Raw genomic sequence first — 144179 nt, forward strand, 5'->3', positions numbered from 1 at the left:
ATCGGGATAGATGCAATCCATAGGGTCTGGTCCTCTGTGAAAACAAAAGAAGACCCTTTCCAAAGCATCATATCCTTAGGCCCAAATTCTGAAGTCATACCCTCATGATATCCGTTTTGGTTCCACTTGGCAGCCCATAGAATGAAATGTCTCTCTGTACTTAGCTCCTTCACAGTCAAAAATTTTAAAGAAAACACAATGTACATAATCCAGACTCTCTGTGAATTTTCCATTTTTACGTGGCTTATTTTTTTTTATTTCTTTTAATCTCTTAACTATTTGTATTCTGTCTCTTTAAAGACTTTACCTTTTTTTTTTAAACCATTAACTTTATTCTCTATATTCTTTTTTTTTCTCTCTCTCAAGCCTATGTACATTTATCCAACAGTGTGGTATTTTATGTCTGAATCTGTTTTATTGTGAATCTCTAACATTTTTTTATTATCCAGGAGCATTTCTTAAAATGTTAAGCAGTTCTTAAAAACTTAAGTTGCACCATGTACAGGTAATACGGTACCGCCTGTGTCCTGCCCAGTTGAAACCTTAAATGTGCTGTTTTTATGGTAATTACGGTAGTTCCTGCCTGAGACCAGCACAGTTCAGCATGGCAGAGCTGAGCCAAGCCGCTCCTGCCTCAGAGCCATTTGGTGCCCCTGAGCCACACACAGTTCCAGGCACACAGCAGTCCACATTGCAATCAAGCAAGCCGTAGAGCTTTACCCCAAATGCTCCATTCAAAAGCTCTGTCTCCCACAGGAGCCAGACAGAGATCGCAATGGCGGCACAGCCCAGAAAGCCGGCATTTTAAAACAGCCAGTTTTTTCCTGCTGCTGAGTCAGGACAATTTCTTTGCGGCACGCAACCCACAAACAGCAAAAAGCTGTCTTAAATTCTCTCTCTCTCCTTTTTAAGTCCTCTCAGGTTTTACGTGGAGTTCATTAGCATGTTGGGCGCCACTCTGTTGAAATACGGAGCGGCGGGCTGTGTCCCGCCACCCGGCTAGCTTTACCCGAAATAATTACATGGAAACTGTATTCTTTTAAACACTGCCTGACCCATTAGTTTCAGTTTCTTATTGGCTAGCTTTTACATATTGATCTAACCCATTTCTATTAATCTGTGTAGCTCACGAGCTGGCTTACCAGGAAAGATCTTAACCTGCGTCTGTCTGGAGTGGGAGAATCATGGCGACTCCCTGACTCAGCTTCTTTCTCCCAGCATTCCATTCTGTTTACTCCGCCTACCTAAGGGTTGGCCTATCAAATGGGTCTAGGCAGTTTCTTTATTAATAAGAAATCACTCCCACATCATTTCCCCTTTTTCTGTTTAAACAAAAAAGAAAGGCTTTAACTTTAACATAGTAAAATTACATATAGCAAAACAGTTATCAAGCAAGAATTACAGTTACAATATTTATATCTATTTTATCTTTTATCATAACTAAGGAAAACTATAACTATCTATTCATTCTTCAACTCCATCAAAGACTCCAGAAGGATATAATACTACCTAAGTAAACAAGAAATAAGAAAAATCTAGAAATGACAGAGACATCTTGCTGCCTGGACAGTCACCCAAAGTTCTTTTGTATGGTTGGGGCATCCATCTTCAGCCTTCAGGCCCATAGTATCCAGCAGACATTTCCATGAAGCAGGAAATTTCAAAGACAGTTCAGTCACTATCTGCTGTGTCCTGCAGAATGTCTCGCAGACTCTTTCATGAGTCATGAACCCCAAAAGACCGTCTCACCTTTAGGCAAGTTTAGCAGTCCTCTCTCTGCGGGTTCTCTGTGTCCATTTTATGCAACAGTCCAGGCAAGAGCAGTTTCTTGCCCAAATGGCTATCCAACTCCATAAGGATCCTCTTCGATGCCCATCTTCCTCTCGAAGTAGATTGGTGCCACCAGGAGCAGATATGTCTCATTGTCATGAAAAGTCCTAAGTTATTAAAACATTAAATGCCATATCCTGCAGTCTTTGAAAGATATGAAGAATGTCTCTCTAACTGAAATGTATCTCTATATATTTAGAAAATCTAACTAACATGACTACAAGCTTGACTATTATTGATGATTAACCATTAACCTATATTTCTTAATTATACATTACATTTTTAAATGAACTACACAATCACAATACCTTAATCAAGATCAGAAATACATATACATATAACAAAATTAACTGTAAAATCCACACCAATGCAAATTACTCATACCTATATCATTTCCCCCTTTAAATGTAAAAGAACATTTACAAACAATATTTTGGGAACATGGGCGCAGTTTTTTCTCTCCAAACTGCTTCCTGCTGAATGGGGGTGCTGTTAATCAGATCATTTAGGGTGTAACCTGTGTGCCAGGTTTATCTCAGTTGGCAGTTGAGTGAAGTAATTTTTTGAGGGTGGTCACAGGAAGTTTTCGGGAGGTCGTGGTCTATCATACCATATCGGGATAGATGCAATCCATAGGGTCTGGTCCTCTGTGAAAACAAAAGAAGACCCTTTCCAAAGCATCATATCCTTAGGCCCAAATTCTGAAGTCATACCCTCATGATATCCGTTTTGGTTCCACTTGGCAGCCCATAGAATGAAATGTCTCTCTGTACTTAGCTCCTTCACAGTCAAAAATTTTAAAGAAAACACAATGTACATAATCCAGACTCTCTGTGAATTTTCCATTTTTACGTGGCTTATTTTTTTTTATTTCTTTTAATCTCTTAACTATTTGTATTCTGTCTCTTTAAAGACTTTACCTTTTTTTTTTAAACCATTAACTTTATTCTCTATATTCTTTTTTTTTCTCTCTCTCAAGCCTATGTACATTTATCCAACAGTGTGGTATTTTATGTCTGAATCTGTTTTATTGTGAATCTCTAACATTTTTTTATTATCCAGGAGCATTTCTTAAAATGTTAAGCAGTTCTTAAAAACTTAAGTTGCACCATGTACAGGTAATACGGTACCGCCTGTGTCCTGCCCAGTTGAAACCTTAAATGTGCTGTTTTTATGGTAATTACGGTAGTTCCTGCCTGAGACCAGCACAGTTCAGCATGGCAGAGCTGAGCCAAGCCGCTCCTGCCTCAGAGCCATTTGGTGCCCCTGAGCCACACACAGTTCCAGGCACACAGCAGTCCACATTGCAATCAAGCAAGCCGTAGAGCTTTACCCCAAATGCTCCATTCAAAAGCTCTGTCTCCCACAGGAGCCAGACAGAGATCGCAATGGCGGCACAGCCCAGAAAGCCGGCATTTTAAAACAGCCAGTTTTTTCCTGCTGCTGAGTCAGGACAATTTCTTTGCGGCACGCAACCCACAAACAGCAAAAAGCTGTCTTAAATTCTCTCTCTCTCCTTTTTAAGTCCTCTCAGGTTTTACGTGGAGTTCATTAGCATGTTGGGCGCCACTCTGTTGAAATACGGAGCGGCGGGCTGTGTCCCGCCACCCGGCTAGCTTTACCCGAAATAATTACATGGAAACTGTATTCTTTTAAACACTGCCTGACCCATTAGTTTCAGTTTCTTATTGGCTAGCTTTTACATATTGATCTAACCCATTTCTATTAATCTGTGTAGCTCACGAGCTGGCTTACCAGGAAAGATCTTAACCTGCGTCTGTCTGGAGTGGGAGAATCATGGCGACTCCCTGACTCAGCTTCTTTCTCCCAGCATTCCATTCTGTTTACTCCGCCTACCTAAGGGTTGGCCTATCAAATGGGTCTAGGCAGTTTCTTTATTAATAAGAAATCACTCCCACATCAAAGGATATATGGACTCATGGTCTGATAGGGTGCAGTCCATCATGGTGGAGAAGGTATGGCAGCTATGACTGTGCTGGGACTGTGTGGCTGGCATTTCATTTGGAAGGGGATTGGACTGTAACTGTTAGGTCTGCCTTCATGGTCCTACATCTGCCTGCAGAGTTCCATGTCCCAAGGTCCTACAGCCAGTAGGGTAGGAGGGATGCCTGATTTGGAGCTTTCCAGCTTGCTGTAGGGCTTCAGGCTGGTGAAAAACTCCAGCCCCAGTGACAAACAGTGAGCTGCTGCAGCAGAGGGACCCCAACAGGAACAGCATCCCAGATGCTGGGGAGCTCCAGAGCCCTGCGTGCAAACAACCTGGAAACTGCACTTGGAAACCTCTGACATCACTCTAAGAACCAGAAGTTCTGGCTGCAAGTCAAAGCTAGAATACAATACTTTAGTTAGAAAAGCTTCAGCCTGGGACTGGAGAGATAGATGGCTCAATGGTTAAAAGCACTGACTGTTCTGCCAGAGGACCCTGGTTCAATTCCCAGTACCCACACGGCAGCTCACAACTGCCTACTGTAATTCCAGTTCCAGAAGGCCCAATACCTGTGACAAAACACCAATGCACACAAAATAAAAATAAATAAAAATTTGAAAACTCACAATTAAAATAAAGAAAGAAAAGAAAGTCTCCAGCCAGAAGAAAAGGACAGAGGAGTACTGGAGGGGAGTATAGCAATGGGAGCCTCTTCCAGTTCCCAGCAGGAGGGGCTACAGCCTGCTTTGGAAGACAAGTGGGCAGTTTTCTCTTGGGAAGGTATATGGGAAAGGTCGCAGGGATCTTAGACTACATTAGGAAGTCTAAAGCAAGACCTATAATTCTGTCTTAGGGTTTCTATTGCTGTGATGACACACTATGCCCATGGCAACTCTTAGGAAAACATCGAATGGGGTGGTTTACCGTTTCAGAGGTTCGGTCCATTGTTATCATAGTGGGATGTGGCAGCGTGAAGGCAGACGTAGTGCTGGAGCTGAGAGTCCTATGTTTGATAGGCAGGTAACAGGAAATGATCTGAGACCCTGAGCATGGCTTGAGCATATATGAGATCTCAAGCCCAACTCCATAAGGACACCCTTCCTCCAACAAAGCCACGCCTACTCCAACAAGGCCACACCTCCTAATAGTGCCCTTCCCTTTGGGGGAGGTTTCCTTTCAAACTACCTCATCCCATAGGAAAAAACAAAGAGGAGGAGTTGGGTAGATTGTAGGAGAAGGCTGTTTGAATTGTCTTCTGATCACTTTGCTGGAGAAGATGGGCTTCTCCTCTTAGGGCTATGCAGGTGACCAAATATGCCTATTGGTAGTGGGCAGATAAGAGAAACAGCAGACATTAAGCATACAGTTTCGGGATTGGAACGTGGGCTTTATATGCTGTCCTGGACCACACAGGAGTGGCAAGCGTGGAAAGACGGTCTGACTGTGTGAGACAGGTTTTTGTAGTATCGAGAGGGTGAAGCGGTTCCCATGACAGCACGTGATCGGCTTATCTGAATACTCTGGCAAGCTGGCAGGGGATTGAAACTCACTATGCTGGGACAAGCAAGAATGGCGCTGAGTTCTCTCTACAAGGAGGGCTGTTTAGCTGCCAGACTTCAGCAGCGTAGTAGAGAGGGGGAGAAACAAACAGGCAGGCCAGCTGAGGCCCTTCCAGATTTGCCTGGTATCGGGGTAGCATGTGATATTGCTGGCCATTCATTTTAGGCCTTAGACCCCAGTTGACCCCTTAATGACTTGAAATCAATTTAAACTTTGGTAATGACTCCTACTCTCCGGGGGGGAAAAAAGCCAAAACAAACAACAAAAAACCCAACTGCCTCAAAGAAAGTAAAACAGGCATTTGGTTCAAAGAAGGACAAGATCACAATTGTTATGAGGACTATTTCTGGGGACAGCAACTGACTCCACTTTTTCAGGGACAGCCAAGGGAAACCATCTGTGGTTTCCAGGATTCTTGGTATACAACATGTTTTTATTCAAGTGAAGTGCTGTTGTCCTTGTCCAGTACTGGTGAGCCACGCACAGTATCGTTCAGTTCTTTGGAAATGAAACCTTTCCACTTCAGGGACCAACCAATTACCCAACGTGGAGCATTAGGGCTAACACTCGTGAGGCCTCTGGCTGGCAGGTTTTGGGTGTATGGCTCTCAGTCAGCGCTGCGTGGTACGACATCAGTGGCTCGCAGTATGGCTCCTGGGAGTTCTATTGGATGAGAATCAAGAAGGGCTTGTGGGGACAAGGTGATCAGAAGCACAGTATACTGTCTGGGGTCCTGCTTACAGGCACTTGCCACCATTTTCTTTTCATTTTCTTTCTTTTCTTTTTCTTGTTTTTTGATTTTTGCTTTTGGTTTTTTGAGACAGGGTTATTCTCTATAGCTCCGACTGTCCTGGAACTCACTCTGTAGACCAGGCTTGCCTCGAACTCAGAGATCCGCCTGCCTCTGCTTCCTGAGCACTGGGATTAAAGGCATGGGTCACCACTACTTGGCTCCCTTCACAGACTATTTAGTTAGTAGCACTAGAGCTTCAGGAGATCACTAAGTAGGAGATCCAGGTTCTGTGACAGATCATCCCCGGGGCTCAGGTACAGACTACCTGTGGTTGGCAGCCTGGAGAACACAGTAAGAAGTGACCAGAAAACACAAGGCCCTGGGAAGGTATTAGCAGCCAGCTTTAAGAGAGTGTGCAGTCCATCTTTTAAAAACTGTATCTCCCTCTTCCCTTAGAACCACTGGCCAAGCCTGAGGCTCCTGACTAGTGACGATGGAGGTAAGGAGCTAGTTCAGGAAGAAGGCCTTGAGGAGAGGAACTGAGGTCAGCCAAGGGAACGCAGAGGCTCCAGGCATAGACGAGACCTGTGCTCTATGGAACAGTGACGTCAATACAAAAGAGCCAGGACAATGGGACACAGGTGACATTCTGACACAGAAGCGGCCCTGCAAATTCAGCCCTGCCTATCTCCTGCTTCCTCTCCAAAAAAGGAGCTTTAGACAGAGCTCACAGCCTCAGAATAAGCACTCACTTACAGGACTGGGTTTTATGTTCTGCCAAGAAGACCCATGGTGAACCATTTGGAAGAAAGACAATTACTTCAATCTTCAGAATATTATCATAACTAATACATGTACTGTTCGAGAGTGCCTAAAACCCTTGTGAGAAACAGACCGGTGTATGCTCAACTTGATGTTTTTATTTAAAAAAAAAGGATTTGGAACAAGAGCAAGATGGCTGACCAAAGGTATCTAATACTCAGCTCCTGGTCCAATAGGAAGAACCAGAATAACAAATACATAGCTGTGTTTTGGAGAGAGCGGTATTGGACACAGGAAAGGAGGAACAGGAACCCTGGAAGACACAAAGATCAGAGAGTGGAATAGAGTGTGGGAACCTGAACCTCAGTTTTCCTGGTGGGGAGGGTCACCACACAGCAGGAGAGAGGAGTCCAGCAGATGGGGACTGCCGATGGAGCCTTGTGCTGGTACTGGGCCTGCCAGTCTATCAGTGCTGGTGTTAGCACCAAAGGTGGCTCAGACTGTATAGTTAGACCGAGCTACCTCTAGACACAGACACGGGTCCATGCCTCCCACCCCCAAAACCGCTGCCATGCATAGCCCCTACTCAGCCGAGCTGCCCCATTGGGGTGGCTATGAGCCACACCTTCAGCCACCGCTATTTCCCCGGTCAGAGATCTTCCCACACAATCGCCTCACCCCCACGGCTGTAGGGCCACACCCACTGGGCCGTTGGAGGATCTCGAGCTCATCATGAGCCGGGAGATAGACTGGGTCTCCAACTCTTCTAACAACACATGTCATACGTATCCACAGCCATCAGTCACAACTGGAGCTGTAGAGTGTCTGTACCACAGGGCCCAACCGGAGCAAAAGGCAACATGTCTTACCAAACTGTGAACACACACAAGGTGCTCCAAAAGCCACAAGTGACCCATCAGTGTGCAAATATCAGCTCCGGGTCCAAGACATATGAAAAGACATGATGCCTCTAAAGGAACACACGAACAACAGACCTCAGCACAAAGGGCACTGGCAAAATGCCTGGTAAAGCATCCAACTTCAGAGAACGAGGACAGGGAAACCGAACAGAACTAAAGACAGCACAGCAAGAGCCAAATTAGGAAAACAAACTGCGATGAAAGAGCAATCAAGCATGGTGCCTGAGATCTTGGGAAAGAACCAAGCAGATAATTCTAAACAAAGAGCTCCATCAGTCGCCTGTTTACAGACTAGCTCACACGGCAAAATAACCTGAGCCTGAAGACAGACCTTAAAACATCTCAGGCAGAAAAGAAAAGGAAGGAAGGAGCTGGAGAAATGGCTCAGTAGTTAAGAGCACTGGCTGTTCCTCCAGAGGACCAGGGTTCAGTTCCCAGCACCCACATGGCAGCTCACACCTGTCTGTAACTCCAGCTCCAGAGTACCCAACACCCTCACACAGACATACATGCAGACAAAGCACCAATGATCGCAATATAAAAATAAAAGAAAATTTAAAAGAAGGGGAGAGAAAAGAAAATAGTGTCTCTGAGACATTCTTTGTTGTTGTTTGTTTTGTTTTGTTTTGTTTTTGAGACCTAGTTTATCTATAACTTTGGAGCCTGTCCTGGAACTAGCTCCTGTAGACCAGGCTGGCCTTGAACTCACAAGAGATCTGCCTGCCTCTGCCTCCCAAGTGCTGGAATTAAAGGCACGTGTCACCACCGCTTGACTCTCTGAGACATTCTTAAAGAATAAGTACATTTGGCCACCAGAAGCCTAAGAAATAGAGACAAGTATTAAAAACAAAGAAGCAAGCAAAACCTATTAAATAATGGGTTGGAAATAGTTAGAAAATGCCTCAATCTCAAAGATAGACATGCACGTATAGAAGACATGTGGATCCTAAAGTAGAATGGTCAGAGTTGACCCTCCTGCGGCATATTTAGTCACACTGTGAAAAATACAAGGTAATTCCAGCTCTGGGGGACTAGATATGGGCTTCTGAGCTCCTCAGATGCCTGCATGCACGCACACACACACACACATGTTCTTCTAGGCTCCAGAGGCACTTGCATTCACACACACACACACACACACACACACCTTTAAAAAAATATTTTAAATCTTTAAAAACGAAAGAGTGTAAAGTACAAAGTTCCATTCATGGCCCATCGGTGCAACAGCTTTACAGAAGAGCAGGAGGGAAGGGAATGACTGATTCCAAGTTCTGAAAGAAAACACTTGACAACGAAGAAAATTGTTTTTGACAAAGCTGTTATTCAAAAAATGAAGGAGAAAAATGAAGACCCTAAAGAAGCAAAATCAAGGAGTTAATCACCACTAGAGCAAGTTCCATCAGGCGCTTGGCCGAGTGCTAAGCCAGGAAGAAGGAAAAAAGGGGAGGAAGGAAGGAAGGGAAGGAGGGAGGGAGAGAGGGAGGGAGGGAAGGAAGGAAGGAAGGAAGGAAGGACCACCATGAGAATGCTGAAAGAATAAGCTCAGAGACAAGTAGGATAAAGTGCACTTTAACAATACATTAAACCAAAGCAAACAGAATAACATAGAAGACATAAATCAAAAAAATAAGCAAAATAACAGGAGTAAGTCTTTAGCTATTAATAATATAAATTAAATGTAAATAGACCCCTCAGGTTAAAAAAAAAAACACTGACCTCTTCATAGGAGAAAGAAAAGATGGTATCTTTTCCTGTGCACTGGCCATTTCATTTAACACGATGTCTTCCAGTTCTATCTATTGCTACAAAATGATAGAATTTCATTTTCCTGGTGGCTGAATAATATTCCATTGTGTATCTTCACTATATTGGGTCTGTATCTTGACTAATGTGAGCTGTGCACATTGGTGCATGGGTGTCTCTCTGGTATGGTAATTCTATTACTCCAGGTCATACACCCCAAAAGGAGTTATCCCTGGGAGCCCTTCTCAGATGCCAGCAACAATGCCACCCATTCTCATGCAGCTGAGACAGGGCATACTTTATTGCTGGATTAAAGAATCAAGTTCATTGTGTAAGTCTTTAAGAAAAAAAAAACAAAATGTCTTGGTACTGTATAAAAACAAAGTTTGCTGTGGGCATAATTCAGGGTCCATGTACAGCAAGACACTAATGTTCAACAGGTTGACCCACCAGACAATGATTCCCTGTTGGGTGCCCCCCCCCCTTGGCAAAGCTGTGGGTTATGGACTGTAATTGACGCGTTGTTCTCTGCTCGCAGCTTTCTCAAGAGCCCCTGCTGTTCCTCCCGGATAAGAAGAGCTGTCCTTTCCACAGTTCTTTGGTGGTGTGTTTTACACTTATTGGGCACATATATAGCTGTGGATGATTGGGAAGATGATTTTTGCTGTATAATTTTGATGAATAGAAAGAAGACTCGGGTATTTTACATCACTCAGACTGACATAGGATTCTCAGTCACAAAGACAACCTTTTACACGGACAGCTAACTCTTGACTCTGGAACAAATTTTACGCAGGTTAGTTGTCCCTGGGGACAAATATCTGGTTGCCCCTAGGGACAAACATATGAGGTCATCTTCCCAGATGTTATTTTGCTGATCGAAGGTCACAGCTTGAAGGAATTGGTAACCATAGCTTCACTTTCAGCACATACGCCTGCTCCTCAAGGTCCAGCCAATTGCTTAGTGTCTGGGGACCCTCATCAACTGAAACCTATGTGCTGGACCAGGCATTAGTCCCTGGCCAGTCAGTATGACAGCTCCAGCCTAAGAGAAACTACGGGATGTATCTTGTATTATGAGAATGAGTCAGGTCCTGAAAATGTAACTCATAATTTTCCAGCGTTTGGCTGGAAATGGAAGAACTGAGAGGCAGAGCTATGAGAAGGGACTGTAGAGACCTAATTAGGAAGCTGTAGAAAACTCCGTAACTGTGTGGGGACAGAGAGATTCACAGAGAGCATTTTTAAGATGAAGTAAAAGAGAAAAGTACCATCAGGAAAGTGTGTGCTTGGTCCTTTTTTCTTAGGTTAAGAGCGACCCTTAGGTAAGAATTTCCCTAACCCTCACCACTCTGAGGTTTTCTCTTACGCTGGAGCAGACCTGGGAGTTGACCTCCCGTGGGCTGCGTAACTTGATGCTATATGAAAATAAAACTTGCTGTGGGATTTGGAATAATGCTGTCAGCAGCTTAGTTTTCTGGTACCAGTATTTTCATAAGCTAAACATTCCAACACATGTCTAATGAAAAAGATATTTTGAGCTTTCTGATTAAACCAAAACATACAAATGGCTTTGAAAACATTAGTAGTCTGGCTATATGTCCCCAAATCTTCTTTTGTAACAGAAGAACTATATGTAAAGAGAGTGTGACTATCATTGTTATTACTATTATTATTATTATTATTATTAGCATTGTAGGGGTTTTAACTAAAATATCCTCTAGTTTGCTTAATTTCCAGGTTCATTTTTTAAAAGCACATCACAGGTTTTTGGGTCTTTAGTCTGATTGGACCTCCAGACTGAATCGCCACAAACTGAGGTAGTTTGGTCTTTTAATTATATGTCTGCTACTAAATATTAAAGTTACACCACTGAGGATAGTGTAAAAAATCCGAAAAGGCCTTATATGCTACGTACAATATCAAATAAATCAATTTCATTTAAAATTCTAAAAATGAAAGAAAAAATTGATGAATTTCTAGATATAGATAATTTACCAAAATTGAACCATGAGGACATAGAAAGCAGAAATAGAATAGCATAAGTAATGAGTCTGAGTAACCAAGAAGTCTCCCAACAAAGGACAGTCTGGCCTGAGCTGGCTCTGCAGAAAAATCTTACCAAATTCTTAAAGAAGTATCATTTATTTTCAAACTATTCTAATGAATCAAAATTCATTCTGCCAGGTCAGCATCACACCACACCAAAAGGAGACAAAGACACAATGAACCAAACTATAAACCAATGTCATTGATAAATATAGACAAAAACACTCAACAAAATATTAAAACATCAAAAAATCTTTCATGAACCATGATGGCTGCACCCTAGAGATAGATGTACAGATGGTTTACCATTTGCAAATCAATAACTGTAGTATAATCATCACAAATGAATTACAAAAATCATAAAAATAGAAGTAGGAGAAACATTGGATAAAATCCAGCATTGCTTCATGATTTAAAACAAATGATAGAAAGTTCATACCTAACATAATCAAGAGTGTATGACAAGCCACAGCCTGCATCATATTGGCAGAGAAGCTAAAAGCATTTCTTCTGATATTTAAAACAAGAGAAGGACCATGTTCTTGTTCAAGATAGTCCCGAAGAGTTTAGGATGAACGATAAGTCAATAACGAACACAGAAAACAATTGCACAGGGAGGAAGTCAAATGGTGCCGATTACCTGATTCTATACAGAGAAAACAGTATACTCCATTATGACCAGCAGAATCTCCACTCTAGAGTCTAAAACCAACATACAAAACTCAGCAGCATTTTAAAATAGCAAGAAGGAATTTGCCGAAAAGGAATCGCAAAAGCAACCCCGTTGACATCAGCAAAACAAAACAAAAAACAAATTTCAGTGTTTTCTACCAGGATTCGGGTGGAAAATCGTCGGTTTAGTCTGTTCCTGTTACAGATTCTCCGGACAGACAGACCGTCTGGGGTTGGACAACTACAACTATTACTCGGGTTGGAAGGTAGGGGGCACGTGTTCGTGCTGGCAAGCCTTTGTTTGTAAGAAGGTGGTCTCCATATGAGCCGCGGCCTATTCTGGAATCAAGGAAAAGTCTCAAACCCAGAGTAATTTTGGAATGCAGAATGGTTTGAGGGCAAGAGCAGAGAGGAAAAGCCGGTGAGAGGGATAAGAACAGGAGATGACGCAGTGAAGGAAAGGTCAGCAAGGTGATCAAGATGAATGCAAGAAGGCAATGCCTTGGGTGGGAGGAAAGAGGGTGGAGCTGGAACCATCTACCCAGGCGCTAAGAGCGCCCAAGGGATATAAGAACCCGCTTGAGCACTCGGAAAGCAGCAGAGCCTAGTCCCGCCAAGGCTGAGCCTTCCAGAAGCTGCCCAGACCATGATGTCCAGCAAGTTCTTGCTCCCGCTCCTGGGGTTCTGGCTGCTGCTAAACCAGTCTTGCAGGGCACGGGTCACGGAAGAGTGGTTGGACGAAGTCATTAAGGTGTGTGACCGTATATACGTCCGAACGGTAATCGAAATCTGTGGGAACTCAGTGGCATTGGCCCGGAAGGCACCAGCTCGGCGACAAAGGTCAATAACAGGTGAGCATCCTTGGAACTCTCCCCAGCTTTTCCGTGCTATGCTTCCCACCGGCTGCCCCCGTCGGAAAGACCCAGTCCTCTACAGCTTGTGATTCCCCAGCCTCAGGTTTGGTCTTTGTAACTTGCTTGGATTAAAGAATTTCAATGAGAACCCATCAGAGAGAGGTAGACATGCAAGCAGCTGCTAGCAGCTTCATGCTAGGGTAGCACTTGATCCTAGCAGGAGCCCAAATCTGGGCTGTGGATTATGCCTGGGAGAACTCCTGCACCCCGCTTAAAGCATGTCACCGAGCCAGCCTTGACCTGCAGCTTTTTGAATTAGGTCTTGCAGTTCAATCTAAAGGGTAGGGGAGTGCAAGAGAAACCCTAGAGAAAAGTGAAGGGGACCAGCAAGAAGGGAGGCTAGCCTTCAGACTGTCATGGCCGAACACTCACTGGCACTATATAAAACTTCAGTGATTAAAAAGCATGTACCTGAATGAATTCAGTTAGATTAAAATGTAATATGAGTCTAATATATACAAACTAAAAAGATGGATTTCAAAATAAGCTAAAAATTATTTTAAATAAAGAATTTCAAGGCACAAAAACCTGCAAATTAACTCTGACCCAAACTATAACTGGCCTTTGCTTACTAGTTCTAAGTGCATAGAAAGTTATCATCAGCTTTGCTTGGCCACCAAGAAAGCCCTATCTGGACAAAATTTTAGAGCAAGGAGGAACCAATAAGGTGAGTTAAAGTTCAAGAGTCTTACTTCAGAAAAGAGCTAAAACTTCTGAGATATATATATATATATATATATATATATATATATATATATATATATTATACACACACACACACACACACACACACACAATCACCCAGAATGTCACAATGGCGAGCTAGCAGGAAGCAGTGAGAAGGTAAAGTAGTGACAGTGTTATTGCTTTCCCTCTGCCAAATTCCAGCTGCTGAAGTATATTGTTGGCTCAGGGAACAACAGGACTCTCAGGAGGGAGCTTTGTCCCAGTGCACCCCTGTATAGGTGAAGGGTTTGGCTTTCTCTAAAGGGTAAAGTGTCAATGGCTACCCAGGCATCTCCCTTCCACACCTACTGTATCTTTTGGATTCTTGGGTTTTCTTATTTCTTATTGGTAAGCTGAAGAAGAAGAGCAGCAGGACTGAGTCATTGTTCTAAAATTTGATCGGAACCAACATTTCCAGTTTCTTTGTTTGCTAAAACTCTTAATTTGTGCATTTGGACTAGGTAAAAGTCAGGGGAGGGTTTGTGTTACTGTAAGGGATTTTTTGTTTGTTTGTTCATTTGTTGTGTTTGTGTGGGTTTTTTTTTTTTTGGCAGAAAATGTTTTCTTTTTAAACTCCTAACTGGCATTGCCACGGGAGCAGTCAGTGCATGCTGAACATGATAGGTATAAAGAAGTCAGCAGCCAGGTGGATGTAGCAGCATTTCCTACTGGGCAAACACCACACTTAACACTTTGGCACATGTGCCATAGGAGACACTAATCTCTTTGAGAAGCGCATGGTTTGGGATTGGTGTTCTTTTAAGCAAGCAGTTCTCAACCTGTGGTCGAGACCCCTTTGTGGGGGGGGCACATATCAAATAGCCTGCATATTAGATATTTGCATTACGATTTACAACAATAGAAAAAAATACAGTTATGAAGTAGCAATGAAAATACTTTTATGGTTGGGGTCACCACAAGATGGGGAAGTGTGTTAAAGTGTCACAGCGTTAAGGAGGTGGAGAACCATTGTTTTAAGCTGTTTCTCTCTTGAATATACAATACCATTGACTTGGAGCAAACATTATGGAGAAAGAAGATAAACGTAAGTGTTTAGAGACATCCATCCTCCTGGTCAGAGCTGAACTGTTGGAAACTCTGTCTTTTAAATGCTATCCTGAAGCAGTACCTTGACACTGTGGGACACTTAAGCTCTTAAAATTCTGAAAATATTTTTCAAGGATTCTTTTCAGGGCTCCAAAGCAATGAAGAAAATTACTCAGGCCAGAGAACATGTATATGAGTGGGGTTTTGTTTTGAGACGGTCTCTCTACCTAGTCCTGGCTGCCTGACACTCACTCTGTAGACCTGGTTGACCTTGAACTCACAGAGCCTCTGCTTCTGTCTCCCAAGTGCTGGGATTAAAGGTGTGTGCCACCACACTTGTCTAGCAAACGTGAACACTAATGTTTTCAATGGCCAACATGATTTCAGAAAAGTAAGAGTTCCATGTCAAAGAGTGAAAATTACGGTGATAAAGAGCAAGACAGGAGTGATGAAGAAAGATATTAGAAGGCCATGCATAAAGAGAACCCTTGGTAAGATCATAGCACTCTGACCTGTCCAGCAAGCAAAACCATTTAGATAGTCAATACTTGCTGATTCTGTTTCAGTGTTTAATTATATCCTGGAAAAAATAGTTTTGTTGCTATTCAAGTGTCTTTAGTTTCCAGAATGCTCTTTGACATGAATATTTTCTCCCCTACCCACTTTCTTTTAAACATCACAGAAACTGTACCATCCTTCAACAACAAAGATGAGGCACCTTCGGATACGATGCTTAAATACCTCCCAAACTGGCCACAGAAGCTCAAGGTGGCACTGCCTGAGGAGCATCTGTCCTTACCAGAGCTGCAACAGCCTGCACCTGCATTGAGCAATTCAGCTGGAAGCCTGGAAGGCTTGATGAAAGGTTTCCACAAGACACAAGTTGAAGCAGAAGCCAACGGTTCTCCAGAAATCAAAGGCTTGCGCTTGGACACTCTCGCAAGGAGAAAGAGGCAGTCCCGTCTATGGTTGAGTGAGCAGTGTTGCCACTTTGGTTGTCCCAGAAGAGCTATTGCTCAGTTCTGCTGATGTGAAGCCAGTTGTTTGCATCCTTGCCACCTGCTTGACGCCTCTTTCTGTTCCCTTCGATTATAAGCATCCGAGAAATTGTTATTTACATTTGAATTTTCCATCTGAGTGAAAGAAATGTTCTTTCCATTATTGTTATTCTATCAATAATACTTTTAATGCAAAACTCATTTTGCCTTTTTTAACAGTCTTATTGCTTTCGAATAATATTCATTTAAAATGGCTATGAAATCTTACCACTTAAGCATACATAAGAGCTCACCTCAATATAATGCCCTCTTAGGAAGTCTTGGGCACTCCTCTGGCCTCTGCAGGCAGCACAATACAAGCGGTACACAGACATACACGCAGGCAGGACACTCATATACATAAAATTAAAAGTTAATAAGATAAAATAAATGTAAATATTATTTAATTTAATATAATTTAATAAATCCATTCAGCTGTGCTAATGATAAATAGTAGTTAAATTACTTTTCACACAACAGATACTCATTAAGTCCAATTTAGGAGGCACTAGATAATAAATACGAATAAAAGGTGACTCTATTCACTAATAAGCTTTTAAGAAAAGATTTTAAACTCTAAGCAGCATAGTAATAAACTAAAATGATAACAGAAGTAGGGAAACAGTACAAAAGAACTCATAAATCTCATTTATTCACTTATTCATTAATTTACCAAATACTATAAACTTACTATCACTTAATTCATTATTTGTTGATAGCATTATTAGTTGTATCTACTACACTAAAGCGTTGTTAAGAACCTACTGTATTCTGGACACTGTTCAAGGCAAGGAAGGTATCACAGTAAACAAATCAGATGAAGATTCTAACTGCCTGGAGAACACATGTCGGTTTATAAGGGGCGGCATGGGAAAATACAAAGCAAGACAATAGGGTTGTCCCTCCTCTACTTCCTGCCTGGTCATCCCACCTATACTTCCTGCCTGGCTTTCGTCCAATCAGCGTTTATTAAAAATAATACAAGTGATAGAATAAAAGCTCAAACACGGCAGGAACCTGGAGGCAGGAGCTGATACAGAGGCCATGGAGGAGTGCTGCTTACTGGCTTGCTCCTCATGACTTGATCAGCCTGCTTTCTTAGAACCCATGACTACAAGCTCAGAAGCAGCACTACTCACAGTGGGCTGGGCTCTCCCCCATCAATCACTAATTAAGAAAGTGCCCAACAGGCTTGCCCACAGCCCAATCGTATGGAGGTATTTCCTCAACTGAAGGTCTCTCTAGTTTGTGTTGCGTCAACATAAAACTAGCCAGAACTGGTATAGAAAGCACAGATATCACGTAGATCAGATTGTCTGGCACACACAGTTTGAGTCTTTCCGTCTCCATCTATATATGCTGGGATGTTCTTCTCTCACGGCGTTTCCCTGAAAGAGTTCTGACTAGAACATGTGGCTTAGTACAGTTGGGATATTGGTTGTTTTTCAAGGAAAGTGCTGAGATTGTCCTAATCTATATTAATATCATCTTTAATAACTCCACATTTCATTTAAAATGATAAAGAAGGCAGTTATTAATGCAGAGACTCACAATGGGCCAAAGTATGGAGACTAAGTGACTACTGAGTGGTTAGCCCTAAACTGGACATCTATAGCACCCCATGAAGGCCCATGAAATGTTGGGGAGGAATGAAGTGGTAATACATGTAAAGTGTTAGAGAATGGAGAAGTGGGCTCTGAAATGCTGTCTTCTGGACATAGGCTGCACAAAATTGGGCCCTCAGCATCCCATCATGGATCAGGAAATGGGTAGGGTACTTATGAGATCTTACCCCTCCCTGAGAGGGGCCAGTTTCTTCTGTGGTGTAGTTGATGGTAAGTTGCCCATGCTACAGGAAGTAACTTAACCCACGCTCATTCAAGCCACTCAGTGAGTCAAAAGAAAAGACTGATTCAACATATGCAAATAAATATGTGTAATTCAACACATAAATGGCCTTAAGGAACAGAAACCACAAGATCATCTCAGTTGACATTAAAAAATAAAACCAGGGCTTCTGCAAAGTTCAGCATCCCTTTCATTGTTGGAAAATGCCACTAGTTTTGTTCCCGGCTACCCAGAACCGAAATAATCACACAGAAACCATATTAATTAAATCACTGCGTGGTCCATTAGCTCTAGCTTCTTATTGGCTAACTCTTACATATTAATTCAACCCATTTCTAATTAACCTGTGTATTGCCACAAGGCTGTGGCTTACCAGGAAAAGTTCTGGTGTCTGTCTCCAGCGGGGCAACATGGCTTCTCCCTGACTCCACCTCCTTTCTCCCAGCATTTGGTTTAGTTTTGCCTACTATAGGCCCAAAGCAGTTCCTTTATTAACCAATGGTATTCATAGCATACAGAGGGAAATCCCACATCATTTCATGATAAAAGTCCTGCAGATACTAGGAATAAAATGAACATGTCTCAACCTAACACATCTATAGGCAATATTATGCTAAATGAGGAAAAAACTGAGAGTATTTACTCAAAAATATGAAACACAACAAGGTCATTCTCTATTGACTTGACTGTAATGCTTAAATTCTTAGGAGCAAAAAGAAAAAGAAATACAAGAGAAACACATATAAAAGCATGAAGTCAAAGTATCCCTACTTGTTGCTGGCATCACCTTATACCTAAGAGATACTACAGACTGTCTAATTTCTCCATCAATTTCTAAAGATAGTTTTGTTAGACACAGCAATTTTGGTCAGCAGTTATTTAATTTCAGTTCTTGAAATGTATCCTTCCATGCTTCCCTTCTTAAGATTCTTGAAATGTATCCTTCCATGCTTCCCTTCCTAAAATTCTTGAAATGTATCCTTCCATGCTTCCCTTCTTAAGATTCTTGCTTACAAGAGAGCTGAAGTCACTGTTTCTGTCTTTGTTGGTGAGCTGGTCTTTTTGCTAAGATTCTTGCTTATAAGAGAGCTGATGTTACTGTTTCTACCTTGGTTGATGAGGGGGTAGTTTTGATTCATGCTTTTAATATTGTTTTTCACTTCCTGTTTTTGATACCTTGACTATACTATGTCACGGAGGGGTTCTTTTCTAGTTCTGTGTACTTGGGTTCAAAATGCCTCTTGTGCTTGGATGTCTTTTTCTCTAGATTTGGGGAATTAATGCTACAGTTATGTTGACTATATTCTCCGAGCCTCTAGTGTTTCTCTGCGACCCTTCTTCCATTCTTTGGATTCTGTGGTTTGGTGTTTGATTGTGTCCCTGAGTTGTTGGATGCTGTGGTCATGCTTTTTTTTTTTATCTCCTTTGTGTTTGAATGTTACTACATCTCATCAACCTTAACTACCTTCTCTCATTTTCTTCCTTCTGCCTGGTTGACTTTATTAGTCAAATTTTTCTCCTTTTTTTGTTTGTTTTGTTTTGATATTTGACTCATTAAGGTTTTCATTTCCAATATTTCTTTTTTCTTTCAAAATTTCAATTCTTTGCTGAATTTTCTTCAATTTTGCTGTCTTTTTAATTCATATTGATGATGTTCGCCTCTGTGTTGCTGATTTTCCTTTCTAGATTCTGGATTGACGTCATCTACTTGTTCATAGTCTCTTTCAGACCACTGGTCATTTTTATCAGAAACATTTGAAGTTCTTCACCTGGCGTTTGACTTATTTCAGGATAGGTCTTTGGGTTCAGAAGTTGAGTGTGGGAGACTTACAATGCCTTGCTTTTCCATGTTTCTTCCATTTCTATGTTGCAATCTGTACATCTATTTGTCTGATACCACCTCTGCATTTAGTGGTCAATATTCCTATCGAGCAGCCTACTCTTGAGGGCTCAATTCCAGCACCACTTGGCAAGAAAAAACTAAATGCTGTATCAGCAATGACACCAAACCTTATGAGATATGCAAATATATTTGTATAATATACTAATATATCACCGATGATCATAAAACTGAAAAACTAATATAGAATGTATTATGAATACATTAAACATCTTTACATTATTATGAAGTAAAAATTATTTAGGGTAAGTGTAAAAATACTAAACCGATGCAATTGTAAATCATGTTAAATAAAGTATGTTTGACTCAGATAGACAAATACTTTACATATTTAGAATAATGTTCTAGAATAGTTAATAGCACAGGATACTAATAAATAAGCCTGAGATTAATTTTATAATATTAGAACTTATTCACTCAAAATTAGTCATTTAAATAATAAAGTTTTCAGCTAAAGAAATCTATTTAGAGCCAGGCGGTGGTGGCGCATGCCTTTAATCCCAGCACTCCGGAGGCAGAGGCAGGCGGATCTCTGTGAGTTCGAGGCCAGCCTGGTCTACAAGAGCTAGCTCCATAACAGGCTCCAAAGCTCCGAAGCTAAAGAGAAATCCTGTCTTGAAAAACCAAAAAAAAAAAAAAAAAAAAAAGAAAAGAAAAAAAAGAAAAAGAAAAGAAAAAAGAAAAGAAAGAAATCATCTATTAATCTGTTTAGCTCTTATACTGGTCATGAACGTATTCCTGGGCTGTGAGATACCCTAGCAGGTTAAAGCACTTTTGCCACCACGCCTGAGAAAGTGACATCAATTCCTGAAACCCACATGGTGCATGGAGAGAACTAGTTCCAACCGCCGTGCACACACATTGTGGCACCCCCCCCCCCAAACACAGTAAATAAGTATAATAAAACAATAAAAAAGATTTGTTGTAAGTAGAATGTGTTCATACAAATAAACCAAGGCAAATTTTTACCAGGAGCAGAATACTAAATGATGTTCTCACTTACACGTGGACTCTAGATTTAAAACTACGTATCTGTGCGTTTATATATGTATATGCTGAAATATGTGTGTTTGTGGGTCATGCAACTACAAAGGGGACCCAAGAGGGATGAGTGCTTAAGGAAGCTAGGAGGAAATCAAGTAATAAGATCCATGTAACAAAAGAGCGAAAGGGGGAATTACTGCAGAAAGAAACCGAACCCGTGGGAGGTATGGCCGAGTACAATAAGGGCACGGAATAAACGAGAGCAAATGTAATGCCATCGATGTGAGAAGATGCCATGATTAGGCCCATTATTTCTCATGCTAACCTTAAAAATATCAATACTTTTTAAAAGGTCTATTTATTTTATTTGATGTGTATGTGTGTTTGCCTGCATGTCTGTATATGCACCGCGGTATGCCTGGTACTGATGGAGGCCAGAACCGAAGTGACAGACTATTGTGAGATGCCATGTGGGTGCTAGAAAGGAACCCGTATCTTCTGCAAGAGCAGCAAATGCTCCTAAGTGCAGAGCCATCTCTCCAGCTCCAGCCATGATTTCTTAAAGTTAAAAAATATAACCCATGAAGGAGATGAGAGGATGTTTCTCCGGAGGGAAAAGAGATCTCATTAACCACCAGGCAAACAGGAGTTCACTTTCCAGGTGTAGTTTGCAGCATCTTCCTTTAGAACATTTTTGGTTACTCGGGGGTCTATGTTCTCATATTTTAATGGCAGTCTCTTGGCCAGGAAGAAAAGGAAAATGAGTAAAAGCCAGGGAATGGAGATATCCCTTTCTTATTTCTGGGCGAAAAAGATCCTGTTTTCTACAACTTTCTGCAAGCCGGAAGTCCAAGCACGCCTGGAACACCACACACCTAACCTCAGCGTTCTGGAAAAGATAGCCAGGGCTGCGTGGGAGGGGCGTGGCGAGGGGTGGGGCGGGGCGGGGCGGGGCGACGGCCGTTGCAGGGCCTGGCACTGCGGCGGAGCCCAGGGATGAAGCAGTTGTGCTGTTCAGGGCATGTGTTGTGGCTTGGACTCGTACTGTCTGCTTTCTCCCAGGAGCAAGAGAGCAAACCTAGGAAGCTGTGCGGCAGGCACCTGCTGATAGAAATTATAAAACTGTGTGGCCAAACTGACTGGAGCCAGTTCGAGATGGACGACCAAACTCCTCTGACCCATCTCGCTCACCACTCCTTACAGACTGAAGTCAAAACCTTCATCCCTGACCAAATCCCTTCTTCAGCCTGGGGAAGATTCACAAACCCAGGTAAAACTCTGAAGGGAGGGTGTGCGTTTGCTCGTCAGTGAGCATTTCTTAGACTCTACTTTCTGCAGGAGATAGAAAGCTGCGCCTAGAATACATGTAAAGACAATTTTAAAAACATACAATTTAATATGAATATCTAGAAGAAATAATGTGGCCCGAGTAGGCCTTATTAAAAAGATACCATTTGACAAAAGAGGGTGCAGTGATTTGAATGTGTGTGTGCAAATTCCATGTGTTAGAAGCTAAATCTCCCAGCCACAGTGTTAGGAGGGGAAATCTAGTGAAAGGGACTCAATACCTTTGAAGTGGATTCGGGCCATCATCACAGACGTGGATTATCCTGAGTGGATCTGTTGCGAAATCAACTTCATCCTCCTGTCGCCGCTTGTTCCCACGCTCTTGTCTTGCACCTCCACTAGGGGATGAAGTTACAGGAAGGTCCTTGGGCACTGTGCCATCTACAAATCATGAATTAAGTTCAGTTTTGTTCATTGGAAATTAGCCACCGCCAGGCATTGCGTCGTGACAGGAGAAAATGGATCTAGGGGCGAGGGTGTTTGTTTAGAGGAAACAGCAGGGAAAGACAGCTCTGTCTTAATTCTACTGCGAACAGCAAGGAGGTCTGGGTGGCCTGTACAGGAAGCGAAAGAATCAGCGAAGGTCAGTAGGGTTCATTCAGAATGGCTGATAGTGGAAAGAACGCAAAAGCAAAGAGCAATTCGTGTAGAGTGGAAACCAATAAAGGACACAGGGAAGGACCGGAGTGGGCAAGAGCAGATGAGCCGAATCCTGGAGGCTAATTCATCTATGCAGAGAGGTGGGAAAGGAGATTATATGGGGACAGATGTTAAGAAATGAGCTCAAAGTGCTGAAAATTCTGTTGACTGCAACAGCTGCTGGCTGACCGTGAATTTAGCATTGACACATTTTGTGACTTTGACCTACCCTTACCTTTCTGATATAAGCTTTTCTCCTATGTTTGTAAAATGTATTTTAGATTTACTTAATTAATTTCATAGTTTCTTTAAACTCTGTTTGTAAGAGAAATGACTTATAAGAACCTAAAAAAAAACACAAAACAACAACAACAACAACAAAACCCTCAGTCTTCTTACCTGGTTTGGAATTAGGGATTATTAATGAGCTTCCTAAGATGACATGGAACTCTTGGTAAATTACTGTTTTTTAGAAATAGGTGGACCCCACCTCAAAGACGACCTGTGTGCATCTTCTAGGGGGCCACTAGTTATGCTCTTGATTTCTTTGTCGTTAAAGGACTTAGGTTTTGTGTGTCTCTGTAGGTTTAATTTTTCAAAGGAATCCATTTCATCTTGGTTCCACATGTTTAATGAACGTTTCTCCGGAATCTTGCTTCTCTCCATACTTTTCCTTCTCTTCTCACTGTAGTCTGTTCCTTGATCTTTGTTTTCTTGTTTAGTGTAGTTAGAATTCTGTTTTATTAATCACAATAGCAGCAGAAAGGGGTAGTCCCCTAGTTCCAGGGACAGAGTGTCCCCAGCAAAACCTCACAATGAAAGAAGAGGGGAAATGAAAACCCAGCAATGAATTCAGAAGGCCCAGCTCCTTACACCTCTATCCCCTCCTTTTCCCTTTCTTCCTCCTCCTCGTCCCTCTCTCTCTTTTTTTGTTCATTTGTATTATGTCCTTTATTCTATGACAACCCTCATAAAATTGTTTCAGTCTTGAATCACACTAACTCTTCTTTTTCTTATTACGTACATCTAATTTTAAAATGCAGGAATCTGACTGGGCCGATTAATTTTCCCATATGCCATGAATCATCACCACCACGTTAGGTTTCTTTCTTTTTTAAAAATATTTATTTATTATGTATACAATATTCTGTCTGTGTGTATGCCTGAAAGCCAGAAGAGGGCACCAGACCTCATTACAGATGGTTGTAATGTGTTCAATTCCCATGTGGTTGCTGGGAATTGAACACAGGACTTTTGGAAGAGCAGGCAATGCTCTTAACCTCTGAGCCATCTCTCCAGCCCCTTAGGTTTCTTTCTTTGAGCTTATAATGGAGTTGCATAATGCATAGCATGGCTCACGAAGCTGGATCTGAGGTTAAGGCCTTGGAAAAAAATGTCCTCTTAGGAAGAACTGTGAACATCCACAAAGCCTCTGCATAATTATATTCAGGAGTTATTTTAGTTTCTATCATCCAGATCCAATGACGAGTGAGTTAAGAACAATATGACAACAAATCTGTACATCTCGGCTTCTCACATTCTTATATTTTGCTTCTACTGCTTAGTTATAACCTACACATAAAAAGGCAGTCTAAGCCGGGCGGTGGTGGCCTCCCAGCACTCGGGAGGCAGAGGCAGGTGGATCTCTGTAAGTTCGAGGCCAGCCTGGTCTACAAAGCAAGTGCCAGACAGGCTCCAAAACTACAGAGAAACCCTGTCTCGGGAAAAAAAAAAAAAAAAAAAAAAAAAAGGCAGTCTGACTGGGAACTAACAAAGGCAACCAATGAACAAATAAGAATGAACGTGAGATCTAATGGGTATTTCTCCAAAGACGACACACAGAAGGCCATGAGAAGATGCTCAGAAATACCACAATGTTGTGGGGATGCCATGGAGCTGATAGCACCACCACAGGACCTAATGGTTCCACTCCTAGGTTTATCCCCAAAAGGACTGAAAAGATGAACACGTAAAAATGTGGGCATGAATATCCATGGCAGTGTTATTTATAATAGCTAAAACCTGAAGACAACCAGAATATCCAGGACCCAATAGATGGATGAGTGGAATGTAATATGGGAAAGCCCCACAACGGGACGTTATTTCGCCATGAAAGGAACAAAGGAGGAGCATGTATGACATCCTGGATAAACATGGGGAATATTGTGATAATTGAAAGACAGACAAAAATGACCACACAGCAGAAGCTACCCGTGTGAAATGTACAGAATAGAAAAATACACGGAAAAGAAAAGAGACGACGGTTTGCCCCACGCTAGAGGGAGAACGCATGGGAGAGACTGTTGGTGGGAGCTGCTGGCTTGTTGTTTGTTATTGGTTTTGAGAGTTGAACGAAATGTTCCCAGATGAGATAGCGCTGATGGTGGCGCAAGCTTGTAGACCTGCCAGGAACCACGGGTTCACTGCTGTGAAATGCTGAACTCTACACCATCTGAGTGGTATTGTAATAAAAAATCACAGAATAGTCGAAGGTTGCTCAGTCTTCTCCTGTTTTAGTTAAAGTGTGTTGGCTCTGGACAACCGTACCTCCCAACTTTTATTTCAAACGATTTTTTTAATAATTAGCTGATTTTAGTATTCTAATGTTAAAGTCGCATCTAATAGAAGATCTGAATAAATAGAATTATTTTTTTCCCTTCTCTCTCAACAGTCCCCATATCTGCCTCTCAGGAGAAAGCAATAAACACTTGGGAACCCTGGGTCCCACCTGACTATCAGTTTGAAAAGTCCAACTTGCTTCCTGAGAAGAGAGAAGAGTTTTCATCCCACGATGTCCATCCCAATGTCGAGCGTGTGAAACTTCAGGAGAAAAGAAGAAACAAAATCAATGCCTTCAGCAGTTTATTTTGGGGGATCCATCCCCAGAGGAAACGCAGAGGTTTCTCAGATAAATGCTGTCTTAAAGGGTGCACAAAAGAAGAGCTGGCCGTCGCATGTCTCCCGTATGTTGATTTTTAAAACTTAACAATAAGCATCACTGGTGACTGAGATGTACGAGCCATCGTAGAAACCATGCTAGCTTAATAAATACTTTCTGTGTCTAATTTACCACTTATTAGTTCTTGAAGTTATGCTTTTAGGTTATGCCTTTGTGAACTAAACGGGAGAACACTCACGAGCAGTTGACAGTGTCTCGTGGTGCCAGGCATCTAGGTATTTAGTGGCTCCTTTTTGTCATACGTATTTTAAAGGTGATGTTACTATAAGTGCCACAGTCCACGTTGACATTTAGAAATTACCTATTTGGGTTTTGTCATTATGGTTGAAAATTCTTAAGCTGCATTTAAATGGAATATGGAACATTATCCATTCTTGCGACATAATATATATGTCCACGTCCATAACTACTATGCTCATTTCCAGAAGCCAGCTTGTCGCAGCAACTTAAAGCCGCTGACTTCCCCTCTCAGAGAAGCCATTGTACTGCAATAGGAGGAGGCACATTTTTAGGGCCTGGAGTTTTATTCATGCCCCTTTCCCTGCTGAGCCATCGTCCCAGCCCTGGGTGAAATACTTTTAATGATATAAATCTGGAGGTTCCAGCGTAGAATTCTTACCCACTCATTGATGGGTTTCCCAATTGTGCCGTGTAATATTCTGCTCAGTGGACATTTCTATTCCTTTTCAGCTGCATTATGTCTTGGAACAAAACTTCTTCTCCACGCAAACATCTATTTCCTGTGCATTTGTAAACTGTTTTTCCTGGTGCTTTCGGAGTATAGTCTGCAGTTAGTTACTTTGTAAACGGGGAGAACTACCAAATCTGACAGGAATTTACGTCTAGTCGTGCTTGAGTAGGTCCGCAAGGCTTTAGATTTAGAAGATTTACCTTTGGATGACAAAACCAGATTCGTTAAGGAAATGGAACCCTAACATCAGACCTAGGCATTCCAGTAGGGAGGGACAGAGAGCGGCCCCACCCGTACAGTAGGTACAGTGGCCTCTACCCCTAGGAAAACTTTCAGCCAAAGAGTAAAGGAAACGGGCTTCACCAGACTGCAGAGGTTCACAGCCTGGCACAGTTAAAGTTAAAGAAGAAAGGTCCATGGTTCACCAAGGGAGGTCTATGGCTCACCGAGCAAGCAGGTGCTGAAGGACCCTGCACCTGCCGACCTGCTCACTGGCCCTGGGTAGAGATCAATTTTAAAAGAGATCTTATTGTCAAGCCTTTATCTGGAGGAAGCAGAAGTTCCTGCCGTTTTAAAAAAAAATGATTTTTGTTTTTAAAAGTAGCAAAGTATACACATACAGTCATGGTTTTATAGGGAAACAGAACCAATAGAATGGATATATATATATATATATATATATATATATATATATATATATGAGGATTCATTGGGTTGACTTATATAGTTCAGTCAGAGCAGTCCAGCAGTGGCTGTCGTCACACTAGAGATGCTGAGATCATAAAGCTGGATGCTTCAGCAGCCCCAATCTGGTACTGAAGGCCTGGAGGATTCCTAGAGAGCCACTGGTTTTCAGTCCAAATTACTCTCCATTGGAAGCTTGAAGAAATTGGGTTCTGACATCAGCAAAGAAATATAGTGGCGGCGGCGGTGGCAGCAGTGTAGATGAACATACTAACAAGGTAGAAGAACTGTCAGACAGAAGGCAAATGGCAAAAGCTAAGCCTTTTCCCTTAGGCCTCTTTATATCTAGGTTGCCACCAGAAGGTGTAAACCACATCAAATAGATTTTCCCACTTGACAAAGTCCTTCACAGTTGTGGCCAGATGTTTGCCTCTTGGTTGAATCCAGGCCCAGTTAAATTGACAACCAAGACGAAGTAAGCATCCAACAGAGAAATGTGTGTCTCATTATTGCTCCTTTATGTACATTTTGTTTCTGTTGAGCCTCCTCCCACATTCTGCTCCCTCATCCCATTGCTCCCCTGCTCTACCCTCTTCTCTCTAGTAGCCCCCAGTTCTACCTTTGAGTTGAGTATATTCCATTACTCTTTCCCTTCCCTAAGCCTTCTCTCCCCCACTCTTCTCTTCTCCAGTTACACTTACATATGTAAATGTCAAAGTCTATAACCACTGTACGAGATGAAACATAGTGTTTGTATTTCTGAGTCTTGGTTACTTTGTTTAATATAACAATTCATAGTCTAATACATTTTCTTGAAAATGTCATAATTTTGTTTTTCTTTAGAGTTGAATAAAATTCTGTTGTGTATATGAACCACATTTATTTATCCGTTCACTTGTCCATGACCAGCTAGGTTAGCCACTGTGAACAGTGCAGATTTAAGCACGGACGTGCAAGCATCTTTCATATACTGACTCTGAATCCTTTAGGTATATACTTAGAAGTGGTATTACTAGGTCATATGGTTGTTTGTTTTCCAGACAGGGTCTCACTATGGAGTCCTGGCTGTCCTGGAACTTACCATGTAGAACAGGCTAGTTTCAAACTCAGAGATCTGCCTGCCTCTGCCTCTCCAGTGCTGGGATTAAAGGGGTGCACCACCTTACATATCACGGTAGCACCTCTACCCTTTTGCCTATGCCTGAATCTTGATGTGTTTTCTCTAGCAATTGTAGTGATTAAGGGTTTATGGTCAAATCCTTGATCCATTTGGAATGGAGACTTGTGCAGAGTGAGATATATGGATCTAGTTCTTTCTTCTGCATACAAATACCCAGTTTTCTCAGCACCATTTGTTGACAAAAGCAGTGCCCCCTCTCCCCCAGTGTGTTTTTGCTCCCTTGTTGAAAACAGTGCTTACACCTGTGTGGATTGATTTCTGGGTTCTGTCACTCTGTTCCTTGGTATGCGTGTCTGGTTTGTGTCAGTGCCATGCTGGTTTGTCACCATTGTTCTGTAATATGCTTTGAGATTAGGCACTGTGCTATCCAACAGTGTTCTTTTTGTTCATTGTTTGTTTTTGTTTGAGACATGGTGGTGTCTCTGTTGCCCTAGTTGTCCTGGAACTTGCTCTGTAGACCAGGCTGGCCTCCAACTCACAGAGATCGCCTGCCTCTGCCTCCCCAGGCGTGTGCCACCACCGCCCAGCCAACAATGTTCTTTTAACTTTGTGTTTCCTTATGAATGTTTCTTCCTAGTTCTGTGAGGAATGTTTCTGAGAGTTTGATGGTAATTGCATTGATTCAGCGATTACTTTAGGCACTGTAGCCACCTTCACAATATGCTGTTGAACTAGAAGTACAGGAGATATCTCCGTCATCCCGTGTCATCTTCAATTCCCATTTTTAGTATCTTAAGGATTTTATTGCAGAGATCTTTAACCCCCTTCATTAGATTTATTTATGGATATTATTATTTTTGTGAAGCTACTATGAATAGATATTTTCCATTTCTTTCTTGGCCAGTTTATTGTTGTTGTACTGATCTAATCTATTATGGTTTTGAATCATGTAACTTTGCCTGAAAGCATTTATCAGATACTAGACTTACCTTGTGGAGGTTCTGGTTGATTGTGCTATCATTTGTATTCGAGTCTAAGAATTAAAAAATCTCCTTCACTGTTCATACAAAAGTATATTTGATGTTCAAGTATTCTGTAGTTTATTTCTCTTGCTGTTAGTACCTAGTTTTATTCTATCATTATATGTTAAGATACAAGGAATTATTTTTAATTGTTTTGCATTTGTTAAGGCTGGCTATATAGAAGTCATGATTGATTTTAAAGAAGCTTTTGTTACTACTGAAAACATACAGGTCCTATCTATGAAATATTCTGTAAATCTATTAAATCCGGTTGGTTTGTGGTCTAGTTTAAATCTTTGCCAGATTTTAGTTTAGAAGATCTATCCAAAGATGAGAATGGCAACCAAAATAGTGTATTGTATCTGGTCATGTCTGATTTTTCATGCCTTTTAGTGTTTGTTTTATGAAACTAGGAGCTCCAATATTTGGTACATACACATTCTTGTATCTTCTTGGTAACTTGTTCCTTTCTTTAAAATGTATATTGATATTCTCTCTTCTAATTAGTTTTAGTTCAAAATCTACTTTATCAGATATGAGAATTTATATTGTTTATGGCTTGTTTGCTTTGTATACTGCTCTCCATATTCCTAGTTTTTGAATATCTTTGACAATGAAATGTATTTGAGACAACACATAGTTGAATCTTGTCTTCTAATGTGGTTTGTCTTCAGTTTTTAGTTGGTAAGTTGAAGTCATTTGCATTTAATGTTATTTTAAGAAAGGTTTACTATTTCCTATGGTTTTGTTGGTTGTTGTTCTATTTGGTTGGGTTATCAATAATTCTTCCCTTCCTATCCTATAGTATTGAAATTTTACTATTTTGTGTGTTGGAAATGATGAGTTCCTTCCAGCTCTCCTGATTATCTAGTCCTCTCATGAAATGTATTTTTTCCTGCGTTCTCATGGATGAGACTTTTTCTTTTGGTATAGCATTCATTTCTTAAGTATTTTCTGCAGTGCTGTCATGAACTGCCTTAATCTGTATCTTCAAATGTTAGTATTTCTACATCAATTTTAAGAGGTAAATTTGAGAGGTATAAAAATCTTGGCTAACGGTTACTCTCGGGGATCAAAATATGTCATTCTGTGCTTTCTTGGTTTAATGCTAATGAGAGCTGGTTTTTGATGTTGTTACTCTTGTGAGTTTGTACTTTTCTCTTAAAGATTTTACTATTTTTTTGCATCTTGATTGACTATATGTTGGAGAGAGGTTCTTCTCTGTTCATGCCTACTTGGTATTTAGATTGCCTCTTGTGCTGTGTATAGTACATGCCTTTAATTCCAGCACTATAGACGTAGAGGCAGGCAGACTGCTGTGAATTCAATGGCAGCCTGGTTTACATACTGAGTTCCAGGCCAGCCAGTGCTAGAGAGTGAGATCTTGTCTCAAAAAACAAAAACAAAATGCTTCTTGTATTTGGATGTCCTCTTCTGTTTTTAGGAAACTTGCTGGTGTGATTTTGCCCAATAAGCTGCTTGTGCTTTATCTTTACGCCGTGTTTATCTCGACAACTGTACTTCTGCTTGGTTTTGTCTTTCGATGCTTTCTTTCCACTGTGCTTTTGTTTCACCGATTCCTTCATTTATAGAAATCCTGTTTGGTTCTTGTTCAGAGTCCCTATTTCCTCATTTAAATTTTCTGCCATGTTTCTCAATTTCTGCTTCAAAGTATTGCCCATTGTCCCACTTCGGTTAGATTTTGAATTGATTTCCTTACTTCTTCCATTTGTCTATATATGGTCACTGATCTTTCTAAATATAAAAGTATGACTCTGAAATTTTTTGGGGGCATCTATTCCATTAGCTATGAGTTCCACTGTGGAGACACTGTGAGCTTAAGAAAGTGCTGTCATGATTTGTTGAGTCTTTTGTGTGTTTACTTTTTGTTGTTGCTATGATTTGCCAATCTGTTAGGTTGGATGTTTCTTCTAGCTTTTAGCTTTCTCCTTTTCTGCCTTGTTTGTTGTTTTATTTTACATGAGCTCTTCTGTGAGGCGGCTCTGTGGGTGAGGATACTTGCTGTTAAGCCTGGCCACTTGAGTTTGATCCCTGGAGACAATATGGTGGAAGGAGAGAACTTATTTCTACAAATTGTCCTTTGAACATGTCCTATGGCATGTAGGGGTCAGGTATGATGGCCCATGTCTTTAATCCCAGCACTCGGTAGGCAAAGGCAGGTGGATCTTTGTGAGTTTGAGACCAGCTTGTTCTATACAGCAAGCTGTAGGCCAGCCAGGACTATATGGTGAGACTTTTATAAATCAGGAACGTAAGAAATCCTTCCAAATAGATTCTAAGAATCTACTATTACTCTGACAACAAAACCAGATAAAAAGTAGATAGGCAAACAACGCAGGCAGATAGGCAAGGAGGAATGCACACACCAAAGATCTTAAAGGGCAGGCTAGGGGAAGGAATACGCAGAAAGAAAACTAAAACCTTTTGAAAAAGCTATATGAAAGCCTACCGTAGAAGCTTCTTAAATATATACACATTTTTAAAAGTTTTAATGAAACCACACTACAAGGATAATACCCCAAACTAGCATACCAGCAAAAACAAACAAAAAAAACAATACCAAGAAAACCCAGTACCAGGAGTAGGTTACTTCTTTGTAAGTTATTGCCAAACGGGATCCCATAGTCCTCCCTCTAACACTACAGGCTACTGCCAACACTCTTGGTAACCCTCCAGAAGTTGATAGTAAGACCCTACCTACTGCTGAAGACTCCACAACCTGGACTGACAGAACACTGAGGAACCAAGCAGGCACTCTCCCAGAAGCTCTATCCCTACTCAGTTTCCTAGCTCTGGGAGGTGATATTTATGCGACCTGAAGAAAACAAAAAGCCATCAGTTTCACTATATATTCCCAAATGTAGCTGAACAATACAACCTGGACTTGATGGAGGAGAGGAGGGCAAGGAGGCGAGGCCGGTAAAAGGAGGCTCGGGGAAATATGATCAAAATACATTGCATAAAATTCTCAATAAAATATTTAAAATCACAACATAGGGTCTGGATTGTTCAGTGGATAAGATCATCTGCTGCCCTTACAGAGAATCCTGGTTCAGTTCCCAGTTCCCACATGTTGGCACACAACTGTCCGTAACTCTAGTTCTAGAGGATATAACACCCTCTTCTAGCCCCCGGGAGCATGGTGCATATATATAAATGCAGGTAAAAACTCATAAAAACAAGCTTAGAAGACTAGATAAAGAAAAAAATCTTTGACAAAATTCAACATCTTTTTATGACATAAGTCCTAAAGAAACAGAATTATTATGCCTTAATACAAAAGGCAAGGTATTTGTGGTTTCTACGTAACGGTGAAAACCTAACAGCGTTTCCTCTAAAATAGAAATAGCACAAAGGTATCCGTTCCCAGTCTTACTCAAGAGTAGAGCTTATAATTCTTAAATGCTTAGCCAGAACAATAGAGAGATAGAAATAAAATGATAGCAACAGGCATAGATATAAAAATACCCGTTGGCAGAGTATATGATCTGATACTCTAAAGATTTCACCAAGAACCTTATTTCGAGCAAACAATTCAGCAAAGCAGCAAGACGTAAAATTAACACATAAAAATTAGTGGTTTTTCACACACCAGTAAGAAACTGACTTAAAGATGATTCAGCAGCCAATCTCATTGTAACACCCTCAAAACCAAACTGGCCAAAGATGTTAGAGTCCTCTACAATTATAACTACAAGCCCTGAAGAACTGAGGAAAACAGCAGGACCTCCCATGTTCATGGAGCTTAAGAATTATTGTGCAACTGACAAATTAGCAAATGAGATCTACAGATTCAATGCAGTCCTCACCAAATGACCTAATTCCAGATGATACCAGAGACAGTAGCAGCGACCTGATCTTTATGAAAGGTACCAAATGCACACTCTGCAGGGACAGATTCCACAAAGCAGTTGCTCATAAAACTAGATACCCAGGAGCTAAACCTAGGAAGATGAATCCCTTTTTGTAAATTGCTCAAGTCAATTCAAAATAAATCAGAGACAGTCTATAGAGTAGGAGAAAATCTTTGTCAGCTATTTGATGGGATTAATATCCAAGCAACTAAAAAAATAAACACCAGAAAACAAATTATTCAGTCAATAATTATCCAGGTAAATTAACCAAATAGACAGTTCTCAAAACAAAGTATAAATGGTCAATGTATACACTGGAAAAAAATTTGACACTTTAAATCATAAGGGTGATGCAATTAAAAACAATAGGGCTCCATCACTGAGATACACCACTGCCCAATAAAAGTTAAATAAAAATATCATTCTCTTATTCTTCGGTGAAAAACACTTTCATCTGTATGTACAACTGTGATTGTATTATTATAGCAGCCTTCCCATCTTATGCGAACTCTCAATGGTCCAATGAAGTAATCAGTAGCCAACATGTGGAGCACACAGGCGACCCTGGGGAGGACGGCTCCCTAGATACAGAAATCCAGGTATTTCCTTATGGCTATTACTTAATACAGCTGTTTAGATAAAACTTACATACCAGAAGTGACAACTATAAGGGCTTACTAACTTTAAGGCAGAAAACGGCTGGAAGAAGGCTACTCCTCCAGAGTAAATTCTGTGGAGCTACTAGCAACACACATACAGCATAAAAAAATATTTTCTACAGCAAGTACCCATGATAATATGGGATTATTGACTAATGACTATCAAACAGCACCATCAAACATTTACATAACTGTAGAACTCTGGAGAAACTTTTTAATTTTTAAGAAATAGTAACTTGAAAAAAACATTTTATTGTACCTGACACCTGCTCTTCATGCGGAACCAAGCAGCTAAGTCTGGGAGTAATTTCTTTATATGTATTGTTCAAATCAAGATTTCAAAAATTATCAACTCTCAATGAAAATGAAGTCTCTTAACAACTTAAAATTTTCGAGTAAGATTGTCATCACACTCTAAAATATTAAGGATGTATATGTGGGATTCTTTAAAAGTAGAAATTCAAGTATTTTAAAGAAGCTTAACAAAATGTAGTTTATACCACTATTTTTAAAAATATGCAAAATTATATGGACCTTTCTGAAAAATCTGCTGTTTTACTATAAAAATCCTAATCATGATCACATTATATGACACAGGACTTTCATCTGAAATACTGTAGAATTAGTATCAACTGTACTTTGATTCAGAAATTACATAAAATACATCTAACTTCCATTAAGATATTAGAATTTTTCTAAACAAGACCCAGTAGTCTCACTCCCCCAGCTGATCTCTGTATCTGCTATCTACGAGGATGTCGCAAAGACTGTGAGGAGCTTTTCTTGCTATCCCTTCTTCAGCAAAATCAAAGCTCTTAAGTACAAGGTAAAACATAGGATACACCAATGAAAATAGAGAATTTTTAAAACAAATTATCAAAGTATTTAAAATCTTGTATAAATAACACACAAAAATCTTGTTTTATTTTTTTGACATGACATTGTCTAAAACGGAGCAGCACTAAAGTAGACAACAATCACTCATACTCTGAAAATATGTATGCTCTCTCCCCTCTTCTAACGACGTACAGTACAGATTTCGGCATTCTTGGACAGGCTCTCACTTCCTGTCCATGTGGGAGACTCTGGTGAAGGCACATTTCTCCTACCACTGCAACAGCGAGCTTGTGACCCCTCACACGGTCTTTGTTCATATTCTAACCCACTATGCATCTTATACATTTTACAAATTATTTATGGCTTATACTTCAATATATAGTAACAGGTCTCAGGGACTGAAATGTTTTTGGCAGTTAACAGTTCAAGGGAGCAAAGTATTTCTGGCACTTTAAACCTCAAAAATATAAAAGAGTACTAGTCACTACAGTCATAGAAAAAGATGGAAACAGTCCTATGTAAAAACACAAGTACCATAAACAGACACAGGACAACAAATAAGAAAATAGATTGTGCTATGTCTTTGTACGATTGTTCCATTTCAAAAGTCTTTAGGGTTAGATTTACTATACAAATAAAACTATACTTTTGTTTCTTTTGCTTTGAAAAATATTTACAGTGACATGGAGCTACCAGCCCTGACACAGCAGCACAGAAGCAAGAAAAAAAGGTATTTATTCAGTTTTCTGAGCATTTTAATTTGTATCATGAAGTTATTATAGATCAACTATGGAAAAATTAGAAAACATTAATAAACACCAGCCCTTGTGTAAATTACACAAGATGCCAAAGTACTGTACACTCCATGTGGTAAAAACTGTACATGTATATTGTGTGTATCTCTAACACTGCAAAATTTACATTATAATTGTTTTATTTTTCAAAACGCTGAGTTGAAAATGTCCACTCTCCTCCTGTGCCGGAGGAGGAGACGAGCAACTGTGAGGAGCTCCATGCAGCTCTCTACCAGCTTCCTGCGACTTTTAGCAGTGTCTTTTACAGATGGTGTATGAAAAAATTCATGAAATTTCCCAGGTTCTGAACAGACAGCCTGACATTTTCTTCTGGCTAGCATTATGATAAGGATGCGTGGATAAGGGTCCATAGCAATGTGGCTACAGAGCTTTGCTTTGATTCTGGAAGTCTACTTGGTCTCTGAGTAAAGGCCATGTCATTCAAGCAGCTAGACTGTCCCAGATCTGATCCACCCGAAGTGCTAGGTCCCTGAAAGAGGGACGCTGATTTACATTGTTGTTCCAGCACTCTGTCATGATCACATAAATCTATAAAGGGAAAAAATTAAAACAAAATTAGAATGAACACTAAGTTTCATGCTAATTAGACGATGATATGAATTTGGAAATCTCAGCTAATTTGCCTAAGCCAGTAATAATGCTATGGTTATGCTTTGAAATACATCATCTGTATGTGTTTTTAATAAAACAAGAGAAAACAGATAATTACTGTGGATTAAAAAACTGTTGGATCAGGGAGATGGCTCAGTGGATAAAAAGAACCAGACATTAAAGCCCGATGACAAGAATCAATCCCTGGGACCCACAAGAGCCAGGCACAACAGCAGTCCTAAGACAGAACAAGAGACAGACAAGAAAATCATGTGGCAAATAGTGAGGACTAATCAGCCTGGAGAGCACAGTGCAGCAGGAGAAACAACAGAGACCCCTCAGCAAGGTGGAAGGAAAGAACCAATCCTAGAAAGTTCTCCTCTGATTCCAATGGGCACTGTTGTTTGCATACCTGTACATACATGCACTCTCTCACAACACACCACCTACACACAAACACACATATCATACATATGCACACATATCATACATATGCACACATACCTCTTTCTGACACATAAAGAGACACAGACCACACTCACATCACACACACAGATACACGAGAAATTAATTAATTAAAAATTGTTACCTCATCTGGGCACCCTTCTGGTCTTGGTAGTCTTCCATTGTTTTTCAGAAGTTCTATCAAATGGAACACAATCATCTGTCCTTGTTTATCATTGCCAATCATTCGCATAAATTCCTGAAATGTAAACTCGTTTTAAATGACTTCATAAATATATTACTCTAACAACAGAAATGCAAATTAAAACACATATAATCATTTTTATATTAAGCTGGTAAAATTTTATTAATATTCTAATGGTGAGTACAGCAAACTATTCATACCTATCACTGCTGCTAAGACATAACCTGACAGAGCTTTGCTTTTGAAACAATCAAAAGTGATTTACTAACTCATAACCTCTAACAGTTACACTCTAACATGATAGTCAAAAGTAAAACTACACATTTATGTATAAAAACTGTAAATGATTACCTAGAAATATACAACTTTTAACAGAATGCTACTGGGCAATTAAATCATACTTGAGTAAGTAATTACAGATAAAGTAAAATAAATACACACAATGTAATAATTAACAGGGCAGCAAACACACAGGAAGCTTATAAAACTCAATTTTAGAGAGCAATAGTTATTTCTTTATAAAGTTTCACATTTTATATAAAATAAGTCTGAAAGAAAATGCCACAGTATATTGGGCTGGAGAGGTGGCTCAGCGGTTAAGAGCATTGCCTGCTCTTCCAAAGGCCCTGAGTTCAATTCCCAGCAACCGCATGGTGGCTCACAACCTGTAATGAGGTCTGGTGCCTCTTCAGGATGGCAGGCACACACGCAGACAGAATATTGTATACATAATAAATAAATAAATATTAAAAAAGAAAGTGCCACAGTATTAAATGATTATCTGAGTAACTTCATTAAAATGATTTTTACTGTTTTCATATTCCATATATTAAAAGAAACCTACACGAACAGTGTAAGTTACTTCTGAAAGTGTGATACTCTGGAGTAAATGTGCATACTCAATGTACTTTAAATGCCATTGAAGAGGCGTCCTGAAGGCCTGGTCCCTGGCAGTACTGGAATGGTGGGCTCTTTAAGAGATCACTGCTGGTCTCCCTGAGTGTTCTCGTTCCTATGGGAACAAGTTGCTTCACAGGAAGTGGAATCTTGGCCCTCATGGCTCTTGGTCTCAAGTCTTGACATGTGATCTTTTTTGCGGTCAGTCCCTTTCTGCTCATTTGCCATGTTGTGATGAATTCAAAGGGTCCTCACTTGATACTGGCCTTTTAATCAACCGTGAGCTAAGTAAGCCCTTTTCTTTATCAAGTCCTCAGTGTCATATATTTTGTTACAGTCACAGACACATGGCCAAGAGAATACTGAATTTAGTAAGTTTATGCTATTTTGTTGGGTATTGTTGAATATTGTCTCCAGATAAACAAGGGATTCTAAAATAGGCCCTGGGCAAGTTATTCTTTTTTGCATAATGCCTTTCTTGTGTTTAAAACAAGAGCAATAGGAGGGGGTTGGGGGGCATTAAGCAATTAAAAAGAAAACTGACCACTGGAGGACTTTTGCTCTTCTCAATGTATGTGAAAAGCTCATACAGAACCACGCCAAAGCTCCATACATCCGAGGCCACAGAAAACTTGCTCTCTGTCAGGGATTCTGGAGCATACCTGCAATATACAGAAATCATTTGAAAGATGAGTTACTTGAGTGACAACTCATCATACTGAAGGGGACAACAAACAAACAAATGACAAACTCTCCCAGGGGATACAGAAGGCATGGGCACATCAGGCTGAGGTTATCCTCAGAAGGGCTCCTGTGCAATGCTGACTCTTGGCTGCAACTGGGAACTTAAACTTCAGGGACTGTGTGTGGGTGAGGTGTGGGGGTGTGGGATGCGGCTTACGGCTGTTTACACACACAAAGCGACTCATTTGGTATGTGCTTTCTTCCTGGAGTCTGGGATTTTGTTACATACCAAGCAGATGGTGCCTATGAAACTAGTCACCATAAACACTGGCGCTGAGGTTCCCCTGACAGACATGGATATGCACTGCTGTCTCCACTGCTGGGAGATGGGGTCTTTGCAAGCTTGAGATCTGACTTAGAGAACTTTCCATTTGCTCTCCCCCGCAATGAGCACAGTGAAATGTTGAGTGGTGGGCACTCCTAATAAATCAGAAAGCCTGGTCCTTAGACCCTCTGACATAGAAAAATCTGAGCACATTAATTTTTGTTTCTGTTGGCAGCACTGGGTGTTAACTGAGAAGTTTTTCTAAGAACTGAAAAGTGAGCTGCTCTTCCTAAGTTGTTCTTTTAGATGAATCCAGATTACAAATAGGAGGGAAATGTAGCTTCTAGCTGGGAACGTAACTGAAGCTGTTAAGAATCTGGAAGGGGGTAATTATGAAAGAACACAGAATATACAAAGCAAAGGAAAATGGTGTCACAGCCCAAGGGGTTGCCAGTGGACTAGGAATATTAGTCCCATGGTAAAGCCTGTTTTTACCATAGAGATGGCTACAGAGAACTGTTTGACTAAACAGATGGAAAATATTAACATGTATTTTTATTTATTTATTAAAAATTCCACACCTCCTCCCATCCTCCCATTTCCTTCCCCCTCTCCTCCTTCTCCTCCCCCTCACTCTCCAGTCCTAAGAGAAGTCAGGGTGCCCTGCCCTGTGGGAAACCCAAGGCCCTCCCCTCTCCATCCAGGTCTAGAAAGGTGAGCGTCCAAACAGACTAGGCTCCCAAAAAGCCAGTACATGCAGTAGAATCAAAACCCGGTGTCATTATCATTGGCTTCTCAGTCAGCCCTCATTGTCAGCCACATTCAGAGAGTCCGGTTTGATCACATGTTCATTCAGTACCAGTCCAGCTGGCCTTGGTGCGTACTCCTTAACCTTTTTCTCAAAATCCAACTCAAGTTTCACTTGCACAGGTCCTTCTCTAGCTACGGGAGTCTCAATGACTCCTGCTCATTACATGTCTAGACTTACAGTCTGGACTACACAAACACACAATAAATAGGTATATAATCTCTATATTTAGCTTAAAATTTTTACCTTTTATTATTTTTAAATGTCAGTTTTGTTCTATCAGCAAGATGTAATCGCCTTCAAACAATGCTACTCTCCTATATCCTAAAATACATTTTCCTTCTTTTTTAAAAACTGGACAGGTCTTTCTGTGTAGCCCAGCTTAGGCTCAAATTTAGGACCCTCCAGCATCAGCATTCCAAGTACCAGAATTACAACCATGCTGTTCTTATGATTTTTGTTGTTATTGTTTGTTTTTTGTTTTTTAGCATAGCACTCTTTGTAATTAATTTCTTAATTACATATTGCCAACCCCAGCTAGATTTATTCTATAACTCCCTTTACTTATACAAAGGTAAGCCAAATCAGGAAAGAATTACTTCTCTCTGGGTCTTACCTTCCCTTTTTCATGGAGCATTAAGGGAACTTGTGTATTTTCTGTCTCTTTGAAATGTTCTTGCTTAAAAGTCAATGACAGCTTTATGATCTAGAAATGATCTAGCAAGTGCCTAGGAACTACTTTCTGGTAATTCCCCTTTCTCCTGGTTTCCCCGAGCAGAGAGGAACCTAAACTGGCCATAGCGTCTTTCCAAAGTGCAAAGCTAGCCCGTAGAACAGAGGCTATTAGCCATCACAGGTAGTCGCACAATGGTCAAGGGTATTTAGGATGAACTACGTGTGACAAATGATTAAGTCCTTTCACCTGAGAACTAACCTCGGTCCAGAAAACTTTTATGCATCGGGCTGTTTCTGCCTGACTACATAAGATGTTCGGTTTCTTCCATCCTGGAGATCTCTTAGAGATGTGCTGATAACAACACACACACATGTAATGCTTATTCATCAATAGAACTTTTCAATCTCCTGCTTCTATAGCAAGATTTTGAGTTGAAAGGGCTGGTTTTAATTAAATTTCTGCCAACACTTCCTTTCTCTCTTCTAAATTTAAGGTTTCCAAAAGTTCTATCATTCAATGACTTCCTCTGCTGCTAAAAGGTTTTCTTTAGATAATTTTACCCACTTTTATGCTTAAGTCTCCTGAATTCATAGTCTGCTTTGACTGTTCTAGATGATTCCACCATTTACAGATTAAATACCCATAGGCCACATAAACCTATCTTCATTCTCCCACATCCTGCTGATTATTTTATTTTGATTATGCAGTAAATGGCATCACGATCTGTCTAACTGCCCAAAAAGGATCCTTAGGAGTTATTTTTAAATGTTTATATTTTATGTACTTATGTAGACATGTGTTTATCTGTATGTATGCGGAGGTCATAGACAACCCATGGGTTTAAGTTTCCTCCTTCCATCATTCAGGTCCTGGGGAATCTCACTCAGATCCACTGTTGAGCCTTTTGGCTGGTCCACCATGTCTTTTCAGAATATCCCCGTCTACTCTCTCTCCTTCATTGCAGCAGTAGGCCAGAGCCCACGACTCGTGCAGAGTAACCCAGGATGCACAAAGACTGTCCAGATGATGTCTACAGTAAGAACAGCATAAGCCTTCTCATTTTAAAAAAAATATTGAAGTAGAATCATTTTTCCTCTAGTTCTTCTTAGTATCAACCTCTAAAACATGTTGGAACATGCCCAAAAATTAAAGCAAAACAAAATTTTGATAAATAAAGCATTAGGGAGGACAAAGATTTCTTTTAAATAAAACCAAGCTTTCTTTTAAAAATTATGACTAACTCGTATGGACAAAACTGCATGTGATTTCTTTCAGCTCCAGGTTTTGCTTGCTAGGATTTGACTGTGTCCTCTCCAAACTTCAGGTGTTAAAACTTAACATCAATATGCTATCAGTAAGAGGGGGGCTTTTAAGAGATAGTGGGGCCATGGGGGACCCTTCCTGAAGAAAAGATTCATGTACTATGGAATAGGCTTTGTGACTTTCCTGCCCTTCTACCTTCCTCCGTGTAAGAACAGTTAATAATATGTAATGATGAGTAATATATCATATTTTTATAGAAAATTAGTTATATAAGGCACATGTTATCTTAGGCTTATCTTGACTGCTTCATTATCTTCCCACACACCCAGGAAACCTTTTTCAAAGCTTGAATTGTTTGGTGGCTTTTAGTGTGACTGGAAGGAAAACAAGGCATGAAAGTGAGTGTTTAGCAGGAAGGGCTTTGTAGCGTGTCTCACTACTGTCACAATGACTACAGAAGTACGTGTTCTGCCGTTTAGTTCTCTGCTGTTTTGGATTTTGTGCTATGGATAAAACAGAGGGCCTCATGCATACTATACCAGTATATTTTAGTCTATTACTGTGTAGGTGTGCCTATGGAGGTCAGAAGATAGCTTTGAAGACTCATCTTTCTCCTTCCACTTTTTACATGGACTTGGGGTACTGAGCTTAGATCATCAGGCACCTTTACCAGCTGAGCCATCTCACTGGCACACTCTACCAGATTTTAAAAATAATACTTTACAACATTAATATACTTCCTGGGGTTGCAGGTGTAACCTGGAGGATAAACTGGTTACTGTAAAAGGCATGAGGACCTGAGTTCAGATCCCCAGCACTCATGTAAAACACCAGAGAGAGCAGCCTATAATCCAAGTGCTGAGCAGTAAAGACAAGCAGATCAGGGGGGGCTTGCTGAGCAACCTGGCAAGTTTAAATATTTTCAGGATTCTTTAATGACTGGTTAGATAGAAAAATGCTTTGTATCCTTGGAAAATTCTGTTAGATCCTTTAAAAAATGAGAGCTAATAGGCACATAATTTTAATATTACTATGAAATAGTTTGCCTTAAAAAGAAGATAGTAGGAACCCCATACAGAACAACTCTTCTAGATCAGAAGTGTTGTCTTAAATAAGAACTCACCATAATAAAGTCAGTCATTTCCGACCTTACCCAGTGCCTACTGAACACAGCACGGTGCGTGGGTTTCTCAGCTCACATTTACTCTCTAACACAACACCAGACCTCTGGGTGTTTTATAAGTTTCTTTTATAATGGCCTTAATCTCATTGCCAAAGAAGGCATAATCATATCCCAGTCTTTTTTAGGGGCAGGGGAACCACAGAAGAACCCAGGGCTGACCTACCACTGAGCTAAGTCCCTACCTAATCATTTCTTAAACACCCCTAACCCCAGGACACATACAAGTAGAGGAGGGCTCTGTGTCTTTACAGCTCCACTACTCCACCTAGTCTGTGCCCACGTCAGTCACTTGCTATCCTTGTAAGGACTTAGAGGGGTTGTTTTCTTGGTGTCTGGTGTACTCACTTCTGTATATTATAGACATGAGTTCTCTGTCAGAAGTACAGCTGGCAAAGATTCTCCTCTAGTCTGTAGGCTGCCTTTTCACTTGATTATTTCCTTGCCCATAAAGAAGTTTTTTAGTATCAAGTCTCACTTGTCAATTATTAGTCTTGTTTCCTGAGTAAAGAGAGTGCTGTTTAGAAAGCCCTCACCTATGTGCGTATACCTTGCAGTGAAGTAATTCCCTGACATGATCATGTTTTAATCATAACCTCTGAAGAATACACTGCCATATTTCTAAAATATAGGAAAAAAACTCTTCCTTTAAAACACAGGTTTCATGATTCAGTGCATCTGATTTTGGGTTTTCAAGTTTGGACGGTTGGATCTACAATAATCATAATAATATATATTCTCCATGCACTGACATAAGGTCTCCTGAGAGGCTGGAGGTGGCTAACTAAGCAGTTGACAAGCTCTTGCAGATGACCCAAGTTCAGTTCCCAGCACCCACAGCAGGCAGCTCACAACTAGCTGCTGTTGTTTGAAAAGATAATGTGAGATACTACATGAAAGGTATTTAGCTCAATACAAAGCATATGATAAACACTGTTGTTATTGGAAGTAGTACTAAACTGAATGTTATTAAATATTATATATTAAGTAACAATAAAATAAAGTTTGAAGAAAGTTTTCTAAAATTTAACTTTATTATACTGAAAAATGCCTACTTACCAGAATATGGGACTTTCGCCTGGTTCTTTTACTTTGTAGTATTCTTTGTCCTGTGGCAAGACTTTGGTTAATCCAAAATCTCCTATTTTAACTCTGTTCTCATTTTCCACCAATATATTTCTTGTTGCCAAATCCCTATGGATATATCTTTTTGTGCCAAGATATTCCATGCCCTATGGATAAAATACATTTTTTTCTTTAGGTAGTTGTATGAACATAATTTACATGACTGTATTCTACAAGTTCTCTTTATAGTTAAGGAGTCGTCTGTATGACTTCTGAGTTAGTTCACCATGCAGTTCATCCACAGCAGACATTTAGGATGCTCGATACCTTGCATATCTGAGATGTGTACTGCAGAAGTTTTTTGTGATCTATTCGTTCTTTATGTTTTTGGAGATAGTCTCGTAAACTTCCATATGGCAAATATTCCATAATTAATCTTAGGTTGCGCCGACCTTTTAATATACAAAAAGAACATAATGTTTTACCGTGCTATATCATACTGATTAAATACTAGAAAAAAAAGCTATATGTAAATGATTTAAGTATACATAAAATCTGGGTCCACGATGATAAAACTTTATTACAAATTAAAGGTAATATAGTATTTAAGAATACAGGCTTTTCAATTCAAATTATTTTGAAAGATGCATGAGAAATATTTATTCTTTAGCCACTTTTAGTTATTTGTGAAAATCCAAATAAATTAATAATGAATCTTTTTCAGTTATAACAAGTATCTAATAAAAACATTTTAATAGACCATATAAGGAAATTAGTTTTGTTTTTAAAACAGTTAACACATTTTGAAGGAAGTGTGAGAAGGATGATTGGGCAACCAGTCAAAGCACTGGTGTAGCTACAGTCCATGGTCTCCCACATGCTCTCCAAGCATCTCTCTCTCTGCACACTGACAAATCCTTACACAACTGTATATTTCTATTACCCTGGATGCCAAAGACAGACTGTGAAGTTAAGACAGGCTTCAATGGGCAACATACCAGCACTGTAGCACACTCCTTTGTATTTTACAATGTTGTCATGCTGCAAGGATTTCAGAATTTCAATCTCCCTTTCGAAGTCTCTGAGATGCTCTTCAGTGCTGTGCTGGAGTTTTTTAACAGCCACCACCTCCCCAGTGTTGTCCTGTAGAGGATCGTAGCGGCACATCTCCACACTCCCAAAATTACCCTGAACAACACATGACATTAGAATGGAAGCCAAAAGTCCCAAAGACAACTTACTATTGGCTTCTAAATATACAAGAAGTACTTGGCAGCTAGAATTAGTAGAAAGAATTCTCAGCTTATGGTAGACAAATTTCAGAGCAAGGAATGGAAGTGTTATTTTAAAAACTGGGTAGTAAACCTATAAACAATTTCTCTGAGATGAATTATAGACTGAATTAGACTTTTCCTTTATCTCAATGTACCTTCATAATGCTAACAGTGAATAAGGACTGTTATTGACTAGGTATGTGTGACCTCAAGTTTACACAATGGAAACCTAATCCCTAATATGACTATATTTGGAGTAGCCTTATACAGGAAGAACAAGAATAACTCCAGAAGCTTCCCTCTGAGGCCAGGCAGAGAGCCCTCACTAGAAACCAAACTCTGCCCTTGGACTTTTCAGCCCCCAGAACTGTGAAGAATAAATACTTGTTATGTTCATCCATCCATAACATGGTATTTCATTATACAGACAAATACAAACTAATAGAGTCTGCTTGACTCAAGAATGGCTACAAGCAGGGCTGGAGAGATGGCTCAGCAGTTAAGAGCACTGGCTGCTCTTCCAGAGGACCTGGGTTCAGTTCCCAGCACTCACAGGCAGCTCAGAACTGTCTATAACTCCAATTCTAGGGGATCTGATGGTAATGCACACAAAATAAAGTTAAATAAGTTTTTTTTTAAAAAAATGAATGGCCACAGGTGATATTCCTACACTCAACTCCTTATTTAGGATACATCACGCCGCATCCCACTGCTCGCCATGACACATGCTGTGCTCCAGCTCAGCTCTCGGCGTAGTTCTCCCTCACCAGAGTCTTCTCAGGAGACCATGGCAGAATGCCCACGTGACTCACTGTGGTGCCTGTCCCTAACTGACACATCCATAGCACGACTCCTGCAGCCCGGAGAACATGGGCCCAGAGAACATGGGGGAGGGGTACCTGAGAGCCAGAAGACCAGGAAGTCTGCTCTGAGAAGGTGACTTCTAGCTATGACAGGGAAGCTAGACAACCATGAAATCTCAACCATATGGCCGCCCAAACAAGATCTGAACAATTTCAACACCAGCTGACATCCCAAAAATAATTAAACAGATCACAAACATAAATAATTACAAGTCTGACATCTGTTCCAACTTGTGTCCTATAAAAGCCGTAGGAGCCTGTGATCACTGAGGTTGAAATGGATATATACTCATCCCCACTTCTTCTCACTACTCTGAGTGCCAGTGCAACACAGGGCACGCAAGAGAAGCTCTAATATTTGTGTGATATCAACCGCACGGTTTCAAAAAAACTCCAGTTGTGAAAGTAATTAAGACCCTTCCAAGGCTGCCCGATTCCTAATGTGCCCTTTAAACTTACTTTCACAGGCTTGAAAGGTCTGACCTTAATAGCTAACTATGGTTTTACATGTGAATTTCAAAGTGATGATTAAATATATACATACACACAGTTATAAATCTTCACTACAATCAAACTAATTAACACAAAAGGTCTTAATCACACAAATGCTCGCACATCCATGCTCTTCATAAGCTTAGGAGAGATGGAATAAAAGGAAGTAAGTTCAGCGAGGTACTGCATATCTCTTATCAGATTCTTAGACTGCTGAGGAAGGAGGATCTAACAACCAGGCAGGACCTGTCTCAAAATAAAAAGGAGGTGGGGGTATAACTTGGTGGTAGAGTAGTTGACTAGCACACGTGAGACCCTGAGTTTAATCCCCAGGATAGTAAAATAGAGGGAGGGAGGGAGGAGAGATGTTAGCTGAAGATATCATTAGCAATTGAAGCTAATAAAATTTTACTAAAGTCTTAGATCTTACCAAGAGAATTCTTTAAGGGAAATGATAGTATCTCTTAAAAACTGTATCTAAACACTGGAAAAGTCAGTGTATACAGAATCACAGGTAAAATTATTTTAAGATTTTCATTATTCTGTTCTCACTAATTATACTCAATAATTCAATGACTAGTTGATATGGTCATAAAATATTGTATATACCAAATAACAAACTGAGATGGTTTCGTCAGCAGTGCAGGAATGAGTCAGACTGACTTTCCCTTTCTCATAAATGGGTCTTGGCTATGTGACCACAGTAATACCTCTGGGAATAAAAGGTATACTTTTGAAACTTCATGGCATATGATTTGAAAAAAGAAAGACTACAGAAGATGCTGTAACTGAAGCACGTTCACACAAGAGCAAACACATGTGACACTGGGAAGAGCATGGAGTCAAGCTTTTGTCTCAGAACTGTTTCCATCTTGCTGTGTGACTACCAACAAGCGCTTTAAATTTCCTATACTTCTTTTTTTCATTGAAAAATGAAAAAATTACTTTCATATTTACAGTATAATTTCCTAACTTAGAATAGTATGATATGTGAATAGGTAATAAAGGAAGAGGGAATGAAACGGCCTCTATGATCTACGAAATGTTAGTTGTGTACTGTAATATTACCAAGAGTAATGAAACATTATATGGGATCATGGTATAAAAACACGCCTTCCACCTTGGGTATATGCTCTCAGCTACCACTCTGTGAGTCAGCCCTGTACAAAGATCCATGTAAGCTTGGAAGAAGGCCTGGCAATAATCATATTAGTGAGATAGGAAGAGACCTCTTAAGAAGCCTTCAAAAGGAACTTCAAGGCCTGGCTGATGCCTTGATCCAAAGCAACCCAGATAAACTGTCCCCAGACCCCACCTCAAAGAAACTGGCACGTTTCAGAGTAACCTGCTGCACAGCAACAGGTAATGAATTTTCCACGACAAAGACTTCTTTTTCTCAATTGCTGTATTCCTTCAAATATTCCCAAGAGTTTTAAATAAAAAGGAACAACAGTTATTAATACAATTAGGCTAATTTTAATATAACTATCAATGTTTAGTTTTAAGAAAGCTCAACTGAAACTTCAAATATAGGTCCAAGTACCAGTGAGGCCTTCACGTTGTATCTGTGCCAAAATTTAATTTTCTAATGAGATATGGTTTAGATCTCTATAAATAAACAAAAGAGCTTGCCACTATAATTGGGCCTGCTAAGCACTGGGTCTCTTTTCATCTTGATTGTTATATAGACTATGTGTGACTGGGTAACCTTTTAATGGAGCTTCTTTTGAGGAACATGGTAATTTTGAGGAACATGGTAATTCAAGGCTGTAAACAATTAGATTATTTCTCCCAAGACAAAGTCAGAAAGGCAGACAGAACACTGTGTGCTCCCTTCTCTACTGCACTAACCTACTATGAACTACAAACTTCCCCTTCCAAACAAGAGACTCAGAATCAATCAGTTGGGAAGGACTCTGGTTTATGGCCCATCCTCATAGAAGATGTTGACTGTGCATTGCATGTTACCAAGGACCTGGAGTATTTTCCAGTAAAGTGCTTATTTAACAGAAAAATTCTCTAATATCCAACAATTAAGCTTTTCTTTCTACAAATACCCCTTAAAATTTTTGTGAAAAGTGGATTGATCAGCTCTAGTCCAAAGTCACCTTATTCCCAAATAAAATGATGCATGATTAAATTTTATTTGAAAACTTATATACAGTTTACCTTGCCAAGTTGCTGTAGAAATTTCAAGTGTCTCTCTTCAAATTGTGTAGGGTCTCTGTCTTCAAAAGCACCAGAAAATCCTAAGGCACCTATTCTCATATTTGGTAGCATGTCATTTTCTGTTAGTAGTTCATAATCTGTAAAAACGAAGAAAGACACTATACTAAGTTAGCAAGTACATTCTCAGGGTAAACTGATAGATATTCAAGCTAAGAAGCAGAATGAGTTTGGAATACTAACTAACACAGGTGTCGGGGTCCAACCCCAGCATAAACTATCTCTCTGGACCAGCATGGAGACAAGGAAATAATGAGACACAGTTCACACAGCAATTCTGGAAAGGAGTCTCAGGGTTCATTTAAATCCTGAAGACCACCTGTGTTTATTCTCCAAGCAGCTTTTCCCTCCCAAGGTAAACTGAGGGGGAAATTCATTAGCATTCTGTTTCCGGGGTAGCAGGACTGAAGTCATGTCCGCAGCTCTGTCACTAGCTTCGATTAACACCTGTTCCCAGGCGGTCACCATAATTACAAAGAAGGAGCAGCACAACATCAGCATCCTGACCTCAGGAGACAGCCAGTCTGAAGATGCCTTTAGCACCTTAGCTGCTATTGTGGCTTGAGAGTTTTGCTGCCAATACAATGCAGAAATATGTGGCCTGTTGATGGAGGAAGGTCATTGGTTAATTATAATAAACTGCTTGGCCCTCAGAGGTTAAAACATAGGTGGGTGTAGTAAACAGAACAGAATGCTGGGAGGAAGAGAAAGTGAGCTCAGAGGCCATGCTCCCCTCTCCCAGGCAGACGCGATGAAGCAAGCCACCAGGTCAGACATGTTGAATCTTTCCCGGTAAGACCAGTGCTACACAGTTTATTAGAGATGGGTTGATCGGGATATCAGAATTATCCAGTAAGGGCTAGAGCTAATGGGCCAAGCAGTGTTTAAAAGAATACAGTTTCCGTGTAATTATTTCAGGTAAAGCTAGCCGGGTGGCAGGAAGCGGCCCACCGCCCCTATTACAACAGCCTGTATAATATTGCCCCCCACACAGGGAAACTCAAAACTATTTAGATTATATTAATAGGAGTCTTTATTACCCAGACTTTCAAGATAGGTTTTCAAGGGGTAAATTACTCCAAAATAGGTATTTTCGGTATTCATGAAGTAAGGTTCTATTCCAATTCCTGCGGTGAGGAAGATGTGTTGCTGACTAACTATAGGACGGGCATACACTTACCTCAGCATTCTAAAGGACGTAGGGACAGACAAAAATAAGTCTACCTCATATTTAAAAAAATAAGTCAATTATAAAATAGATGGTAACTAGAAAAATCAAAAGGGGTGATGTTAAAAACTCCATGCAGCCAAATTAACAAATGTAATCAAATAAACATGCTTCTCATTAACTAACAAACTAAATGTATATTGGATTCTAAAACTCTCATGACATACACAGACAATAAATTTTGTTGTAGTGATATTTTGTTTGTATTTTAACAAATAAAGATTACCTGAGATCAGAGTGCGGAGCTAAGCCACTAGGGACCAGGCAGTAATAGCTCACACCTTTAATCCCAGGATTTGGGAATCCCACACCTTTGATCCCAGTTTTAGGGAGCTGGAGACAGGAAGGGATATGGCTGAGCATAAGAGTAATAAAAGGTAGGAAGAGACAAGAGCTCAGATGCAGTCTGGAGTTGCAGTCTGAGAATGCAGTCTGAGCATACAGTCTGAGGATTTGTAGAGACAGGGTCACCCCTTCAGTCTGAGGACTCAGTAGAGGGAAAAGGTCTCTCTAGTGGCTGGCTAGACTGCTTCTCTGACCTCATGGCTTTCAACCCCTAATATCTAACTCCAGGCTTTTATTATTAATACCAATTAGAATTCACGCTGCATTTCTGTGATTAAGTTTTCTTGTTTAGACAAATAAGTAAATAAAATTAGGTTTTGGAAGGAGAAAAGATCTATTTAAAAATACCGTCCAGTCAAGCACAACAGGTATAGCATTCACATGAATGGAAGAAATGAAAGACTTTCTTAGACAGGACTGCAAAATAAAAAAACAACAGAGAGAGAAAGCCAGTGATCAATGAGATGGCCCCATCAGTACTCACCTGGAGTAAACAGGCTATTAAGATCACGGATGACGGCTCTGAAGGCAGGCCTGAAATCTGGCTCATAATCCATGCAATTGTTTATAAGGTTCGCTAATTCTGTCCACTTAGGTGCAGGAAGCTGATGCTTATCTTCATAAAACTGCAACTTCTGCAATGAAAGAACCGAATGCTAAGAATGAATTCTATAGCACTTTTATTTACCTTCTTTTCACAATCATATGATGGGCTATGAAATACCACACCATGTGAAAGAACCCTGAAGAGTCAGCCTGTCCCTCCAGGCTGGACACACTTACCCTTTGCGAGTCCAGAGCACTCAGGGGCTTGTCTCCTCCGCTGCAGATTTCCCACAGAGTAGTACCAAAACTCCACTTGTCTGTTGCCAGATTTAGATTTTTAGGATTTTCAATGCATTCAGGCGGTACCCATGGTATTCTCTCCTGAAGAACTTTTAAACAGGAACAACTATAGTTAAAAAAGCTCCGCAAACCATTGTTTTCTATGTGAACAGTTTTCAAACTTATTTGAATGATTAAGTCTTTTGTGGTTGTAGAGGACTGGTCTGGTTCATGCTTGCTAAGTTTGAGTTGAATGATCCTTAAAATCTTACTTCAGTAACTAGCTTTAACAATTAAGATCCACAAAGATTGAGTAACTCCCCACAGTTATACCATTTTTAATAGTTGTTGGAATTAGGATCATGTGCAATGAATTTTGGATCAACTAAACTTCTCTCATTAAACTGAAATGTCTACCTGGCATGCCATTTTCACTACCTTCCATTAGTCCTGTTTCTCTCTCACAGAGAGAAATATACAAAATTTGCCTTAAAATTGGCTCTCAATATTTAAAAAATATTTACAACATATAAGTGATACAAATACTGTCACATCACTGGTGGTCAGAGGCCATTATTGATGGTCAGAGGCCATTATGACAAAGCCCAACAGACATCTTTACAGCAGACAATGATTAAATTATACCAAGATATTCTCAGTATGGAATTGACAGACTGGGTAAGATTCATTCACGGAGTTCCCCAAATAAAGCTTCTGCAGTTCTTGACTCCACAACAAAGAACAAAGCTAAGGAAGGAAGCTGAGGGGTAATTCTCCTTTATGGAATTCTGACACAGGGAATGAGGGCATTACTCCTTTTGGTAAAACAATATGGACAGCTTTCCACACAGCATGGAGATTAAAGAGTTCATCAGTTCCTCTCTCCTTTACCATATAGATTTTTTTCTATTTTAACTTTTTTTTTAACAGAACTTGCCTCAAGTTTATTTGTAAAAACAGCATAAGGTCCTGTTAACTTCTCATTCCAAAAAATAAATCCAAGATCTAAAAACCCAGAAAGATTTTCCTCTCAACATTACTATCCTATTATCATTGTCCTTACTGCAGAGTTAGCCATCAAAGTTAAGTAGCCTTGACTACACTAGAATATTGTACATCACTGTACAAATTAAGGTAGAAAACCAGGTAAGATACAGCAAGCAATATGGCTTAAGTAGATAAATGTGCCTGCAGCCAGTTCAAAGGCCAGAGTTCAATCCTGAGAACTCACGTAGTAGGAGAGGACCAACTCCCACTAAGTTATCTTCTGATTTCCACACATGTGCTCTGGCACATGCAGGTCCCCCATACACACATATACACACAATAATAATTTCACAGTCTATGGTGACATGGTTAAACAAAAGAATAACTGGAAATGGTCACAATTTAGCTATAACTTAATTTAAACTACTACAAGTAGTAGCTAAATGTTATTAGTAAGCAAGAACATTAATAAACTAGAATTAAAGGAAAATTAACAGTATGATTTTTATGGTACCACCCAAATAAAACTTAAGAAAGCCAAATGTGATCAGCACAGAACTTACTGTCCTTTGGTAGAACTGTAATGCTAATGCCAGGGTCACTAAGTTTGATGAAAGGTGGATTCCCTGTTTTCCTGTCTTCTTCTCTGATCAGCAGGATATTTTTGGCACACACATTCCCATGAATAAGGGATTTTTCTTCCTATTAAAGTTAAATGCACATGCATTCAAACAGCAGTAAATACGTACGTGTGCATATAACATGCCCAAAGCTACAACATAGATTTAAAGAAGACAGAAGACAGCACAGTAAATACTCGGAGGCATACTTTGAGACAATAAAAGGAAGTCGTTGGTTTCTTACTTCAACTGATGCAGTATTTATACCCACACTGAAATGAGCGTTACTTTTAAAGGAGAGATTCCAAACGATAAGCACTTCCTGGTGGTGACCAGCATGAGGAAAGACTATTTCTAGTGCAGCAAATGTTCACTAACCACTGGGGACTCTGGTATTCACAGCACTGTCAACACTGCTCTCAGGAACACTGTCTACAGACATCACAGGTGTCTTCTGCTATCACAGCGCATGATATGCTTCTATAAATTTTTGGTTAAAATTTCTAAACCCAGAAGTGTTGTGGTATATTATTTTAACTGTGTAAAGTTGTGTTACATTAGTTTCTGCTGCTTTTGTTAACAATGCAAAGACGTGTTACATTTGTTTAAATAAAATTAACCTGGGGTCAGTAGGCTAAATTAGCTGACAGGAAGTGGTAGGGAGAAACTGAGTAGCAAGGGTTCTAAAGGGAGGGCTGAGCAGGACTCCTGGTTTTGCAAGTGGCAAGCAGGAGAGAAAATTAGCTACTTGTTATTCAGCCTCTCTGAGCAAGCAGAATTTCACCTCAACCTTTGCATCCTGAGTTCTACAGAGGGAAGAGATCTAGATAAAGTTTTCTTTAGAGCTGCGCCTGAGAGAACAGAATTCCCGCCTGGTTGTGGCCCTTGCGGGCCGTAACTGCTGCTGGTAGCTGAGGTGTAACAATTGCCAGATGGGACAGCAGTTGCTTAAGGTGCAGCCACTGCAGTGAATGCAAAACAAGAGAAGTGATATAAAATATGGGTGTCTATGGTAGTTCCAAAAGACTGGTGGAATAACAGCACTGTCTTTCAAAGCTGATTTACTATCTGCATAATGTCTGTAATAATACCTTTCAACAAGTAACATTATTTTGAATGACTTAGCATTCATTCCAAGATTTACTTCTGGTTGCCAAGATAAAATAACTATATTACTTTTATGAAATAAAACAGCAAGTTTTAGTTTTTAAAAAAAGAATACAGCAATTACTTACTAGAAAATGCATGGCCCATGCCAACTGTTTAGCCACTCCAAGTTTCCATAATATATTTATGGAATTTTTGTTTTTTTTCAGGTATGTATCCAGTGATCCAAATTTTACAAACTCTTGAACCAGAATGTCTGCATTAAAACATAAGTAATAATAAAGTTCAAGTATACATCCTATTAAAAACGTATAATTCAAAATTTCAAAATACTTGTGTTATTTGTGGATACAATCTGTAAATAAATGAAGTAAACTGTACTAATTTCAAGGAAACTTAGTGGATACACATCATTACACTTTTGTATATTTAGTTTATCCCAAACAGTAAGAGGTAGGACTCTAAACAATTTATACCTAACACAAACTTGTATATCTATCATAGTATATTTTATACAGTGTAAATATATATACTCCAGCAAACTGAAGAATCTACCTAGTGCCAATAATCAGTCACTTCAACCAGTTTCATTAATAATTCAGTCTCATTTATATGCTTTGTTCTCATAACTATAAATAAGCTTGTACTGAAAAGGGCTAGCTGTTCCAGGATTACATGAGTTACCCATAATCTATACTGTTATGTGCACACAAAAGCTTATATTTGTTTTCTGCACACAAAAGCTGTAATACTCCATCCATCATTATATTATATGCTATTATAACAAGCCATATTAACTGTATTTGGCATTTTAACTTTAAATGCCAGTTTCCTTTTTCATGAATATAACTGAACAGACCACAATGCTTTCAAGTTCCACAGTATTTGGAATTCCTTGGCTGTACTGGTATCTCCAGTAGTTAGTCCTAAATAACAACTCTCTGAGATAGGCACAACAGTAACAAAGGAAAGCCAGTGGCTTTACTTACTCTCCTCTCCACAGACACATACTCCATAATTCAAAACCAAGTGCTTGTGAGAAAGCTGGCTCATCATGCTTGCTGCTTCAAAGAAAGACTAAGGGGGGAAGAGAAAACAAGAAATGTGAAGGATTTGTGTTTAGTGATGTCCGTAGGTATGCATAATTCAAAAGGATACTGACTTAAGAGAAATATCCTATATCTTACTCTTAGTTGGACATTACATTTTTTTAGTACAGTGCCTTTCAAACTTATTCTTTTTTAAATATTTACTTATTGAGACAGGGTTTTGATGGAGGAAGGTCATTGGCTAATAAAGGAACTGCCTTGGCCCATTTCATAGGTTAGAACATAGGTGGGTGGAGTAAACAGAACAGAACGCTGGGAGGAAGAGGAAGTGAGCTCAGAGTCTCGACAGCTCTCCTCTCGAGAGCAGACGCCTGAGTGAGACGCCATGCCCCGCTCCCGGGATGAAGCTCTGACCCAGGATGGACATAGGCTAGAATCTTCCTGGTAAGCGCACCTTGGGGTGCCATACACAGATGATTAGAAATGGGCTAAATTAATATGTGAGAATTAGCCTAGAAGAGAATGGGCCAAGCAGTGTTTAAATGAATACAGTTTGTGTGTTGTTATTTCGGGCATAAGCTAGCCGTGCAGGCGGCCGGGGTGCTGGGGACGCAGCCCCGCCGCCGCCCTAATTACTACAGGGTTTCTCTGTGTAGCCCTGGCTGTCCTGGAACTCACTCTGTAGACCAGGCTGGCTTTGAACTTACAGAGATCTGCCTGCCTCTGCCTCCCAAGTAGTGGGATTAAAGAAGTGCCCTATACCCAGCTTCAAGCTTATTCTTAAAATTGTGGAGAAAGATCTTTTCCCAGTCTGTAGGCTGCTGTTTCATCTTGTTAACCATGTCCTTTGCTTTACAGAAGTTTCTCAGTTTCAGGAGGTCCCATTTATTAATTGCTTCTCTCAGTGTTTGTGCTACTGGGGTTATATTTAGGAAGTGGTTCCCTGTGCCAATGTGTTCAAGTATACTTCCCACTTTCTCTTCTGTGAGGTTCAGTGTGGGTGGCTTTACGTTGAGGTCTTTGATCCATTTGGACTTGAGTTTTGTGCATGGTGATAAATATGGATCTATTTTCATTCTTCTACATGTTGATATCCAGCTATGCCAGCACCATTTGTTAAACATGCTTTTTTTCCCCATTTTATATGTTTTGCTTCTTTGTCAAAAATCAGGTGTTTGTAGATGTGTGGATTAATATCCGGTACTCACTCATATGTGTTTTTTAAACATAAAGCGAAGAAAAATGGCCTATAAATCACAACCCCAGAGAACCTAGACAACAATGAGGACCCTAAGAGAAACATACATGGATCTAATCTACATGGGAAGTAGAAAAAGACAAGATCTGAGTAAAGTGGGAGCATGGCGACCACGGGAGAGGGTAGAAGGGGAGGGAAGAAGAAGGGAGGGGAGCAGAGAGAAATGTAGAGCTCAATAAAATCAATAAAGAGAAATGAGGAGGATTCTATAAAGCTCTGAGTATTTACGTTTAAAGGGAACAGCCTCTATATGTAAAGATTTAATAATACCTATAACACAATACTAAAAATAATTAGTGCATTAGTATTTTTAGATCCTATTAATTTAGGTTGGGATGATGGCCCCATGGTTAAGAGCACTGGCTGCTCTTCCAGAGGACCTGTGTTTTTTCCCAGCACCAACATATCCACCAACAACCATGCATAATTCCAGCTTCAAGGGATCCTATGCCCTATTCTGACATCCACAGGTACTAGGTACACACATGGTGCACAGACATACATGCAGGCAAACACCTATGCATATAAAGTAAAAATAATTAATTAAAAAAATAAACCTTAAGGATAAATTTTACAGAAAAAAATAAAATTCTAGAATCTTCTACAGTCTCATCATGCAGTCGTAGATGTTTCTTAAAAAAAAAATTAAGGGGGCTGGAGAGATTGACTGTTCTTCCAGAGGACCTGGGTTTAATTCCCAGCACCCACATAGCAGCTCACACTGTCTGAAAATCCAGTTCCGGGGAATTTAACACCTTTATACTAATGTACATAAAATAAAGCTAAATAAATCATAAAAAAATTAAAAATTAAAAGAAAGTTGGGCAGTGGTGGCGCACGCCTTTAATCCCAGCACTCGGGAGGCAGAGGCAGGCGAATCTCTGTGAGTTCGAGACCAGCCTGGTCTACAAGAGCTAGTTCCAGGACAGGCTCCAAAACCACAGAGAAACCCTGTCTCGAAAAACCAAAAAAAAAAAAAAAATTAAAAGAAAATCACAATTTTGCTGGAACTCGAGGAGCTAGTAAAGGATCTCTAGAGTACAGAAGTAAGGAACATGCGGCTAGTCGGCTTTCTTACTATATATTTCCATCCCCGCTCTTTCTACAGCTAATCATTTTTGTTTAATATACAATGTCATTTGTCAGGCTAGCTTGTCCCTGCTCTGCACTGATTTTTCCCCCTTACTATTACCTTTTCTTCTCTCAAAGAACCTAGTCTGCTTTGGTTTGTGAGATCTGTGACCTCAGTCTCACAGGAGACACGACCTTCTACACTATCATTTGACCACTCTTTGCAATCTACCTTTGCCAAAAAGCCCTCACCCCGCCTTTTCTACTTCCAGTCTCCCTCTTCTTGCTCTCCCAGCACCATCCAGTAGTCTTAGAGTGGCTTATTTTTTTTCTTTTCATTCATACCCATAGAAACTAACATTTCATACATACAGTACTATCAATGTCCCATTATTTCCTAAAATGATTAGTGATTAAGGGAGACTGTTTTATAGTTCAACTATTACTCTATGTTCATAGTGGGTCTATTCCTGGATAGTGACTATTGTTGAGGACAATGTTCTACACATAGGAAAAAACTGAGCCTAGAGCCTGGTGCCCTGAACATCAGTCTAGCCAAGAACATTATATATGAATGAAATTGTAAAAGAATAAATACATTCTAAAACAAGTAAGGTGGGGAGCAATAGACAAAGATACCCAAGCTGATCTCTGATCTCCAAACACACCCTTACATACATGTATACATATGCCTCTCCACACAATCCCTAAAAACAGAACTTCCATATGAGCCAGCTATACTGCATCTAAGAATAAGTTCAAAGGACTCTATATCCTACTAGCAATAGCTACACATCTATACTCACCGTTGCTATATTCACAATAGCAAGGAAATGGAAATAGCCTAGATGCCCATCAACTGATGAATGGATAATAAATATGTTAATACATATACACAATGAAATATCATTTAGTTATAAAGAGAAGTGAAATCAAAGAGAAGGTAAATGAATGGAACTGGGAAAAATAGTATTAAGTGTACTAACGGGGGTTCAAAAGAACATATCACATGCTCTCTTTAATCCTACCTTCTATTTTTCATGCATGTGAATTTACATGGAAGTACAGAGTTCAAGATACTATCAAAGAGCTCAAGAGAGGAAAAGATGGGTCTGTAAGGGAAGGGGAATAACAGTGTGTAGAAAGGATATGTTAGAGATGAAAAGATTGAGGATAGTAGAGGTGTGGGGAGGAGTCAATAAAAACTAACCATATGTGAGATGCCACACATAAATCCGATAACCTGTAAGCTAATAAAAGAAAAATAAAACAAAAACCCCAAGAATTTGAACAAAGGGATCTTCTCTGTGTCTGTAAAGCTGTTCCCAGAAGCCATAGGTTGTTAGGCAAATATCCCAGTGCCGGGGGGCAAGCTACCTCCCTACACGTGGTTGTTCAGTGAGGTCTGAGGCCCTCAGAATAATAAAGGCAATTACCACTGCTATTGCTTGTGCACGAAACTATATTATAAGAGCCCATTGCTAAAGGAGCTACAAGCCTTAGTCACAGGACATGTGTAAACCGTGCTTCATGTTCCCTCCTGATAGCTACCCCTCACAGTGCTGGCTCCTAGGACAAATTTGTTATCAACAGTCTTACTCAACTATGGATCCTGTATGCAACAATACTGATCAATCAGATAATAATATCAAATGGTGCAACTGCTTTCTGATTAGAGTTGAGACTGGCTTCATTGGAGAAATTCATGTCTGGTACTTTAAACCTGGCCAAAAGTTTGTGACTGGGGAGGGTCAGAGGCCCAAGTGGTGAAGTTACAGATGTTTTGCTAAATGAACATGCTATCCCCAGCAAATTGCCCTGAAAATAACTGTTTCTGTCCACAGATTAGTTGTCCGTTTTAGTCTGAGAAGCTGCTTTTTGCAGTGGTCAGCAGTGACCACAGCAACTAATACTGAAAATAAGTGACTCTCAAGTTCTCCGCCATAAATAGGACATCTATATCACCCCTCTGTGACTGTTTGAGTAAGAAATGTCCCCTGCATGGTTCTGTATCTGAACACTTGGTCTCTAGTTGGTGGTGCTGTCTGGGAAGGTTAGGGGACCTTTAGGTGAGTCTTGCTAGAGGAAGTAGTTCATGGGGTGATCTCTGAAAGTTTATAGCTCTGTCCACACTTACTGTTCCTGTCCCACCCCGCCTGTATGAGGATGAAAAATGCTATCAGTCAACCTCCTTCTCCTGACACCATGCCATGCCTCCTCTTTTATTATGGACTCTTATCCTTTTGGAATTACAAGTGAAAATAAACTAAACTCTTTTATAAATAAGTTGTTTTTGGTCATCGAGCTAATTGAAGCAATGGAAAGTTAACTACCATGCCCTACAAGGCCCAAGGACCACTGTAGGAGAAAGACTGGGGAAGCACGAGGAAGGGGGTATGAACACTGACTCATTTCTGACTGCTCTCGTGAACCAAAGCAGCTATGTTTATCTGACCAGATATATACAAGATGAGGCACCTCAGTACTTGTTCAGGGAGGAGGAGCTCAAGATTCACCATTCCCTAAGGATTTTACTGGTTGACAGGGGAGTTTCCTTAATGGTGGAGCCACAGGTAAGGTGACTATATTTCTGTTAACAAATCCTCATGAGCCTGTAAGAGCCCTGATGAAACTCACACACATTCAAAGACATAAAGTAGAACAGGGTTAGGTGGGAAGAAAAAGAGGATCATTAAGTGGGGAGCACGAGAGCTAACAGGGACTGAACATTTGGAATATTCTATAAGTATTTCATAATGAAACATTATTATACATAGTTAATGTACGCAATAAAAGCATAAATTTTATCAAGTCTCAGACATGCATTTAATGTGCTTGTGAACATACTTCTTTATACAGTATAAGGAGATATATAAAGGATCCAATAAACATACACACCTCTGAATAATTCCTATGTGCTTTATCCAGAACTTTCAAAAGAACTTCTGTTTCATGCAGTTGACCATAGTCTCCAACTTCTCTTCTTATACCTTTAAAGATTTTTGTAAAAGTACCTTGGCCAAGACTTTCATTCTTTAAAAGAAAAAAAGTAAGGGGAAAGTGAATAAAGTCAGATGAAGTAAAGGAATCATGAAGTACATTCAATTAACAAAACTTTTAAAAATGGTAAACATTTCCTTTATAAACTGAACCTAAATTTGAGGTTTGAAATTCTCTATTCTTCTTCCTTAAATGGCAATTAAAAATGGAAAACAAGGATTAATAAAGTATATTTTGACTCTATCTTATTTTCACATCTCCTGCAAAAGCTACAATTACACTTTTAAAGAGCTAGTATTTGCCTAAACTTGTTTACAAATGATCTTTCCTCCCAGTACAATACAAGGTAGAACAGCATGGTGTGGGGCAGCCCTTAGCTGTTGTCTGGGGTGCTTTCCCTACCCACTCCCACTTCTGCTTCTCTTTTTTCTTGTCACTATGTAGCGCAGGCCAGCCTTAAACTCAGTACAGTATGCCTTGGACTCTTCATATAAAGAATAATACAGTTTCCTGTAAAATTGCTTTTTATTAACAAGTGAATAAATACACGAAAGCACCAAAGCATGAAATAAACTAGATACACATCAAGCTATAGCTACTACCACTGCCTCTAGTTCTAACATTTATTGCACATCTTTCCAGAATGACTGCTGAAGACCTGCACTCTAAGCAAGGCTGACTGTGGTCAAATACAAGCTCCATCTATACTTAGTACTTTACTTTGCAGCTCCTGGGTTTTCTGTCATGCATGAAAACCAAAGTCTTTACATTCTGGAATTCCTCTGCTCTTCAATCTCTGTCCCTCTTCCTCTGCCTCTTCCCTCCCTCCAACCCTCTCTGATCTCTTACTGTTTCTGAGGCTGAGGCTGGCCAGGAATTCACTACTGCACCACAAGTTGGCCTCAAATTTACAATTTTCCTACCTCAGTCTCCTGAGTACAGGCATGACAGACATAAGCCAAGATACTTAAGTTTAGAAACCCGAGGTTTGTTGAGGTGGTGCGAGGGAAGTCATGACTGTGTGCATTCTAGACAAACACCCGGACACTGAGCCACCTCTGGGCTGTGTTCGAGTTCACTCGCAGTGAACAATGTGCTTCCTAAAGACCTGTTAATTAAGTGGAAGTGCAAGAGTAGATTTTTTTTCACGTCTATGCCTTTTTCCCTGAAATCTTGTCTTTTAAATAATACATTTTAAATCTTTTCATCTTACTGTTTTCAATTCCTTTCTAAAGATACCTGCATTTTATGGTGTGTACTTGAAAATCACACGAAGTTATTAGAAGTCTAAGTTTGATGTCTGTTTGGCTTGATGACTCCTACTTAATCCTGGATAATCTCCCCATATGCTTCAATTTTTTAATATAAAGCTCATGCTTGGAGTTGGTTTTATCTATAGGAATCTGGATGCCTATATTAAAAGAACATTTCTCTTTCATTCTTTTTTGGTTGTTTGGGTTTTTTTTTATTCACTAATGAGATATATGTTTATTTTTACATAAGGAACTAAAAATTGGGCTGGAGAAATGGCTTAGTAGTTAAAAACAAAGTGCAGAGAACTGGGTTCAATTCCCAGCACCCATATGGCAGCTTATAACCGTCTGCAACTTGTGCAATATGTGGTATCTGTGGAAGGTTGTTTGGGTTTTTTAAGACAAGGTATCATATAGCCTCGTATAGGCTTCAGCTTTTTATGTAGCTAAGGACAGCCTGGAACTCCAGATATGCCTGCCTGTCTCCCCCCAAGTGCTGGGATTATATTCCTGACTCAGAGTATGTTTTTCAAAAAGTCCTCAGGTGTTTCTCCCAAGCATATGTGGTACCATCTTTAACTTTCTAGCTTAGTGTTTTTCAGATCATGTAGGTAATGAATATAATGTAGGTAATATAGTAAAGCCTAACGCAAAAACTCAGGAACTCCTCTTTTTTCTAAGTCAATTAAAATAGACAATATTAATTTTCTTCTCTGGCTAGGAGGTAAAATTTTCACATTCTATAGAATAAATGTATATTCTTCAGGTCCCAGCTCTTTTCAGAGGTAAATCTCACTTTTAATTCCTGCCCTTGAACAAATCTAGAATCAGCCCTCTTTCTTTATAATGCTTTTCATTTTAACCTCCATAATAAAAAGACTAAACTCTAGCCCTTTCATAGACCACATAATAGTCAAATCATCACCTCCTACATACTATTTTGTTTTCAGTTCCTTAAAGATAACCTACTAAATTCCTCTTACTTGCTTGTATATGAGGGAGCCAAGACAGATGTCTTTTGTAGAAGATCTTTAACTTTTAAAATTTACAATTTAAAAATATTTTTAAGTTTCTGAAAAGAGAATACAACTCCATTATTAACTTTGCTAACTGCTCCTGCAAGACTGGCATATTTCTAGGATTTATGAATTTTATGAATTGTATAAATGATATGAATCTTGAAATTCAAGTCAAATTTTTTATAAAGTAATTTATTTAACTTTATTTGATGTACATTGGTTTAAAGGTGTAGATTCCCTGGAACTAGAGCTACAGACAGTTGTGAGCTGTCATGTGGGCGTTGGGAATTGAACCTGGGTCCTCTGGAAGAACAGCCAGTGCTCTTAACCACTGAGCTGTTTCCCCAGCCCCTCAAGTAAAATTTTATTATGTAAGCTTATAATAAAATATATAAACTATCACAGGAGTGTAATAGCAGGTAAGAAATAAAAGATATTACTTTTAAAAAGATAAAAACAATTACTAATATCTGTCAACTTACAAATACCAAGTCTTCATTTCTGATTTTGTGAAACACCATCTGGTTCACATTATTATGCCTCTGTAATGTTGGTGAGATCTGAACATCAGAAATACCATTGGTTCTGAAGACAAGAAGGTTTGATTTGTCTGTAATAGAAAACAAAACACAGATGTCTATGTTGCATGTGTGTGGGAATCTGTATATAATCAAAGCATACCAAAAATACAAACTGCTCCAAAGCTGTGACATGAGTGTGCTGTGTCTAAGAATTCTCAACAGCTGTTTAGTTACTTTAAGAGTTTTATTCCACTCTGACTGACAGAAGAAACACATTCAAACTTACAACCACTTCTTAACAAATTTTTTCTGGGAATTTTAAAGTTATTTTAAGAGATTTCTAATCTTACTATTTTATTTTAAAAACAAGAAACTAAAATCCCAAACACATAGGAAGTATTAACTTAAAGCACACAGGGATTTGGTAGTGAGACTGTTCAGTTCCATAAGTGAGTGGCTGACATGCTGCAAGCATTTATCTTTAAGATACCTTTAAGAGCTTCTGATCACTCCCATGCTATACGTATCAAGGCACACCAGAAAAATCAACTTGCTTTCATACAACACTGCCTTTTGCTACTTCTTTCCAAATCATCACCCACCACACGCAATCTAAGGCTAGCCTCTCTAAAATAACTGGGAGTTATATTACCTTTTGGCTTAGGGGGACAGCATTTAGTAAACTGGAAGATGATACTGTCTGAGCGCACAGTTTCCATCTGGTAGCAATTCAAAAGGTCCTTAAGATTACTGAAGTTCTTCTTAGTCCCACTGAGATTGTACTCTCTATTTTCATTCTTCATAATCAAACAGTGTTTATATTCAATAACATTTTCTCGCTATGTAAGTTTAAAAAAAAAAAAGGGAAAATCACATTGGTAATCATGCAGGTTATTTGCCCAAAGGGGATATCATAAAAACAACCAACAGTATTTAGACATTTAAACAGTAAATCCTAAAGCAGTGCCCCAAGAAGGCATCTAATCACAGAGCCATATCCTCCAGAAGATAACATGTGTGATTTCATTAGAAGAAATACTGAGTAACAACAACTCCATCTGTAGCAGCTTCCCGGCTCACACCAATGCAGCGCATGCCTTTCACCAGCTCCTGCTTCCTCCTCCTCGATTCTGCGCATTGTCGCACAGTCTGGTTTGATTATTAGTATTTTACTGCTAAGGCCCTCCCTAAAAGGACTAACTTCTTTCCACAGCAAAGACGCATATTCCATTGTACACTATTCTGCTAATATGCATATCTCTAATATGGTATTTTTAGGGTTTTTTTGTTTGTTTGTTTGTTTTGGCTTTTTGAGACAGGGTTTCTCTGTGTAACTCTGGCTGTCCTGGAACTAGCTCTTTTTTTTTTTTTTTTGATTTTCGAGACAGGGTTTCTCCGTAGCTTTTTGGTTCCTGTCCTGGAACTAGCTCTTGTAGACCAGGCTGGCCTCGAACTCACAGAGATCCGCCTGCCTCTGCCTCCCGAGTGCTGGGATTAAAGGCATGCGCCACCACTGCCCGGCTCTGGAACTAGCTCTTATAGACCAGGCTGGTCTCAAACTCGCGGAGATCCACCTGCCTCTGCCTCCTGAGTGCTGGGATTAAAGGCGTGCGCCACCACCGCCCGGCTCATTTTTACTTTTTTACCTGAAAACATTTGTCTTATATAATAATCTATGGAATACTCCACTCATCTTAACAATTTGATGTGCTTTTTATTACTGTAGTCTTCCTACTTTGAGCCATTTATTAAACAACTGTTAGTCCTGCAAGGCAATCTCCTGTCTTTTGGATTCTAAAAGATCTTTCTGAATAAATAAGACCTTTCCCAATATTGTCTATGCTAATCAGAATGCTTAATTGAGTATTTTTAGTATAGTTTAAAATTTTTGTTTTCCAGATAAGTTTTTTTAAAAAAAAAATTGTTTTTCAGATAAGTTTCTGAAACATAGGCTTGTTTCATATGATCCTTAATTCCTTATCACTCTTATTAGGCACACATGTTAAACATAAATATTTGTGTATTCTGAGTTAATAATTTATTACCACAGACAGTCATGTTATGAGAAGATAATCTGAAGCTAGACCTGCTGGTTTATATACTGGTAAATTGACGAGATACACCTCCTGCTTTTGCAGACAGTTCCTTCACTACGTGTGCTTTTATGAAAATAATTGAGTGATAATAGTAACAACTTTCTTTTTCTTTTCCTTCCTTCCTTCCTTCCTTCCTTCCTTCCTTCCTTCCTTCCTTCCTCCGCTTCTCTGTACAGCCTTGGCTGTCCTGGAACTAGCTCTGTAGATAAGACTGGCCTTGAACTCACAGAGATCCACCAACCTCTACCTCCCAAGTGCTGGGATTAAAGGCGTGCACCACCACTGCCCGGCTACTTTCTGTATTTTCAAAAAGTAAAATAAATCTGGATGTTGCTACAAATATTCTCAAGATTTAGACCTCATAACTGACTAATATATTTTTAAAGATAACTACAGACAGTAAACAATCTTCCATGAGATCCAAGTTCATAAGCATTTAAGAGCAAGGTTTCATTAAGCTCTTACATCTAAAACATATATTAGAATTAGAAAGGTGAAAGTACTATCGTGTTTCTGCTGCTCTATGCTGTTCCAGCTAGAAACCACTGCTAGTCATCAGGAAATGTTCTTTTCACTGATTTTCTTCTATGATTTGATAAATATTTTGGTTGGTTTTTTATTTTATGAGTAGACTTAAGTATACTTAATGAAATACCACTTGACACATAATACTCAAATATAAAAAATACAATATTAAAGAAAAGGCATTATGTCATTTACATATTTACATAAATGCTATAGATTATTTTATAGTATATGAAGGTATACTAAGCATTATTGTGCCAGTTTCCATATCAAGAACTATAATTCTGAGTATTAAAAATGAACTACTTCATGATAGATAAATACAGATTACACAATATGTTACTATTAATAAATATGACACACTAACCTCAACAGCAAAGGTCAGAAAGTATTTGTTAAAGTCCTTAGGGCTACACCGAAGTACATACAGTCCCGTCTGGTTCCCTGCCTTCTTTAGTTTACTAATGGCAAAATCCATTCTAAAAGTTAAGAAGAAATAATGTGAATACCAGCATGCACAATGTAACCATGACAAAAGGCCACAATAATCAAATAAAATAAAAGCAGCATGCACAATGTAACCATGACAAAAGGCCACAATAATCAAATAAAATAAAAAAAAGTTTTCAGAAGACTCCCCTATTATGTATATTTACAAATTATTTTTCAAGGAAAAGAAACCAAATTATTGAGTTATTTTGCAATGAGTTCAAACCAATTCAATGGACAACTATATTATAAGACACGACAAACACAGTAAAACCACAAAAATCTCTTCATTTAACGTTATGCTTTCTGATTAGAAATTGAGTAATTAAGAAAAATACTCCCATAAAACTTCATTTAACAGTGATGACAGTATATTATAAATTATTTCTCATGTCTCTTCTATCACAGAAGTACTACTACAAAAATTATCTTTCTATATTTAAAACAGTATCAGCTCTAACTTGCAGTGACTGAAAATACTAATCTCAAAATTTGTTATGTGATGGAGGAAGGTCATTGGTTAATAAACAAACTGCCTTGGCCCATTTGATAGGCCATCCCTTAGGTGGGTGGAGTAGACAGAATAAAATGCTGGGAGGAAGAGGAAGTGAGGTAAGATGCCTCAGACAGACGCCATGCTGCTGCTCTCCAGGGCAGACACAATGAAGCAAGCTGCCAGGTCAGACATGCTGAATCTTTCCGGGTAAGACTGGTGCTACACAGATTATTAGAAATGGGTTGATCGGGATATGAGAATTAGCCAGTAAGGGCTAGAGCTAATGGGTCAAGCAGTGTTTAAAAGAATACAGTTTGTGTGTTGTTATTTCAGGGCATAAGCTAGCTGACGGCCAGGAGCCGGGCGGCAGGAACGCAGCCCGCAGCTCCTTCAACAGTTATGTGGGAGCAGGGCACGGTGGTGCACACCTTTAATTCCAGAACTAGGGAGTCAGAGGCACGCAAATCTCTGTGAGTTTGAGGTCACCCTGGTCTACAAAGCGAATTCCAGGACAATCAGAGCTGTTAGAGAAACCCTGTCTTGAAAAAAAAATTGCCATATGCAAAAACAAAACAACAACAACAACAAAAAACCTTGCTATGTGCACAAAATTTGAAGATGCAGAATTTGAAATCAAGATGTAATTTATATAAAAATAAGAAAGCCTGCAAAGGTGTGGGTCATGGAAGAGTTGTCCTGATGTTTTTATTACCAAGCTGAAACAAGAGTCACCTGGGAATAGGGAGGAAGAAGAAAAACAGGGGATGCAGTACAGAACAGAGGTACAAGCCTCATGGAAGGAAGTAGATTAAAATACGGCTTAATTAAATCATAATAATTAGTTCAAAAAAACCCTGAGCAAAGGCTGAGCTTACATAATTAATAATAAGTTTCCATAGTTATTTGTGAGCTGGTGCCCACAGAAAAACCCGTCTACAGGTGATGACCTGGAAGTGTAAGTCAATTAGCCTTTTTCTCCCCAAGTTGCTTCTGCTCAGCAACAGAAAGCAAACTAGAACAGAAATTCTTAGCCATGTGTAGGTATATAAAGGTAAAGAAACTAAAACATAAGTAAATATAAAATTCAAACTATGCTTACTGAGAATGTCCAAACAATGAACCTATTCAGCACTGTGGAGTTCCACTGCACAGTGCTAACCTTGAAATATGGGTATAACGCACACTTTGTGTTTAAGCTTCAATAGAGGTTGAACTACTCAAAAATAATGTCAAGTTTCAAATTTAGCACTGTGGCTCCTTCACAGAATCTCAAAATCAGTGCTACATAACAGGAGAATGGTTTAGTTTGTTCGCTTTTAGTGCTGGAGAGTGATTGAATACTGAGCCACAGCCCTAGACACCGTTTCTTAAATACCATTTCAGATGAACAGCTTATCACACTGAGAATGTGGAATATACAGAGGAGGAGGATTGTACATTTACTTCAGAAAAATTCGTCTCGCTCTGGAGACCAGGACATATCAAGTGTTTTCCTGTATATATAGAATTCTTCCTTTATATTCTCCGTCTTCCCGCCATGATGAAGGTCTCTCACTGGAACCAGGTGCTTTCAGCTGGCCCAAAAGCTCTCAGACTGTGCATGTCTCTGTTCCTTAATGTTAGAATCACAGGCGCATGCCTGGAATTCAAATCAGGTCCTTCTGCTTGCAAAGCAAGTGCTCTTACCCACCAAGCCAGTTCCCAAAATGTCCTTTTGAAGGTGACTACTCACGAGATGGGGCCATGGCAGTTGCTGTGCATGTTCTCCAGCACAGACGGAGGGGCCACCTCCTTACAGAGGTAATGGTGTGCGTCTGCAGTGAGTCGGTAATAGCCGTCAATCAAGGACACAAATGACAGGGCTTCTCTTAACGAGCTAAGCTCTATTTCCTAATTAGAAAAGAAACCACATCATTAAAAATAAATCAAGTTCTAACTGTTCAAATCTTTTATAACTTCCAATTACCCAGCCTGATCTAACAAATTCTTATGTCTGATTCTTAGGACCCTGCCAAATATGGGCTTACCACAGCTTCTCAGTTACAGTCACTCAGCATCCATAATTTAACTATAATCCTCAATGACCCTGCTAGACTCAATTAGAAATGTAATCTATATAAAGGTTAAAATTAATTATAATTATGAACATTTATTTTTATATACGTCTCAGGATAACATACATGTGCTAGAAACTAAAATGTTAGGATATGGAACTATGCTGTGATTTTTATTAAAATACATATTTATGAACATTCAATAAGTCAAAAATGTGACACTTTCCTAATAGTAAACCACATACACATATTTTAAAAGTATTTTCATATATCAAAATAGTCAATATAGTTGAATAATATAAAAATAAAGCTCAACTTATAGCAGTAAGAAAAATGTAGTATGTTGAGTTAAACTTAACTAAGAACTTGATCATTTTAAGTTTCAAAATATTCTTATACAATGCAACATATTTTCTAAATACACAGAAAATGAACTATGTTCTTGGATAAGGAAATTCAAAATCATATAAATATAAATATATATCCTAACTGGGCACAGTGGCTCACACCTTTAATTTCAGCACTTGGGAGACAGAGGCAGGTGGATCTCTATGAGCTCCAGGACAGCCAAAGCTACATAGTAAGACCCTATCTCAGAAAAAATAAAAACAAAATAAAACAACAAAAATCTTTAATAAATTTCTAAATTGCCACAATCTCAAGGAGAATGCCAGCAGGTACTACAGCTATATCAGGAAAACAAGACAAATATGGTATTCAAAACATCAAAAGATTTAACATAAGCAAATGATGATTACAAGGGTAATAGGAAGGTTTCCACCTGCCTCCCCGCCTCTCACCTAATCTCACAGACTGCTGAAGTCTGAATACGAGGGAATTAAGTGCAACCCAGAATTGGCAAAGATAATAAGTAACTGGGTCTTTCTATTATAGTATGCATAAATATTTGTAATAAGACTGTTGATATACATATAAAAATCTACACACAATAAGATGTTTGCTGGGCTGGTATTTTTTGATCATACTACAACTAGAATACATAAGTAACTCTAAAATACTTCTGAAAAATTCTAAAAATGTAACCACTTCTTATGCATAATACAAACTTACCAAAATTTTACCATCTTGCTTATGGATAGTTACAATTCTACTTTCATTTGAGCATTCCTGGTTTGCTTGCTTAATACTGACATCAATAATATCAGGAAAATCACAATATAACTGTAAATCCTGTAATCAAGAGCATTTAAACAGTTACAATGCCATTTCAAACAAGGATTAAAAGGTGAGATACAATTCTTTAAAGAGATTTGGTAGCAATGTACAGACATTAAATGTGACTACATGTCCTAAAAACTGAATCCACGACTGTTTATCTATCTTGTTTTGACTTAAAAATGAGAACACTAAAGTATGACAGGAACTTTATGTGATATAGAACTTTACCCACTTAATATTAACAAGAACAATTGTCAGAAAATTGGAGAAATATCAACTGTGGTTAAAAAAATATGATAATACTAAATCTCTCAAACAATATATATGACTTATACACATGAAAAACTTAAACATTGCAAAGAAAATATAATAAGACTAATTATATTATCGAAATCAGTTAAAGTTTTCATTTAGCTTTATGATTGTGCTTAAATGTCAATGACAGTGAAAGAACAAAGGAAACAAAGTTAACTTAAAATCACTTAGACAATTCAATCCTTTTCAGAAACTGTAATAAAGTCATTACTAATTATTTTGTCACAAAATTAAATAAAACATTTAAGAACTACAGTTAAAACTTTGATGACTTTACACAAATAAAATTCCTATTAGCAGAAAAAAAATCAAGTATATATTCAAATAACTAAATTTAGTTTGCTTTTACAGCCATTGCACTTAACATAAAGAACAAGAACGTATCATTAAGGATTACCTGTTCTGCCAGTGTCTCACTTTCTTTATGTCTCCCTCTTGACCACTGAATTCCACCGTTTCCAGTTATTATAATGGTTGCAAAAATCTCCTCACCTGAAGGACCTCTTGCAGATTCTTTTACTTCAAATTGCTCTGTGTAGAAGGCAGACTGTAGGGTTTCCAAGTTTATAAGATACTTAAGTTTCAGGTTTCTGGCAGTGGCTTTGCATTGACTGAACTGCTGAATGAATCTGCGAAATCTGTACCTTATTCGCTTCCGGGTTAAAATATGATAGTCTTGAATCTTTGCTCGAACACACTTTGGTAAGAATGTTTTGTAGCTAGAAATAACGAGCACACGCAAAACAAAACTGAGGAGATGAATTCCTACCTTTTCCCACAATAAGCATGTTCTACAGTCAAGTGAAACAAGCTGATGTAACCACCATCTGATACATATGCGAAAACCCTTCACTTGATACTCAAATATCCTGAGTGACAACAGAGTTTAGAACAGAACATATTAATTTTATAATTATCCCTTCAAATATTTCTTCCAATCTTCTAAACTTAGTCTTTTCAAAACAAGCAAAATAAATAATGAATACCTGTGATATTCTGTATAACAACTCAACTTCTTCCTGCTGAGGGCTATGCTAAGGAAAAGAACACCTCCACAACTTTGTATTGAATTTCTGAGTATGTGCAGTATATGCAGAAGAGGACACCTATGTGTGCTGGTGTACTTGCTGTGTGCATCCTCAAGTGGGGACCAGAAGTCAAGGTAGGTGTCTTTATCACTCCCCTCTCATTTAGTTTTAATTTTAAAAAATATTTTATTATTGTGTTTGCACTGGTATTTTGCCTGCATGTACTTCACCTTCATGCAGTGCCTGCAGAGGCCACAGGAAAGCATTAGATACCCTTGGACCGGGGTTACAACTGGTCATGAGCCATTATATGGTTGCTGGTAATCAAACTGGGTCCTCTGAAAAAACAGCCAGTGCTCATAATTGCTGAGCCATCTATCCAGACCCTAATTAAAATTTTTATTTAACATTATTGTGGGTTTGTGAATGATCTATGTGGAGGCCCGCTGCCACAGCACTTGCCTGGAGGTCAGAGGACAGCTCTACCTTTATGTGGACTTCAGGATCAAACTCAGGTCACCAGCCTGGCATGGCAAGCACCTTTACCTGAAAGCCGTCTCTCTAGCCACATCTACCTTGTTTTATGAGACACGGTCCCTTGCTGAACCTGACCTGTCTCACTGTGCTGACTGCAGCCCTGAGATCTGTCTCCACCTGCCCAACACTGCAGTTCCAGATGCGCATCATCACATCGGAACATCACGTGGCTCTGGAGATGTGCACTCGGGTCGCTGTGGTTGTGCAGAAAGTACTTCTACCCACTGAGCCTTGGCCAAGCCTCACTATTTCTTATTATGTACCCAAAATGCATGAGTAAACACTGAAAATACAAGTAAATTACATAAAGTATCTAAGTCTTTACACTTGTTATGTATGGATATAAAAAAGAAAATTACCTGATAGAGTTATAGACAGCCAGTGGAGTTTGGTCCTTTTCTTTGGCTATTCTCATCATATCTAGCACTGCCATCCCAAGACATTCTTCTTGAGTTTCGTGGGTCACAGGCACTTTTATCCACCCATGCACAAAATCATGCCGCCACTGAAAAAAATGGTAAGGAAGTGTCTCAAGTTTCACTATCACACCTATAAATTAACTTCTAAAATATGCATTTAGTCACAAATCAACTTCTACTTTTATTTGTGGTTAATCATTTCACCACAAAATGGGAAAGGTTCATGTACAAACACAAACTGACTTAAGTTGGGTTCATGGCCTATCTCAGTTTATATTTTAAAGTTTTACCTCAAGAACATAAAAATACCTAAACTAAAATAAATATTAATTAATCAAATGTACACTGATTTTAATTCATCCTGAAGACAATTGTACTAGGGTTTTTTGTGGAATATAAAGTAACAAAGCATTTGGTCTCAAGCCATCAAAAAAAAACCCCAAAATTTTCCTTGGAAGGTAAACAGAAAAGCAGATCATTACAATGCCAGGTAATATAATATGAAGTATCACACAACAGCTACCTTAGGAACCTTAGAGACAGGTAAAATTGTGTATGGTTAGTATAATTAATTAGTAGGTTTCGTGGAAGAACTAAAACGTCATGTGATTTTTAAAATGATGAAGACATTGTTGATGGACAAAAACAAGAACAAAGTCATAGAAAGAATGGGACAAAAAGAAAGTACAGGGGACACTCAGAAATTTAAACGAGGGACTGGAGAGATGGCTCAGAGGTTAAGAGCAATGACTGCTTTTCTAGAGGTCCTGAGTTCAATTCCCAGCAACCACATGGTAGCTCACAATCATCTGTAATGAGGCCTGGTGCCTTCTTCTGGCCTGCAGGCATGGAGGCCGAACACTGTGTACATAATAAATAAATAAATCTTAAAAAAAGAAAAAAAGGAAAAAAAAAAAAGAAATTTAAACGAGTAGTCTGCCTGGGCCCAGGCTTGAATGACGTGATGAAAAAAACTTGATGATCCCACATCCACAAAGAGAATTATTTTTCAGTATTTTGTTTATAGACCTAACAGATTTTACGAGACTGGAAATGGGAGCCATGAAGCTGTGCTCTTCGCTCTGTTGCTATCAAGTCTCACTGGAAGTCCTTAGCCTGACACGCTGGGAACAGACTAAAGGAACTAGACACCACTTCTCTGTTTTCTTTAACTTCTGTTCATGCTACTCTAGCAACCCAGGAAAATAACTTAATAAGAAAATATTTCAAGCCAGGCAGCAGCGGCTCATGTCTTTAATCCCAGCACTCGGGAGGCAGAAGCAGGCGGATCTCTGTGAGTTCGAGGCCAGCCTGGTCTACAAGAGCTAGTTCCAGGACAGGCACCAAAGCTACAGAGAAACCCTGTCCCGAAAAAACAAACAAACAAAAAAAAAAAAAAGAAAGAAAGAAAGGAAAAAAAAAGAAAATATTTCAACTGCTGTTTAATTTAAGGTAACAGTAATAGAAAATGCCATTATAAAATGTTCAAATCACACTACAAGAGTGTAGTATATACAGTTAGAATACTGATTGACAGCTAAACTCACTCTCTAAGAATCAACATGTGGACACCCTCTCAACTAGAGGAGCCTACCAACTATCACAGCTCCCTTTCTTTCTATCCTTTTTGATTTTTCAAAACTTGGTTTCTCTGTGTAATAGCTCTGGCTGTCCTGGAACTCATTCTGTAGACCAGGCTGGCCTCAAGTTCACTGAGATCCACCTGCTCTGTCTCCTGAGTGCTGGGATTAAAGATGTGAGCCCCTATCACCCGGCATGTTACTTCCTCCTGTTACATCTTACTGCCTACTATTTAAACCTGAAACTATTTTTTTAAAGCTCTAAAGAAATTTTACCATCTAATAATGACCAAATGAATCATGTTGTCAAGTTTATTCTACATTTTTTCCCAAAATCCTTAAAATGACTTAAATCCTAAAAGAAAACAAAAGTTATTTCAAGTCAACTTAAGGAATCAATATAAAATACATTTAAAAATCATGAAATCAAAAATTATTATTAAATAGACTACCCTTTTATCTCTCTATACATGGAGCATGTTAGAATTATAGTCTTCCCATGTGACATTTACTAACCCTACTTAAGATATACTACACAGGAAGGCATTTCCACATTAATACACAAAAACGATTAATATAATTATACCTGAGCAAAAAGGTAAGACATGACAAAGTCATCAAGAAGAGGAGCTTCAGCCCCACGAGATACTCCGTATCTATAGGTTCTATTGCTGCCACTGCAATACCAGTGAGGAAAGTAAAATCTGTAAGACAATTGAAACATTCTGTCAGCTTCCAGAGTTCAAGCTCGAACCACAGGCATTTACCTACCCTCAACATTCTAAAAGTTATTAATGCACTGACAAAACCACAAATAGCAGTGTTGTATACAGGTTGTGAGCAGAAAGATTTCTGAACAGCAGCATGAGAATAAAGTAAGCAGAAAATACAGGAAACACAGTGAAGCACGGTGGAGCACATCTGTAATCCCAGGAAGCTAAGGCAAGAGGAGCATAAGTTTGGGTATCCTGGGTAACCTAGAATACTGCTTCCGTAAACAAACAAAACGCCAAACAACAAGAGCAGCAGCAAATGAAACATAGTAACTATAAAATCAACATACAGCCTACTTTGGTGCAATATACAGTAAGAATATAGAAGCAGCAGCAAATAAAGAAAGCAAGAGAAATATAGACATAAAAATCAGCAAAAACTGAAATTCAGTAACATTAATAGACACATCTGAAAATGCAATTTTCTGTGTAAACAATTTGTCCTTCTTTTAGGCAACTGAATACTAAAATTTGTCCTTCAAAGAAAGATGTTTACTTTGAAAGTAAAAGCTCTGATGGAGCTAGAGAGATGGCTCGGCAATTAAGAACACTGATTACTCTTCCAAAAGTTCTGGGTTCAAATCCCAGCACCCACATGACAGCTCACAACTCTCTATAACTCCTAAGTCTGACACTCTCACACAGACATGCATGCAGGCAAAACACTAATGCACATAAAATAATAAATAAAATATATAAGAAAGAAAGTAAAAGCTTTGAGATGTGATTCATCTATATAAAGCTTGGCCATTTAAAGTGCCTAGTTATTTGTAGTATTCAATGTAGTACCAACATCACCACAATTTAATTTTACGTTTTGATTAATTCTCCACAGCCATTAGTAATAACACCCAAGATACCTTTTACACAAATTCTATTCTACTCATTTTATATTCAAAATAATGATGTGATATGTTGTCTTTTTTAATCTGATTTAATTTATTTAGTGTAATATTTTTAAGTTTCATCCACTTTATAGCATATAGGTACTTCATTACTTTCTTCGAACGACTTGTGTAATTTATCATATTTTATTTATCCCTTCATCACTTGAAAAGCATTTAAGTTGTTCCTGTTTCACAGTAATGTAACTAACACTCTGTGAACAGTGTTTTTGGGGTGCATGTTAGTAACTCTGTATTATCTGTAGGGGAAATGGCCAATCTTTTTCCAAAGTGACAACACCATTCCCTATTCTGGCCAACACTGGAGGAGCATTCTAATTAGTACAAATAATTTCCAACATTTATTATTTTGTGCCCTTTCTGCTTTTGCCATCTTAGTGGATAAGTTGCTAACACACTGTGTATTCTATTTACATTTCTCAAGGGGCTAATGATGTTGAATATCTTTTCAAACACCTATTGGCTATTTGAAATGTTTACTCAAGTCCTTTGCCTTGAACATACATAAATTTTGATATCCAAGATGGTTCAGTGTACCATGGATACTGAAGAATGGTTATAGTCTCATTTTCCATATTTTTCAAGTTAAGTGTCTAATTTTCCCTGGTTATGTTTTTTTTTTTTTGTTTTTGTTTTTTTTTTTTTTTGTCAACTTGACACAAGTTAGTCATCTGGGAAAGGAAATGTCAATTAAGGAATTGCCTCCATAAGATTGGTTTGTAGTCAAACAATTTCTGATTAATGATTGATGTGAGAGGGCTCAGCCCACTGTGGATGGTACCACCCTTGGGCAGGTGGGGCCTAGGTTGTCTAAAAAACATAGCTGACCAAGACAAAGGGAGTCAAGCCAGTAAGGAGACTTTCTCCATGGCCTCTGCATCAGTCCTGACTCCAGGATCCTCCTTTGAATTTCTTCCCTTACTTCCTTTCATGACGGACTGGAAGCTGGAGGACGAAATAAACCCTTTCCTCACCCAGGTTTCTTTTGGTCATAGTGTATATATCATAGCCCCAGGGAAGCAAACTCTGATACCCATATTGTTTCTTATTTTTTCCCACTTAGACTATTCTCAAATAGTTAAAGCTTTAAAATTATTTTATAAAAGCTTTGTATTTTGTTACAACTGGCCACTTGTATGTAAGAATACCATTGCTTTTTTTCTTTTTTTTTTAATGACTTATTAATATTTATTTTGTGTATGGCCAGAAGAGGGCATCAGATCACTTGGAACTGGAGTTACAGACATTGTGAGCTGCCATGTAGGTGCTGTGAATGGAATCTGGGTCCTCTGGAAAGAGTAGCCAGTGCTTTAAGCCACTGAGCCATCTCTCTAGGCCACAGCACTGCTTTATGCTCACTATTCATATGCTTACTATTTAGACACTGAACTCTTTTACTAACGTCTTACCTAAAATTTTACATAAAAATGATGCTTACACTCAGTAAAAATTATACCTTAAAAAAGGAAAACTCAAGCACATGCATCTACATATTTATTCAGAAGAAAATAAGTAATGAAATATGAAAATTTATTAAGAACGTATGAACTCATTTATCAAGAGCTCATCAAGTACTAATGATGTTGCTACACTGCCTCACATGCAGCCTGGATTTGACTTATATTATCCCTTTAATGAGGGGCATGCAAGGTAACGGTTAGAAAGCAGTTCGTAAAGCAAATGAGGTCTGAGTTTGAACTCTGATGCTTTTCACAAGCTATAAGACTAAGGATGAGTTATATGTATCAGATTCTTTATATTTTACAGGGAATTCGTAATAAGAAAATTAAGTAACATGTAAGTACTTAAAGAATTGTAACTGGGGGGCTGGAGAGATGGCTCAGTGGTTAAGAGCACTGCCTGCTCTTCCAAAGGTCCTGAGTTCAATTCCCAGCAACCACATGGTGGCTCACAACCATCTGTAATGAGGTCTGTTGCCCTCTTCTGACCTGCAGACATACACACAGACAGAATATTGTATACATAATAAATAAATAAATATTAAAAAAAAGAATTGTAACTGTTTGTAAGATCAAAATTATTTCTTTGTTACCCCCTTTTATATAGAAAAATCTGGATATTTACTTTTCTGAACATTGATATTGCACATTGCCATAAAACACTAAATAAATTATCTTACAAACAAAAACTTTGAACTTTAAAAACTACTTGTAAAGAAGAGATGTAAGCTTGTATTTTATTGCACACACATTACCTTTCCTGGGAAACTAGCAATATTCCAAACACAATCTGTTCTTTCTTATCTTTAATTATAATCAAGTAATAAAATGGCATCCCAACAGAATAAAACATAGCTATCACATTACATAGCTAACAATTTCTCCCACTTTGACTTTTTATTAAAATACAAATCACTTAATATAATAAAGTACCTTATTCTGTAGAGTAGATTATGCCTGGTTGACTCATCTATGTGGAAGACATGGTTGGGTGGATACCAGATTCTTTCTGTTTCACTCATTAAAGCAAACATATTATGATACACAGGTGTAATACCTAGAAATGAAGCAAAAAGGGACTGATAACAGATACATTTACATAATACGCATAATCTGTCATGATGTAATACATAGAACTGAAGCATAAGGGACTGACTGCAGATCGTTAGCAGCATTTACATTACACATAATCTGTTGTGGAGGCTTGGTGACAGCTCTCAGTCAGCAGGAACTTCAGTAGCAGGTGAGCTACTGTGGGAAAACACACCTTAAAACTAATTTTTTAATCAAATACCTCTTTCACTATATTGCATGGAGATAAAAAAAATACACTTTATCCAGCTTTTCATTGTCTTCTAAAGAGAGTTTTTAAGTTCCTCCTAACCCCTGGAAAAAATACATTGTATGAATATGAACATGTGTATGTTTTCATTGATAGTGATTATCAAACACTGAGATAATAACAAGCCACTGGATACTTTTAAAGGAATAAAACATTTTTATATTAAAATACAGTTTTATACAATATGATAATAATTATATCTATTGCACTATTTAAGCTTACAAAAGTATTAAAAGCCAACTGAGTCCTCTCACTGGGCCCCATAAAGTTAAATGACAACTGAACCATCTCACCGGACCCAAATACTTTTTCTGCCTTTTTTTCTTTTTTCAACAGAGCCTCATGTAGTTCTCATGCAGCTGAAACTAACCTTGAGCCCCTTGTAAGCCTGCTGCCATCTCCTTTTCAGACACTGTACAGAGTAGTGCCACGGCTCAATGGCAGAAGCACGTCTAGGATGAGCGCACCAGAAAAGTAAAAAACACTAGGGGGCAGATTTGTTAAGAAATACAAAAGGCTGAAGGAAAGCAAGAGAGATAGTTCATCAGTTAAGAGTATATACTGTAAACTAGGTGGTGGCAGCGGTGCACACTTTAATCCCAGCACTTGGAGGGCAGAGGCAGGTGGATGTCTTAGTTCAAGGCCAGCCTGGTTTACAAAGTGAGTTCTTAGACAGCCAGGAATACACAGAGAGACTCTGTCTCGAAACCCAATGATGATGATGATGATGATGAGTGCATACCATGCTTGCAAAGGACCCAAGATACGTGCTAGCACTCACACTGGGTAGCTCAAAACCACCTTAACTCTAGCTCCAGCAAGATCTGATGTCTCTGACCCTCTCAAGCACCTGCAAACGAGTGCACACATGAGTGCGTGAGCACGCCTACACACACACACACACACACACACACACACGCCTTAAAAGTGAAAGTTAATAAAGCAGATTAAATAAAATAACAAATGTTTATTTTCTTTAATGATCAACAAAATTAACATAACAAGCCATTGTCAATCTGACGAAGAATAAAAATAGGCACAAGCAATTTGTAAACAGCATAATTAAAATCTTAATTACAAGACAAAGTGTTAGATTGAACATTACACTAATAAATTTGGAAAGATGTGTAATTTGCAGAAAATTATAACTTTTAAAAAGATGTAAAAATATTAAATAAGCAAAAATTAAATACTAAAGACATAATCTACCTAATTTTCTTTTTTATTTATTTTTATTTTCTGAACATTGGTGTTTTCCTACATGTATGTCTGTATGAGGGTATTAGAACCTCTGGAACTGGAGCTACAGACAGTTGTGAGATGCATGTGGGTGCTGGGAGTTGAACCCGGGTGGGTCCTCTGGAAGAGCAGTCAGTGTTCTTAATAACTGAGCCATCTTTCCAGCCCCTACCTACATTTTTCAATAGAAAATAAAGGTGCATGAGAATAAAAGGAAAATTAGGGAAAGAAAGAAAACAAATCCAGTTCAAAAGTTACATGTAAGTGCAACCTAAAACCAAAAGCAATGCCATCCAGTATGACACAGAAGTGGCACGTTTTACATTTAGGAGATTATGCTTGCAGACAGATATATTAAAAAGTGATAGTTTGGCAGTACTGTCAGGGTCATATCAGAGGAGATGTAGTCAGCAATGGAGCTTATGGAGTTCAATTCAGCTAACAGCACAGCTATAGATGAGCGAACCCTGGAGAGACTAGGCCCTGGGGATACTGTCTCCAGAATGTTCCTTACTTCTGTTGTGCTTTAGCCTGCTTAAGCGGTCATGTTCCTGCTCTATGTGGCATGGTTTGATTCCTATGTGAAAGGATCCCACTGTATCTAGTATACTGTGACTGTTTCTTGGGAAGATCCCACTCCTCACTGGGCAATTTACTTGCAGATCATAATGAAGATGGTTTTTACAAGATCTTAGATGAAAACCAATGATTCAACTGAACTTTCTGGGTCAGCCTAAAAGATACAGGTGTTTAAGACAGTAAAGATGATTAGGAAAATGGTTTAAGTTATTCTGCCAATTGCTCCAACAAGAAATACAAAAAAGACAAAAAAAATGGTTAAAAGTTACTTTCTCCTTTGTTAGATATGAAATTTGCAGAAGATGAAAAATAAGAACAAGGAAGTTTCACGCATTACAGACCCATGAATTCTACTGTTGGGGAGCATTGTTTTAACGTGTGTGACTTTTGTTTACACTGCCATTTGTTTAACTCTGTGAAGCTGTCATTCTCTGCTTGTCTAAAACACCTGATGGTCTAATAAAGAGCTGAACGGCCAATAGTGAGAAAAGAGCAAGGATAGTCAGGACTGGCAGACAGAGAGTATAAATAGGAGAAACGAGGAAGAGGAAGAGTAAAAGACCAAGGAGAGAAGGACATAGGGAGCCAGACACCCAGCTACACAGCAAGCCACGGAGAAAGAGTAAAAGTAAGAAATACAGAAGAAAAGAAAATGCCCAGAGGCAAAAGGTATTAAGCATAATTTAAAGTTAAGAAAAGCTGGCAAGAAACAAGTCAAGCTAAGGCCAGGCATTAATAAGTAAGAATTTGTCTCCATGTGATTTATCTGGAAGATAGTGGCAGGCTCCCAAAGAGTAAAAAAACCAAGAGTAAAGATAAAAAACAAACAACAACATTCACCTGTGGAAAAATAGACTGGCGACCAAAGAAAGCAATTACACCCAAGGTTAGGCCTGAGTTCCTTGGTCATGTAGCTTGCAGAATTAATCACAGGTTTTGGTATGCACCTTGGAAAAAACAAAATTGTGAAAGGAAATTAAATGACTCAATTGTGTATAAAGAAAAATAGATGGTTAGCTGACTACTTGTTTATAAAATTCTGTAGAATAGAAATAGAACAGGAATCTGCTACATTGAAACCACAAGAACAGCTGCCTGCCAGCACAAAGAAAGGCTGAAATATACTTGGCTTGCTTAAAACTTTGTTAATCAATTATAAAAGAATAAAAAATGTCATGGTGGGAAAATTGATACAAAGAAAAATGTTTAAATACTTGTAGGCTTCTAAGGAAAAACTCTTAATATGATTTCTTTTTAGGTAAAGATTTTAATTTGTTCTTGGAAAATACGTAACCTGTAGTTGTGAGGTAATCTTTTCTTGCATAGAAATCTTTGTCTTAGGTGGTATAAAAGGGATAAAGAAGAAATAAAGAGAACAAGCAGCAGAAAGAATTATATATATTGGTTGTGAGCCTAGCCTTTAACGGCTGAGCCATCCCTCCAGGGATGGCAAGTCTATGTATATGCAGTTTCGCTGACACCACACCTTCTCTCCAGTTTCTCTGACCTGCTGAGAGCTCGTCCTCTCAGCAGAGTAAAAACCTAATCTATAAATATCTCGTTAAAAAAAATCACAACAAAGTTCACTGTTGATTTATCACAGGATTCCAGATAAAGCTAAATTAGAAAATTTTATCAGCTAGGCAATGGTGGCATATGCCTTTAAAACCCAGCAGACACAGGTGGATCTATAAGTTCCAGGCCTGCCCAGGGTTACATAGAGAAACCCTGTCTCAAAAAACAAACAAAATAAAGAACAAGTAAATGAAACAAAGAAAATTCTATTAATGTAATATATCAAAATATCATTATAGAAATCTAAAGTAAAATGGCAAAATAATAAACTCCAAAAGTACACTGGTTTGTACTTTATTCCTATACATAAAATATTACTTGAACTATTCATGATTTAGGAAAAATGAAAACATTATTCCTAGTAAAGCAAATCCACATGACTAACGAGAGCAATTCCTAATCTTGATGGAAGCACAAATGAATCCTACGTGCCAGCACTTTACACATTCAACAAAATCGAGACTTCTGCAGTGAGTAGTACCATAAATTGTAGCTGTTAGGATTTTGCTAGAAATACAACTGGTATACCTTTTGAGAAAGGAGTCCTAGTTTGAGAAATTTACAAAATGTTTAAACACTGCAACCTAGAACTTTGTCCTCTTGTACTCTTAAAGGAGCAGTACGGTAGTAACAAAGTTAAGATAGAAACTGTAGGCAGAAGGAAACCTATGGCAGTACGGCCCCTGCTTTGGACTGTTATGAAGTTCGACAAAACAATGGAAATAAAAGTCACTGGCTAGGTAGCTTTTTCTCAATTTTTTTTTTTTAAGGAAAAACAAGGTGCACATTAAAGTATCAATTTCCTAAAATTACCTCAAAATCCTAAAGTTGTGAGCCAGGCAGTGGTGGCACACACCTCGGGAGGCAGAGGCTGGTGGATCTCTGTGAGCTCTAGGCCAGCCTGGTCTACAAGAGTTAGTTCCAGGACAGGCCCCAAAGCTACAGAGAAACCCTGTCTCACAAAACCAAAACCAAACAAAAATCCTGAAGTTGTACAAAATATATAAGTAGTATATGTAACAACATAAAAAAATCTGAACATTCACAAGAGATTATTTCCCTGCTTACCAGGATGGGACTAAGAGACAAAGCAGAAGAAACTGTGTTGTTTAAAAGGATTCCTCAAGGCCTGACATGATGGTATGCATCTTTCAATCCTAGCACTACGGAGGTAGAAGCAGGCAGATCTCTGCAAGCAAAGCCATCTTGGTTTACATACCAAGTTTCAGACCAGTCAGGGTTACCTGGTAAGACCATATCTTTAAAACAAAAACAAAAGGCATTAATTAAATAGAAATCCTGTGTAAAAATGGGAAAGTTGGAGTGGGGGATTAGGAAAACTTTACAGCTAAGAGGAGGGAAAGGGTTCGCTCTGTAAATGAACTTTAAGCTACAATAAACTATATAAACTACCACAAGGGCACAATGGAGCAGGAAATAATGCCACTCAAATACTTTGACAAAGTTGTTACACAAAAAAACTATTTTGAGTGTTGATTTTAGATTAAGAAATGCTTTAAAGTCGGAAATGCAAATATCAATATTTGAATTTGAACTCAAATATTCATATTTGAATGAGCCACAACACACACCTCTGAATCCATATCTCTTGTGACAGAAAGTACATGCTGATGTGGGAGTGATTTCTTTCTAATCTGTTGCTTTCATTAGTTAATTAATAAAGAAACTGCCTAGGCCCATTTGATAGGCCAACCCTTAAGTGGGTGGAGTAAACAGAACAGAATGCTGGGAGAAAGAAGCTGAGTCAGTGAGTCGCCATGATTCTCCCACTCCAGACAGATGCAGGTTAAGATCTTTCCTGGTAAGCCACCTCGTGGGCTACACAGATTATTAGAAATGGGTTAGATCAATATGTAAGAGCTAGCCAATAAGGGGCTGGAACTAATGGGCCAGACAGTGTTTAAAAGAATACAGTTTCTGTGTAATTATTTCGGGTATAAAGCTAGCCGTGTGGGCGGCCGGGTGCCAGGAACATAGCCCACCGCTCCTATTACAACAACATGCCTCCTTCACCCTCTAACCATGTTCTGTGAACTTAGTGTGCAGGGCATATATGGCCAAACAGGAGGTGAAGCTGTCCCAGAAGAGGCCATAAAACACCTGACATTTTCACAGAAAAACACTGAGAAGAGAATCTTAACTTAAAAACTAGCACTGGTTTTAAATGTAAACATCTGAATATGATTTTAATCACTATTCTTACATTATGAGATTTTGAAGAATAAGCCAATGCCATGGTTTTTTCTGACAGGGCACTTACACAAAATGCAAAAAGCAATTCCTATTCACTGATCTGTAAGGCTGTGTGTGCAGTATGCTTCTGAGTATTTGTGATAGGGTGAGCTGTTACATGTGTGTTTGGAGACCAGGTGTAAAAGGGAAAATAGACAGCTCAATAATGGTAGTTGGCAAATTCAATATACTTTTCTCACTAATGGACACAATAGCTACAAAGAACAAAAAGGAAGACCTTAAATGACAGTACAGATCAACTAGCTGGAACAGACATATAGAAAGCTTTGCCCACACACAGAACACACATGGGAAATACCCTTCGGGTTTATACAGTCTCAAAACTACTATCAATAAATCCATAAAGTTAAAATCATCCAAAGTTATCTTTTCTGGCTACAACATAATAAGTAGAACATTAAAAGGAAAATTTAGTTTCACAAATATGTTAGAATTAATCACTCAAGGCAGATGAGGCCACCCACCTCTGAGGTACTGAGAATGTTAAGCACTGTTAAACTCACTAGCTGTGTCAAGGATAAGGCCTTTGAGTTCTTACTATATGCCTTTCCTCTCACACTCCTTTTCCTGTAAATAGGTACATATTGGAGAATAGGGCAATCTGACTTCCTAATTGGCAGCTGTTAGACTTTCTCTTCCTGCCCTGGCTGCCTTTAACAAAAAGTCAGACAAACAACCATCTGAACTACCCTTGGCCAACACTGGCCATGCTGAGCACTCCATGGACTGCTTAAGAAAAGTTCCAGCTCTTGAAGTGGTCTCAGCCAGCACTACTTCAGAAGGCTGTGCTGGACTTTTCCTATCATAAGCCCTGGTGCACTGAGGATGATCGTGCAACCATTCCCACCAGGCCAGAGCAAACACTTCCCTTAGTGGTCTGACAAAGGACGACTGTGAGCAGTACTAAAGGGACAGTGCTGTGGCTGGTGAAAGGACAGACCTTCGGTTACATGCAAGGTTTTCTGTGACTGCTTCAAACCAGCTAAGAGACTAATCCTGTTCGGCCTCCTCTATATTTTAACATTAGGCCTGATGAAAGATTCTCTTGAATGGCCCTTTATTGCCTGTGGGTTGAGCTGGCAACAAGAAGTGACAGAGGCAAAAGAGCAACAGCGGCAAGGACAGCAGAGCAGCAGTGGCGACAGCTTAGCATTGGTGAATTCAGCAGTAGAAACTAACACCATACCAAATGCTTGAGAGCTGAAGAAGAGACAGAAGAACAGCGCAAGAGAACAAACATGGCAAAGGAGACAGTGGAAGTGCACAGAGAATAAAGAGCCTGAGGCTCAAGAAAAATGAATTTTGTACAAAGTCAGAGAAGAGAAACTGCAGGCCCATGGCCCTGGTCACCTTCTGGAGACCTGTCAAACCGTTAGGACAAGGGTCTCAGATACCCCAGCCTCAAAGTTGTATTACTGGCCAATGTCAAGGGCCACAGAATCCCAACACCTAAGCCTGTCTGGGATCTTCAACTCTAGTTGCTGTTAAGGGCTATGAGCACGTAAGAGCTGCAACACTTGCTCTACAACTTGAAACTAGTCCAAATCCCAGCACAGAGAGGAAGAATATGAAGTTGGGAGGAACTGGGGAGGGGAAAGAATGATTAAAATATATTGTGTAAATTTTTAATTAAACATAATTTTGTAAAATAAAATTGTAACATTAAAAAAAGATAGCAACATTCCCTCAATCTATATATATATGATGCAATCACTACTGAAATCTCAGCTATCCTCTATGTACAAACAACAAATTAATCACAAAATTCATGGGGAAAAAAAGGGGGCTAAAAGTGCCAAATAATCTTATAAAAAAGAACAGCAAATTTTAATAACCCATACTTCCTATTTACAAAACATGCTACAGGGCTATCAACAGTTCAGTGTTAGGAGTACCTGAGCAGCATATGCCAGGCACTGGGTTCAATCTCCAACACTGCAAATAATACACGGTAACTTAACTACCAAGTCACAGTAATCCAAGCTGTATAGCAATGGCATCAGGACAACGAACTAACTACACTGCATTTCAACAAAGTAAACAAGATTTTGTTGAACTTAAAGCACACACACACATCACACATGTTTGTGTCAGTATGTGTGTATCTGTGCATTTATATATATATATATATGTATGTATGTATGTATGTATGTATATCTGCTTTAAGTCCAAGTCGGGGTATCATTACAGAGCTCTGGCTCTGACTGTCCTGGAACTCACAGAGATCCTACTGCTTCTATCTCCCCAGTGCTGGGATTAAAGGCGTGTACCACTAAACCCAGCTAAAGCATATTTTCATAGAATACTTACAAATTTAAACTAAAAATTAAACATTGTAATCATTTTATTATGTAGTCTTTATATATCTTTTTTAGATTTTAAAGGAATTTGTGTGTGTATGAGTGTTTTGTCTTCATGTATTTTTGTGTACCACCAAATGTGCCTGGTGCTCTTGAAAGTCAGAAGAGGGCAGTGGCATACAGGGAACTGGAACTATGGGCTGTTGTGGGGGCTTGGCACCAAACCTAGATCCTTTGCAAGGGCAACAAGTGCTCTTAACCACTGAGCCATCTCTCCAGGTCAATATGTTTATTTTTAAATATCAGTAGCTTTGGGAGGATGGGTAGGTGTTAAACATGAAAAAGAGAAGCAACCTACTTCCTCTAAAACAAAGCTACGAGAAAAGTATAAAAATACTATTAACTTACCTTTAAATTTGTGTCAAGAAAGAAAAAAGGGTTCATCAAAGACAAAAGGTTTAGTCTCTGAGATGGCCTATGTAATCAAGTCTTATACCTATATAATTCTTTTCTTCTTCGTTGTTCTATTGTTCCCAGTCTCCACTCATTTAAAGGAACTATACTACTGAAGTAGAATGGGTTTTGCTACACATTTTATCCTTATTCACTGGTATCTAAAATTTTAAATGTTATAGATAAAATAGAATAGAATGATAGTTACATTTTAAATGCTATAGATAAAATAGAATAGAATGATAGTTACATTTTAGGTGCTTATGCTTTTTCACTTATATCCTGAATCTGATAAACAATAAATTATCTATGATACTGAACAGGCCAAACATTTTATCTGACCTTTAATATGGACTGAGGTAAAACTGTCACCAAAATGAAATACAAAAATTTTATATTTAAATGTGTGGATTTATATGAGTGTTGCTAGTCTTCAACTCAGGGCCCTGGAGCTTTACAACTGAGCTGCAGCCACAGCCCTGTGTAAAAAGATCTTTAAACCTTTAAAAGAAATAGTTTAAAAAGAACACAGCTATTTTTAAATTCCTAATATAACTTTCTTAGAGAGCTGAAGAGATGGCTCATGGGTAAAGGTACTTCTTTCATAGTCACAGGACTTGAGTTCAAATTCCCTGAACTCATAGAAAAAGCTGGGGTGGCTGCGTGCTTGCTTATAACCCTAGCACTATGGGGGCTGGAAATGGGAGGATAGGTGGGGTTTGCTGGGCACTAATCTGGCTCCAGGCTCAGTGAAAATTGGGATTTCCTCTCCATTTAATGGTTACTCTGACTAAACAGCTAACCTCATTTATATTGTTAACTAAGTTAATAAATTATTGTTAATGTTATATAACATTAATACATACAAATTAGTGTGAGCATTTTATGATTATTAGATATTTAATTTACCTGTAGCATTACAATCATATTACTATTACTTAAAAATAAAACCTCAACTAGTCTTTTATTAAAAGAACATTTAATTAAAAAACATAATGTTTCTTAAATAATCTTAGTAGTCCTGTAAAATTTATTAGTTCTACAGTTTTGGACAGGCCATAAAAAGGTGAATTGTTTCAGTAGTCTGAATAAGAATGGCTCCTATAGGCTCACAGATCTGAGTGCTTGGTTGCACAGAGTGGCACTATTTGAAAGGGTCAGGAGGTGTGGCCCTGTTGGAGAAGTGTGTCACTGGGGGGTGGACTTTGAAATTTAAAAAAAACCCATGCCAGGCCCAGAGCTCCTGTTTCTTGCAGATCTGGCTGTAGAACTCTCAGCTACTTCTCCAACACCATGTCTGTCCGGGTGCTGCCATGCTCCCTCCGTGATATCTTGATGACAGTGGACTAAACCTCTGAAACTATAAGCAAGCCCTAATTAAATGCTTTCTTTTCTAAAAGTTGCTGTGGACATGGTGTCTCTTCACAGCAACAGAACACTAAGATAAATGTTTTATTGAGTTTCAAGATAAAAATGATTTCAAAGCACATTGGAAAAAACAGAGAGGGGGAGGGGTATATATGGGGTTGGTAGAGAACTTCAGGAATTGAAAAGAAAATGATCTGATGCCTAAAGCTGTAAAATATTTAATCAATAATTATATCCAGAGATGGCTTAGCTATTAAGAGTATTGAATGCCCTTGAGAAGGACCGGGGTGGCAGCTTACAACCATCTGTAACACACCCTCTTCTGGCCTCCACAGGCTCTAGGCACACAAATGGTACACAGACATACATGCAGGCAAAATATACACGCACACACACAAAAAAAAAATAAAAATAAAAAAATAAATAAGAATTTTACCCAAATACATATTTCAACAAACTGATAGTCTACTGCCACACTTTGCTCAGGATGTACTTTCAGGATTTACATATGAAGCTGGAGATGCCAACTCATATATGTAATCCCAGATTTTAAGACTGAAACAACAGGTAGATTCAAGGCCAGACTGGGCTATATAACAATCAGTTCCAGACCAGCTTGGGCTACATAGCAAACCCAACATCACTTTAAAAAAAAAAAAAGACTGACTTATGAAATATTCCATGACAAGATTCTTTAGTTACCTACTATGATCTCAAAACATTTGCAGGCACTCTATGTCCATCACTTTAAATTCTATAATGTTATTCTAATTGTTATGCATAAGAACACACAGCTAGTAGTCATAATAAATTACAGATGTAAATTGTATTAGAGTAACAATTAAAATAATAACCTATAGATAAGAAAAGATGATTTTTAATACCTACCACAAGCTTTAGAAGCAGCCACACAAATTTCTTCTGCAACATACTCTCCAATTGGAAACTTCAGATAGTCTCCTTCAGCTTTCCCAAGAGAATGGTACAGATATACTTGAAGGACTGGATCTATCTGCTTCACAGAATTAGCATTTCCAGGAATATCACCATTCTGATGTACAGGAGATGTGGAGGTTGCCTCCATCTCTGTCATTGTAAGGCAAGCCATTCCCATCTAGAGTCTTTCTCAGAACATTGGCCTATTAGAGAAAACAACAGTTACCCCAAAAAGTGATATTAGTTAAGACAAAACAATAGTTACCCCAAAAGTGATATTAATAAAGACAACCCTCATACACAAAGAAGTCTTATTGACAGCCATGACTCTGTCAAAGTGATTAGCTGATTAAACATTGTATACTACTACACAGAAAGCACAGCACAATAAATATACAGAGCTTCAAGTGGACAATTTTAAAATTCCAGCTGTAAACCTAACAGGGGATATAAATATGTATCACTAACTAAACAACCATGAAAAGAGATGGCTCAGCCATAAAAAGAACTTACTGCTCTTCCAGAGGACCCAGACTGATTCCCAGCACCCATGTCACAAGTGGCCTACAATCCTCTGTAACTCTAGTTCCAAAGACTTCAGCACCCTCCTCTGCCCTCTGCAGACATCAAGCATGCATGAGGTGCATGAATACATACATACATACATACACACACATGCAGGTAAACACACAAACACATAAAATAATCTTTTTAAAAAGCATTAGAATCAGTTACAGACAACAGAAAAGTTCACACATATAAACATTATTTACAATTACCCTGAGAACTGTTTTAGTGGAGGGGAATTACATTTCAGATGGGAGTGATCTGAGGAGCCTTATTAGAGACAGTCAGATTTAAAGCTGATTTTGAAAAATGCATCGGATTTAGATGTAGTCCAGGGAAGTGCACTAAGCTGAAGAGAGTACTATGAGCACAACAACTCACCAGGCTACATTAAAACAGTAAGAGGTTACACCCGGTAGGATGGACAACTGCGGCAAGATTGCCAGCATTTCCTCCTTTGAAAGAGAAGCTCAGCGCCTAACAAAACACTACTTCCCTACTAACGGATAACTATCTAAATCAGTTTCAGAAAACAAGATTCAAGAAGTTACTGTCAGCGTGATCTTTATTCTTTTTCCTCTTACCTTCTTTCTACCTGAATTTGTGCAAGAAAAAATCATGAGGCAATCATGAAAGGCCGAGAGATAACATACTTAGACGTGATTAGCAGCTGAACCAGTGTCAGGAACTGTCTACCTCCACAAGACATCTAGTTGCTTACAAAGAGTACAAGGTTGGTTGATACAGCACAAGGTTAAGGAAAGAAGCAAATGCTACACCAAAGAATTTAAACTTCATACCACAGACAACAAATCAGAAAGATAAGTCACGAAGTTAGAAAGCTGCTGCCGCCGCAGTATAGGCAACAGGAGATCACAAATGCAAACAGCATGGGTAGATAATGAGAGGCAGTAGAAACACAAGACTTAATGCTACCCGTGACTAACTGAATGTGGAGGAAGCCAGGGGAGTGAAAGAAGTGTGCAGAGTTCAAGCTTAGGAGATCTGTAAAACCACTAACATAAATAGGATGTCGCCCTTTGATACCGGAAGATGAAAAACTAAGTACTGTTTTACGCATTTTTATTTTTCATTGACATTGTAGTTAGATAATTACACCAGAATCTGCCTGGCAGCTAAAATATGAGATTGCCTATTTGGACTCTTTCATGACTGGTGTTAAAAATGTGACAACCTTACCAATATATGTTATCATGGACATAAGGAAAATATTGGTTATAACAGCAAACAATAAACTAGGAGTGGTGGTGCATAGAGACAGAAGGAGGGTCACACAGTGAGAATATATTAGAAAAAGAAAAATAAATAAGTAAAAGTAACCTCCAACAAAACTGTAAAACATGTGTTATACACAAAGCACTGCTCTAAGTACTACAGATAGAAGGAAAAAATAACTAAGAGAATAACACGCCTGGTCTACATGGGGATGGTAGAGACTCCCTCTCCCTCTGAACATGGACTATAACTTGGCCATAGCATACACCTTTAATGCCAGCATTTGGGAGGCAGAGGCAGGAAGATCTCTGCAAGTTCAAAGCCAGATTGATATATATTATATATCAAGTTCCTGGACAGCCAGTAGTGAGAGACCCTGCCTCAAAAAAAAAAAGAGAAATAATTACAATTTGAAACATATTTCTATATACAACTATAAGGAAAAAATTAGAACTAGTCTTCAGTTATAAAAATATACACCCAGTGAAACTGTATAACCAAAACAAACAAACACCCTAATTGGCAATTGTTAGATTAAAAAGTCACAAGCTTTCTGAAGATTAACTGAGTAAATATGCAAAACCTCAAAAGAATTTAAATTTGTTCAAATTTATATGATTAAAAAATACTTCAGTAATTTGTTATGTAGTCTTTGTTAGTTCTACAAGTCAATCAAACACAGCAAAAAGCAGTTCTATAAAGGAAGTTAACAGTAAGTGCTTACATAGAGATCAAAGGAAGATCTCAAACAAACTAACACTGCTACTCAGGAATGAACAATTTAAGCTCAAAGATGGAGGGAAGGAAAGGAAGGAAATAATTAAGAGCAAACAAAAACAAATGAAACAAACTTTAAAAACAATGGAAAAGATAACTAAGATAAGAGTTGGTTTTTGAACAGATACAAGGTCAATTAAAGTAGACTGTTAGTACTAAAGAGTAACTTGCTAAATACATCTGTTTGTGTTCAGTGTCTGTGATCCTATGACTTCCCTCTGGATTCATTTCTTCCTGCAGAAATATATCTTTTAGGAGTTAGTCTCCATGTGTTTTTTTCAATGCCTTTGAAAAAAAATTTCCCTTACTCTGAAACTTCTACCTGCACTGCCCTCTGTGGGCAGTTACCGTCTGCTGTCAATTGAGCCGCCATGTCTTTCCATCGAGCAATTTAAGACTTTCGGTTCTGTTTAATGCAGCAAAGTTTGACAGTTTCTTGGTAATGGTGCTAGCTTATTTTTATTTATCCTGATAAAAAATTTCTGGTATGCTTTTAATCAAAAGCTTCAAGTCCCTACTTTCTATTCCAGGCAAATCTAAGCAACCAGGCATTCAAAAGTTACCACTTTGTCATTCTCCCTGATTCCTATTAGCAAAAATCTTTGCTTACTATAGGAGCCTCTCAAGCCACTTCCTATCTCTCAGCTGTTCTTACTTAGGGTGACAGTTAGGACAATGGTTAGCACGGCAGGACTGTGGCAGGGAGGGAGGAGAAAATGAGCAGGAGCAGGAGGCATACAGGCCACTGGGATGTAGTCCTGCTGTGACTGGTGACGGATACCAATGAGCTTATTTCTGACACTGGTCAGGCTGTACACTTAGAGCTGGGCTACTTCAAATAAAAGTTCACTTTAAAACAATTTAAAGCCAGGTGTGGTGTCTCATGCTTGTGATCCTAGCACTTAAGAAGCTAAGGCAAGAAGATAACCATGAGTCTGAGGTCAGTTTAGGTTACCTGTTGAATTCCTGGCCAACTGTGGCTACAGAGGCAGATGTTTCAAATAAAAAAAAAAGTTTCCTGAAATCAAATGAATTGTTTTATTTTTTAAAGTAACTATCTTTCTTGAAATGTAGTTTGCAAGTACATTTCACCATTCTCCACCTTAATCCTTAGCATACTTCAACACCCACCCACACACACAGACACACACACAGACAGACACACACACACACAGACACACACACACAGACACACACACACAGACACACACACACACACAGACACACCCACACACAGACACACCCACACACAGACACACCCACACACAGACACACACACACACAGACACACACACACACAGACACACACACAGACACACACACACACAGACACACACACACAGACACACACACACAGACACACACACAGACAGACACACACACACACACAGACACACACACAGACACACACAGACACACACACACAGACACACACACACAGACACACACACAGAGACACACACACACACAGACACACACACACAGACAGACACACACACACAGACACACACACACACAGACACACACACACACAGACACACACACACACAGACAGACACACACAGACACACACAGACAGACACACACACACACAGACACACACACAGACACACACACACACAGACACACACACACACAGACACACACACACACACAGACACACACACACAGACACACACACACAGACACACACACACAGACACACACACACAGACACACACACACAGACACACACACACAGACACACACACACAGACACACACACACACACACAGACACACACACACAGACACACACACACAGACACACACACACACACACACACACTGCAGCGCGTGCCACTGCAGTGGCTCTGCTGTGCCCTGCTGTTGTAGTTTTATCTGGCAGCGCTGCTGCAGCACCATGTAAACCACATCTCAGCATTGTTATTTAACCTTCTTGAATGGCTTTTGAGGATCAATTCTTGTAGTCACAAACCCTAGAGAAACTAAAACACACACACACAAACATATACACACTGCACTCCACTTCCAAAGTCACAACATAGCACACAAACCTTCAAACAATCAAATTATGGAGAAAATGAGTAAATACTGGGGTGCAGTCCCTCCGCAGGAAACAAACATTAACAACAGAATGGTAAGTTGTAGAAACTGTAAGCTTTGCGATAACCACTTTAAATAAGCTGGACAAAACTGAACTAAGGCATATGTACATATATGAAACCAAAAAGAACACTAAAAACAAGGTAAACTCAAAATACACTAGTGGGAGGAGATAGGTAGCTCTAAGTTACTGACTGCAAATTCTCTAGTTCTTAAAATGCATGTAGTTTCAAGTACTTAATTCTGAATTTACATCTAAGTTATTTCTGATCTATATTTATAGGATTTCCTCCTCATATAAAATGAAATGAACAATGTAGTCATGGTCTGGACCACGCTCATACATGGCACCTAAAACCCTTCAGAAATCATCATCTCTCCCAAAGTTCTCAGCCTCCCTCTCCAGCTGTCCCTGCCCCTACCCAGCAGCCATCAGTTCAGACTTCTCAGAAGTTTATGTTTTTGTTTACTGATTTTTCTTTCATCACTATAGACTGAAAGTTTCTTGAAGGTGAGAAGCACAATGTTTCATTAATTTCTTCATTCATGGTCCCTGGCACCAAAATGATGTTAAATAAATGAAAATTAAATAGGGGCGATTATGAATTTTAACTATGTATGCACATACACACATACATGTAAAAGCCTCCAATACAATCAATTTTAGAATATAATATCATCCAAATTACTTCTATATTACAGAATTCTAAAACACTTGACTTTTCAAACAAATGACAATGAGAAAATAACATAACAGATTGGCAAAAGTATGAAACTAGAAGCCAAGAGAACTAAAAATAACTTCTAATCCATTCTTATTGCAAACTAATTATGTTTGATAAGGGAATCTTACCATGCTCGTTTCAGTAATTAACAGATCTAAAATTCCCTAAAAGCCTGTACTTTTCGTTCAGTTAAGGTATAATCTAATATTAAATTCTTAATTGAAGTGCAGCAAAAGAGACAAGGAAAGAATGATCATGATAATTAAAATAGAGAAAGCTTTTAGATATGTCATACACAGTTAAAACATGGACTAGACCTTCCCATGTAAGAGAATCTGGAGAGACACGGCTCAGAGGTAAAGAGCTTCCTATTCTTCCAGACAACCCAAGTTGGATTTCTACCTGCCCTGTCTGCTGCAGCTGTAAGTCAAGCTTCAAGGGATCTGAGACCCTCTTATGGCCTTCCAGGGCACCTGTATACCTGTAGCATTCACACACACACACACACACACACACACAAATAAAGACTGAGTAAAAGAGAATTTAACCAACAAAAAGCACATCATTATTCACAGGAACTGGGGTGTAAAAAAATATAGAAAGAATGTGTACAACACGATCCTGAAACATACAGGTTTCAATCAGAATTGAAAACTAGTTAAATGATCAGCTTATGATTTTTATGTCTCCAGCTGGCTAGAATCTGAGCACCTAAAAACACTATAGTAGAGATATAAAGAGAATTTAGTGTTTCTACGCTAACTTGGCATATGTGTGTGTTGCAATCAGGAACACGCACCATTTTTAATACAACAAAATCCCTCTTCTGTTTCACAAGCAAAATAACACAAGAACAAAAAATACTACTACTTTTGAATCATAACAATTAAATGTGTTACTTGCTCAAGAAAATAAATTTTGGGGCTGGAGAGATGGCTCAGAGGTTAAGAGCACTGACTGCTCTTCCAGAGGTCCTGAGTTCAATTCCCAGCAACCACATGATGGCTCACAACCATCTGTAATGAGAACGGGTGCCCTCTTCTGGTGTGTGGGAAGCAGAATGTTGTACACATAATAAATAAATGAATAAATTTAAAAAAAAAGAAAATAAATTTTAAGAGAGAATTTTAAAAAGACAAACAGCTCGTTCAATAAGTTTTGCTCTAAACTAAATGAATGAAAAGAACAGGAATAACTCACGGAGAATGTGGTGTTATGCAATAATGTACATTGGGAATTTTCATATTTCAGTTTACATGCCAAATTCAGCCAGTTACTCTTTCTGTAATAAGCCTTTGCTGGAACACAGCAGGTCAGTTATTTATGGACTGCCTAGGACTGCTTCTGCATTACAAAGGCACCACTGTAGAGTGGCAAAAGAGACAATCTTGCCAACACAGTTTAAACACTATCTGGTCTTTAACAGAAAAACTTTGCCAACCTAAATTAAATCAGTGATTCTGGAAATGTAGTGGTTCCAGGACCAAAATGACAGTCTCACCTGGAAGCATGTAAAAAATGCAAGAGTCCCACTCTACACCTACTGAGACAGAAACTCTGGAGACAGAGCCCAGCAGTATGTATTCCAATGAGTCCTGTGTGTAATTAAGGAACATTTCTACAGACACTGGGAAGAGATGAGGATCCATGTAAAATCTGTCTTGAAATTGAATAAAGACCTAATAAACCCTCAAGGAGACTGTCAGAACGGACTTAGCCTGAAATGAGGAAAAATGTCACTGAACACTCTGAAAGGAGATTCTTCTTAGGTAACACTGGCAAGTCTCATCTACAGCAATACAGACCATACAAACATAAGGCGATTGTTCTATGTAGTTGTAGGAAAATGCAGAGGGTTCAAAAACTGTCTTTTTGACCAGCAAAGTATTATTAACATGAGAAAAGTAGAGGCCTGGTTGCCATGGCAGCAGGAAAGCAATCAGAGATGTCGGCATCTCAGCATCTCCCCTCCGTCCATTAGTCCATGATCTCTGGCAAGCCAAAGCCTGGTAATAAAGGTTTTAACACAAAAGCCTTTGAGGGACACTCATGATCCAAATTACAGCAGTAGTGTAATAGTTTTCGTTTGGGACAAAAAGATTAATTAAAAACATAGTGGTAAGAGACCTATGCAGAATATTTTAAAAAGCTATGAAACGAGTATAGTGACACGTACACCAGAGGAATAATCATAACATGAGAAACCAGCAGACGTCAGACGGCATTATGAGAAGTACTACGTGAAGCCATTATGAACTGCTACTAGCTTTGAATCAAAAATTTTATCAGAAAAGTCTACTGGAATCAAGTGAAGATGTTCCCAAACTATCTTCATTTGGGGACTCATAAAAGACTGCAATTTCTTCATGACGTTTTTAAGCCAAGGAAATAGTAATGTAGGCTCAAACAAGTTGGTATTAATAGTCTTAGGGCTTCGTGTTGCTTGGGACACCGACAAGCCTGCAGACCTTGGCACCATCCTAAACACTACCACACTGTCGTTTCTTGTTCCACACTCTCTGTCACACACTAAACTGCTGCTGTTCACATAGTAAACTCTGAAAATACAGCTCTACAAATACACAGCATTGTAGGAACGGACGGAGCTTCCGAACCCTGAAAATACCCCAAGTAAGCCAGAAAGCCAGAGCTCACTGCTGCTCTAGGCACCTGGTTCGCAGTTCGGGAAACTGAGAACTAAAGGAGCCTAAAAAGGGAAAAGAACGTTGTGGAGGAGGAGCGAAAGAAAATTCTTTGCACAGTTATCCACAAGAGGGCAGCAAAATGGGACTTAGGTGGCAAACCTTTCCATACATAGGCTGTAAATACATCAGAATTAGTTTCCCCTTACTGTAAGGAAGAATTGCCACTGGGCAGATCACCAATGCACCATCCAGCTCCTCTACCTGCCCAGCTTCGAGTGGCTAAGACTTTCAAAAAGTGGCCAAATCACTACTTTGCATGTACCATATCAATCTTCACACCATCGCCTAAGAAAGTAAACTCTCAGTGATACAGCTATTAAAGGTACCGAACACACCATTATTCTAAAATAAGTTCACACATTCAGACCTAACTCGGAAGTTGGTGCTCTTTCCTACTTTGCCAGGAATGGAACCCAGCTTTCAAGAAGAGCCTACTGGGGTGAAGCAGAGAAAAACATCAGGTCTGCTTTCCATGGTCAAGGCACCTTCAAATCGCAAAGGAAATGACACCGAAAGAAACAAATCCAAGCCAGGTGGTGGTTAGCGGCTGCCCACCCCTTTCATCCCCGCACCGGGGAGGCAGAGGCAGGCAGGTCTCCAGGGTTAAGACCAGCCTGGTCTACAGAACTAGTTCCACAACACTCCGTGAAAGCAAAAATAAACCTAAGTGCTCATCTAGCCAACACATCCTGCAGCCTTCCTGCACAGGTAAATGCTTCGTAGAACTATTAAGTAGTACTCTCAGGATAATACGTAAGTCCTGGACACATCCAGTCTACAGATGTAGCACAGCCGAGCACATCTGCACACAACCAAATGATCCTGACACTTGGAATGGGTAGTAAACAGGTGAAGAACATGGAGAAACTGGACCAAGAATTGATGATTCATTTTCAAATCTGCTGTGAATTGTATCAGAATATTTGTAGTAAGCCAACAGCTCACTTATACAAACCTATTATGAAACCAAAAGCAACCTCCGACTCCCTTCTTCCCACTGTGTTTCCCTTCCCTCTGTGACACACTCAGTGGCTCCTATCCTTTCATTCAGAGAAAAGGAGTTTCCCCTGACAGATTAATAACCAGAAAGCAGACTGCCTAACATTCAACCAACATAGCAAGGTGAGGCAGGTGAATACGGGAAGCAGTCAATGTGGTAGCAGACACCCAAGCAAAATTATTTTCTCCGCAAAGTCACACTGTTAACCCAACAAGGAATGTTTTTAAAGGATTCAAGAGACACAATAAATACCAATTACTCTCCCACGGCAACAGCAAAAGTTCGGCACTTCCAATTTCGGAGTAAGCAACAATTAGCTCTGCTGTTCTACCTAAGCATCCAGCCGCCCCAGCAGGCACTGGCTCGCAGATCGCAGACACCCTTGTTTTTAACTGCAGCGACCACACAGCCCCGAGCTCGCACACCCACCGTCGCGGGAGGGAAAGGAAGGGCCTCTTCTTCTGGGGAGGAAAAACAGTTCACATCTTGTTCCCGTAGCCCGCTTCTGGAACCTAAAAACAGAAGCCGCAGTCACAACCTCAGAAACCCAAGGCAAATAGATGCTCTCCCACCACCCCACCCCCGAACAGTTTAGATGCCTAGAAAAATTTACAGAAGGATAAGGAAGGATAAGGATCGGGTTCTAGGACACAAGAGGATGCATACATTTATCGGCAGCCAGACACTCCTTCCTAGGCTACTTGGAAACCCGCTTTAAAGTTCCCTGCCAGTAACCGGCGAAGTGAAGAGCAGGAGGAGGGATAGCAGGGAGAACCAATCCCCCCCCTCCACCCCCATTCAGCAGCCAGGGTCTGAACCCACCGGCGACACGGGTTGAGCCACACAGGAGCGCCCCAGGCGCGCAGGGGCTGCTCCTCCGCGACGCGTCGGGCGGGCCGAGGTCTAGGGAGCCCCCGGGCCGGGTGTAAGGGCGAGCGGCCGCCAGCCTGGGCCCTCGGGGGCCCTCCCGCGCGGGCTCGGCCCGCACTCACATCCCGCAGCGGCGGTCCCGACAGCCGCCAGCAACCCTCGCCCCGAGGGGCGCCTCCGGAGCCGGGGCCGTGACCGAGACGCCGAAGCCGCGCGAGCTCGCCCAGAGCCGGGGCCCGCCCAGCCCGTCAGCACGGCGGGAGGCCGTCGGCGGCCGCGGCTGCCCCGTCGCTGCTCTGCCTCTGCTTCCTGCAGCCCACGCCACGCCCACCGCGCGCGGCCGCCGAGCCCGTCCCCGCCCTCCCGGGGGCCGCACGCCCCCTCAGCTCGGCTCACGACGCGGGCTCAGCCGCCTCTGCTCGGCGGGCTCCGTTGCCGGTGCTGCCTTGGGCGGGCGGCCTAGCGCAGCGGACCCGGGCGCCGGCGAGCCAGAGGGGGGCGGGGGGAGAGGGGGCGGAGGATACGCCCCACTGCGCCTGCGCCGCCCGCGGGGCCGCTCCTCCGGGCTGGGCCCGGGCGGGGGTGGGGAGGGGGGGGAGGGCCGAGGCTACGGGCTCCCGGGAAGCGGAGGAGCTCTTGGAGATTCCCGGGGCAGCCCCGGGCCTGAGCGCGGGAGGAGGAGGAGGAGGAGGTGGAGGAGCGGGATGGGTGAAGGCTGGCGCTGCCTTGGGCGAGCATGCGGCCTCCGCTCCGCAGGCCGAGGAGGCGGCTGGGAATGAGTCAGCCAGGCCGGGAAGGCCCCGATGCACCCGGGCTGATAGTGTAGGAGGCCTCTGCATCCGCGGAGACTTTCCTCTCCGGATCTCGCCGCACCCTTTCTCCTTTCGCTTCCACGCGCCTGCAGCTCGCTGCCATAATCGCTTGACCCAAGGGGACGCGCCACCTACGCCGGACCCTTGAGACCCGAGCGCTTGACTTCGGGCAGCTACCACCTCTGGGAAGGGGAGAGGGTGGAAGGAGAAGAAAAGGCTCGCGAGGTCCCAAAGAGCCACGTTCATTCATTCAAGAATTTACTGACCACCAGCGAGGCATCAGACGCCCAAGGATAAGAGACGAAAGCAACCTCCATTCTGTGTCCTGCTGAAGCTTGTAGTCTCGTAAAAGCCACAATACACGCTTTAAATCTTCGCCGCGCTGGGCGTGTCACATGTACACACACAGGAAAGTGAGTAGAGATGTTATTTTGGGATGACCAGGAAGGACCTCCTAGAGTGACATTTGAGCAGCAATATGAAGGGTGAGAATGGCCCCGTCCTGGAACTATCTAGTTACAAGAAAGGAACTAGCAATGACAAGAAGCCTTAGAAGGGAATGTGTTTGGCACTTTTAAAGACAAAAAAAAGAATTGTCTAGGGAAAACAATAAAAGTAAGAGGACAAGGAAGTATCCGGGACATTCAGAATAAGACCTTTTTTACTCCTAGCCCTGGGTTTGTCGACCCAAATGCAGCATTCATAATGCCTATGTCACCTTACATACACCATGCTGTTATTCAGATCTGACATCTAGTGGCCTATTTTCTTTTTCCTTTATTTTTGAGTCAAGGTCTCAGTATGTGGGTAGCACTTGCTGGCCTCGAACTCACAGAAATCCTCCTGCCTCTGCCTGGGGAATGCTGGGCTTTAAATAAACGTCACCATAACAAAAAGATAAGGTGGACAAGGAAAGACAGATGACTGTCAATAAGCTTACAGGGTTCAGATCCTCTATCAACCCACACAGAAAAACTAAGAAATGTGTCTGTCCTCAGAGTGAAAGCCGCTCTCAGGAAAGCAGGGCTGAGCCGGTACCAGTTTTGATGTTGCGCCCTTTTTACTCTCTGTACCAGCGATCTTTCCAGCTCTTGGTATGATTCCTAGTAGTGCCGTGGCTAGAGATGTGCTCCGCCAGATAATCTTTTCACAAAGTTCCCCCCATTCTGATAACGATAAGGGAGAGTTCCGAGGAATTGGACAAAATCTTTTATGACATTCAGAACCCCGTGGAGAAACAAATCTGAGGTAGATGATAAGACGTAAATTTAGGCCTTTTTGCATGGCCAGACTTAAAAGTAAAAATTTGTAACCTGCTGTCCACTGTGGCACTGGGTGTAGAGTCAGGGGGCAAGATTCTGCCCTTTCATTGCTCTGGAGCGTGGTAGCAGAACTGCCTTCCACACCCAAACAGTAACAAGACTGAGTCCACCGTGTTAGACCAGTCCCTGAGTTCAATCTTTCTATAGCCAAGAAGGAGGCTGGGACAAGAAGATTCTGAGTTCAAGGTCAGCTTGAACTGTGTAGCAAAACTTGGTTTCAAACAAAGCAAACCTAGGTTGAAAAAAATCTATGACCAAGGATTCCCAGCACCCATGTGGTAGCTTACAACCATCGGTAACTTGGGATCCTCTGGAACTGAACCCAAGGCTTCTTCTGACCTCCTTGGCTATCAGGCATACACGTGGTGTACATACATCCACACAAAACACTCAGACACATAATAAATCTCAGGAAGAAGTTTTGCAGTAGCGACCAGGTGGCCCAGATTTCAATCAAGGCTTTTACCAAGACGGTCATTTCAATTTCCTAAACTTCCTGTTTATCCATATAATGAAGAATATATCTTTCTCACCAGAATATGAGGATTAAGTATAATAGGACCATCATTTTTAAAGAGACATTTTGTAGATTGGAGGGAAAATATCTCAAAGTCCTTAAGCACAGCTATTAAATGCCTGTTGTGGCCAGGGAAGGACCAATTTACATACACCATCAAGCCCAGAGATATGCAAAGCGCTACATTTTATCAGTAATCTAACTCTTTTTTATTGCAATTGCACCTCAAGGAACTGTATAGCAGACTATGCTAAAAGCAGAGTTAAAATGGAGACAGATTCAGGGATCTGCATTCTTGTTGTATTTTTTATTATTATTATTATCATTTTTTTTTTTTGGTTTTTCGAGACAGGCTTTCTCTGTGGTTTTGGAGCCTGTCCTGGAACTAGCTCTTGTAGACCAGGCTGGCCTCGAACTCACAGAGATCCGCCTGCCTCTGCCTCCCGAGTGCTGGGATTAAAGGCGTGTGTCACCACTGTCCGGCTTTTTATTAATTTTTAAGCAGAATATAAAGTAATGGATTTCATTATAACTTTTGTTTGTTTGTTTGTTTTTCAAGAAGACAGGGTTTCCCTGTAGCTTTGGAGCCTGTCCTGGAACTAGCTCTTGTACACCAGGCTGGTCTCGAACTCACAGAGATCCGCCTGCCTCTGCCTCCCAAATGCTGGGATTAAAAACATGCACCACAACCGGGGGCAAGTCACCACTTTCTTCTGACATTTTCTCCTCCCACTCTCCTCTCTCAACCCCTCATCCCAGTCCTTTCCCTCTTCTTAAATAGTGCCTGATTCTGTTTTGATGTCATATTTATTCTATTACCCTTTTCCCCTTTCTTCCGATTCAAGAGCTCTTCCTCCCCTCTTATGTCCATTCTCCTTTCATCACACACACACACACACACACACACACACACACACACACACGTCAGAGGAGAGGACATATAAGGTATTTGTCGTTCATAGTCTCGCTTACTTCATGTAACAGCAAGCTTTTCGTTTCTGCCCATTTTCCTGCAAATGTCAGAGTTTCATCAGTGTGTGTGTAGCGTTGTTCCCATTGTCCACCTACCTGCTGATGGGCATCTGGTCTGGTTCCACTTCCTGGCTATTATAAATAACGGTACAGCAAAAAACGCAGATGTGCAAGTATTTCTGTGGTATGTGCCCAGGAGAGGTACAGCTGGGTCATATGGTAGTTTTACTTTTAGTTTTTTAAGGGACTGTCGGTCACACCGATTTCCATGGTGGCTGCATGAGTTTCCATTTCTGCTAGCCGTGCACAGGAGTTTACCCTACCCCACCCCTCACCAGTGTTTGTTCTTGTCTGTTTTCCTGATGACAGCCTTCTGACTGAGGTGAGATGAGGTCTCCAAGCAATTTGAACTTGCATTTCCCTCATGGTTAAGGATGGTCAACAGTTTTTCAAATATTCAGTGGGCGATTATAGTTGAAAATTTGAAAGTCGTATACTCAGTTCATTAGCCAATTGTTTGGCTGAGTTCTTTTGATATTTATTTTTTTTTCAGTTTTTCATATATTTTAGATGTAAACTCCTAATCTGATGTGGGATTTTGGAGTTTATTGTAGTTGCCGGGCCGTGGTGACACTGCCTTTAATCCCATCACTCAGGAGGCAGAGGCTGGTAGATTTCTGTGAGTTCAAGACCAGTCTGGTCTACAGAGCTAGTGCCAGGACAGGCTTCAAAACCACACAGAGAAACCCTGTCTCTAAAAACAAAACAATACAAAACAAAACAAAAGAATGCTAATCAGAATTTTGGTGGGAGTTGTGTTGCATTTGTATATACCTCGCAGTAATATAACCATTTCCTCTCTATGAATTCTGACAATCCCTGAGGATGTGAGAGGTCTTTCTGACTTCTGGTGTATTCTTCCTTTTCTTTCTTTGGACTCTAAAACATTAAGGTCCTTAGTCTTTAGTTTCTTTTGGCTGGGTGGTTAGGTTTATTTCTGTATTTGTTTTTTTTTAAGCTTTGTGAATAGGATTTTCCCCTTGATTTAATAACCTTGGCAAGCTCGATATTGGCATATAGAATAGCTCCTCATTTCCGTGAGCTTATTTTGTATCTTACTTCACTGATGAAAGTATTTATCAGCTCTAAGTGTTTTATGGTGGAGTCACTGGGTCTTTTAGGTCATGTTGCCTGCAAAAAGGCCAAACGTGCCTTCTTCCTTCTTCTTCACATCTGATTTATTCCTCTATCTTGTCTTTTGCTCTAGCTGAGACTTTCTGTGTGGAGTAGGACTCACAAGGGCAGCACCCTGTCTTCTTCCTGATTTTAGAAGCAAAGACATCCGTCTTCTCCATTTAGTGTTGGCCATAGGTTTCTTTTACATAGCCTTCAGTATGTTGAGCTATGTTCCTTCAATTACTAGTTTCTTTGGGGGCTATGCATCATGAAGGGATATGAAAATTCATCAAAGGATTTTTCTACATCTAATAAAAAGATATTTATGTTCTGCATTATCTTTACTGATTTATGTGTATTGAACCAACCTTGCATTCCTGGAATGAAACAAATTTGATCATACGGAATAATCCTAACATGTATTTAAAAAATTAGTTCTTAAGAATGTAAAAATTTTTTTATTATTTTTATTTATGTGCATATGTAAGCCACATGCATGCAAATGCTTGACACAAGATAGGGGCATTATGTCCCTCTGGAAGTATAATTATAGGCAGAACTGCCTGAGCTATTTCTCTAGCTTTAAGTCCTCAAGAATTTTATTGAGGATTTTTACATGTGTGTTCATCATGGAAATTATAGTTTCCTTGTTTGTTCTTGTGTCCTCTCCCGTTTTAGATACCAGAGTAATACTTGTTTCATAGTGTTGTTTTTCTTTTCTTTCTTATTATAGAACAACTGGTTTGAGGATATTCGGCACTGGCTTTTCTTGACAGACTTCATTAGTTAATCCTCCCATGCCTGGGTTTTCCTTCATTAGAGACTTAATTTTTGCATTAATCTTGTTGCTTATTATAGATCTCTAGAGTTGATTATATATTCTTGATTTAATTTTAATATGTCATATATGCCTAGGAATTTATCGCTTTTTCTGGATTTTCTAGTTCTTTGATATTCAAATGTTCAAAGTATTTCTTAATGATCCTCTGGATTTTATTGGATTCTGTTGTAACATTCAGTTTTTCATCTCTCATTAAATTTGAGTATTTTTTTGCTTTTTTTTTTTTTTTTTTGGTCAACTTGGCTATGGATTTGGCAACTTTGTTTATTTTTCCAGAGAAGCAATTCTTTGTCTGACTGATTTTATGTACTGTTCTTTTAGTCCCCACATCATTAATTTCCGTTCAGATCTTTATTATTTCTTGCTTTGGGGTTTGGCTTCTCTTGTTTGTTTTCGCGCCCTTCAGATCTCTCATTTGGTCCTGTGTCTACTGTCACGCTGGTTTTTCTTATGTAAACACTGAGAGCGATAACTCTCCTCTGAGAACTGCCACGACTCTATCTCAAAGATACTGGTAAGTGGTGCTTTCATTTTTGCTTGATTTTAAGAATTTTTAAAAATTTCCCTTCCGATTTCTTGAATGACCCACTGGTCCTTCATGAAGATAGCGTTCAGCCTCAAGTATTTCTGCCGTTTCTGTGGTTTCTTCGGCTATTGATTTCCAGTTTCACTGCAGTATGATCTGATGAGGCATGGGAAATAGTTTGATTTTCTCCTGTTTGCTAAGACTTGCTCTCTTGAGGCTGGAGAGATGGCTCAGTGGTTAGGAGTACGGGCTGCTCTTCCAGAGGACTCGGGTTCATGGCAGCTCACGTCTGTTTGTAACTCCAGATCCAACACTCTCACTTAGACATACATCCAGGAAAAACACCATTGAACATAAAATAAAAGTAAATTACTTTTTAAAAAGAACTTGCTCTCTGGTCTAGAATGAGGTCTGCTTTTGAGAAGGTTTCAAGGGCTGCTGGTGTATATTCCGTATCTGTTGGATGAAATAGTATATATATATATATATATATATATATATATATATATATCTTAAGTCCTTCAATCAATAGTGTAGTTTAACTATGACTTTTCTTTATTAGCTTTTCTTTCAAATGACCTCTGTGAATATGTAATTGGGTCACTGAAATCCCCCCTCGTACTGTGTCAGGATTTATTTAAACTTTTATGTTGACTAGGGTTTGTTTTAAAAAATTGAACATGCCTACATTCAGTGTGTGTATATATATATCTTCTATATCTTCTTGATGAAGTATTTCCTTCTGTATCGCTTCTGACTAAGTTTGGTTTGGACTCTACTTTATCAGACATCAGAAAAGCTATGACAGCTTGTTTTCAGTTTCCATTCACTTGACTGATTGATTCCCATCCCCGGACTCTCAGTCTGTGGGCGTCTTTTGCTGGAGAGTGATGTTTGGGGGGGGGGACATCAGATGTTTGGAGCTAATGCTTTAACCCAGTCAGTAAGTCTGCATCTCTTTATTGGTAATCTGGGATAATCTGTAATAGGTGATTACTAAGAGATGTTTATTAATCCTTGTAGCTTTGGGTTGTGTTGCCAATTCTGCTCCTCCTCTGCTGACAGTTGGTTTAGTGCCTTGGGCGGGCGAGCTAGATTCCTGTCTGGCTCTTCTTGTTCACTCCTCTCAGTAAATGTATTCTTTCCTGTGCTCTCTTGATTAAGACTTTTTTCCCTCCTCTGTCTATAATATTTCTTGGGGGTGTTTTTAGCTTTGCTCTGTTTTGCTTTGCATTTTTGACTTGCTAGTCATATGTTTGACTTGTGCTTATCTTACAGGTCCACTTCTCTAGCAAAGCCAAGAGAGCTTCACTGCAGATAGCAATCTTGGTTGAAGCCGCTTGCTTTCAGAGCTTGACATATACTGTCCATACTTTGCTTGTCTTCAGATTGTTGCTAAGGGATCTGGTGTTATTAAAACATGTTTGTCTTTGTAGATGATTTGGCATTTTCCCTAAAACCGTCAATATTATTTCTTTTCTTTATCATCCTAACATCTTGACGATGTAACAGAATGGCTTTCTGGAATTCTGAAATTCCTCTTGCATTTGGATGTCCATCACTTTCTCTAGATATTTTTTTGGGGGGAGGGAGGTTATGTTATAATTTAATCAACTAGATTCTCCATGTCTTTAGTTTTATATCTCATTTTCCTTTTCCACTTCATGAATTCTTGGGTTTCGACCACTGATATTATCCAGGGTTCTTGCACATTGTGCCGTGCTCGTATTTTTCCTTATTGATATTTGGTTGCAGCGCTTCCTTGACCTTGTCTTCCATCCACCGTGGACACTCTTTTCTCTGCTTGGCTAAGTCCTCTAATGATGCTTTCCACTTTGATTTGTTTGTTTCCTGTTTGGTTTTATCCAAATCTCCATTTCCTTGCTTATCTTTCACTGTGTTGTTCAGTTTTCCATCAATATTGTTGTTTTTTTGGGGGGTACATTTGCTGGTCACTTCCTCTGTTGTGTGTGTTTTCCTCTTCAGGTCCTAATTGAATTCCTTTGATTGTCATCTTTTATGGCATCCATTGCTTTTGGAATCTTTGAAAAATGCACCTGCCATTTTGTCTGCCACAGTATGTTTGAATTCAGGGGTTGAGGAAAAGTCCTGCTGCTTGATTCTCCATTTATGTTTCTGCATTGTGACTTTTCGTGTCTGTTGGTTTGCATATTTCTTTTATTTAAGGGTCTTCTTAGTCAGCAACCTGTCTTTGAAGTCTCAATCTCCCTAATGCCAATATAGAAAATAAAACAAACTACTATAATAGAAGGAACATCAAACCACACAGAGTAAGACAATGCTTAAAACTAATAATTAAAACCAATAAATATATCACCAATGTCCATAAAACAAACAAAAATTGCAAAACTAATGCAAAAATGGTGAATGAATGAGTTAACAGAAACAAAGAGGGAAAGGCAGGCAAAGAGCAAAGAAACTGACACAAACTAAATGAATAAAAGTAAAAGAAGAAGAGGGGAAGAGTGTATGGAGGGGAAGAGGAAAGAGCAAGAGATGAGAAAAAGTAAAGTGAAATACAGACCACAAAAGCTCAGTACTAAATACATAATGAAAAAGTTAAAAACCAAAACTAGGTAAATGAAAGAAAGGGACTAAAAATGAAGTTTTTAAAAAAACAGAATGAGAGAGATAAATGACCATTAAATGTATAATAGAAAGGAAAAGCGGAGAGGAATAGAAGGCATAGCATAAAAGAGAAGGAACTTTACAAATAGTGCAAAACAGAGAGAGTGTTTCCCAGTAGTGGAAACAAATCTGTAAACAGCATCATGTGAACACACAAAAGTCATTTAGAAACAAAACCAATTTTTTTGTAAAATATATTTTAAAAATACTGCGGAAAGTGAAAGAAAAGAAGGGAAAACAGGCTGCTGCGGAATCGGTGTCCTTCTTTGTCCTTGGAGGCTGGAGGCTGCCACTTACGTGCCTGGTGTGTGTGGGGGGGGTTGGGGGGGGTCATTCCTATAGTTCATGCTGTGGTTGCACCTGGACAGGCAAGTGTCCAATGCCCGTCGCAGTAGCTCCCTTCTCCGCATATGGAGGCCTCTGATGGTCGCATTTGGTTTCACAGAGTCTCCCACCCTCCTGGGACTCCCGAGACTTACGCCCTCGGTGGCTAGTGTTCCAGCAGAGGCTGTCTCCCAGAAACGGAAGAAAATGAAATCACAGAGATCCTCCTGATGCTTCTTTTCTGTAACCTATACTACTTTTTGTGGGTCTTCAGGCCCCCTTCTATTCTGTTGGGAGTAGTCTATTTTTCCCCCCTTATGGTAACTCTTCCCTTTCAGTGTATCTAATGGAGACATCTTCTATTCCATGAGCTTACCATACATAACTCCCAACACTTTGATTTTTAGAATGTAAAAAACCAACTGTATCATAGCTAGTCACAATATTACAAACTTGTAATCGCAGCACATGGAACACTGAGGCAGAATAATCATGAACTTGAGGACAGCCTGGACTTTATAGCAACTTCAAGGCAAGCCTCAACTATATAGTAAGACCCTGTCTTAAAGAGAAAGAGAAAAGGAGAGAGAGAGAGAGAGAGAGAGAGCGCACTTAAAGAAAACCGTTGTTGACTAAGATAATGACAATGTCTTTGGTTTTTTGTTTGTTTGTTTGTTTGTTTGTTTGTGTGCTTATTTTGTATTTTGCTGTGCTTTATTTTAGTTGGTTGTGTTGTACTGGTGTGTGTGTGTGTGTGTGTGTGTTGACTAAGATAATGACAATGTCTTTGGTTTTTTGTTTGTTTGTTTGTGTGCTTATTTTGTATTTTGCTGTGCTTTATTTTAGTTGGTTGTGTTGTACTGGTGTGGGTGTGTGTGTGTGTGTGTGTGTGTGTTGTGAGGCAGAGTCTTCCTGTGTAGCTGGGTTGGAACTTGCTCTGCCTCCAGGGTGCTGAGGTCACAGGGGTGGAGCACCACACCCGGAGGAAACAACCCTCTTAAAGGTAGCAAACATTTCAAGACAAAGAAAGATTTGACACCATCTCTGGCTGGTAGATAGACTCATGCAAAGGTCTGAGGAGAGGTCCAAAAAGTATTTCGTTTCTTTCCCAAATAGAGAAAAATGAACCAGTAGATATGGAAAGAGGCTAATTTATTTCAGACCTAAGATTATGAATCAGGGTGTCTGAATCATGCAAACAGACACGCAAACCACATTTTCATACTTTAAATCATCCCAATAGCTCCTCTTCAGCACACCCTCCTTCTGACCTTGGTCCTCAAAGCGTTCCATCTTTACACCACAAAGGAAAAGATGACCTGCCCAGCATAACTTTCTTTGCCTTGACACGAACAGAGAGTCAGAGAATACGTTAGAACTAAACAATTTTCCACTCTGTAAGTTCTTTCGAGGCAGGCTAGTTATTTGACAAAATACACAAAATATCAAGTACAAGTTTGTTCTACTTCCGGCAAATACAACAAGATTTCTTTAAATTCAGTTTTACTATGTACAACAAGCTGGGCTAGAACTCATGAACCCGTGATACCCCTGCATAGCTGGGATCATAGACGCAGTGTCAGCACCAACAAAAATGGGCTTCAAATGGTGCGAGTTGCCTGTTCACAAATAGGATTTTCTTTTAAAAACAATCCTTCCAAGATTCACTGTTCAAAACAGAAATTTGGGCAAATATCCAGTATGTAAAGGTGCTTGTCCCCAAGTCTTACCATTGGAATCTCGATGAATCCTTCAAGTTGTCCTCTGTCCTCCACATCCCTTACGATGCAAGGGAATGCAACTCATGTTGCATATATATATATGTGTGTATCTATCTATCTATCTATCTATCTATCTATCTATCTATATCTATCTATGCATAAATAAGTAAATACATATATACATAAATAACTAACAACATAAAAATAGAAATTTTTTTTGTTTCATTGATATTGCAGAGAGCGTTGATTTCTGAGACTCAATTGCACACGTTTTCTCCAAAACCTGGCCTTTTGTGTGTGTGTGTGTGGTTTTTGTGTATTTTTTTTCCAAGATGGAGTTTCTCTGTGTAACAGTCTTTGTAGACCAGGCAGATCTCTGAACTCACAGAGATCCACCTGCCTCTGCCTCCTAAATGCTGGAACTAAAAGCATGCACCAGCACACCTGGATTTTTAAATTTTATTTCATTTTATTTTGTGTATGGGATTTTGGCCGGCATCTGCATGCAATGCCCATGGAGCACAGAAAAGGCTGTCTGAGCTCCCAGGACTGCAGTCACAGATGGTTGTGGAGCACCATCTGGATGCTGGGAATTGAACCTGGGAACTTGTTGTTGCAGAACAACAAATGCTCTTAACTGCAGAGCTGTTTTTCCAAGTTCTTCAGCTTCCTTAATTGTTGGCAAGGCTACTAAATATAGGGTTTGTTTTATTTATTAATCAATCCCCCTCCTCCTCTGTTTGAGGAGCCCTAGCTGTCCTGGAACTTGCTCTCTAGACCACACTGGCCCTGAACTCGTAGAAATATGTCCAAGTACTGGGATTAAAGATCTGTGCCACCAAGCCCAGACAGAAACCTGGTCTTTTCATCTGGAATAGCTAGCCTCTATTGTCTATGTTTGTGAGCCTCTTTGCTTCCCTTGCTTCCAGGGAATTTGGAATTGAGAGTCACAGACCATACATCCCTTTTCTGTTCACCCACAGTGAGGTCCTCTATACTCCGAAGTGAGTGTTGTTTTGATCTTATTCACAGGAGCTGACTGGCGGAGGGAGAAGCTGGGGCAGGGATGGGGGGCAGCCCCAAGAGAACACTGGCTCTGAAGCCCCCGATCTCTTCAGTTTAGCTTCTCTTCCCTTTAACACCTGTAAAACACTTATTTCATGCAGTAGCTTTATGCCAACTCTCTCCCTTTTACAGTGGTGTCCGAGAAACTTCTTCCCAAATCACCATCCTTAAAGCAAACGCCCGCCCGTTCATCTCAGACCTCTTTCTTCCTCTCTCCATTTGCCTTGGGTGCCTCCTTTCTCTGAAGTCTTGAGACTGTTCCTCTACACCTTCGCAGTGTGAGAGCTGATAATGGAAGGCAGATGTGGGCCTCTTAGGAGAGGCAGCTGGTGTTGAGGAAGCACTTTCTAGGGGTGCTTACTTTATATCGATTCTGTCTTCCCTGGTTTAATTCTGAGATCCATTACAATGGCACACACCTGAATTTGTTTACCTGAAAGTCGTATTCTTAAAAAACAAAACAAAAACAACAACAACAACAAAAAGCCTTCATCATTCGGGGCTTTTATGAGATTAGTATAATAAATTTCTGTGAAGCGTTTTAAAGTTCATTGACTCTGTCTTACACAAGAGTTACATATGTTAATAGCCATTATCCAAAACAGACCAAACTTCAGTCAGTCTAGTATGAACTGAATTAGGTTTCCCAATAAAATATGGTGAAGTCCTAACCACTTGTTCCTGTAAATTTGGAAATGCTTATTTGAAAAATATTGTCTCTGCAGATGTAATTAATGAAGACACCGAATTTGCAGGAAAACGGGCTATGAGAAATGGAGGAGGGAAACACATCGGCATGACACACCTACACTAAAGAATACCTGGGCGCCATCAGAGGCGGGAAGAAACAAGGACAGAACACCCCCCAGGGACTTCACAGGAAGCTTGACCCTTGCTGACCCCTTAGGTGGCCCAGCCTTTAGAACTCTGAAATAATCAAGTTCTTCTGATTTTAGTCAGTCAAGGTGTGGTACCATCTAGGGCAGTCTGGTGAAGTAATATTCTCCACGGCACTTCTCAAACTGAAGTCCGGACAAGTCTTGGAAGTCTTTCTCCCCTGTCTGACATACTAAGTGCTGCCTGAGTACTGTCAGAGCGATCTGCTGGAGAAAGAAAAGTCAGTTTCCGCATGGTCGCTTCTCTTGGCTTGCTGTCGCCTTCACTTGTTACAGGACAATTGTAAATGATGTGACAGTTCTTTGACTGTGAGACTCTTGGTATCACATGTGTCCCGCCCAGACGCCAAGTCAGCTCTTTCATGACACAGAGGAAGCGTGCTGGGAACCAACAACGTTACAGCAAGATCAGCTTTGGTAAGGAGGATGACTGGGGAAAACCGTAAGACAACTTATGAATTCCTGAAGTAGACATGTTTTAAGCCTTATGAAAATTTGCTGTTGTATGTCTTCATATCTACTGTCAATATTAAAGGATTTTAATGTACATTCGTTGAGAAAACTACCCTCCTGTTTTAAATTTTTAAGTAAACGTTAAGACATACCACTAGTGGAGAAATGGAAACAGTTGGGAAGATAGATGGTAGACTAGGTATGAACTCCTCTTGGCCTTTCCCACCCTGTCCGTCTCCACCCACCACTGAGCGGAGGTCTAGCCTCTCAAACTTACTGGGCTGCCTCTCCATCCGCCTTACCAACAGCTGTAGTTTGGAATCCGGTAAGCAAAAGTGACATCCTGCGTAGCACTTTCTGTAACCAGCTCTTCACACTGCATACCTGGCGAACTTTTGTTTCAATCTATATAGTTTGTCTTTTTTGTTTGTTTGTTTGTTTAAACTCTTACCCGGTCTCCAGGAAACAGGTGGCTGATAATTTGCCGAAAGTTCTATTTATGGGCATTTAGCTTTCTAATTTTTTTCACAATTACCAAAATAAATTTGATTAGTATTGTACATATATCTCAAAGCACAAAAATATTTCCCCAAAATACACATTAGGCTCTCTGGACTAAAGGAAATATGTATTTAAGATTTACTGACTATAGCAAGACTGACATTTAAAAAATCTCATCATAGTAGGTCAATGTCCTTTCAACTATAATCATATCAACTCTGGAGAGTATGAATCTTTAGTTTGAAATAATTTTAATCCTAAATCACATGCATTCTGGTTAGTGCAACAGATATTTATTAAGCATATAGAAAACATTCAGGAAAAAAGTTCTGATAAAAACAATTATCTAATAGCAAAGTGCATACAGTATGCTGGATATTGTTTAAAGGATTTATATCTATTTATAAAACAAACAAAAATAGCTCTGTGCCCTCATCATGCTCAGTCATTGGCTATGAAGAGCCTGGCAGGGCTGTGGGAGGAGGGGGGAAAAGGCTTTCAGCGCAGATGCTGCCGCAGACCCAGCAAGAGACCTGACCCTACAACTCAGAGTAGTTTCTCCTGAGCACGGAACTCCGCAGAAGGCAAAAGAAGTAGAAGACATTAGAAGGGCACAAAACTGACTGTTGATTCGTTTTCATTTTCTGGTCCATCCCCACCCCCATACATAGAGAAGATCATCGCCAACTGACAGAGAACCGGGGTGGGCGGTACGTAGAGATGTTGGCTTTAAAGATAAAAGCGAGGCACAAAGCAGTTATCTGGGGGATGGGGGTAGAAGTACCAGGCACTCTAGCTGTTTAAGAGGCAGAATAAAAATCGACCCGACAGCAGAAAATTAGCATGACGCTCAGCATCAGCATTGTTGTGGGTTTTCCTCCACCCACACTGGGTTCGGCAACTCAAAGTTCAGAATAAAAAGTTCAACTCAAGCAGGGTTGGAACTTTCCCAGGTGTGAAAGAGGAAGTGAAACCAGGGCAAAAGTTGAGAGTGCACGCCAGAGACCACTACAGGTTAAATATCCATGCCCAAAATGTGTGGGGATTGGAATTGTTGCCGGTTTGGGAATATTTGCCTGTACATAATGACATATCTTGGTGACCATATATAAGACTAAGTATAAAATTCACCTTTGTTTTAACTAGGACATAATTTTTAAATTACATGTATCTATTTGTGTGTCTTATGTTTTCTTTAAAAAAAATGGCATAAAAATGACAGGCTGGGAACTGGGACTGGAACACCTGTCCTCACACCCCTGCTGATTCTGCCTACACCGTGGGGCATCTGAAGACAGCCATTGCCTGGATAGTCAGTTTTTACAAATCTAGAAACGAGTAAAACATTGAGTGTTCTTCCTCTATTCCTTAATGCTTTGTATGTCTCAAACAGAAGCATTGTTTGTATGCTATGTTTCTAGACAAGATTATATGATAGGCCAAATAATTTGGAACACACTAAGTTAGTTCTCAAAATGCCTAGAACATTAATAAATAATTATTGAGTTGACTTGAGATACAGCGAGCCCATGTGGCAACCCCAGCTCTTGTCAAGGAAGGACAATTCTTTCATCCCACTTTTCTAGTCCCTGGAGGACAAAAAAGGGAAATTCCTCTATTAAATCAGTGATGATAATGGGCACATAAATTATCCAGTCACGGAAACGTAAAATATATTTTCATCCTATTTTATTCCATATTTTGAAGATACGAACCTTGATCAAATACAATCCAGGCTGTATTTATCCACAATAACAATCTTTAAATGGGTCTAGTGAAAAATGAAAGTATTGATAAACATCCATTTAACATAGAAAAGCCATTCCTAGACACACTTGTATGTCACATGTATTTTACAGAGACATCTGCACATCTGTATCAGAGACCTACATGTTTACATGGCAAATCTGAAAATGTTGCCTTCTTAGAGGAATGATTATTTCACATTAATTTGTTATTGGAACTTAAGATTTAACGCATCCCTTAGAGAGATGGGCTCTGAGGCTGGTTTTTTTGTTGTTGTTGGTGGTGGTTTGGGTGTTTTAGGGTTAGGTTTTTTTGTTTTCTAATTTCTTCCCCCCCCCCACAAAACCTCAGGCATTAGCTCCAGTTTTACTTCCCTTTTGGGGGGTGAGGAGGAGGGAGTTCTTTTGGGGTGGCATTTATTTTAAAAGTAGGATTTTTCAAACTTGGTTTCTTGTTAAAAAATCAAGAACTCTGCTGTGGTTTAACCATCAATCTTCAGTTCACAGTATGATGAGAAGGTCAATAGGATAGAAATAAGCTCAAGACAGTATTCACATGTGCAAATAGTATTATTTTCTTTACAAGTCAACAGGTATTTCTTTTTAATTATTTGAGATGATTTGATTGCTCATTGTCTGGAAGATTAGGTCATAGTTCTCAATCAATTTCCTGTCTGTCACATAAACTCCTTTTTCTATTTTTGTTTGTGGGGTTTTGTTCATTGGTTCCGAGTCTCACTTCATATCCCAGGCTACCCTGGAGCTCATGATCATCTTGCCTCTGCCTCCCAAGTACTGAGATTACAGGGGTATTCCACTACACCCAGCTGTCCTGTGAACTTCTCATCAGGGCTAGTTCTCTATGCAACTCATGCTGGACATGATTCTTTGCATGACATTGTTTGACCAATACCATGGTCAGTCATGGGTCCAGGTCTTAAATGAGGAATGCAACTTGACTTCTTGAGTTTGATGTTCAGCTGAGAGAAGGTGCCTTTGTTATCTAGTGAGATTCTGAAGTAGACCATCTGAAGTAAGCCTGATGGCAACCAGAAGCACCAGCACCAGCCAATCTGTCTTGCAAGACAGAGAAGTTCTAACTCACCTACAAAGCCACAAACTAGGAAAATTAAATGCATATTTCTTGAGCCAATTTTGAAGTTGTTGGTTGCTTGCTCGGTATTAATGCTAACAAAAGCTGACTAATTTATGTTTTCTTTTCTTTTCTTTTTTTGTTATTGATTACTTTTTTGTTTGTTTGTTTGCTTGCTTTTTTTGGAGATAGAGTTTTTTGGTGTAGCCTTGGATGTCCTGGAACTCATTCTGTACACCAGATTTGCCTTGAACTCATAGAGATCCACCTGCCCCTGCCTCCTGAGAAATAAAGGTCTGAGCCACAACTACCAAGTTAGTTTTCTTTTCTTTTCTTTTAATTGATGTACAACAGTGTGAAAATTAACTGGTAGTTTTAATATAATTCATATATTAACTGTTATTTTTATAATATGTAATGTAGGTGCTTTGCTGGCTCAAATAATCAAATACATTCGAATAGGCAGTGTTACTGGACTAAAATACTAGATAATACTCCATAATGAAGCTGGGGGAAATGTGAAATAAAGGCCTCAACCAAAACATAATTAAATTCTACAGCTGTAAGAGCCCGGCAAGAACAGGTGGAGTGAGGAAGAAGGCTTGTATCAAACCAAGCAGTCTACCTCAATAGATGATGGAGTGTAGTCTCTCGCAATTCCCTGCCAGCTCTCAGAGCCTGTGGTGTTTGGCTCTGTAATCAAATGCTCTGGTTTTCTCTATTGAAACTGTTGACATTGATGCTGCCCTGCCTCTCAGGCCTGATGAAGTGTGCAGAGTATCCCAGAGAAGTAAAGGTGGTTTCCTGTTAGCACATAAAACCTTCAAAATTCTGTTTCTGGTGAAACTTTCCCCCATCGTTTCTCTCTATTGTTTTTGAGAGAAATATTATTAGTAGTAGTATTTTGTTTTGTTTTTGGAGACAGGGTTTCTTTGTAGTTTTTGGAGCCTGTCCAGGAACTAGCTCTTGTAGCCCAGGCTGGCCTTGAACTCACAGAGATCCACCTGCCTCTGCTTCTGGAGTGCTGGGATTAAAGGCATGTGTCACCACCTCCCGGCTGGGGAAAAATAAAATTTTGATTATAACCTGGAGACAATTATTTTTGGAAAGCAAACTTTAGGCTACGCTGGTTGGCCAAGGAGGCGGGTCCCCTAGGGAACCCCAGGGAGGCTCCTTCCCAGCACTCTGATTAAGATCACATGCTATTATACCCAGATGATGATGGCGGTGATGATTACTATCATCTCCTCCTCTTCCTCCTCCTCTTTCTCCTTCTCCTCTTCTTCTTCCTCTTCTTTTCCCCCTCCTCCTCTTCCTCCTTCTCTTCCTTCTCCTTTTGCCCCTCGCCCTCTTCCCTCTCCTCCTTCTTTTCTTTTAAACTGGGTACTGGGGATTGAACTCAGGTCTTTGGCTTTGCAGGGCAGCTCTTGAGCATTCATTATCTCCCTAGCCCCATATATTTATGTCTTTGAAGCCCTGCTCAACAATAGTATAGAAATAATTTTGTATTTCTGTTAGTCTAGGTTAGTTTGGGAAGTTTAGGAAATAGTCCTATGGTAAGGAAATTAGCTTACATACAATATGTCTTAGTTAGGGTTTCTATTGCTGTGAAGAGACACCATGACCACGGCAACTCTTATAGAGGAAAACATTTAACTGCAGTGGCAGCTTACAGTTTCAGAGGTTTAGTCAATTATCATCATGGCAGGGAGCATGGTATCATGCAAGCAGACAGGGTGCTGGAGAAGGAGCTGCTACATGTTAAAATGCAAGCAACAGGAAGTAGACTGAGTGTCACACTGATCGAAGCTTGCAGAAGAAGAAACCTCAAGGCCACACCTACTTCAACAAGGCCACATCTCCCAATAGTGCCACTCCCTTTGGGGACCATTTTGTTTCAAACAACCACACTATGTTTAGGTTAAAAATGAAACATCAGATTGCTAACTTAATTATAAAATTCTTCCATTCCCTATCATAAGAATAATTCTATACATGCCTTTGCATGCATTGTGTTCTACACAATGTAAGATTTTTTTAATATGACTACCAACTTGTAAGTCTCAATTTTTCTCTTCTTTCTTTCCTTTTCTGTTCTTTGACAGCACAGATCTATCTATGATACCATTAGGACTGTCTAGATTAGGTACTTTCTCCCAATCAATCTCCCACTGAGCAGCTGAGCCATGATTTAATTAACATTTTCTGTTGCAGAATTTTAGGGTGTGACTAATTTCTCAATATTACAAACAACTCTCTTGTAACAGAGTACACATTTTCATCAGATATTGTTTAATCTCTAGATTATTTCCTTAGTATAAATTCTCAGAAGATTCTATCAGGCAAAAGGGTATGGTACACTGTAAAAACTCTTGCTTAATACTGCTAACTGACGGATATCTTTAATTCTACCGTTAATGTGTGAGAATTGCCAACAAAATTTGAATGTGATTGTGAGTACTGCTTATTTTGTAGGTGAGTGAGTGAAAGAAAAAATGTAACTCATTTTAATTTTTACTCTTAGATGTTAAGGGCAATATGGAACATTTGCCAATGTAGGTTAAATAGAAGACCTCATTTTTTCAATACCTTGTCTTCTTATCATACTATGATGCTTACAAAATAGCGTTTCATAAGAACTGATCTATTAAAAAATACAGCTGTATGTAGTCCAGCAGCGGTGGGGCACACCTTTAACCCCAGCCCTTGGGAAGCAGAGGCAGGTGGATCTCTGTGAGTTCAAGGCCAGCCTGGTCTACAGAGCGAGTTCCAGGACAAGTTCCAAAGCTACACAGAGAAACCCTGTCTCAAAACAAACAAGAACAGAAGCAGGACTTTGAATGTAGAGTTCCACATGCACACAAGCTGTCCTGTAGAGCAGTTGTGGGGAACCAGGAACCAAGCAAAGGCAGGCCAGACAGAGTGGGCTGCTGGCATGTTTCTAAAGTTAGTCCAACCTCATTTTCCCTTGAGCAGCTCCCCTTGAACCTGAGAGTCTGGATTCTGAGAATAGGGAACTACATACCTTGCCACAGACAAAAGAGGAAGAAGCGACTGTCTCCTCGGAGGGTGGAGCTGACTGTCCTCAGAATTTTGAAATAGAGGTAATGGTCAGGATCTTCCCACTTCTCTTTCTGCCCTGTTGCCTACCATCCCCTCCAGATCTCGGAGGCTCAACCTCCATACAGTGCCCCCCACGCCCCATCCCATAGTTTTCAGGAACCTCTTCACTCCCAGCCTTCAAAAACAACAAACTTCTGCTAGAAAGGCCGTTTGTTTGGAACAGTCTGTGAATGGCTGACGGCCCCACAAGCTTCCTAGGCAGAAGCCTAGGAAACAACGGCACCTTAAAAACATGTAGTAAACTAAAAGTCAGCTCCTAGATCTTGAGGCATTGTGCTCCAGTGGTAATGCGGAAGTTACACAATGACCAAAAAATTTAAATAACCTGTCTAGAACACTTGACGTGCAGATATTAGTAAATGCAGGTTTTGGTTCTTTCCTCTACAGCCCTTCACAGAAGTCTAGCCATGATTTCCGGCTTCTCTCTGCTCTAGTAACACACAAAGAAAAAAAAAGGTGTTTAATGAGAGGTATTTGCCAGTATAAAATACTTATCATCACATGCTAGGCTAAAATTTGGCAACATCTTATTAGTGGTTTAGCTGGGGAAGTTTAGTTAGGTGACTGTCACTTTGATAACTACATTTGAGGGTTTTCTGATGATGACAGCACTGTCTTATCTTCGAGAGATAATAGACCAGCACCCAAACATGGCTAGTTGTTTACTTATTTAAAGAGGTCCATATCCAAAATATATAAAGAAACCACACAAGTCAATAGCAATCTCCCCCCAATACGATTTAAACACGGGAAATAGACATTACTCAAAAGAATATACAGAAATGATCAACACATATATGGGGGAGGCCCCTAGAGAATTACAAGCTAAGACCACAAAAGTTATCACCTCACTCTAGTGAGAATGATGATTATCGACGAGAAAAGGCACTAAAGGCTGTGGAGGATGTGGAGAAAAAGGAACCCTTGTGCACTGTTGATTGGGATGTAAATTAGTATAGCCATTTGTGAAAAACACCGAGGAGACCCATGAACAAACCTGAAACTAGAAATGTTATATTGACCCAATAATCCTACCACTGGGTAATTTGTTTTTAAAGAAAATGAAGTCAACTCATCAAAGAGACAGCCATACTTCTGTACGGTAACACGAGCCCATGTAACTACTAAAGGCTCTACACCTCAGAAAACCCCCAATCCTGGGCAAAGAGAACATCTGTCCATCCAGTAACCTGGATGTTAAGGGTGTAGTACTGTCCCCCAAGCTTCCACACTCGTGCAGCTGGGAGTGACTCGGGCATCTGAGTGGAAGACAAATTTGGTATTTCTTAGCCATTTTTCTATCTATGTATATCACAGACACTGGGCTGTGGCTTTTTGCTGTTGTTGCTATGCCCCTGTCTGGTTTGGTATTAGGATAACATTCAACTTTTAGAATGAATTTGGAAGAATTCTTTGCTCTTTGGTTTTCAGGAGTGTTGCATGAGGAGGGTGGCCCTTTGTTTGTCCAGGCGCCCGGCTAGCTTACACCTGAAATAACCACACATAAACTGTATTAATTAAATTACTGCTTGGCCCATTAGCCTCTTATTGGCTATCTCTCACATCTTGATTTAACCCATTTCTATTAATCTGTATCACCACAAGGTCGCGGCTTACCTGGAAAGATTCAGCATGTCTGACTTGGTGGCTCCATGGCAGCTCTCTGACTCTGCTTTCTTCCTCCCAGAATTCAGTTCTGTCTCCCCGCCTACCTAAGTTCTGCCCTATCACCAGGCAAGGCCAAAGCAGTTTCTTTATTAACCAATGAAAGCAACACAAATATAGAAGGACCTCCTACACCACGAAAACAATTTGAGAAAATCTGAGTTGTTCCTGAAATGTTTGTTAGGCCAGCAATGAAGACAGCTGGGACATTTTTATTATTGATCCATTCTCATTACTTGACACAGTTTTGTTCTGATTTTCTATTTCTTCAAAAATCTTTTTTTAAATATTTATTTATTTATTATGGATACAATATTCTGTTTGCATATATACCTGCTAGAAGAGGACACCAGACCTCATTACAGATGGTTGTGAGCCACCATGTGGTTGCTGGGATTCGAACTCGGGTCCTTTGGAAGAGCACGCAATGCTCTTAACTGCTGAGCCATCTCTCCAGCCCCTTCTTCACAAATCTTAGCATAGTGTATGTCCCCAGGAATCTGTCCATTTCTTCTGGGTTAGAAAATGTGTTTGCATGCAGGGATGGTACAACATATGAAAATCTGTCAATATAATCCACTATATAAACAAACTGAAAAATAAACACCACATCATCGTCTCACTAGATGCTGAAAAAACTTCAACAAAGTACAACATCCCTTCATGATAAAAGTCTTGGAGAGAGCAGGGATACAAGGAAAATACCTAAACATAAGAAAGCAAAATAAAGCAAGCTAACAGCCAACATCAAACTAAATAGAAAGAACTCACAGCAATCCCACTGAAATAAAGAACAAGACAAGATTGTCCACTCTCTCCATATCTATTCAACATAATTCTTAAGGTCCTAGCTAGAGCAATAAGACAACAAAAGGAGATCAAGGGGATACAAATCAGAAAGAAAAAGTCAAACTCTCACTATTTGCTGATGATATGATAGTTTACATAAGCAACCCCCAAAATTCTACCAAGGAATTTCTACAACTCACAACTACTTTCAGTAATGAAGCAGGATACAAGATTAACTCAAAAAAAATCAGTAGCCCTCCTTTACAAATGATAAATGGGCCGAGAAAGAAATCAGAGAAACAACACCCTTCACAATAGTCACAACAACATAAAATATCTTGGAGTAATCTAATCAAACAAGTGGAAGACTTGTATGACAAGAACTTTAAAGTTTTAAAGAAAGAAATTGAAGAAGACAATAGAAAGTAGAAAGACCTCCCATGCTCTTGGGTAGGTAGAATTAACATAGTAAAAATGGCAATATTAACAAAAGCAATCTCCAGATTCAATGCAATATCCATCAAAATCCCAGCAAAATTCTTCACAGCCTTGAAAGAATGGTACTCAACTTCATATGAAAAAGCAAAAAACTCAGGATAGCCAAAACAATCCTGTACAATTAATTAACTTCTGGAGGCATCACAATCCTTGACTTCAAACTCTACTACAGAGCTATAGTTCCGAAAACAGCCTGGTATTGGCATAAAAACAGACAGGAAGACCAATGGAACTGAATAGAAGACCCGGATATCAATCCATACACCTATGAACAACTGATTTTTGACAAGGAGAAAAAAGTATAAAATGTAAAAAGAAAAGCATATTTAACAAATGGTGCTGTCATAAACTAGATATCAACACATAGAAGAATTAAAATAGATTCATATCTATCACCATGCACAAAACTCAAGTCCAAATGGATCAAAGACCTCAAAATAAACCCAGTCACACTGAACTTCATAGAAGAGAAAATGGGAAGTATACTTGAATGCATTGGCACAGGAGACCACTTCCTGAATATAGCCCCAGCAGCACAGACACTGAGAGAAAAATTAATAAATGGGACCTCCTGAAACTGAAAAGTTTCTGTAAAGCAAAGGACATGGTCAACAAGACAAAACGACAGCCTACAGAATGGGAATAGATCTTCACCAACCCCACATCAGACAGAGTGCTGATCTCCAAATTATACAAAGAACTCAAGAAATTGGTCATCAAAAGAACAAATAATCCAATAAAAAAAATGGAGTACAGACCTAAACAGAGAACTCTCAATAGAGGAATTCAAAATGGCTGAAAGACATTTAAGGAAATGTTCAACATCCTTAGTCATCAGAGAAATGCAAATCAAAACAACTCTAAGATGACATCTTACACCTGTAAGAATGATCAAGATCAAAAACAGAGTAAAGGGAACACTCCTGCATTGTTGGTGGGAGTGCAAGCTGGTACAGCCCCTTTGGATATCAGTATGGTGATTTCTCAGAAAATTAGGAAACACCCTTCCTCAAGACCCAGCAATACCACTTTTGGGTATATATCCAAAGGATGCTCAATCGTGCAAGGACATGTGTTCAACTATGTTTATAGTAGCTTTGCTTGTCATAGCCAGAACCTGGAAACAACCTAAATGTCCCTCTATTGAAGAATAGATAAGGAAAATGTGGTATATTTACACAATGGAGTATTATACAGGAGAAAAAAATAATGTTACCTTGAAATTTGCAGGCAAATGGATGGAGCTAGAAAACATCATATTGAGTGAGGTAACACAGAAAGACAATTATCATATGTATTCACTCATAAGTGGTTTTTAGACATACAGCAAAGAAAACCAGCCTACAAATCACAATCTTAGAGAACCTAGACAACAATGAGGACACTAAGAGAAACTTACATAGATCTAATCTACATGGGAAGTAGAAAAAGACAAGATTTGCTGAGTAAATTGGGAGCATGGGGACCATGGGAGAGAGTTGAAGAGGAGGGGAGAGGAAAGGAGGGGAGCAGAGAAAAATGTATAGCTCAATAAAATAAAAAAAAGAAAATGTGTTCGCAGATCATTGTTCAAAATAGTCTTTAATAATCTTTTGAATTCCTGTGATTTGAACTGTGGTGGCTTCTTTTTTCCTTTTTGCTATTGTCTTGTTTCTTCATAAAAGCATCTCATTTCATTGAGATTTTATTTTTGTTTTTATTTATTTGTTTGTTTGTTTATGATAGATTCTTGCTCTGTGTCCAGGCTTGAATTCACTGTGTATCTCGGGCTGATCAAACTTGTGTCTACTGTTGTGTTTCAACTGTGTTTACAGGCATGCACGACCAACTCTGGCCACTCTGGTCTCTATTGCTTTTCAAAAGTTCTAACAAGTTCCGGCAGCATTTAGGGCCCATCTAATATGCCTCCAGACTAAGCAAATGTCATTGACCGAGTGTGGTTTAAAAGGCACTAGAAGACTCTTCTGTCACTCAGATTTCTCAGATGCTAGTAGCACTATCCTCTGCCAGTCTGTAGGTTCTGCCACCCCTGACCATCCTTATCTAGAACATGTCTTAAACACTGCCCTTACGTCTGCCCTTTCTTAAACACTTACCCGTAATTCTGGTAGCCATTACCAGAATTACACATTGATTATTCAGGCAACCTCTGCAGAAAAACTTCTTACAAAGTCCAAGTCTGAAAAAGAAGAGGGCTTTGGAGTTTCCTCCCATCTTCTACCCATCCTCCTGACTCACACACACACAAGTATGCACACACACTTACACACACACGCGCGCACACACACACGTGCGCACACTCATACACACACAAGCACACACACACTCACACACACACACACACACACACACACGTGCGCACACACGCTCCTTTAGGCCACACGCATCTTCTTTCCCACTCTCCCTAATTCCATAGCAAACCATTCTCAAAACGAGAAGTCATAAATGTGTTAAAGTGTAAAGTGGGAATTAGGTTCAAACATCCCTAACATTAACAGGGTTGCTGCCTCGACAGACATACACATTAGATCAAGCTTATATTTATCTCATGCAAAAATGTCATGGCAACAGAGGGGGATCCAGGGCCTTCAGGAAAGTACCGCAGCTAAACCCCTAACCCCTGTACTTTTAAAAGAGGCTGAGAGAAACTCACAGTCGAAAAGTAAAATATTCCTTCACCAACTGCCATCTCCCCGAAAAACTCTGTTTTGAATGCAAAATTATCTTCTTTAAAAATGAAAAGCTCTAAGCATAAGGCTTGGGAGCTTATCTTAGTTACATATTATGTTATATATGTCATGTAGTTAGTTAGCTAACATATAACATTAAAATAACTAAAAATTAAGTCAATTTAACAGTGTGATTTGTGCAATTCTAAGGGAACCACAAACTCAAACTCAATTTAAAAGGTTTTTTTTTTCCTCTTCTTTTTCTGGGATAGTAATGATTCCAAAACCCAAATAAAAGAAGGCTTCGGCTCCTGTGGGCGATGGGTCGGCTTTCTTGTGGCTGCTGTTTTTGCCGCCGCTGTTGAATTCACCCAGCTTGTATCTCTTTCTGTTTCGTTTTCCCAGAAATAAAAACTGTTCCCATCCCATTATTTCTACTTTCCAAATTAAATCACACACTAAGTGAATCATCCTTCATGCTTTGCCCCACACCGAAAGCATCCGACCCGCATTTCCCTCCAGACTTTTCCATGTCAGAATCTAAAGTAGCACTCGGTCTTGGTTCCTTCTATGGCTCCTGTTTATTTCAATAGCTCACTGATTCCTTCCTTCAGAAAGCACCACAAGAATCCAAGGGTATATCATTACTCCCTTACTTGCGTCTCCTTGATACCAGCGGGCAAACCTGCTATCACAATTCCAAAGAAATGAAATTCTGAAGCCATAAAAGGAGTCAATGAAGGGTTAGAGAGAGGGTCCTGCTCTTGGAGCGTCTGGGTGCAACTGTACGCAACAACAGAATGGTGGAGAAGATCACAACTATGTAAAGCATGTAGGTGACGTATGGATTTCCTTCCACGTTAAGATCCTATACTCTATTAATTAAAATTACTTTGGGGCAATTTCGTGGTCCTTGTCTTGATGGGCTGCCCCTCTACTGGGGAAATTCTGCGTTGTGAATGGCGTCATCTAGCTCTTTACAGTAGCTAAGCCTGGGCTCCCTGCGACTGCTGCCAACCCAACCCAGAAATGAAGCAGAAAATGGAACCTGAGTGGGTAACTTTAAATACAAGCTGCTAGACTATGGAAGACTTTCCAATAGTTGCCAACGTGGTATATAAAAATGAAATCTGGAACTACCATGGAAGTTTGAAAAGAAAAACCACAAAGGATCAGAATCGAAAGACGCCAGCAGATCAACAGGAAGTATTGTTTAATGTTACAAGTGAACAGATAGCTGGTCGTGGTGGTGCACACCAGTAGGATTTGCTGAAGGAGGCAGAGTCAGGAGGATCACGAGTTCAAGACCAGCCTGGGCTACACATAAAAAAAAAAAAACACAAAAAAAAACCCAAAGTGAAAAGATACATTTTATGTTTACTTGCTTTTTAACTTAATGGAATGGCTTGTTTTGTTTTGGTGAACCAATGAGGTTTACTGGAGCTACTTAAAGGAATACGGAGCAGCACACTCAAACAAAGTTCCTATTATGAAACCCGCACTGATACAGCTCGAGAACAGTGGACATCTAAAGAATATCGCACATCTATGTGTGAAAGAGCATCCCATCTTGGTGGCTCATTTTGTCAAATCCTCTTTTTCTTTATTAATTTTTTTATTCATTTTACATACCAACCACAGTCTTCCCCTTCCCCTCCTCGAGCTATCCCCAACCCACCCCCCACCCACTCTTGGCGTTTATCCCACTTCCCATGGGGAATCAACAAAGCCTGGCACATCAAGCTGAGGCAGGACCAAGGGGCTCCCTCATGTATTAAGGCTGAGCAAGGCATCCCACCACAGGGGATAGGGTTCAAAAAACCAGCTCATGCATCAGGGATAGCACCTGGTCCCAATGCCAGGGACCCCCCAAACAGACCAACCTACACAGCTGTCACCCACATGCAGACTTTCAATTTCAACACATGCCTAGTTCGGTCCCATGCAGGCTCCCCAGCTGGCAGTCCAGAGTCTGTGAGCTCCCACAAGCTCAGGTCCCCTGTCTCTGTGGGTTTCCCTGTCATGATCTTGACTCGATCTTGCCTTATAATCCTTCCTCCCTCTCTTTAACTGGACTCTCGGAGCTCTGCCTGGTGCCTGGCTGTGGATCTCTGCATCTGCTTCCATCAGTTAGTAGATAAAGATTCTAGGATGATAATTAGGGTCGTCACCAATCTCATTTCAAGGGAAGGCCAGGTCAGGCACCCTCTCCACTATTGCTAGGATTCTTGGGTGGGCGGGGCCAGGGGGTGATCCTTGTGAATTTCTGGGAATTCCCAGGTTTCTCCCTAAGGTCGTTTCTTCTGTATTGGGATGTCCAGGTCTTACCGTGGAGCCACTAGGTTCTGGGGGTGCCCTATTTCTCTTTTACGTTGTTAAATGTTTCTTTGCACTGGCTTTTATCCCTCTCTTTCTCCAATTGGTGCAGGCAGCATTACTCATATTAGCCAGAACCCGGAAACAACCTAGATGCCCCTCAACTAAAGAATGGATAAAGAAAATGTGGTCCATTTACTCAGCTGTGAAAAAACAATGACATCATGAAATTTGCAGGCAAACGGGTGGAACTAGATAAAAATCATCCTGAGTGAGGTAACCCAGACCAAGAAAGACAAACACGGTACGTACTTACTCATAAGTGGATACTAGATGTAAACCAAAGGATAACCAGACTACAGCCCACAGCTGCCGAGAAGTTAGGTAACAAGGAGGACCCTACGAGGATCGCCCTGGGAAGAGGAAATAAATGAGATCCTCTGGGTAAACTGGGGGGAGGGGGGTCAGTAAGAGGGAGGATGGGGAGAAGAACGTCAAGGAAGGGAGTGGTCAAGTTGGGAGAAAGGCAGAGTGGGAGAGCAATGAAAAAGATGTCTTATTAGAGAGAGTCAATGGGATGGAATTTTAGTTTAACGGTGATGATTTGGTTGGGTTTGGTTACCTGGGAGCCCCAGAAGCAGCACGGAGGCAGAAGGCGAGATAGATGTTCTCAATTTTCCCCACTTGCCAACGCACCATAAGGCCTGTGAAGTTGTTCTATTCAAATCCCCATCAGGTGTGGATAAGGGAACCACGCCTTCCTTGTCTTGGGTCACCGTGAGCCCCTGATTCTTACATGCTCCTCAAACCATTGTAAATGGTCCCTGTGATAAAGTACCTTATCGTTGCTCAATCGTAGGACACCATTTGATAAAGTAGCCGGAAGTCATAGTAAAGGCCCAGCAGCTGCAGTTGTAGACAGGGGGTCACAAGATCATAGGAATGTAGGAAAATATGTAAATGCCTCGGTTATAGATCATTCCTCACTCTCAGACCTTTGTAACTCATCTGAGGATTAGCTTTCCCTTTAAAAAAGAAAACGAAGGAGCAGGAAAGATGACTCAGCAGTTAAGAGGAGTTGCTGCTCTTGCAGAGGACTGAGGTTTCTGTACCTCTGGTACCAAGGGATCTGATATCCTCATCCGGCCCCTACAGGCAGCAGGCATGCATGCCATGCACACACATAAATGTAGGCAAATATTCATACACATAAAACAAAAATAAACGCGTCTTTTACAAGAGGAAAAAGGAAGATTTGGGTCCTGAGGGTTGGAATTAGGCAGGAATGGGGGATAACTGATGGGAATTTGTTTCTGTTTTGTTTTGGATTTTTTTTTTTTTTTTGAGACAGCGTTTCTCTGTGGCTTTGGAGCCTGTCCTTGTAGACCAGGCTGGCCTTGAACTCACAGAGAGTGACCTGCCTCTGCCTCCCGAATGTGCCACCACCGCCCGCTGATGGGAATTTGTGTCAGAGATTGTGTTGGTTTGAATGTGCCCTCCCCCCAATAGGCTCATAGGGAGTGGCACCATTAGATGTGGCCCTGTTGAAGTATGTGTGACTTCGTTAGAGAAAGTGTGTCACTGGGGGCGAGCTTTCGAGGTTTTAGAAGCTGAAGCCAGGCCCAGTTGACTCACTTTCTCTTCCTGTTGCCTGCCCGTCCTGATGGAGAGCTCTCAGCTCCTGCTCCAACACCATGGCTGCCTGTGCACAGCCATGCTTCTCACCATGACGATAACGGGCTGAATCTCTGAGCTGTAAACCAGACCCAGGTAAATATTTTCCTTTATAAGGGATGCTGTGGTCATGGTGTTTCTTCACAGCACTAGAAACCCCAAGGCAGCGCGTAAATGTAACCCAGCATTCAGAGGCTGAAGCAGAAGGAACTCAAACTCAAGGCCAACTGTTATGCTTAATCTTGGTCATGAACCTGATGACGTTTGGAACCCAACTAAAACCCGAGCTGCTGGGTCCATTGTCGTAGATTTTCTTAGATTATTTGAGGTCAGAAGACCCACCCTAAATGTGGACCACACCTTCTGGTGGCAGCCCACAGAAAGGGATATGAAAGAAGGAAGTTTAGCTTTCTGCTGGCTCGCCCTCACTGTCACTGGATGTTCCTCTCTCGTGGCAGCAGGTGTTAAAGTGAGCTTCTTCAGGATTCCAGTATGGAGAGACGGTTAGCAGCTCCCCAGGAATTCTATAGGACCCTAGTACCAGATCGGGACACCCAGCTTCCTCTCAGGGTGAACACTTGTTCACACGAGCATGCATGAGAAGGTCAACCTTAGGTCTCATTCCTCAAGGCCCCTCTTGCCTTGTTTTTTGGGACAGTCTCTCTCATTGGCCTAGAGAACACCGATAAAATTAACTGGCTGGCCAGTATGCCAGTGACCTCTCCCCACCTCCCTAGCGCTAGGATTACAAGTACACACCACTACACCTATTTGTTTTTAAATGTGGGTTCTGAGAGATTCCACTCAAAAAGCAAGCACTTTACCAACTGAACTATCTCCCCTTACTCTTGTTTTTTGAAACTTGCCATGTAGACTAGGCTGGCTGGCCAGTGGGCTTCAGGGAGCAACCTGTGCCCACATCCCTGGAGCTGGGACTACAGAATGTATGCTACCATGCCTGGCTGTTAAAATGTGGGTTCTGGGTCATGGGACCCAGATCTTCATGCCTTTACAGCAATCACTTTGTGAGCTGAGCTGTTAACCCCACCCCAAAACTGTTTTTGAAACAAGGTCTTACTGGTGGCCCAAGCTGGGTTTGAGCTCACCACAATCCCCTCTGACTTGGCTGTCTGTCTGTCTGCCAAGTGCTAGACTCACAAACTTGCTCCTCAAGGCTTAACTCCAGCCCCAGCTACTTTGTGCGTTTCTTCAGCCTCTTAAAATACTCCTCCATGCCTTTCCCCCAAAGTCTCAGTGAGAGGTTTTGTCATGACATTCCCACATAAAATAGAATGTATTCTGATCATATTCAGCCCCTATATTGCTCTTTTTTATCCCATTTCTTCCCCTCTTTGGCCCTACTCATTACATATGAGGGGAAAGGTATCATATTTGTCTTTCTGAGGCTGGCTTGTTTCACTTAATGTGATGATTTCCAGTTTCATCAATTTTCCTACAAATAATTTCATTCTTCTTTAAATCAAGCTCCACTGTGCCCATAGGCCACATTTTCCTCCCTCGTCCATTAGTGAGCACCCAGGATTATTCTGTGTCTTGGCTGTTATATATACGGCATCAATTACACAAATCTGCAGCTATTCCTATAGTAAACTGACTGGGTTTTTTTTTGAGGGGGGGGATGCTATATACTTAAGCTGGATTATACATTAGTTCTATTTTTTTTAATTTTTGGAAGAACCTCTTTTACGATCTCCACAGTACCAGACACATTCTCACCATCACTACGTACATTGTTTCCCCCCGGCACCCCCAGACACACATGTCCATGCCAACCTCTGTTGTTTCAAGTTCTTGGTGATGTTCATTCTGAACTCAGAATGAGATAGACCCTCAATGTAGTTTTGATTTGCTTTGCTCTGAATAGCTAAGGATCAAGGGATTAACTACCCAGCAACACACTGATGGCACAGCTTATACTTTAAATCTATAACGTCATCCCTCTCGGTTTCCCTCACTAACACCTGTGAGGAAACATCATAAGACATGTTTTACCAAACCCGATGGTGTTATATAAACTCCCCGGAAGGCCCAGCCGTGGGTGGATGCTATTCCACTTGCTGTGCCAAGGCTTCCCCTCAGTGCTTTTTTCCCCCCTCTGGATCTCAAGTTGACTGATAAAGCTGTGCCTAACCCGGTTCCAGAAGATAACAACCTGGCAGAACACAGGTCCTCTCCTGAGCTTCAGTCCAACCATCTTCTTTGCCTCCATCACAGTGTTACCTCTTCAGCCTGCCAACTGGGACCACCTGGAGTGGCATCTTCCTTCTTCCTATAGAAGAAAAGAGGGGAGAATTGTGGTGTGGTGGTTTGGATGAGAATGACCCCCAATAGGCTCATATGTTTGCATGCTTAGTCCCAAATAGGTGGACTCTTTAGGAAGGTTAGGAGGTGTGGCCTTACTGGAGTGGGTGTGGCCTTACTGGAGTGGGTGTGGCCTTGTTGGAGGAGGTGAACAATTGGGGGGGGGGGGGCTTTGAAGTTTCAAAAGCTTACACCAGGCCCAGTGGCTCTCTGTCTGTCTGTCTGCCTGCCTGCCTGTCTGCCAGTGCATCAGGATATAAGCTCTCAGTCCATCGCTTCCTGCCATGCATTCTGCCATGACGATAATGGACTAACTCTTTGAAACTGAAAACAAGCCCCCAATTAAATGCTTTCTTTCTAAGAGCTGCTTTGGTCATGGTGTCTCTTCACAGCAATAGAATTCTAATTAGCACATGTGGGAATGGTTTTCCTGAGAAATGCTGTCTAAAATTTGCCTTTACAAATCAGACTTTCACCCAGCTCGACATCATGTTGGTAATGTGCTTTGAGATCATTTACAACCATGGATTCATTCTGTTTACATGCTGCGTATTCAAGCTGTTCAGAACTGACTGACTCTTAAGGAAAATGTTGTAACCCATCTTACTATTCCTTGGACCCCTCCACACTTGTTCCTTGTATCTTGTTCCACACTTCACCTCTCAGAGTCTTTCATGGCTCCTGCTGTCTGCTGGGCAGAACAATATGATGTGTGCATGATGGGTGGTAGCCAGATCTGAGACCATCTACCTGAAGCAGCAAGGCATAGAAAGCAGAGCCTTCTCTAAACATGTTTGAAGTAACAAGTGGATAGAGATTATCTTGGTGTGTTGTTCTGAATTAATAGGACCAGAAGAGCAATCTTCTTCTTTGTGAGACTCCTGTAAAAGATGAAGACAGAAGTCACTCATTCCTTTCTGCCACCATATTTGCTGTGCTGTTCAATATATGGAGAAGACAGCCTTTGTTCAGGACTCAGATTCAAACAGGAGACACTTCTGAATACATCATGCCCACTCTTGGATAAAAGACATTGAAATAGTCTTCTTTCCTGTGTCGTTGACACAAATGATGCTTTTTTCATCTTTTTTTTCCATCCATTTATAATTTTTCTATTGAGAGTTGTCTTCTGATTGAATTATTTGGTTTGGGATGTTTCTTTTTTATTTCCAAAAATATTCTGCCTATCAATATCTCTGACACGGATAGCTGGAAAAGATTTTCTTTCTTTCTGTAGGCTGTGTGCTCCATCCACTGATTGTCTCCTGCTGTCTGCTGACAGAAACCTTCCAATTTAATGAAATCCAATTTGTCAGTTCTTGCTATTATTTCCTATTCATAAAGTCATTACTTGAGTCTAGGTTTTTTAGTATTTCCCCTGTGCTTTCATCTAGTAGTTTTATTGTTGTTGTTTGGGTGTTTTTTGGGGGACAGGCCAAGAAAATGGCTTGGCCATCTGGAAACTCACTATGCAGACAAGGCTGGATAAAACTCACAGAGATCTGCCTACCTCTGCCTCCCATCACCACACCAGGCCTCACCTAGTAGTTTCAAAGTTTCAGGTTTCACATTAAGGTCATGGAGCCAGTCTTAATATAGTATTGTGCAAGGTGAGAGATTCAGATCTAGTTTTGTTTGTCTGTATGTAGATACCCAATTTTACTGTCACCACTTGTTAAAGTCAGTGTTTTCTCCAAAACATGCTTTTGAACCTTTGTCAAAAATTAGATGACTATAGTGTGTGGATCGACTCTGAGCCCCTAGCACTTCAACCTACGTGCCTGGTTTTGTTTCGATACCATGCTTATCTTGTCACTACACTTTGTACAGTATAACTTCAAGTCAGTGGTGCTGTGATACCTGCAGCCTTGTTCTTCTACTTAGTATTACTTTTGCTCCTTGCGTTTTTTTGTTTGTTTGTTTGCTTGCTTTCATTTTTTGTTTTGTTTTGTTTACTTCCACAGGCATTTTAGGGTTGCTTTTCAATTTTTGTGGAGAATGACATTGAGATCTGATGGGGATTAGTATGGATCTATAAATCATTTTTGATGATATGGCTGTTTTCACAGTATTAATTAGACTGAACCATAAACAATAGACAGACTTCTCAGATTCTGTTTCTTTAGTTTCTTAAGTGCTTTATTGTTTACGTTGTAGAGATCTTTACCATATTTAGTTAAGTTTCATGATTAGGATTTTGTTTGTTGTGAGATTTTTTTTTAAATCATTGCAAATAGGATCATATTATTGACTTCTTTTAGTGAATTCATTGTTGAGTATCATATATTCTTGTAGCTAAAAGTATCATCTAAAAACATCCCTTCGTGAGCTAAGGTTACTTCCATTTTTCTGTTGCATTACAGAAAAAAAACATAACTTTTAATATGTTAGTGAGTGATGTGGGATTCCCCTCTGTGGTTACCATTAATGAATAATGAAAACTGGCTTGGCCTGATAGGGTAGAACAGAGCTAGGCAGGGAAAACTAAACTGAATGCTGGGAGGAAGAAGGTGGAGTCAGGGAGAAGCCATGGAGCCACTGCCAGAGACAGACATGCTAGAACCTTGCTGATAGCCACAAGTCTCATGGTAAAATATAAAATATTAGAAATGGGTTAATACTAGATGTAAGAGCTAGCTAGCAATTCACTTAAATGAGTGACCAAGCAGTGATTTAAATAATACAGTTTCTGTGTGATTATTTCAGGAGTCTGGGCAGCCAGGAAAACAAACAAGCAGCTTCCTACAACAAGTAAATCCCTGTGGCAGATTATCTAAGAATAAATAATAAGGTCTCAACAATTTGGGCAATAATATGAAAACCAGTAGTAGCTAGTTTTCTGATGCTATGATTAAAACACCATAAGCAGAAGCAACTTAAGAATCTTCATTCTGACCCATAACTCCAGGGAGTTAGAGTCCACAATGGTGGGGACAGCTCAGCAACAGGGGAGGGGAGCTAGCTGATCACATTTTGTCTGCACATGGACATCAGAGGAAACAGAAGCAGGATGGTGTGTGGGATGATCTTTATGCATACTGTGAATATGTATTCCTCTCATTGGTTAATAATAAAAGCTGTTTGACCAATAGGCAGACAGGATAGAGTTAGGCAGAACAATCAAATTGAGAACTCAGATAAGGAGGGGCAGAGTGGAGAGAGATGCCAGCTGGCCACTGAACAAACAGAACATGTAGAAAATGAGGTAACAAGCCTTGAGCCATGTGGCTAAACATTGATAGAAATATGGTTTAATATAAATGTAAGAGTTAGCTAGCAATGAGCCTGAGCTATTAGTCAAGTATTAATAATTAATGTAAGTCACTGAGTGATCATTTGGAAACAACTGTGGGATGGGGTGAGACAGAGAAACCACTGTTTACAGGATGGGCTATAAACTCACAGAAAGGATGAGAAGACACTCAAAGCAAGAGAGTAAAGTACACGTCATAACAATCACTCAAAATATAGCTAATTTGGGCTGGAGAGATGGCTCAGAGGTTAAGAGCACTGACTGCTCTTCCAGAGGTCCTGAGTTCAATTCCCAGCAACCACATGGTGGCTCACAGCCATCTGTAATGAGATCTGGTGCCCTCTTCTGGACAGCAAGCATACAGACAGACAGAACACTGTATACATAATAAATAAATAAATAAATCTTTAAAAAATATAGCTAATTTAAGCAAACCGATGATGATAATTTAAGAGTTTATTTATAGTACGGATAATCTTAATTTTAATAGAAAACTACTGATAAAAACATTTAGTTTAGTAAATAAAGACACAATTGGTGGAAGTCCTAAGAAATAATGTGAAAAGCAGTATTTCTCTAGGGGTCCTGATTATGACAATAAAGAATTAGAAGAAATAAAGTATAAATATAGGCAAGATAAAAAACTTTTAATCCTGTGCTTCCAGAACACCATGTGTCAAAAAGATAAAGTCTTGATAAGAATACTACACACCTAAGTGGTTTATTACATTGCTTACCATTTCTTTGAGTAACTGCTTCATGGAGAATCCTCCTGAGTCCACAGGCAAAACACAGTTCTCTCTCCTATGTAACAGATACTCTATTTAAAAATCTACACAAGACTATAGAACTACTTCATAGAAATTCAGGATTATAAACACTGCTTGGTCAAGGTTTCTGTAAAGCTCAGGGCCAGCTTCGCTCTTAAGGAAGCCACTCTCTACGAGCAGAGCATTAGTTTCTCTTCTTTGGCAAGGTTTCTGCCTTTCATTCTGCGTGATTACTTGACCAGAGTATAGCTGTCAATGTATCTCGGGAATAAATCAATAGAAATACACATCTGGGCGTGGCATCTAATAAACAGAGCAAGCTGTTCAGACATATTGTACACCCCGGACTGACCTCAGAATCGGCTGGATAAGAACTGGATGAGAGTACCAGGCAAGCATCCTTGTCTCCCGCGGCTTTCAAAGAGCAGCTGAATATGGTGGCACATGTGTCTAGTCCCAACACTATGGAGGCTGAAGAACGATTAGGCTGGGGATAGCTAGACCTACATAGTATGAACCTATCTCTTTTGTCATTTTTCTCCATCATTTGCACAAGCCAGCACTAAAATGCCCAGCTGAGATGGTCCAGATGTGAGCTCCTCCGGGGAAGCAGTTCGTGTGGTCTGTGTGATACTGGCTTGACGCTCAGTCCTTGCATGTGCAGCTGCTGCTCCTTCCTGGTTCTCCACCCGCTGGTCTCCACTTCCCCCGAGTCCTCGGCAAGCCTTACTGGCATACCCAGGAGGAACTGTTCTCACCTCCAGAATTTGTCAAGCTGACTGATTCCTGGAAGGGCTGCTTTCCCTCTGTTGGCAGACCTGACAACATCAGCTTTGATCCTAGCCCCGTGAGCATCACAAGGGCATCACGGGAACTCAAGGCACGTGCTTCCTTTCCAAGCAATGCAGATTATAGAATGACATGTAGGAAATCACTTTGCAGTTATAAGAGAGGATCAATTCTATTTGCTAGTGATATAAAAACTGGGAAATAACTAAGACATGTGAAAATGCTACTGATAACCTTAAAAATCTATACAAAGAAAATATTTCTTAGCTTGTTATCTCATCCAAATTACAAGCTCGAATTTTTAATTTTCTTTTGGAAAGAATGAGCATATAGTTCATTGATTTGAGCATTTATTGAGTCCATCACTAGGGAGGCCGAGGAAGAAGAATCACACATTTGAAGCCATCCTGGGCTATCCACAGGAATACTCAGTCTCAAAACCCATTTACTGATCATGTATTAGGCCTGTGTTTTACAATGAAGACACAAGAGCAGAGCTAAGAAAGAGGTTACTGTTTATAGTGACAAAAATAAATATTCCGGCCGGGTGGTGGTGGCACACGCCTTTAATCCCAGCACTCGGGAGGCAGAGGCAGGCAGATCTCTGGGAGTTCGAGGCCAGCCTGGTCTACAAGAGCTAGTTCCAGGACAGGAACCAAAAAGCTATGGAGAAACCCTGTCTCAAAAATAAAAATAAAAAAAAATATTCCGTGTAGATAAAGGGTGTTGTAGAAGCGAAGACCAGTCCCCTAAGTGTGCTACAGGAATGAACTGAATCCCCCAGGAAAGTGACTGCTGGAGAATGAGTAATGGACTGCAAGCTATTAGGGAGAAAGGGAGGGGATTTCATTCCTCCTAGGGGCAGGAGGGATGAAACCAATGGGCGGGAGGCCGAGCTAAAGAGGACATGGAACTGAAGAAATGAATAGCTAAACAGTAAGCCAAGGGAGGGAAGAGCATAGAAGACACGTGGGTGCTGGGTTTGGACAGGATGGTACCATTCCCCAAGACAGACAACACAGGAGGAGAATCATTATCAGAGGGGAATATGGCCGTAGGATTAGTGATGCTTCCAAGGGATAGGGAGAAAGAAAAGAACGGGAGAGGAGAGGGGGCAAAGGTGGAAGGACCGAAGCCTGCTGGTCTAGGAGTATTGACGACTCCCTGGATTACAGATGCTGGAGATAACAATTGCCAAGACTAAACTTACGTTTGCCCTTTCTCACTAGCGTGGTATCGATTGCTATTGCACCCCTGTGTTTAGAAACCTGGACCACATGCCACAGACTTGCTTCACTTCACTTGCTTAGGCTAGGAGCATGGTGAACGACTGAGAGCTAAGCTATCCTCTCGGTCTAATTCCCCTGGGATTGCAACTCACTAAAAGGAAGGATGATGTCTCAAAACAATAAAACCCAAACAATCGAGGTGCTGCAGAGATGGCCAGGGGTTATGAGTGTGGCCGGCAGAGAACCCGAGGCTCAGTCGCCTGGAACTTCAGCTCCAGAGGATTCAATGTCCAATTCGGATTTTGAGAACCCCTGTACTTAGGTGCATTCATGCCCCACCCCGACATACACACGAAATCACAAAATAGTAAAAATAAAAAATTTTATAAAGGTCAGAAAGGAATCGATTCTTCAAAAACCTTGACGTTGTATCTCAAAGGCCCCCCTACTAGCTAGCTGCCATTCCTCATTTTAGGATGGATGCGGGGCACACGTCTCACAAACTAGACTCAGGCAGCTCTCGGCAGAGCAGCACACAGGAGACTAATGACCAAGAGAGAAGCAAAGACGATTAGTGAGTAAATCAGCCAAATCAATCAAGCCACGCCAACAACTCACGGAAGACCGTCAGGCTTAAGGGAGGAGGAACTGTACCAAGAGGGCGAGCCCGGAGCGTGACTCTGATAGAAGAAAAAGCCTTCAGAACCCTTTAACGAAGTGGGTCCCAGGACACTTGACTCTTGGGGTAAAATGAACAGAAGCGTCAGTGAAGAGCTGTGCATCTTAAAAGAGCTAGGCACACTCCAGAGGTGGTGAAGCTAACTCACAGTTCCACCTAAGACCGAACAGCCAACCGTGGCAGCTAGGACACCAAGACCATTCCCTATCTCAGAGCCACTAACTTGAGGCCCATAGGAAAGGGCTCAGGAGAGACGACAGGGTGCTTCGGGGTGGAAGAAGAACAGCAAAGCTATAGACTGCTGCCGAGACACGAAGACCAAGTGTAAATAAGCTCAGCGTGCACGGGAGTAGACAGGGGTCCTCTTTAGGGCTCTGCGCGCACACGATCACCTTCTCAACGGGCCCGCTCGTCCATGCACCACTGCAAACCATGCCTCTTTTGGTAGAAGATCCAGATGACTGAAGTCTTTGAAGTCAATGAGTAAACCTTCCCAGGAAATTCGCAGAACATCTCTGAGTAAATAAATATCTGATCTGGCACAGGCTGTCATGCATCTGTGGGCTGGGCAGGGTGGGACGTGCGTGCGCAATTTCTCAGCCTCCAGGGCAAGTCACGGGTCTGTTGTCACTTAGATTTGGCATCAGGGAAGCACAACGACGACCTGCTGAGTGTGCTTGTTTTCATCTTAGGGTGCAGCTAACTGAACTGAGGGAGTCCTTTAAGCCAAGTCTATGGAAAGACCCTTCGGACATTCACTTTGCCAGAGAAAGAGACCTTTGCCGTCTTCCCTTGGGAGAACAGGCAACCATCCTTTCCAAGTTGTGAAAGACAGCCCTCTTCCAAAAAGCACAGGCTCCTAAACAGACCAGGGTCAGGGAGCGGGAGGCCACTTAATTACTTTGATCAATTTTCCCAGCTGAATGCCTGAAGCTCCTACCCTGGTCTAGAGGAAATCCAGAAGACAAGGTGGGGATTGTCTGGTAATTGTGTGTCATTAGCAGAGCAAAAAGTCCACGGCATTGCCTGGAGAGCTGGCGAAACGGAGTTTCACCTCAAAAGTGAATTCTGAAGAGCAGTCCTTGCAGGTCACCTTACGCAGGCACGGAGCAGTTTGTTAGAGAATGTTTTCTTGCTTGACAGAGTTTATTTCTCTATTTACTTTTAGTTTATGCTTTGGTCGCTTTGCCCACATGGACATCTGTGCACCGTGTCATGCGGCGCCCCCAGAGGCCAGGAGTGGGCGTCAGATCTCCCCGGAGCTGGAGTTACAGAGGGTTGCAAGTTGTCGTGTGGGTGCTGGGCATTGAACCTGGATCCTCTGCAAGTGCAGCCGGAGCACTTATCGCCTGAGCCATTCCCTCCCAGCCCCCTAGAAAATGTTCTCAATCACACTTGGTTTGCATGTACCAAAATGGAAATGAAATTATTTAATTATGTAGTGGCCATCCATAAAAGCATAGAGTAGAGTAATGTTTTAAATGAATTCAGTGGCCAGAGCTGACTTGACTTCAGTGGATCAAGTTAAGAGTCGTCCAGCAGTTTGACTTGATCTGCAGATAAAGACCTAAAATTAAGGGGAAAGTACACAGACAGCATGTTCCTTTCTATTTCCTCAATTTGTTTCTCTCAACGAAGATTTTAAATAGGATCTGTGAGGGCTTAGCTTATTCTTGCTGGCGATGTATGACAAGAGTTAGCAAATGGCATCCCACTTCCTATTTCTCTGTTGCTCACAGGGTAATTTTTTTTTTTTTAGTTTTTTTTAAAGTGGTTGAAAAAGTCAACCGAAGGGCTGGGGATACATTTCAGGGGGAGAGACTTTGCCCAGCATGTGCGAGGCACCCAGGTTCAACTGTAAGTACCACAACAAGGGTAAAGGTAAGTGGTGGGGGCATATTTTGTCATATGTAAAAATTGTGTGAAACTAAAATTTCAAATAAAGTTTTATTGGGACCCAGTTATACCCATTTATTTACTTGTCTACAAATACTTTCCTACGACAATGACAAAGTGGCAGGAACTATTACTTTCAAAGTCTAAAATATATACCTAGAAAATATAAACCAGAAAGGTTTGTCAACACCCAGAATGTATTGATGATTGACAACAAACCTATAATGTCCTTGAAATCACATACCTGAGCAACAGAGTTCCCTCACAGTGGCCACTCATAGAACTCTGGGTTCGAAGGGATCTAGAGGTGGAGTCAGAGTGTACTTCAGGGGAACTTATTATATCCTGCTCCTGCTGAGAGGTTTATACCGTGTGTGTGTGTGTGTGTGTGTGTGTGTGTGTGAGAGAGAGAGAGAGAGAGAGAGAGAGAGAGAGAGAGAGAGGTGTCAACAGCAGGGCTGATGAGCATGCCTCACCATGCATGTGGCAGTCAGAGGGACAATGTGTGGGTAAGTTCTCTCCATCCGCCTTTACCCATGATTCAGGGATGGACTTTTCGGGTCTCAAGGCAAGATCTTTACCCACTGAGCCATCTCACTGGCTGCACTCCTGTCTTTTTTTTTTAATATTTATTTATTTATTATGTATACAATATTCTGTCTGTGTGTATGCCTGCAGGCCAGAAGAGGGCACCAGACCTCATTACAGATGGTTGTGAGCCACCATGTGGTTGCTGGGAATTGAACTCAGGACCTTTGGAAGAGCAGGCAATGCTCTTAACCACTGAGCCATCTCTCCAGCCCCTGCACTCCTGTCTTTACAGGTGAAAACAGACTTCACTTAAAGATGGTACAAAGTCACAGAATTGCTACTCTTGATACTATTAAAATAAACAAAAACGAAAGAAAAAAATTTAAACCTACTAAATACCCACCCGAACCTGGCAATACCAATCTTTTCTTCACTCAGGAATTGATTAGCAATGGAGGGGACACCGGCAACAGCCATGCTGAGGACGGGTGAGTTAGCAGTGACTCAGCTGCTAGAATCTGTGCATGAAAGGAGATGGGCCAGTAGGGCTGGGGGGCTCGATACAGTCTGCAGGGACAGGAAGGACTCTCACTTTCCGTGACCCTGTGCTGACTTGCAGAACTGGGGAAGAGAAGGTAGACCTGACGTACTCCATTGCCTGAGGGGAGTGAACTCAAATCTCAGCAAACACAGCGGAGCCCAGCTGCAGCCTGGACTCAGCTCTGCCTAGCTCTCCCCTTCTAGCCATGCTGGTTTGCAGAGAAATGGGGAGACAAGTAGCATTTTCCCATTAAGAGAGGCCAAACGAGAATGGCTGAATGAATAGGGAAGGTGGAGGCAATGGCAAGGTGGATGGTTAGCGCGACAGAAAATGAGAGAGATGACACAGAGGATAAATATATATGTGTGTGTGTGTGTGTGTGTGTGTGTGCGCATGGTAAGGCTACTAAGAGGAATGAGGATACAGAGAACAAAGAAAAAATCCTTTATAAAGATAACTGGCCTCAGGTCACACGTTTGGACCTCAAGGGCTCTTGCTGCAAGATAAGAAAGCTTTACTCTTTAAAGATAGGGAACATTTCCATGGAAGAAAGTTAACGAAGACAGGAAAACTGGAAATCTCAGGAAAGTTGAACATTCCAAGAAAAAAGTCAGAGTTATTTCTAAGAAACCGCTCTCTAGGAGGCCTCTGGAATCTTGCCAAGAAATGCTTTTAGAAATAGTCTTTCGGGCTCAGTAGTGTAACCCGGCAGAATTCCTGCCCAGGATGCGTGGAGACCTGGATCCCATGTTCAGGGGTACATAAAATTACTCACTGTAGCACACATCTGAAATCCTCGGGGATGGAGACGGGCAGAGCAGAGGTTCAAGTTCCCTCAGCTGCACAGTCAGTTCAGGGCCAAAGCACCAAGTGGGACCTGTCTGCAAAAAAACAAGACAGAGACTGGAGAGATGGCTCAGTGGTTAAGGATGCTTGCTGCTTTTCAAGAGGACTTACAACTGCCTCTATCTCTGAGGATCTAAAGCCCTCTTCCGGCCTCTGCAGGCACACACACACACACACACACACACACACACACACATATCTCTGAGGATCTAAAGCCCTCTTCTGGCCTCTGCAGGCACACACCACATACACACACACACACACACACACATTTCTGAGAATCTAAAGCCCTCTTCTGGCCTCCGCAGGCACACACACACACACACACACACACACACACATCTCTGAGGATCTAAAGCCCTATTCTGGCCTCTGCAGGCACACACACACACATACACACATACATACACACATATACACACGTGCGCACGCACACATGCGCGCACACACGCGCACAAACACGTAAATAAATACATAAGAGGTTAAAAAACAGAAGACACCTCAGCTGGGGACGAGGCTCATTTGCAGAGCACTTTGCCTAACATGAGGTCCTAAATTCAATTCTTTGCAATAACAACAAACCCACACTTCCACAAAATTTTGGAGATTAAAAGACATAAATTATTTTTTGTTTCCTTTCACAGTTTTTTTCTTTTGGAGTGTGTTGTACAGTCACCTGAGAGACATGCGCCTTCTTTTCTTCAAGAGAATCTGGTTCCTCAAACATGAAGGTTTGAACAGGCTTAACTTTTCTCAAGCTTAGTTGAAATTTAAAATCACCTAGGAAGATTTAAAACTCCCAACAGCTTATATCTCCCCCACAAAAAAAGCCCTAATCAGACTCTCCAAGGAAGCCAAGTATTAGTATAAAATTCCAACATGTAACACAGAAATTAAAAAAAAAACAAATTTCTTTACACATTCAAATGTGAGCATCCCTGGACAGATGTCTAATAGCATCCAATCCTAACTTCTGCTTCCCTTTTGTGCTTCTTACTCACTACTTTTAAAGAGATGCTATCTCCTTGCTGACTTGACTCAAGTGGTCCTCCTGCCATAGCCCAGCCTGTGCCTGGCCGTGACCTCAACTTTCTATTCATTTCTATTCTCTTAAGTGTAAGTCAGGTTCAGTCTATAGGAGCTGCAGAATCCCTGTTGTGGGACAGAGGAGGGAGGGATCCTTGTATAATTGTTAGGCAGTCTCTTGCCAAATGTCCTCTGGTAGGAGACACCCCCAGCTCATTAAGAATCCTGTTTTTCACAAGCCAGTGACCCAAACACAGTTTAGCTCAAAGGACCTAACTGTTTAGGTTTAGGACTGTCAAAGCCTCTTCAGAATCAGAGTGGTACAAACTTGTGTGTTTCATCCCATTCCCTCTTACCTCCACCCTACCCTTATATTAAATAAATTAAGGTTCAGTCCTCAACAGCCAGCAGAGGGCACCTCTAAACCCCAACTGTAAGTTCTAGTTTCTTCTGAGCCCCTGGGGGTAATGATAAGATAAGGGCAAGGGCTAGCTAGCCGCTTGACCCCAAAGCCCTGTGTATTAGAGTAGGGGAGTGTGGGCCAGAAGACAGGAGTGTGCCTAAAGATAAGAGATCTGGGGAACTGGCAGGCCCAGTGGTGAAGGATGTGGACCACTGAATTAGAAATTAGTTCTAGAAACTGAGAAGGATCCTAGTTAATGGGAGAACTCAGGTCACTTCTAGTTTCCTGGAAAGGCCAGGAAGGAGTGTGCAATGACATTTAAAATTCTTCTTCCTTTCATATGACCTAACCAACCAAATTAAGCATTAACAGACGGAAGCATGCACTCTTGTTCTCCTAAGAGGCCGAGGCAGGAGGACTACGAGCACAAGGTAAGCCAGGGCTGGATAGGGAGGCAGTGGCACAGAAAACACAAACATAAAACAAACCAAACAAACAAAAAGTAACAACAAAAAGGCTGTAGCTCAAAGGCAAAGAACTTGTAAGACTCTTGACTTCATCTACTCCTGGAACTGCTCAAAATAAAACATCACTTTCTGAACAGGACTTTAAACTCCCCCCCCCTCTGTCCCTGACCTGGTCCAGGAGCCCAAAATACCACATTGCAGCTGCCACCATATCTCAAATTATAACTGCCACAGTGTATTGTGCATTAAGTATATTTGTATCTGCAACTTTGTAATGGCATCTTTTGAACATAGACTGAGTTTTTCAAAAGCCAAAATTCCTATTGTGTATTATGGTCTTTGAAGTATATCTACTTGTTACTTTCAAAGCATATTCAACTCAGTATAAATACCCCTAAAAAGATGTTTGACTCTAGCCTGGGATCACAAAACTTCTACCTACACTCTATGTTGAGGGGGGGAGGGTCGCACAAAGATGGGGACAGACCACCAAAGTCTAATAAACCAGAAGCAAGCTTTATTCCAGAAACCAGAATCCAGGGGAAAAAATAGAAAAAAAAATCTCCATGGGGCACAAAAAGCTTATCAGCTACCTGATACCACAGCCAGAAATGCTTTTTGTAAGGCTGTGGCAAAAGGCCAGTTTTTGAATCCACCTTTTTATAGTAGGGGCACCAAGCATTAGGTCTGAACAAGGGAAGTTTTACAATCTCAAGGTAAAACTCAGATACAGATTGTCTTACTTTATAATCTCCATTAACAAAGTTTTTCAGTTAAACCAGTGTTTGTAATTAATCTATTGTCTTCCCTGGTACTTTTAGGCGGTGTTTACTGAAGCCCTGGGGTCTCCCCTTTGATGCTGCCAGTCTCACATAGCAGGGATAATGCGTAACCCAGAGGTCATATATCTATTTCCTAACAGTTGACTCAGCTCGTATCCATAGGCTAGCTCTCAGTTTGCAGAGAGATGTTTTGGCCTTATAAATAGAGTTATAGGCTATAAAGCAAAATAACCCACTGCTAATAGTTAATCCTTGAGCTGCTGAGAAAGCTGCTGACAGTCTGTTCTCATTATCCTAGACTTATAACTTTTTTTTTTTTTTTTTTTTTTGGTTTTTTGAGACAGGGTTTCTCTGTGGCTTTGGAGCCTGTCCTGAAACTAACTCTGTAGACCAGGCTGGTCTCGAACTCACAGAGATCCGCCTGCCTCTGCCTCCCGAGTGCTAGGATTAAAGGCGTGCGCCACCACCGCCCGACCCGGCAAGCTGCGGATAACTTTATATTTTTTTATTTCTATATTCCTATTTCTGGAATCTACATTTTTATATTCTTATTCTTGGACCCTTTACTTTAGAGAAAACCCAGGCAGATTGGTCCTACAGCCCTTTTTAAAGCAATCTTAATTCCATACACTTTTATGCTAATTTATTAATGTCATTTGTTTTCATAGACGGCAGTCTTTGGTAAATTACAAACTTTGGACACTTTGACGTAAAATTAGCCTGTATTTGAGTGCTGTTGATTCTACCTCTTGAGGTGAAGAAGACAATGGTCACCTTTGACCTAACATTATTTT

At 40.2% G+C, this 144179-nt stretch overlaps 3 protein-coding genes across 4 annotated transcripts; 2 read left to right on the forward strand and 1 right to left on the reverse strand.

Annotated features, from left to right (window-relative positions):
* The first annotated feature begins 12866 nt into the window (after positions 1-12866).
* On the forward strand, positions 12867-15933 carry LOC121454707 (prorelaxin 1-like). Its single transcript, XM_041662147.1, has 2 exons — positions 12867-13068; positions 15587-15933. Exons 1-2 carry the CDS (start codon positions 12867-12869, stop codon positions 15931-15933), a joined length of 549 nt encoding a protein of 182 aa, XP_041518081.1.
* A 5721-nt stretch (positions 15934-21654) lies between these two features.
* Insl6 (insulin like 6) lies at positions 21655-53735 on the forward strand. Its single transcript, XM_041661303.1, has 3 exons — positions 21655-21943; positions 25331-25622; positions 53636-53735. Exons 1-3 carry the CDS (start codon positions 21670-21672, stop codon positions 53670-53672), a joined length of 603 nt encoding a protein of 200 aa, XP_041517237.1. The 5' UTR covers positions 21655-21669; the 3' UTR covers positions 53673-53735.
* Jak2 (Janus kinase 2) lies at positions 35218-98998 on the reverse strand. 2 transcript variants are annotated; one of them, XM_041661302.1, is made up of 25 exons: positions 98627-98998; positions 98064-98146; positions 88472-88722; positions 77387-77510; positions 73902-74019; positions 71676-71821; positions 70149-70470; positions 69329-69448; positions 67936-68093; positions 65586-65697; positions 63250-63436; positions 62559-62686; positions 59703-59837; positions 54416-54503; positions 53555-53682; positions 52263-52401; positions 50671-50822; positions 50372-50522; positions 48258-48394; positions 44458-44647; positions 43787-43911; positions 43454-43626; positions 38003-38120; positions 36502-36615; positions 35218-35849 (listed from the first exon to the last, which is right to left on the reverse strand). In XM_041661302.1, the coding sequence occupies exons 3-25, from the start codon at positions 88695-88697 to the stop codon at positions 35742-35744; spliced, it is 3399 nt and encodes a 1132-aa protein (XP_041517236.1). In that variant the 5' UTR covers positions 88698-88722; positions 98064-98146; positions 98627-98998; the 3' UTR covers positions 35218-35741. The 2 variants fall into 2 exon arrangements, with proteins under 2 accessions (XP_041517236.1, XP_041517235.1); XM_041661301.1 differs by having other exon boundaries at positions 98457-98998.
* Positions 98999-144179: the final 45181 nt, after the last annotated feature.

This window comes from Microtus oregoni, unplaced genomic scaffold, assembly GCF_018167655.1.
Source record: "Microtus oregoni isolate MIOR12 unplaced genomic scaffold, Mior012 000012F_ref0000307, whole genome shotgun sequence".
NCBI classification, from domain to species: domain Eukaryota; kingdom Metazoa; phylum Chordata; class Mammalia; order Rodentia; family Cricetidae; genus Microtus; species Microtus oregoni.

Excerpts from the sequence above, each read along its gene's own strand:
- LOC121454707 (XM_041662147.1), top strand. The coding sequence starts at position 12,867 with ATGTCCAGCAAGTTCTTGCTCCCGCTCCTGGGGTTCTGGCTGCTGCTA. Across the intron at positions 13,069-15,586 it reads GCGACAAAGGTCAATAACAG|AAACTGTACCATCCTTCAAC; the intron begins GTGAGCATCCTT and ends TAAACATCACAG.
- Jak2 (XM_041661302.1), bottom strand. The coding sequence starts at position 88,697 with ATGGGAATGGCTTGCCTTACAATGACAGAGATGGAGGCAACCTCCACA. Across the intron at positions 59,838-62,558 it reads GAAATGAAGACTTGGTATTT|AATGAAAGTCTTGGCCAAGG; the intron begins GTAAGTTGACAG and ends TTTCTTTTAAAG. Across the intron at positions 43,912-44,457 it reads AGGAGTGTGCTACAGTGCTG|GTCGGCGCAACCTAAGATTA; the intron begins GTATGTTGCCCA and ends GTATATTAAAAG.
- Insl6 (XM_041661303.1), top strand. The coding sequence starts at position 21,670 with ATGAAGCAGTTGTGCTGTTCAGGGCATGTGTTGTGGCTTGGACTCGTA. Across the intron at positions 21,944-25,330 it reads GGGAAGATTCACAAACCCAG|TCCCCATATCTGCCTCTCAG; the intron begins GTAAAACTCTGA and ends CTCTCTCAACAG. Across the intron at positions 25,623-53,635 it reads CTGGCCGTCGCATGTCTCCC|GTATGTATCCAGTGATCCAA; the intron begins GTATGTTGATTT and ends GTTTTTTTTCAG.